This window comes from Chelonia mydas, chromosome 4, assembly GCF_015237465.2.
Source record: "Chelonia mydas isolate rCheMyd1 chromosome 4, rCheMyd1.pri.v2, whole genome shotgun sequence".
NCBI classification, from domain to species: Eukaryota; Metazoa; Chordata; order Testudines; family Cheloniidae; genus Chelonia; species Chelonia mydas.
The window spans coordinates 118,922,384-119,033,517 of NC_057852.1; the positions used below are offsets into that span (position 1 = coordinate 118,922,384).

General features: G+C 42.9%; 1 protein-coding gene and 1 long non-coding RNA gene across 7 annotated transcripts; one reads left to right on the forward strand and one right to left on the reverse strand.

The window, feature by feature from the left end:
- Positions 1 to 2,024: 2,024 nt before the first annotated feature.
- Positions 2,025 to 61,833, forward strand: SH3TC1 (SH3 domain and tetratricopeptide repeats 1). Of its 6 annotated transcripts, none has more exons than XM_043544712.1 (20): positions 2,025 to 2,669; positions 5,166 to 5,225; positions 17,242 to 17,340; positions 17,574 to 17,865; positions 21,858 to 21,929; positions 24,548 to 24,675; positions 31,228 to 31,333; positions 33,107 to 33,265; positions 34,051 to 34,228; positions 36,163 to 36,236; positions 40,030 to 40,225; positions 41,326 to 41,459; positions 45,084 to 45,125; positions 46,627 to 48,318; positions 50,025 to 50,205; positions 54,224 to 54,374; positions 57,385 to 57,507; positions 57,849 to 57,999; positions 59,712 to 59,908; positions 61,182 to 61,833. In XM_043544712.1, the coding sequence occupies exons 4-20, from the start codon at positions 17,679 to 17,681 to the stop codon at positions 61,437 to 61,439; spliced, it is 4,029 nt and encodes a 1,342-aa protein (XP_043400647.1). In that variant the 5' UTR covers positions 2,025 to 2,669; positions 5,166 to 5,225; positions 17,242 to 17,340; positions 17,574 to 17,678; the 3' UTR covers positions 61,440 to 61,833. The 6 variants fall into 6 exon arrangements, with proteins under 6 accessions (XP_043400647.1, XP_043400648.1, XP_043400646.1 ...); XM_043544713.1 differs by lacking the exon at positions 5,166 to 5,225 and adding an exon at positions 11,935 to 12,023; XM_043544711.1 differs by lacking the exon at positions 5,166 to 5,225.
- Positions 55,697 to 60,684, reverse strand: LOC122465398. Its single transcript, XR_006290210.1, has 3 exons — positions 60,543 to 60,684; positions 58,379 to 58,457; positions 55,697 to 57,473 (listed from the first exon to the last, which is right to left on the reverse strand). It is a non-coding gene; the product is annotated as an uncharacterized LOC122465398 (long non-coding RNA).
- Positions 61,834 to 111,134: the final 49,301 nt, after the last annotated feature.

Genomic DNA, 111,134 nt, shown 5'->3' on the forward strand with positions numbered 1-111,134 from the left:
GATGTACTCCAGAGACTTGATTTGAGCCTGCAGTTTATTCTATCACTGCTACAAGCCTGAACCAAGAACTTTGCCATTACTGTATGTAATTGATTCCATTTAACCAATTCCAGCTCTCATCTATATATTTTTCCTTTTATGAATAAACCTTTAGATTCTAAAGGATTGGCAATAGCGTGATTTGTGAGTAAGATCTGATTTGTATATTGACCTGGGTCTGGGGCTTGGTCCTTTGGGATAGAGAGAACCTCTTTTCTTTTACAGGGGTATTGGTTTTCATAACTATTCATCCCCATAACGAGTGGCACTGGTGGTGATACTGGGAAACTGGAGTGTCTAAGGGAATTGCTTGTGTGACTTATGGTTAGCCAGTGGGGTAAAAACAAAGTCTTCTCTGTTTGGTTTACCTTGGTGTGCAAGAAACCCCAGCCTTGGGCTGTAACTGGGCTGCTTTAAGCAATTTGTCCTGAATTGACACTCTCAATTAGGTCACGCCAGAACTAGCATCGTTACAGGGCTCCCTCACTCTACCCTGCTGAAGCTGTTCCACTGTGAATAAATAATGAGAGTGACTGAAGCAGGGGGACTGGATCCTGGGTCTCTCACCACCCAGTTGTGTGTCCTAACCATTGAACTACAGAGTGACTTTCACATGTTCTCTCTTTCTCTGGCCCAGTGACTATTTAAGTATTTATCCACAATGAAGCAGTCACCACCACTCACTGAAATTTGGCCCATTATTCCTCCCCACCCCCCAATCATGATGGAAGGGTTGCTGGCCGGCCTAACCCTGAATAGCACTGCAACCCTGCACGCCAGGCCACAGCAGCCAGAACGGGGACAGGAGTTGCTGCTATGGGGTGAGTGTGGTGCATGCTTAGTCTCCCACCCACCCTCAGACTCCACTCAGTGGTAATTTTTTTGGGAAGAGTATGAGGGAACCTTAGTTTCAGATTTTTCTCCAGGCCGCCAAAAGCCTCTACGTGGCCCTGCCACCACCACTTCCTCCTCCTTCTCCAGCTTTTTTGTGTGAAGCGAAGCAGGTGCCAGCCTTAAGTACCTAAGCTGCCTAGCTCCAGGCTGCTTGTTCCCATTTGTGCATTGCTAGAGGAAACAGGTACCCAGCTCCAAGAGAGGGGAGCAGCCTGTCACCCATTCCCATTCCCTACCTTAGATCGTTCCCCACCTAGCATGCTGGCTTTTGTGGATGGCATTCTAAGGCACCTATCTCTCCCCATTCATTGTATAGGGAGCCTAAGCACTTAACTCAGGTTTTGAGAATCACAGTGTTGTCCCTGGGATTGTCTAAGCACCTAGAAGTTGGTGCAGTGCCACTCGGAGTGACACAATGCTTAAGTCCCTTCATGGATCCCACCCACATTTTCTCATTTGAGGTCACAGCATGGGTCTCACTGTACTGTACATGTCAGAACCTCTTTGTGCCTACAAGGTTCAGACTGTTGATAGCTACTGCTTGTGGGAGAAAACACATTAACAAGGAAAATACAATCTAGAATACAGTACATTTTGCCTAATACTGTCAATATGAAGGAAGAGTTAGACACAGAGCTAAGTGGCTGCTGCTTTTTATCAAGCAGCCATGAAATTCCAGAAAAGGTCACCCTGTGCTCAGAACCCAGCTCTTCTCTATTTCTATTTTCAGCCCTATCAATTCATCACTCAGGCACAGGTGGACACCGAGTCCCTAGACTCTGGGGAGCTGAAGAAAATTGCCCAGATGAAAGGCCTTATTAAGGGAAGAGCCTTGGTTAACATCCCTTTTTAAAATGAGGATACAGGAATTAAATCACATTTCTGACAACAATAAATTTGATACTCGCATACCAAGCTTATTTGAGAAACACAACAAACCAAACAATCTTCAACCAAAATGGTATATACCCCCACTAGCTGGAAGTCTCCATTAGTACTCCCAAGCAGGTGCTTTCATTAAAATCCTTTCCTTATTGTCAAGCCTGCTGAGAAGCTGAGCTTTTAAATGGAGAGCTAAGTCACATGACTACCTCACCCCCATGGACTCTTACATTTCCTAAACCACATAAAACATAATGACAAACTACACAGTGATTCCTACTGGGGGAAAAGTATTTAAATTGTTCCACCAGTCATTATGGTAGCATTTAAACTTCTACCAAACTGTGTTTAGACATTTCATAGTATCTCCCCTCCCATACTGAATGGTTTGGCCCTCTCTTGAAAGGCCTTTGTTATTTCACCAAAGCCATTTATACCAGCTCTGTTATTCTAAACAGAGAAGTACTGGCCCAATGTTTTACTGTGCTTCATTTCTCTATGCTATAAATCCAAACTCCTGCTTCATCGGGTGGCTTTATAATCCCAGTTTCCAGAAGATACAAGCGGTTTAGCTTCCTCCCAGTGGTTTCCAGCTTTACAGGAGCTGGGGAAAACTGAATGTCTCAACTATTTTTTGTAGGTTAAAACCCCCAAGTACACTGAGCCTCCCTCCTTTTCCACTGAAATCCAAAGATAAAAGATTTTTCTCTATTTGTACCACCCAAGAATTCACGTTTATTTAAAGAAAGAGGTTATCTCCCTTGGAAAGGAAAGGAGTATACCAGAAAGCAAGCAGACGACACAATTTTGCTGAGCAGCAAAAGGGGGAAAAAAGACATTACATCTTCCAACAGGTAAGTCTCTACCATTCATTTTCATCCTGAGCTTTGTTGGTTGAGGCTACTTTAGCTGGCTTCACCCATTCTAATACAATAGAAACCCTGGGTGGGGTTGTAACCCTATTTTAATGTCAGCTGACTGTTAGGACCCCCAACAATGCAGGCTTCTATTAGTACTGTGTTGCTTTGTTAGAATTGGACTCTGATTCTGAATCCTAGCATTCAACTTGAACTCATTGCCTTCCTGGGGCTGGAAGTGCTAAAAGTGAGCCATAGGGGTCCATAATAGCTGGCAGGAAGCTTTGTGAGACATACAGCATGTTGCCTTTCCTGCTGAGAAATAACAAGCTGCCTAACAACATACATCAGTAACACTGGTAATCTCAAGTAAATGTAACTATTATTGATAAAGCTAGGTAAACATCTTCAGAGCAACAGCAATGTACTGTCACAGCTGGGTGCTTTGAGTCAGCGTTTCCCTGCAGACTACAGGGCGACTGCATTTCCTTAAAACTGGACCAGAGAATATTTTTCTCTTGGTGTTTTCTGTTTTTACATTCTGACCCAGATTGCAGAGCCAGCTTTTCATTTTGCAAGAGCTGGGGGAAGCTAGGCTATCTTGATTCCGACAAGGAAGAGGAAATGCTGACACAATTTGATGCCAAAAGATTTTAACCCCTGAGCTGATTTTACTGGGAGTTTCTGTTCAGGTGTAACGTGCTTGTTAGAGTGAAGCACAGTCTGGAATCTAATCTTCTTAAAAAGTGGAATTTAAATTTAGAGTAATCCCAGTGTAAAAATGATAATCTAGGACCATGATCCTGCAGACCTTTCTGCGTGCCAGGAATCCCACCAAAATCAATGCAATTATTTAGGTGAGTCACTGAATAAAAGGCTGCAGGATCAGGTGCATGCTTAGGGTATGTCTACACAGCAAAAGCTGTGCACAGGCCAGGCTACCTGAGCTAGCTTGACTCTAGCTAGTGCACATAATGACAATAGTAAAGACAGTGCAGTGAGGGCTTCAGTACAAGTAGTTTAAGCCTGGCACAGACCTTGGGTATGTACTCTGCTCACTAGCCTGTACTGAAGCCCCCGCTTCTGTTATTATCCGTGTTAGCTGGATTCAGGCTTGTTCAGAGAGGTTAGTCCATGCACAGCTGTTGTTATATAGACACGTCTTTAGCAGTTGTGCAATATGTCACATCTTCAAAGATGCGCATATTAGCTAATGAATGTTTACAATCCAGATTACATTATTTTGGGGGATTACGCATCTGCAACTGGGAGGAAATGAGGAACTAATCAGACCAAAACTGTGCAAGAAGACAAAACTGTCTTAAGCCCATTTCAAAACCTACCATGTCCAGCATATATATATATATATAAAGAACTAGCATGACTGCCATGTTAAAATGACATATCTCATTTAACTACACAGTGCATTGGGGGCAGACAAAGTTCAGTCTGGAGACTGCAGATACCGTGAGATTGGTGTTTAGAACCGCACAAATTTCCCTGCAAGTTAGAACATACACAAGGCAGGCAGGAGAAGCCCACTTAGCCACAGTTCTCAAGGTCCAGTATTGGCACTTGCGTTAAAGGTTCTCAGCTGTTATATATCACATGGTGTCCTTAACTCAAAATATCCTTTCTTCTCGCGGTTTAAATTGGGCTCTTAAGGCCAAAACCTGCCCTCCTATATATATCTCACCAACTTCAGTGGGACTGCCTGGGTGTAATTTGGGGTAGAACTTGCTCTTTAAATATTAACACGTTATATAATATTTGAGAGGCACTGCTGAAGAAAACCCTAAAGCCTTCAGCCAAACGTGCAGCTGCATTGAAGCATGCAAACAGGATGCTGAATAGCAATGCCAGAGAAAGACAATGGAAATTAAAGGAAATATCTTGTTTTCATATGAGACGTCTTTCAACTTCCTGGCAGCTTCTTTCAATCATCCTGAAAAGATCCAGGACAGCTAGACAAAAACAGGGGCATCTCATTTGCGTCTAATTATTTTCATAGTCATGAGAGAGATCAAAGCACCAACAGAACCTATGCCCCAATGTGAAGGAATCTGAATAGTTTCTGCAAGTCATGCAGCACCAAATTCCGAGGACTTTCAAGCTGGAACATAAGGGAATATGGAATTCCTAATGTGGTATCCACAATGTACCCGGGTTGTGTTTTTTCCTGTTTGTTACAGTGCATTGGTCTCTGGGGTTATTTAATGAGGGCAGGTGTCCACAGTGTAGAGGTATTGAATTGTCTCTGTGTAGGGGTGTTTTAGAAAGGCTACAGAAGGTCAAGGGCCAGGGCCAGTTTGAGATGTGTTCATTCCCTAGGCACAAACCTTTCCATTTCCCCACGTCCCTCCAGATGCGCATCTTGAGTGAAAAGGCACTGGTTAAATTCCATTGAGAATACCACAGTGTAGGGTGTCCACCCAAAGGAATCTGAGAACAATTACAGGCATGTACATGAACTATAATGGTACTATCTTCTAGGCTATAAACCACAAGAAAGGCTGAAGAAAATGGTGATTCTGATGCTGGACTGGGACTAAGGTGATTTGGGTTCAATTCCTGGTTCTGTCATAGACTTTCTGTGTGAAATCTGGCAAGTAATTTAATCCCTGCCTTAGTTTTCCTGTCTGTGAAATAGGGATAATAATAGTTGCCTACTTCACAATGGTGTTGTGAGGATAAATTAACATTTACGAGATGCTCAGATACTACGGTGATTGGAGCCATAACAGAAACCTAGAGAGAGAGTGAGAGACTTTGCTGTTACTCACAGAACAGTCACAAATTTGAATTTGGATTAGATTTGCACAGTTACAAAAGAAAACGATACATTTAATCCAAATAAAGGAACCAATTATCTCCTCAGTCCTTTCCTAGAATCCCCAATAATGTGACTTGAAATTAGGGGAGAAACTGCTCCCAAATCTTCAAAGAAAACAAAAATGTGCCAACAAGCTTAAATATTTACAAAATTGAAGAGAAAATGGTTAGTTTAAAATATATTATTTCCTGCTAAAGAGCACAACAGAGCTACAAGTTAAATTTAAAATGTAATGCCTTTAGCACAACGTGTGTTATGCAATCTCATATTATATTATTATGCAATATCATACAGTCAGTGACGTTATTGATGGAAAAGACTATTAGGTGAATGGTAGTCTTGACTGTGCAAGGATTTAAGTCGCTTCCAGTTCCACTGATTTCACTGGGAATGGAGGATATTCAGCATATTGCAAGGTCAGAATATAGATGCCTATTGTTATCATATTATAACAATGTTTATAATGCACACTATCACAGTATATAACAATAAAAATAACTCATTTATATGTTGCTGCTGTAGCTAGCTTACAAATTTCTGAAGAAAATGTTAGCTTCTTAATAACAGATATTAGTAAGTATCATAACAAAGATGGTTTAGTATTTTGGGATTTTTCCCCCCGTGTTTGTATATCACCTAGCACAATGGGGTATGCAATGGTCCATGTCTAGGGTGTGAACACTACAAATAAATAAATAAATTAATGGGTATTAAATGAACTTGAGTCTCTACTTTTACATTTTAAAACCACTGGAGCTAAAAGGAAAATGTGGAAATACACAAGGTCTGATTTTGAGCCATTTTGTAACTGGAAGAATTTCAAGTAGGCTAATACTTAGGGCAGTCAAGCGATTAAAATAATTAATCATGATTAATTGTGCAATTAATGTGCTGTTAATAATAGAATACTATTTATATAAATATTTTTGGATGTTTTCCACATTTTCAAATATATTGATTTCAATTACAACACAGAATACAAAGTGTACAGTGCTCACTTTATATTTTTTATTATAAATATTTGCACTGTAAAAATAAAAGAGATAGTATTTTTCAATTCACTTAATACAAGTACCGTAGTGCAATCTCTTTATCATGAAAGTTGAACTTCCAAATGTAGAATTATATACAAAAAATAACTGCATTCAAAAATGTAAAACTTTAGCGCCTACAAGTCCATTCAGTCCCACTTCTTGTTCAGCCAATTGCTCAGACATACAAGTTTGTTTACATTTGCAGGAGATAACGCTGCCTACTTCTTGTTTACAATGTCACCTGAAAGTGAGAACAGGTGTTCACATGGCACAGTTGTAGCCAGTGTTGCACGATATTTATGTGCCAGATGAGCTAAAGATTCATATGTCCCTTCATGCTTCAACCATCATTTCAGAGGACGTGATGATGACGGGTTCTGCTCGATAACAATCCAAAGCAGTGCAAACCAACGCATCTTCATTTTCATCATGCCACCAGCAGAAGGTTTATTTTCTTTTTGGTGGTTCCAGTTCTGTAGTTTCCGCATGGGAGTGTTGCTCTTTTAAGACTTCTGAAAGCATGCTCCACAACTCATCCCTCTCAGATTTTGGAAGGCACTTCAGATTCTTAAACCTTGGGTCGAGTGCTGTAGCTATCTTTAGAAATCTCACATTGGTACCTTATTTGCTTTTTGTCACATCTGCAGTGAAAGTGTTCTTAAAACGAACAACATGTGCTGGGTCATCGTCCGAGACTGCTATAATATGAAATATATGGCATCATGCAGGTAAAACACAGATCAGGAGACATACAATTTCCCTCAAGGAGTCGAGTCACAAATCTAATTAACACATTATTTTTTAACAAGCATCATCAGCTTGGAAGCATGTCCTCTGGAATGGTGGTCAAAGCATGAAGAGGCATACGAATGTTTAGCATATCTGGCATGTAAATATCTTGCAATGCCGGCTACAGAAGTGCCATGCCAATGCCTGTTCTCACTTTCAGGTGACATTGTAAATAAGAAGTGGGCCGCATTATCTCCCGTAAATGTAAACAAACTTGTTCCTCTTAGCGATTGGCTGAACAAGAAGTAGGACTGAGTGGACTTGGAGGCGCTGAAGTTTTACATTGTTTTGTTTTTGAGTGCAGTTACGCAAAAAAAAAAAAATCTACTTTTGTAAGTTGCACTTTCACCATAAAAAGATTGCGCTACGGTACTTGTATGAGGTGAATTGAAAAATACTATTTCTTTTGTTTGTCGTTTTTACAGCGCAAATATTTGTAATAAAAATAATATGAGCACTCTACACTTTGTATTCTGTGTTATAATTGAAATCAATATATTTTAAAATGTAGAAAAACATCCAAAATATTTAATACATTTAAATTGGTATTCTATTGTTTAACAGTGCAATGAAAACTGTGATGAATCGCGATTAACTTTTTTAATCACAATTAATTTTTTTGAGTTAATTGCATGAGTTAACTGTAATTAATCAACAGGCCTACTAATACTTTGACCAAAACCAAACAAATTAAACAAAGTCATGTATTCTCTGCCTTAAGGACTACTTATTACTCTGTTTGTGTAGTGCTTAGCACAATGGGTTGGGGCTTCCAGATATAGATAATAATAAATTTCAGCTCTTAAGAGCAAATGTATCTGACTGAGGCTTTCAGTGTATTTCTGACATATTTTCCTGCATGGCAAATTGTTAGTAGTCCAATGCACTGAGCTTGCAATTGTGAGCATTTTAGAAAAGGAGATTCTTGGATGGACGGTATCAGTTAATGGTCAACTTTCAGTTAGTTCATATATCCAAGCTGGGCTGTTCAACCAACAGGAAAGTAAAAAGGTCAAACAGGAAGGGATGGATCGGGAGTCAGTTCCAACCAGAGCTGTGGAAGGCTGAGATCTGTCTGCAGTTCACCAGAATGTTAGAATAGAACAAATCAGATTCGGAAAAGGTAGGAGAAATATTATGCTTCATACCTGAGTATCTAGCTGTATTTAGGCTGTTTGTGTTGTAATATTTGATTGTTGGACTCTACTATGTCTGAAAAAAATGTGAGCAACTGAGGGAATGATTTTAGTAGCAGAGTAGCTTAGTGCTTGGTTACAGGGATAGATTTAAAAATAAGTGTAATGGTAATGGGTTGTAGTAATAAATTTCAGCAGTGACATTTATGGACATTTTTATGTGATGTTTTTGTTGCTTTTGTCAAGAACCAAGATGTTTCTGTTCTTTGCTTTTTGTTTTCTCTTCTCTTCTACAGTATATTCAGAATAGGCCAAACTTTTTTAAACCTGAGCACCCAAAAGGAAGGACTTTGATCCATATTTAGACACTTTAAAAATCACCTGGTTTTCAGAAGACCTGCAGTGCACAAATGTTCACAATGTTCACAAATGTTCAGAAAGGGTGTAGGCAATTAGGTGCTTTTGAAAATGTTAACTATGCTGCAAACAGTAGTGTTGTCTCTGTTTAATCTGTCAATGAATAAAAGCCCTAATGAGCTTTTATGAAGGACCGCAAGTTTTCCATTTTACCTCCCCTTAAGTCGAGCACCGAGTTTCACAAGGTGCTGTTTCTGTGTAGTAGGGTAATACACTGAAATTATGTTACATTTTTACTATATCTAAGTACTGAGAGTATAATACATTGGATGGAATATTATTATTTTGATTTACAATTGCGGTAGCCCCTAGAGGACTCCAGCAGATCAGGACCCCATTGTGCTTGAGTCTGTACAAGCACCTAATTAATGTCAGTCTTTGCCATATGAGTCTCTGCTATGAGGAGTTTGCAGTCTAAAAGACAAGATGAAACAGGTAGTGAAACAAACAAATTCGGAGAGAAGTGGGTGAGAAGGAAGGGTGAAGTAGCAGCTTTCATAACATAAACCAATTTATGTTGCAGTGTTGCTGTAGCCGTGTAGGTCCCAGGATATTAGAGAGACAAGGTGGGTGAGGTAATATCTTTTATTGGACTTCAGGACTGGAACCTGGACCTGATATATTGGACATGAAGAAGAGCTGTGTGTAGCTCAAAAGCTTGCCTCTTTCACCAACAGAAGTTGGTCCAATGAAAGATATCACGTCACCCACCTTGTCTAACCAAAGTATAGGATGTCTTGAAAATGATGCAACTTGTAAGGGAATTTAGCAGGGTTCAAAGAGGGATTGGACACTAATATGGATAACAAAACTAACAGTTAATGCCAACAAAAAGTATTTGAGGGGAGAGACACTGTGTTTCATGTTTTAAACAAATCTCTCATTATTAATAATTAGGATGAGGGGCAGATTATACCTCATCATCTACTGTGGAGTTTCTTGCACTTTCTTCTGAAGCTCCTTTTGCTGGCCACTGTTGGAAACAGGATACAGGACTAGATGGACCGCGGGTCTGATCCAGGAGAGCAGTTCCCATGTAGGGCTATGTTACTATATTGTTCACTCAGCAGGACAGATAGCAGGAACCGAATGGCTCAGGGGCTTTAGAATGGGATAATGGGAAGGAAGCATAGCCCTGCTGTGTGTGGGTCAGAACCTGTAGTGTGGATTAGTTTTGCTGTCCCAATCCTGGCACCAGTTAGACCAGTCTAAAGACTTGTAATTTACAAGAGCCGTCCATGGGCCCCAAGAAGCTCCTCTGAGATAGCTGGGGCATAGAGAAACTCCAGCTACAATCCCTTTCCCTCAGACCATGCCCCCTGTGTGGGGATGTGGCTGGAAAGAGGTGTGCGTAGGAGCTACAAAGGTGATTCTGCACCATCCAAGCATTCCCCTAGGTGTGAGGAATCCTTCAGGGGCAAGTTATGCCAGCCTTAGGGCTGCTTTGAACCACTGAGTGGATGAGGAACTGGTTCTTGGTGTCAGGTGGCTTGGGTTATGTTCTTGGCTCTGGTACCGATTTCCTGTGTGAGTCGGAGAGACTCACTTCTCTCTCACTCCTCCTGTGTAAAACTGGGATAATAAATTATAATACTGATCACCACACAGGGAATATTGAAGCAAAATTAATTAATGTTTGTAAAGTGTGTTGGAATCCTCAGGTGGAAGGTGCTATATAAGTGCTAAGTACAATGGTCATCGATTGCATGTAGCTTTCTAGGCCACCAGTTCAAACCTGGCCCAGATTAGAAATGGCTTCCTGGTGTCCTATTCAAAATAAATGGGAGTCCCTCCCAATGCAGATCTTAGTTCTAGTTCCACATTGGAAGACACACCACTGCAGTAAGCAATATGTTAGCCTCAGCGAAGGGTCCAGTAATGGCCACCTTTCTGACCTAAAAACATAAGTCTTCTCAACTTTCTCACCTCCGAGGTGTACCTTACAAGTCACGTTTGATGCACAGGGCAATAGACAGCATCTTGCATTGCAATGTTCTATGCTGTACCTGATTTGTAGGTACAATCAGAAGGTTTTAATTTTCTTGCTCCTCCATCCATCACTTTACCTAAGGAGTAAATTCACTAAATCAAAATGGTGGTGATGGAAAACAGTAAGTCTACGCTGTAACTCTTTACTATTTTCTTAAGCATTTTTTAAAAAAAGTTGCAGACAGAGTTAGCCTGATATTTTCCATTCGCCTATCTGTTTTTTTCCACTATGTGGTGTTTTAAAGTTGCTTTCCAGATACTTTTAAAAGGAAGTGGCAAGGGGGACAAAAATTGCGGGAAAACAGTATTGTTCCGTTTATCTTCCTTCCAAAAGGAAAAATAATGCCTTCCTTTCCCTGCCTGTCCACACTGAACAACTCTCAAATCAACATGGTTGAGAGCCATGTTAACAAGCTGTACTTAATGCGCAGGAAAATATCTATGGCCTTCTGAGCCACACATGCCAAAATAGGCTGTTGCTAGTGGCTCTCAGGCAGGCCAACCTGTTCAGATGAGAGACTGATGTATCTTGCTGAGAAAGCTGATAACAAAACCCAACCTCTAGCTCTACATTAGGATGTGTCAAGCAGTCCAGCTGCTATCTCTGCTCTGTTAGTACTGATACTCATGATAGGTCTGCAGCTAGGAAATGAGCATTGTTATTCTTATTTATTTGTATTATTGTAGTGCTTAGGAGCCCCAGTCAGATCAGAACTCTGGTATGCTAGGCACTGTACAAACAGAACAGCAAGTCCCTGCCCCAAAGAGCATCCCCAGGCCAGAGTGCCACAGCTTTTAAGGAAGGATATCTCCTGTTCTCCCCACATGCACTCACTGAATGAGGAATAGGCTCCTATTCGGAGAGATACAGAAAGCCCATGCAGCTTCCGTGGGCCAGCATGCTGCGATACCTATTGGCTTCCAGATCAAGGTTCAAAGAATATGGAATCCTGCTAAAGTAACTGTTGGTTTATTTCAAAAAAATCTGTCTAATAACTTCATTTTAAAAAATTCAAATGCACTGACAATCGCTGATTATAAAGAAACAAATTTATTCCGCATAGGAATTGCCATGTAGCACCAAACCCATGGTCCATCCAGTACAGCATCTCATGTCTGACAGAGGCCAGAACCAGCTGTTTCAGATGAAGGTGTAAGTAGTACCCCACAGTAAGCAGTTGTATCCCACATGCAAGCTTCATCCTAACCCCTAGTAGTGAGAGATTGATTAAGCCCTGAATTATGAGGTTTAATGTCCCTTCTAAAGTTGTCTTGGCATTAATTACTATAGCTCTGGATATTCTTGTTCTCCCTCATAAATGTCCATTCCCTCTTTGAGTTGTGCTGACTTCAGTATTAAAAAAACAACTCGTAAGCAAAAGATAACTGGCATTAGCACAATAGACAAGGTGATGTACCAAAGTATGGATTGTTTAGTATGGTTTTGCTCCTTGTTGGATTATTTAACTGGGCACCTGAACTTTCAGTGAGAAGAAGAGAAACATGGTGACTAAAACAATGTTTAATAAGTCCTGTGGAAACCCATCAGTTGCTTGGGGCCAGCTTGTCAAACGTATTTAGGTGCATACAGATGCACTTAGCTACCTAGCAGGATTTTTAAAAGTACCTAAGAAGGTTAAGTGCCTAATGCCCTTTGAAATAATTGAAAATCTGGTCCCTGGTGCTTATATGTAACCCAATGGATTAAAAAAAGGTAAAAATATAAATATTAGAATTGACAGAGAGCTACTGTATCTCACCCATAAACATTAAAGATGGGAAGGGATCCTGCAGAGAGGAGAATCAGGTTGTCAGGTGCTTGAATGAGACATTTGCTCTTGCTCTGTTACCCTCAGAAGAGCAAAGGGAGAAAACTATCATTGGTACAGACATAGCTTCTCCTGTTCTTTCCCCCTTTGATTTGTCCCTTGGCTTGTGCTCTGAGAAATTCTGTGTCTCCTTCTCCTTAAAATGCTGATATCTATCTTAACATTCTGAGAATTCAGACTTTGTTCTGATACCTTTCAGCATTCTTCTCAATGCATTCCTTCAAGCTAGTGCACAACCGCATTATATGTGTAACTCTTAAAACACACGCACGCGCGCGCACACACACGTGCACGAAGGAGATAGCAAAAGTTAATTAGTATCTTTTCCATCACTCATTATCCAAATTCCTGGAATTCTAGTCCTTTGTACAGGCTGCTCCCTTCATGTTATATGCATTTGCTAAATTTTAATGAGAATTTGTTTCCATTTACAGATATAAAGTGATGTATATACAGATATTCTGAGCATTGCTGAATGTGTATGATATATTTTGCTATACATTCAGCTCTGCTTTTAGACCAAGATTACATTCTGCAAATGTAAAGGACTTTGGAGGTGCCTTGAGTAATAGAATTTGAAATACTACTTTTGGAGTTTAATTATGGAATAATGGTCCAACAATCACCAATCTGAATTGATGTGCATGGGTTCTATCATTCAGATTTTTATTTATACATCCTACTTCCAAAAGTTGGCTCTGAGCATGTAAACCTTTATTGCCTGCGTGATTCTTCACTCATGTGAGCAGTTGCATTGACTTAAATGGGTCAAAAAGGTAAAATATTATTCATTTATTTATTTATATTTTGGTAGTACCCAGATGCCCCAGTCATGGACCAGAATCCCATTGTGCAAACGGTTCCAGATGTGCAATTACTTACGGAACTTTTTGTTTTGCACTTTTGTGCATTTTAAATATTGCACTTAGGTTTTGATATAGTACCTGTCACTGTGGTCCCTAAGGGCTTGTCTACACTTACTGGGGAATCGATGAGTGGTGATAGATTTTAGCAGGTCTAGTGAAAACCCACTAAAATTGACCACAGATTGCTCTCCCATCCACTCCTGTACTCCACCGGATAGAGAAGAGTAGGGGGAGTCGATGGGAGAGTGTCTCCCATCAACATCGCGTAGTGTGGACCCCGCGGTAAGTAGATCTAAGCTACGTTGATTTGAGTTATGCTATTCAGGTAACCCAAATTGCATAGCTTAGATCAAATTTCCCCTGTAGTGTAGACAAGGCCTAAGATAGACAGATATAGAGATAATTAGAAAGAAAGAAACCGCTTTATCCTGATTTATTGGTGACATATAGGTTCTAAGTGGTGATAGATTTAGAGCTGGATGGGAAATGAAATTTCACAGGATGGGACGACAAAGATTTTGAAAATTTTTCCCTTGGGACAAAAAGTCAATCTTGCACATTTTCATGAAATGCCCTCTCCACACTTCCCCCCCCCGCCCCCCCCGCCCCAAATCAGTTTGGGTGAATCAAAACATTTCATTTCAATAATTTTTAAACATTTAATTTTCATTTTGACCATTTTTAAAAAAATTTCCTCTGTATTTAGCTTAAATTTCTAAACAAGCCATTGTTTTGAACTGGAAAACTGGAATTTATATTTCTAGTTTTGACAATTCCAAAACTTTTCCTTAGTTGAGAAATTCTTCAAAAATAATGCTTTCCCATGAAAAATTACATCAGGATGTTCTGATGAACAATATTTTTTCATTGGAAAATGCTCATTTGTCAAAACTTGAACTGTTTGTGGGATATATATCTGTACATATATATAAAATATGAAGGTTTCTACAAATTTGTTGTTTTGAAACAAATTTGGGAAAAGTTTTGAAATTGTCAAAACAGGATGTTTTGACCTTTTTAATTCAATTTTTTGGTTCAACACATTTCCTTTCAAAATGTAAGGTTATTATAAATTAAAAAATCAATTAAAAAGTTCAATTCAAAACAAAACATTTTGAAATTATGGAAACAAAAGGGTTGGATTGACCTGAACTGAATGCTTTGTCAGATTGTCAGTTTGTGAAAATTTTCAAGATTTTCACTTTTTGTCCCAGTTCAGAATGGGTTTTTTTTTCAAAATCTTGAAAATTTGCCTGAAACAGGAACACCATTTCCCATCCAGCTCTATTCAGAAGGCACGCACTTAGAGGAGCACAAGCAACATGGAGGACAATGCACTATGGAATATCCTTTCAGACAGGGAGCTGGGAGGACAGAGAAATGACTAGACTGATTATGCAGGCATGGTTAGGGGGGCTTGTCCATAGAGCAACCAGGGTGGTGAAGGTGATTGTTTACCACTCCAGTTCAGGGCAAGAGTAAACTATCAACTGCCATGGTTACTCACCAAGTTTTAACCATGTTTAGAGACATAAATGACACCAACAGGTTTGAAACCTGGTACAATTGTACTTAATCTTTTATTGTGAAAGGCTTGTCAAAGCAGGAAAGGATTCCACATGCCTAAGTGGAGTTTACACAAATGCAGCAGGGCTTCCTGCAACCAAAGTCAAGCAATGATCAAAAGCATTAGCTAAAGTATGGCTCACTTAAGCCTGGTTCTGTAGAGGGAGGGGTGAGGCCATGCCTCTGCTTTTGCTCCCGATAATTTCCTTTCAGCTCTATCCCTTTTCTCTGGGTATGTCTTATACAGCAAAGAAAAACATGCAGCTGGCCCGTGCCAGCCATCTCGGGCTTGCGGGGCGCAGACTGTGGTGTTGTTTCATTGCTGTTCAGACTTCCGGGCTTGGGTTAGAGTCCGAGCTCTGGGATCTTCCAACCCTGCAAGGCCCTAAAGCCCAGGCTCCAGCCCAAGCCCAGAAGTCTACACAGCAATAAAACAGCAGAGTCAGCACTAGGCGTAAGCGGACTAAACAATAGCTCAAAGGGGCCCTCAATTTGCTTTTTTTTATGTGTTGTGTAGGAGGGGCCCCCAATATTCCCATTTAGAGCCCGCAGAGGGGTAGCACTGTGAAACAGCCCTGCAGTCCAAGCCGCGTGAGCCCAAGTCAGCTGGCAGGGGCCAGCCGCGGGTACTCTTAGAGATCATTCCTCCTTGACTCTTGCTTCCAGACTCAGCCCATAATTTCCTGCACCACATACCTCTCCTAGGGTGCTGCAGGGAGCTAATAACTAATTATCCACCTCTGACTTAGCCCATCTACCCTGAAGATTCCAGCACTGAGGGTGGATCATTAACGGAATCCACAAAAATCAGCCCCCTTTCTTGCGTTCTTTAAGAATGCAGTACCTATACCACCAATCTTGTCCTCTTCAAAATGTTACTGACATTTTTCACTGCATTGCCACCGTGATGTGGATGAATGCTATTCCTGGGAGGCTGTGTGTTAAAGCTAGCAGGGCGTGAACAATCGGCAATGGGCATAAGTAAATTTCATTCTGTCTTTCATTGTTAGTCATACCTATCCCTCTCCCTGCTTATCCAGACATTAATGAATCCAGATTTGCCAAAGCCTTTTCCTGGGGTGTAATAAGCTCAAAGTGCCATGCAGGAAGGAAGCAATCAGAACTAACCGTTGTAACAGCAGTTACTGTTTTCAAAGCCCTTATAAACCATCAGTTATTAATCCTCACAACATACTAATAAGGTAGATACATTAATATTACTTTCCCCATTTTAAAGTTTGGAAAACTGAGCCAGAGAAGTTAAGTGCTGGGGCTTTAGTAAAGGTGTGACATACAAGTGCTGAAAAGAGGCTGCTCTTCAATTTCTGGTCCCTATTATATGTTCTTCATCTGGATTACAGAAAGTTATTTCCTACTGTGCAGCATCCCCCCTGCCATGCGGGATTTGGGAAAGAAACTGCGGGAAGGCGCGAGCCAGAGACTGAAGCCCACACAGCATCGGCAGAATCAGCCTAAGCAGGGGCTGCTGGAGACTTTTAACTGGACTTTTTCTGCCCTCTGTTGATTGGCTGTTTGCTTCAACCTTCTCCTGCCCCCTTCCTCACAGTATCTTCACCTGAGCCTCACTCCACCCTGCCCTCATATCTTCAACCCCTCCCTCTTCTCAACTGCTTGTGTCCCTTTTCATCCCTCTCTCTTCGCTTCTCTTTCACTTTAATCTCTTCTTAATTAACTCCCCCAAAAACCCCTTCCAAACTCCTCTCCCCAAACCCCCCCAAACATGGAACTAACGTGATATTTGCTGCCATCACGTCAGTGGCTCTGCTTGTGTGTTATAACTCTTTCCCCTACCCTCTGTCTCTTTTCTGTTTATGAAATTGTTAGCTCTTTGGAGCAGGGATTATCTGTTATTCTCTGTGAACAATGCCTATCACAAAGGGGCCCTGATCTGGGTTGGTCCCAAGGCGCTGTAGTAATAAACATGATGATTATTATTATTAATATCAAAGGGAAAGGGACTACTCTAATAGCTCCCATTACAAAAACAGTACAGTGAATCAGTGGCAGAGCTGGGACTAGAATTCACATGTTCTTGATCCCCGGCCTCTTGCTTAGTCCATGTGACAACACTGCTTCTTTACACCTCCAGATCAGAGTATTGGGGGAGCGTGAGATCTTGTTGGAGAAAAAAATCTGATGATGGAAGGTTTTAAGGAAGAAGCACAGAATTCAACTTACTGTTGAACTGGTGAGCACAGTATAGTTTTTCTTGCTACAAAGAATCCTTAGTTGGTTGACATGTTTTATTTTTTATTTTTTCAGTATTCAATCAAGGAGAATTCAATTTGTATACGATTTCTCTACTGAGCTGAATGTGATTGAAATGTTTTGCTTGCACACACAGTGCTGAAAGTTGTTGAATACATATTAAAAGCAGAGTCCTAATAGTGAGTTTTTATATAATATGTTGATTCTCTTTAGAATTCGGACGATGCAGATTCTATAGCACTGGTTGGAATTGCAAGTAATGGAGCTCCAGCAGCAGCAGTGGAATGCAATGTTTCTGTTTTTGGGCTCCACACCCTGATGGAGGAAGAAGGATTCTGCAGCTCTGCTCCCTATCTGGAAAGGAAACAACATAGCTCTTGGGAAGGAAATAAACAGCAGCTGGGGAGGAGTGTGTCTGATTGTACGCATGTGGCAGCTAATACTGCCATTTCCACATCGATTAACATGGAAGAGGAAGTCTCTTTGCAAGGACAAATGGCCATGGGTAAGTCCTTCATTGTTATATCGTCTGGTCATTTTTGCTCTTCACTCGTTTGTGCTGCACAAAGCTGAGAACTGTCGGGTGTGTTTTCAGTTGTACACTTTTTTCCCTCCTAAAGAACTTCTACAACTGTTAAACTGAGCAATACAAACAACTATATCTTTCCTTTCCAAAAGGGCTAAATGACCATATTAATGGTTCCTTTTCAGGTTTTTTTTCCAGAATATCTTAAATCAGAGGTAAAATAAGGTTTAGGATTACATTGTATCAATATTCCAGGGCCAAGGGAATAGTAGAATATAAGTACTTTGCGAAAGACTCGCTTTTTGCAAAAATCCATCAGACTTCACAAGCAGGGTTGATTGGTTTGGACTCCTATGAACACCTAGTTGCTTTAGGGTTGGTGTTGGAGATTCAGTAAGTGACATTTTTCCCTCTGACTCAGAATTGAACTAATATCCAACTATAGTCTTAGAAGGCACTGCGCATCTAGGGCCTCTGTCTTTAGAATTACTGATCATTTGTGTTCGTTAAATATTCCATGGACCCCACATTTCTTAGGAGGAGGGTTGTTAATCCAAATGTCCTGAAACAAATACCAACTCCGATAATTATATTCTCCTTACTGAAATTCCCCTAGCAGTTTTAGCTGATTGAGTAAACTTTTTCAAATCCTCCCCTAAATTTTATGAGTACTGTTTCTGTAGACTATTTCTCCCAATCATCAAGAACTGCTACTTTTTACAAATTGTATCTCAAATGGCTTAGGGAGAAATTGTATCCTGTGATGCGCAAATGCAACTCCCATTGCAGTCCAGGAGCCAGGTGCAATCTCCAAGGGCAGAACTGAATCTCCAGTTTAGCTAGATAACTAAGCATGTGACTATCTTTAAACATGCAAAGAGTGCCATTGACTTCAGTGGGACTACTCACATGCTTAAAGTTAGGTATGCCTTAGCCTTAACGTTAGGTCCCTGGGCTTGATTATGATATCACTTAGATTGGTTTGATATGGGTGTAACTCCAGTAAATCTGAGTGGATTTACTCCTCGGCTACTCTAGTGAAAATGAGATCAGAATCAGAACTTCTATCTATATTTAATTCACACAAATGATTGCTCATGGTCCCCGGTACTTGCATAAAGTTACAGAAAAACTTGTTGGTTTTTTCCCCCCTGAAACTGATATATGTGAAAATGGTTATTATCCATTGAAGCACTTAGTGTGTCATAAATAAACTTTTGAAAAAGATAGTCCCTGTTGCTGTATCAATAGCAATAGTGACAAGTCCACATATCAAAAACCGTTCCTAATTAAGTGGCACTCTAGACTTCTATTCATGCTCAAAGCAGTAGCATGTCATTGTAGTTCCAAAAAGTGGCTTGTTTTGGGCTTGTGACTAAGCACAGAATCAGAGCTGACAGTCTGGATGGGAAATTATTATAGTTATGATAATAATACTCATTAAATCCAGTTAGGCCTCTTCCGCAGCTGCCATATTGCCAGATTTAACTCAAACTGAAAGGTATGTTAAATGTTTTGCATCTATTTTCTCTTCCCTCTTCCATCCAGGTCAGCAATATAGAGAGAAGGATGAAGCCTTTTAGTCCTTTTACATGGAGTCTTTGTTATTCAAAGACTGATAGAGATTAGATTGGAGGGTTTTTTTAAACTGTACATTTGAATTAGTTGACTAGATAAGAAGTAGATATTGAAGGGACAAACTTACTGAGTATTTGCTCAATGTCAAACCATCCCATAAGGATGCAGCCATGGGACCCCACACAAACACCGGCTGGTATGCCTGGAAGGAGGAAGATAAATGTAAATATATTGTTATCCCATCCCTCTGAAACTCATGGAAACCATCTCAATGGACTGAGAGAGGCCAGAAAAGATCTACTCATGGGTATCACTTATATAATCTATAATACTTACAATGGTGACAAGTGTCTTATATCGTCCCCTTCTCATCCTAATGAGGTTTCCTTGTGCTAGATCAGTGGTTTTCAGCCAGAGGCCTAAGGCCCTCTGGGGGGCCACAAGCAGGTTTCAGGGGGTTCACCAAAATAAACCAGAGGGCAGGGCGAGCATTAGATTATCTGGTGCTCAGGGCAGAAAGCCGAAGCCTGAGCTGCACAGGGCTGAAGCCAAAGCCCGAGCAATGTAGCGTGGGGCCATAGGCAGTGCCCTGCTTGCTACCCCCTAATGCTGGCCCTGACTTTTAATCTATCGGATATGCAGAAAAACAGTTGTTTGGGGCACAGGTGGGCTGTGGAGGTTTTTACAGTGTGTTGGGAGGGCCTCAGAAAGAAAAAGGTTGAGAACCCCTGTGCTAGATAATACTCATGTGGTCAGCGTTACCTTGTGCAGAGTCACAATTCATAACATGAGCCCCTGGGGTGTCCTGGACTGCTGCAGCGGGTTCCCATGGCTACCTAGTTCCCGAGAATCCTGCTGCAGTGGGAGTTGTGGAGGCTTCTGAGGCAGACATTCTCCCTTTGTCACCTCCACCCAACCTGCCGGGTACGTGAGTTTGTCTAGCTCCAGAGCGTGAGTTAAAACCGGTGGTTGGCATTGAGCAAGTGCTAAACTGCTGCTGCCTCTGCAATGGGTCTGGGACCGCACCTCAGCCTACTCTGCAAGGAGGCAAACATTACTGGCTCCCCTCAACATGAAGTGTATTCATGCAATGCCGTGGGACTGTGTTGAAAACACTGAGTGGAAATAGAATCACAGAATATGCCGGTTTACACTGCTGAAGTCCTGCGGGGGGAAAGAAGGGCTGGAACTCGCAGAGGCATGCATACTGGGAGGCAGGGGCGCCGTCTCTTCACACTGCAGCCTCCACAGTGTTGCCAAGTTTGTCACTAGATCTGGTGATTATTTTTATTTTTATTTTTTTTAGGTCTGCTACAGATTTTTTCAAGCTTTGCTGTGACAAGTCACCGAACTAATCTTTTAATGGCATCTGGTGACATTCTGGTGACTTTTGCTAGATCTAATGATAGAATCACTTAATTGGTGACACTGGACAGAAGACAGACCTGAGGAGCTGAGATCCATGGGGGGCAGGAATGGGGGTGACTGAGGTAGCACTGAGTACGTCAAGGGGCCTGGGGTTAAGCAGAGGGAGAGCAGGGGAGATATTGGGGGCTAGAGGCAGGACAGGGATGATATTGGGGCTGAGAGCAGAAGGCAGGAAAGGGGAGATATTGGGGCTCAGGGCATGGCGATATTGCGACTGAAGGCAGAAGGATATTGTTGATCAGGGGAGAGTAGGTGGCTCTGTGACTGGTAAGGAGAGGATTAAAAGAATCATGGTCAGCCAGAGAAGGGGGAGTGGAAGGGGCTTGGACAGGGGCATGTGGGACAGCTGGAGAGTCCCCGCTCCATTGCTGGGAAGACCACGCTGGGCAATTCCTGTCCACCGGCCCTGGAGAGCTCAGTTGCAGGTTGCTCCTCTGGGTTGGGCTCTGTGGTACAACCCTTGCCATTTTTAGAGTTTCCTGTCCCTGGAGATGTAGATCCCAGCGTGGTGGGCTCAGCTCGGGTGGAAGGTGCCTGATGTGAGTGGAAGGAAAGATGGCAGTTGAGCTGGGTTTGGACTCTGGAGGGAGGGGTTCCCCATCCCTCATGGGGAACCACTAAAACTGGCTCCTTGCTCTGAAAAGAGAGATGGCAGAGGGTTACTGAGCCTCCATCTCTTCTTCCAGAGCAGGCCCAGAAGTGAAAGAGGCAGCGTGAGGAGATTTTGCCAGTGCCTTACAGCATGGCCACTCAGTTTACTGAGCTGCCATCTCTCCTTCTGGACCGGGGTGACTTAAAAAACCCTTAAATTCCCTTAAGAAGTCTTTGGGACTTTCTTTGTGCATAAACAACCTTTTTCCTTTACTGTTCAATGCAAAGGATCAGAACTTTAAAAATATGTTTATGCTTTGTTAACTCAGTCTGATTATGAAAATGCCTCTTACTAGCCATTTTATTTGTTATAGACTTTTCTCAGAATAACTGCTTGAAGGCCAGTTCAAGGATACCACCCAGTCCAGCAGAGAGTTTTCCAACAGGTAGGAAGGACCTTTTTCTCTGTTACACATCATTTGAGTATTCGCTTTTTTCCACTAACCTTTGCTCTTCAGCTGAGCTACTAGATAAGTGATATTTCCAGGGTTGCCAACTCTTGCAATTTTATCACAAGTCTCACAATGTTTAATGTTTTTTTTTTAAACCTTAGCTCCTGGAGGCATGTGATATGTTGAGAATCTCAGCTTTTATTTAAAAAACAAAATTCGAAGTCTTCATGGATAAAAGCCTGAAAATGTTTACAGATTGTACCTTCAATGGTCTCAAGCCAGAAGGCACCATAAGAAGAACTTAATATTTATTGTATATCATGATTTTCAAGTCAATCTCGTGATCTTTAGTGCCCTCTCTATGTTTTGTGAACCCTTAGGTTTGGCCGTGCTGTATCTGTTAGCAAAGATGTAGGAATACTTTCTGGGTACGGAGGTGCAGCAGGGTTGCAGTCCTATTATTTATGGGAGTTGAGCCCTAGTACTTATGGTAGTTGAGCAGCTCATGTTCTGCTCGATGACTTGAAAATGTCATGTTTCTGTTCTGTTTGTTTAGATTTCCCCCCCTCACCTGTGGGGAAAATAGTCCATTGGATAAAATTTTCAGAGGCAACCACTGTAGTTCATGCTGATTTTTCTTTGTTTTCAAGCAAATAGAGTAACTACATATATGCATAGGTAAATGACTTGCACGATACCTCAAGATGGTTTGGTGTCCTAAAGGCAGTGCTGTGCTCTGGTGAGTTAGACATTTGGTCCAGAACTTGAACACAGACCAACTTGAACATACTGTAAGCAAATGCAACTCCGTGAATTCCAACTGGTCCCGATTGATTAGAGCCTGATCCAAAGCCCATTGAAGTTAATGGAGAGATTCACATATGCTGAGCACTCTAGCTTGATCCAGCAAAATACATAAGTAATTAATTTTAAGGGAATAACCTTAATGAATAACAACTGCTTAAGTCTTTCACTGAATCAGGCTGGAGTGCTCAGCGCCTTGCAGAATTGAGCCCTTACTTCTTAAAGATCTGACTCAGAGCCTAGTAACATAAATAAACTCCAATTGATATTAATGAGTCCTGAAGTGTGTTCTAAATTGGCCAAGGGGGCAGCATGCTCAACCTCTACAGAGAGAAGTGTTTCACATCAGTCAATATTAACTCTTTAGCTGATTAAGGGGGTGATTTATCAGGATTATTGGTTAATTTCTTGGAATAATTTGAAGAAAAAACATAAAAAGAATCTAGTATTTAAGTACAGAAATTGCTTATTTATTAGGGGCGTGTGTGTGTATTTGGTTGAAAATTTGATAATGGTTTTTAGGATTTATTGTGGTTGAAGTACTGTTTAATAGCTGCAAAGGAAGTGAATGAGTCAGTGGTACAAATTAATACTTATCTCAGCAATAGTATTCAGAGCATTTACAGTTTATCATGTTCATGACTGACTAAGTTTACTGATGCGCAGCTAAATAACAATTTCCTTAATAATGCTTTGCCCTTCCATAACACCCTTCAACTCAACCTTAAAGAGATTTTACAAGTTGTTACATTAGCTTTAATATTAACTGAGCCTGTCAGAATGTTAATGGTCCTCGGAGAAGTGACTCCTAACAGTGCATGACAGTTTAGGACAATGTGTGAAGATACAGTTTTGGGGAAGGTATTACAATCACTTAGGTAAGGCTTAGCAAGAACACATTTTTCAATAGGTTGCTCTCTTCCCTCTGCATTAGGAATGAAACAGTTCCTCAGCCTGTTGTTAGAGGGCATTGTGTTTTATTGGTGCCCTACTTCTAAAGACATGTAAAATCAAGGTCTTGCTCATTTTGGCCTCAAAGATTCTATGAGTGGGAATAATAAGTAGGACTGGTTTTTTTTGGTTTTTTTTTGCTTTATATGGATAATTTTGAGATTTTGTTGAAAACTTTTCATCTGAAAACTGAAAATGTCTGTGTTTCAGCCAAAAATTTTTGGTTGTGGATTTTTCAACAAAAAGTCAAAGTCTTCCATGGGGGTGGAATCGGGGGTCGGAGGAAACATGACCAGTTCTAGTAATAATTTGTATCCTGGCTCAATTCTAACTCAGGCAGGGTAACTACCTACATTCTATCTACCCTAATTTCCTTCTCCCACCCACAGCTTCTGCTGGAAAAAGTTATTTTTCATTTCTTTCAAACTTTTTTGTGATGTTGCCAGCTGCTATTAAATAGCAGCCACATCTCACCACAGATGTCAGCATGTGAGTGGTAGGTGAAGTGATCCCCGTGTATTGTTTCTATAGCATATTGGTTTGTAAAGTGCTTTGGGGCCCATTCAAGTGAAAGTTCATTGTCATTCCTATTAAAATTGCTGCTCCGAGCAATGGGAATAGGTTAAACTGCACAATATTATTCATTGTATTCTGGTGAGTTTCACTATTTTTATTACAACCTTGTATTTTTGTAGATTCAGAATTAGCAAATGCCCATGGATGTCATGCTAGTGGTGGTATTCTATTCTATATTTCTCTTGATCAGCAGAGTAGCCTTTTCTTGATAAATGAAATGCGGCAGAACTGGCTCTCCCATTCAAAGAACTTGTGTGACTATAAACCAATATTCTTCTCAGATATCTCCCTGAAGCTAATCATGGTAAAACGAAAGAGTGGACTTCCTGACCCCCGACTGCAGGGAGAACTGAGAGGACGACTCCGTCTTTTGGAGAATGACAGCAGGGAGGTCATGGCAGTTTTTAGTGTAAGTCAGCTCTGGTATATTTACAGAACAGTTTGGGGTGTTATCAATAACAGAGTCTACCAAAACATTTCAGCATCACTGAACTAACCTCTAAAACATGCAAGGGTCTGTTCTCCCATTTGTATATGTGTGTGTATAAATTGAAGGTGGTCAAATGCAGTCCACAGACACTGTCATTTTTGACTTGGAGGTGACCAAAACTGCTCAGATCAAAATGGGATCTCTACATGTCTCTGGGCCATACTTGCTTACAGGAGATGACATTGGCTTCAATCTGCTCCATTTAATGTAAACTAAAGGACTGATTTTTCTTCACCTCATCTGGCACAGGGGAGCAAAAATGGGTGCTCCTGAGTTTGGAAATGTGAAGGTGGGAGCAACATGTGTCCCCTCCCCCGCCCTTCCAGGGCCCACAGGCTGTCACAAGAGGACCCTCTATATTGGCTTATGCAGGACCAATGAGGAAACTATTCCTATTACACATATGGTTTGCATAGGCAACCTGGCCTGATACCTCTGCAGGGTTTAAGTGATGTGTAGGGCTTTGCGCCGACACTAGGAACCCAGATGAATTTTACCCATTCGTTATATGGCATGAAGCTGTTACGTATTTAGGAACAGAAGGTATAATAATGGAGACAGTGGCACTCTGGGATAACCTTGGTCTTATTTATATCAGAAATTTACTTCCAGTGCTCAAAGGATCAGACAGATCACACTATTACAACATCTGTTTGAAGTAAAATGAGAGAGAAAACATGCAGGTTTACCAAATATTCAGATACATACAAATCCAAAATATAGTAAAATGAATGAATATTAATATAGACAATAATGGCCAAACTTTCAAAAGGGCTCAGCTCCTGTTTAGGCACTCAGAGTGGCCAGGTATTAAAAAGAAGTCAGGACTCAGTAACTCCATTTAAGAAAAATGGGCTGTGTTGCACGGTAAGCACTTCTAAAATTCTGGCTACTTCACTTCATTAATGGACCGGATTAGAGTAATGCACTGGAGACAGCGCCATAATAATAGAAAATACCAGTTAAACCAAGTACGGAGTTTAACATCCCAATGAAAAGCAAATGGAATTCAAGATATAGAAATGGAAAATTGGTACAGCTCTTGAGTTTCCTCATACACACTTTTAATGCACATAATGAAGGTATAAAAGGATGTGCCTAGAACACATCCTACCAGTGAAACTGGCCAACAGAAGTGGGAGAAAAACAGAAAGAGAGAGAGAGAGAGAAAAATTCTAACTATTGTGAGAGGTGCCAGACCAACTCATTTAATAAGATAACGTCTGTAAGTTCCAAATTGCAGGTACTGTACAATTTATACAAATGTAACAGGGACCTGAAATGCTATCCATATCACAAAACTGTGTGTACTGAAAATATTCAATTAAGAATGTTTGGAAGTAAGATCCTTTGTATCTTTGTCTCTGACCTGGATGCAGAAAACAACTCTATAGGCATGAAGTAGTAGTTTCTTGACTTAATGAAAGCAGAATCTGTCTACAGAAAAAGAAGAAACATGAAAAGGGACAAACTATAAATGATCACAGAATCGATACACGCAATCATGTGGACACCTTTGTATCTTCTGACTCTCAGTGAAAATCAAGACTAGACTTGTTATGCACTCCTTCCTGTCTTAGCTCAAATACCAACTGGTAGAACAAATGAACCCAACTGGAGGAAGTGAAATAAGCCACAGTATTTGGGACATTGAAATGGACAAGAATAGGATCAATTATTTATTAGTGTGATTGTTACTATACGTTACATTAAGTGTATAGCAGATGTCTGTAAAGAAAGGAATAAGACATTATGTTCTAGATTTAGAAAAAACCCAAAACAATAAAATTATTACCATAGCAATGGAACTAGAAATACTGGAGAACAAAGCAGAAGGCATTTTAAATAAAACTGCTGAATGCATTGCATGTAAAGCATAACTAGCTAGTTTTAGCTGTTTGTGTTTTTGTAGAAAAGTGGAAGGAAAAAAAAATCACACTTTTCCAAGCAGTTTTGTTAATTTTGCCTTAAACTGACACTCTGCTTGTAATACTTAACTCTCATGCCCATTTGAAACCATTCTCTGTTACCAAAGTTGCCTAGATTGCTTGCTCCTAAGCAAAAGAGGAGGGGTAAAGAAGAGAGGCATAAATATTGGATTTATCAGGGCTGACTATTTGTAGTTTTAAATTACATATCAGTGGCATGGGTTCATTTTTTTTTTTTTATTCTCCTGTAATACGGGTTTGCATTACGGATGAGCTCCTCACAGTGATAAGCTGCCAAAATCTTAACAACCGGTCCCTCCTCACCCCCCAAAGGGGTCATTGCCCACTCCCGCCCCCCGGGACTCCTGCCCCATCCAACCCCCCGCATTTCTTCACATCCCCCCCCACCCCCGGGACCCTTGCCCCATCCACCCCCCACCCCTGTCCCCTGACTGCCCTCAGAACCGGGCAGGACGGTCTCATGGGCCACCGTAGTGGGTGCTCACCCCTCCCCTAAGAGCCAGAGGGACCTGCTGGGGGGCAAGGTGGGGAGTCCCGGTGGTGCTTACCTGGGGCGGCTCCCAGGAAGCATCTGGCAGGTCCCTCTGCCTCCTAGGGGCGGGAGAGCGTAGCTGGGGGGGAGCAGGCGGAGCGGCTGCTTCCCCCACTGATCACATCAAAAGTGGCGCCTTAGGCACTGACTCTGTGGGTGCTCTGAGGCTGGAGCACCCACAGGGAAAATTTGGTGGGTGCAGAGCACCCACCAGCAGCTCCCCAGCCCCAGCTCACCACCGCTCCGCCTCGCCCCTGAATGCGCCGCCCTGCTCTGCTTCTCTGCCCCCCTGGCTTCCCGCGAATCAGCTGTTCGGTGGGAAGCCTGGGAAGGCTGAGAAGCAGGCGGCGGCTTTGCGCTCAGGCCCAGGGAGGCGGAGGTGAGCTGGGGCGGGGAGCGGTTCCCCGGCGCGCCCCCGCCCCCCGCCTTACTGGCTGGGGCGCAGGAGGCTCTCCTCGCCCCCCCCCACCCCCCCGGCCCAGCTCACCTCCGCTCTGCCTCCCTGGGCCTGAGCGCAAAGCCGCTGCCTGCTTCTCAGCCCTCCTCGGCTTCCTGTGCGAACAGCTGATTTGTGGGAAGCCTGGGGTGGGGGGTGGAGAAGCAGAGCGGGGAGGCGCATTCAGGGGGGAGTTGGAGGCGGAGCAGAGGTGAGCTGGGGCCGGAGGCGGGGCAAGGAGCTGCCAGTGGGTGCACCAAATTTTCCCCTTGGACGCCACATTTGGCCGGTTGTTAAATTTAGAAGCCCTTTTAGAACCGGTTGTCCCTCGTGGAACAACCGGTTCTAAAAGGGCTTCTAAATTTAACAACTGGTTCCAACGAACTGGTGCGAACCGGCTCCAGCTCACCACTGCTCCTCACCAAACCTGGATAGGATTGCCCCCAAGTATTGGGATGCTATTGATTTGGGTCCAAACATTTTTACTCAATAGCATCAGTTTCAAAAATGATTTGAATCATCATCATTTCATGTTGGTGGAATGATAACTATTTGATCTTCTGTGGTTGTCTTCTGCATGGTTAATGTTTGCATTATCCATTTTAATATGGATTCCCCGTCTATCTCACTAACAAGTCAAACACTGAAATCTTCCTTACTTAGCATCGAGTTAATAGTATCCATTTCTACATGTTGTCTCTTTCCTGTGCAAGATCTCTTATTACCAATCTGCTATTGTTATTTCTACAGACTTTATAACCTGTTTTCTTGCTGTCTGTTTTGATGCATGGTTCTTGGGGGCAGGAAACGACTGTGCACAAATGACTGGATTTTAAGGCTCTGCTAGTGTTTAAGAACAGATTTAGGAAAAGGACTGTCAGAAAAGCAAGATTTATAATGCCAAATTTACTTATAAAATGGTGAATTTGTTTTGATATTGAGTAATGCAGGATGCCTAGAGGTTGTGATATTTCAGCCTTTGGAGGCAATTTATTAATAGATTTTGGTCGCAGAAGACAGTAATTCTGTTCTTGTATTAATATTTAATCAGGTGTAGAGACTGGAATACATAGATCTATGTGCAGATGAGGGGGACCATCTGGGAATATGATGCTTCAGTTTTTTAAAGAGACAGCAGTATTTTTTTGTAATCCATTTATGTTATGTAAATGAAAAATAACAAATTGTGTGTAAATTGATGCAATATTTCCCAAGATATTGAAATGAGTAAAATACTACTAATAATACCTAGTTCTCATATTTCAGAGTAGCAGCCATGTTAGTCTGTATTCGCAAAAAGAAAAGGAGGACTTGTGGCACCTTAGAGACTAACAAATTTATTTGAGCATAAGCTTCCGTGAGCTACAGCTCACTTCATCGGATGCATGAAGTGGAAAATACAGTGGGGAGATTTACATACATAGAGAACATGAAACAATGGGTATTACCATACACACTGTAATGAGAGTGATCACTTAAGGTGAGCTATTACCAGCAGGAGAGCCGGGGGGGGGGGGGGGGGGGAATCTTTTGTAGTGATAATCAAGGTGGGCCATTTCCAGCAGTTGACAAGAACGTCTGAGGAACAGTGGGGTGTGGGAGGGGGGTGGGAATAGACATGGGGAAATAGTTTTACTTTGTGTAATGACCCATCCATTCCCAGTCTTTATTCAAACCTAAATTAATTGTATCCAGTTTGCAAATTAATTCCAATTCAGCAGTCTCTCGTTGGAGTCTGTTTTTGAAGTTTTTGTTGTTGTTTAAGAATTGCAACTTTTAGGTCTGTAATCTCTTTGGTCACTCGATTACAGACCTAAATTCCCCCCTGCCACTCTCCTGCTGGTAATAGCTCACCTTAAGTGATCACTGTCATTACAGTGTGTATGGTAACACCCATTGTTTCATGTTCTCTATGTATATAAATTTCCCCACTGTATTTTCCACTTAATGCATCCGTTGAAGTGAGCTGTAGCTCATGAAAGCTTCTGCTCAGATAAATTTGTTAGTCTCTAAGGTGCCACAAGTACTCCTTTTTTTTTTTAGTTCTCATATAGCACTTTTCATTGGAAGACTTCAAAGCGCTTTTCAAAGGAGGTCAGTACTCTTTTATTAAGGAACAGTGGGTGAAATGTTATCTGGCATAGGTTGTGTTAAACATACCTTTATGTGGCAGTTTCTTTACAGAATTAATAATCTTTGAATCACAGACATGTAGGACTGGAAGGGTCCTCAATAGGTCATCTAGTCCAGTCCCCTGCACTCAAAGCAGGACTAAGTAATAACTAGACCATTCCTGACAGGTGTTTGTCTAACCTGTTCATAAAAACCTCCAGTGATGGAGATTCCACAACCTCCCTAGGTAATTTGTTTAAGTGCTTAAGCACCCTGACAGTTAGGCAATTTTTCCTAATGTCCAACCTAAACCACTTTCATAATTAATTATATCATTTAAAAACTTTTTTTTTCCATAAAACTTACTGCAAATTTGTGACCAGACAAAGCCATAGGTTACTTTGAAGAGTAGGCGATTTACTGTGCCCTCCATATTCTGACACATGTTCCATTAAAATCCTGCCTTATTAGAACATTAAGGATGAGCGTGCCACAGTTGGGAAGCAACATAGTAAACTCAACCTTAATTCTCATTCTTGTGCATGCACTGTGATAAAAGGTCACTTCCTCTGCTGAGGCTCTAGCCCACAGTTTTAAAACATCTCGTAGTTGAAAGGTAATCATGCTCTATAATAAGACTGCTGGCTAGAAATTGCTGGAATACTGTATCTCCATTAGTTTATGAGGGGGTCTCCTGCCAGGCTGTGTAGCTCTTATCTTTATAACTGCAGACATGGTTTACATACTGCTCCAACACAGCTTATGAGAAAGAGACCCCAGCCTTGTTCATGCCTTGTCTTATTCATAGTGCACCTTTTATTGTGGGCTTTCACAGTAACATTAACTCCCCTAAAAGGCACAGGTGTAATATTATTAGTTAAGCTTTTAAATGTTCTGTCTCACGCACACACACTCTCTCTCACTCACTCACACGCACACAGGATCACATTCCAGTTTCAGTTGCACTGGTGTAAATTGTAGTAACTGTTCATTTCTGTCGGCAAAGGGAGCTTAGCTAAATTTTCTGCGAGAAAACAGCAAACGAAAACACTCTTTTTCTGAATTTTACTGTAATGGAATTTTATAGTGGCCAATGTAGCTTTAGAGTATAAATGAGATGAGAAATCTGTCCACAGTATACATTTAGGTGAATGTTTATGACCCAAACAGGTAGCTAAAGGTATTGGGTGAAATCCTGGCCCCAGTGAAGCCAATGGAAGTTTTGCCATTGTTGTTAGTGGAGTGTGTATTTTTTCATCTATTCTGTATGTGCAATGTGGGTGAATAACTGACACTATGAAGAACCTCAGCTTTTTAATTTTCAGATTTTGTGTGTGTGTTTATAGAAACATTTTTCTTGAATTTAATTACTAATATAACTTAATGAATCTATTATTACCTGTAAGAGTATAATGAAATAATGTGTTTGTTTGCTTTGTTAGGAGCTGTCTGCCAGATTGTTGTCTATTCACAGTGACCAAGACCTAATAGTGGTGACATTTAAAACATTTGAAGAAATATGGAAGTTTTTAACCTACTATTCCCTTGGTAAAGCAATTTCATCTGCAGGACTGTTCAATATTTTTGTTGTATTTTTATTGTAGACATAACTTTTTGATTAGCTGGAAACAATTGTTGAAAGGGATTAGCAAGATAAAAGCACTGGTTCTTAACGTATAATTTTGATTGTTTTAAAGCAATACTATCTATCTGCCCCCCATCTGAGCACCTCAGTCTTTTATATCTTCACAACACCCTTTGAGGTAGGGAAGTACGATTATCCTCACTTTGCAGATGAGGAACAGATAAATGAAATGACTTACCCAAGAGATCTGTGGCAGAACCAGGAATTAAACCCAGGTATCCCATGGCCCAAACTAGAACCCTAAACACTGGACCAAGCCTCCATCTTCCTAATACTGTCTTTCCCAAGGAGAATTAATTATCCTATTAACAGTGGCATCTTAAAGAAAAAATAAAACTCATTCTTGTCACATAGATAGTATGATTCTAGGGATGATATTCTAGTTCACATGCATGCATAATTATTCAGCTATCTTCCAAAGCAGACATTCTAATATAGGCCTTGCATGTTCTAAACTCTGTAAAATGGTATCATCTCTATGTCCTATTGCACTGAGTGAGAGTTTTAAGATGTAAGGCATACAAGATTCAGAATACAGAAATGATTAGCTATTTGTGTCTGCCAGATTAATCTCTGACAACACCATGGAGAGTTTTATATGGGAAATTAAGGGCAATTTTTCAAACATGTCCATGTTTTTTCATTGCCTACATTTTTGGGTGCTCAACTTCAGTAATTTAGAACCAGACTTTTAAGAGATGTTGACCACCACCAAATCCGGCTGAAAGGTGTTCGGCACCTCTGGAATCAGGCTCTAGCAATCTCAAATTTTGACCCTTGAAAATATGAGCCTTAGGCCTGATTCTGAGAGTTGCTGAACACAGGTTGCTTCCATTGACTTTAACTGGAGTTTTGGGAGCTCAGCACCTCTGAGGTATCTGAAGTTGAGCATCCACTATTGGAGGACAATTTTGACAGTTTGGGACTAAGTAAGTGGTGAGAGAATCCTGCAGGGAAATATGTCAGAGATGGAAAATCCCATGATGTTTTCCATCTAGAGAACTTAATTTGTAGACATATAATTTTGCTCAGTTTATTCATGATCCTGATGCCAATGTTTTTGCTCTTGAGTCTTGAATTCCACACAGTTAGGGATGAAAAATGGGAAGTAGGGAACTGATGACAGGACTTGTTGCAGTGGTAGTAAAAGTCTAGTAAGATGAAGAAAGACAAGAGGAGTAGGCACTGCTGGCTAATGGGCTGGCAAGACCTTTGTGAACAGCACGTATCATGAGGCACTGAGCAGCTGATTATGCAAAATACTCCTTGATTAGAACTCTGACATTTCCCCCATCAATATTTGGGCTTCATGGCCTTTTCTTAAATGCATCCCTTACATATTTGCTGCTATTTGCAAATTGCTATTTGTTGGCAGTAGAAATAAATGAAAATCTTAAAATTCATTGCTACTCCTACTGGGCCAGATACTCCGATGAATAAATCAGCATCGATCCCTTCATGTCTCTTATGTGTATATCCTTGAGTCTGTCATAGATTGCTCTCGATGTCAATGAGAGTTGTGCATGTGCATTTTGCCAATACTGCAATCCAACAGCAGTTGGACATTGTATTTTAAGCAATAATTTGGATTGTCTGACTGGTAACCACCATTTATTGCCTTTTGGAGAAGTCTCTGTGTTAATTTAATTAAAGAGGCCACCTTAATTTTTTACTAGGTTTTATAAATCACTGCATGGAGAATTTGTTGCTAGATCAGTCTTTCTGGCTCTGTTCCCAAGAAGAGAATGAGGATAAACAAGAAGAAGCTGGAATTGAAGTCTATATAAATGAAGAGTCTCTAAATTTGATGTACAGAGGTCTCTTAATACAGGAAGGTAAGGAAGATTGTATTTGTAAAAGGATAACTATATAGAAACAAGTATAGTCCCCACTGCCCCTTAAAGATTTTGTTTTTGAAAATGTAAGAGTGAAAAATTGGGGTTTAATCTATCTCCAGTGAAATCAATGGAAGCCTTTCCACTGATTTCACTGGGTTTGAATCAGACACTAACTGCGTCAGAATGTAGACAGAAAGAGAGTTGGAACAAAAACCATAGTATTGTACAAAGTTAGAAGAATCTTGAATCTTTTTAGAAGTATTGGCAGTAAATAGCATAAATAGCTGCAGATCATTTTTTAAAATGTTTTTCTTCTACAAGCCCAGTAAACAAATCTACCTAGGAACGTTAAAAACTTCCAGACTTTAAAAATATACAGTGACCCAGATTCTGCAACCCTTATTCACACGAGTACTTTCATTGACACCAATGAGTTAGCAAGGACTGCAAAATCAGGCCCTGGGGCACTATATCACCGAGTGTGTCTTAAGTCCTTTGATACCTTCTAATGTTACAATTTAAAAGACTTCTACAGTTGCTAGTAGTTGTTGACTCTGCTCCACATTTTGCACTATAAATGTCATTTTAGTTTGCATTAAATTCACTCTGGCTAATAAAAGTTTAGAATTTAAAAATATGTGTTAAAATTGTGATTAAAAATAGTCTTCTGAATTAATATCAATTAAAATGATCATTCTAGACGCTTGTGTTTAAAAGCCACATGTGACATTAAAACAATTCAATCTCTGTAAAATATGAAATATATTTTATTTCTTTTTAAGGAACTTTCTTTGTATTATGTCCTGACAACCTCATAAGAGAGACAACGGCTGCAGACATGGCAGTGAAAGTTTATCAAGAGAACAGAAGAGTTACTGAAGACATCTCTGGTGGATCACTGGGTGAAGATCTGACCTCAGTGTCTAAAGCTGCTGCAGAGACTTTGATCCCTTTTCATCAGTAGGCACCTGACTTCAATTTCCTATTTCATATGTATAAGAATGTGTATTTATATACAGACAACTTTAAACTGACAGCATTTTGTAGCTGGCTTTGGAGGGCTCCCTCCTTTATTCAGGAGGTCTACAGATCTCTCACTCATTTCCTTCTTAAGTTCCACACCAAGTCAGATAAATAAGTGCTGATGCCATAGTGCAGTATTAAGGGAGATGGTTTACTATCTTTTGTATTAGATATTAAACCAATGTCCCTTCTTCCTGACTCTGGTGGATGTTTAAGAATGCAACGGAAATGACCTAGGTTTTGAAAAGCTCTATAGTGGTGTCAAAGATTTTCACTTTCAAAATCCAAAACATGGAAAAAATAGTTTTTACTTATATCATCTTAGTGGGGAAGGATTGCTGGCCTCTTACATCACTCCAGCTTCTTTGGCAGGTGGCAGTCAGGCTCCTTTTTGCAGTCTCCTTTGGGATCAGCCCAGGGTCACTAATCCCTAAATCCAGGTGAGTGGGATCCGCCTTGGTGCTTAATTTGTGCCAATGCTGAGCTGCAGCACCTCTAGATTTGGCAATTTATGGCCCTGGCACCTCTGGGCTTGCTGCATCAGTTATGAATGTAAAAAAATTGCTTGAGCCCTGGCACCTCTTTCATTACAAATTAAGCCCTGATCAGCAGAGAACCACTCTAGTGGTGCTGCTGGCCCATAGAAATCTGAGTCTGAAGCAGGGCCCATAAGTTAGTGTGAGTGGTTACTAAGAGATCCCAGGAAATATACCTGACCCCTAGAAGAAAAGCAGAAATTCTGTGTTTTGTTTTTCTGACTGGCTGAAGGAGCACGCTTAAAATACAGCCGCTTTATCTAGAAAAACAAGTCCAATTAAATCAAAATGGCTTTTGCTGACCCTCCTGAGTGAATGGGTTAGCTGAACCAATCAGCAAAGCAAACCAAATACCATCTGACTTCATTCATATAACCCATCCCAGCTGATACTCACAATATGAAATGTATTAGTAAAAGATACTTGAAACTTTCACAGATAATTGAGCCTATCTTTCCCTTTGACAAAAAAGGGCTTATTATTATTACTATTACTAATTTGCCATGGACTAGGCCGCATTGTGCTAGGCTCTGTACAAACACAGAACAAAACAACAGTCCCTGCCCCTCAAGGCTAAAGAGTTTTACATGAACCACAGCATTTTTACTAGGAGTCCGGTGGCACCTTAAAGACTAACAGATTTATTTGGGCATAAGCTTTCATGGGTAAAACACCCATGCATCTGAAGAAGTGGTGTTTTACCCACGGAAGCTTATACTCCTTGTTGTTTTTGTGGATATAGACTAACACGGCTACCTCCTGATACTTGACAGCATTTTTACTAAAGCTCTGCAAACTTTAAAACAGGGAAATGCATAAAGTGTTAAATTTCATGTTGAATGTCTTATCACAGCTCTATTATATGACTAAATTAGTCAGTTATTGCTGCTTTGTTAACTTGCCATATTGAATAATTTAATTCTGTGGTCATCAATACCTTTTTGAGGTGGAGCTGGCAAGCAAATATGCATCAAAACAAAATTTCAACCAAGAATTAGGAAAAAATAGTGAAAAATGTTGTGATTCCCCCCTGCCCCCTGTTCCCTTTCTTCTTCCAGCTAGCTGTACCTGTAATGAGTGTTCAACAATTACATGGTTTGCATAATCAAGAAATGGACAGAATATCATTCCATTATATTTCCAGTCTCCTTCAGATTCTATGGTGCTCAGTTACCACACTGATAAATGTCATATATGTATTTAAAATGGACAGGCAGAAGCACTGAAATCAATAAAAGTTTGAAGAAATAGGAGTTTAGAATATCCCTGCCTCTATTAAAACCTTCTGGAGGTGTTTCAGATACTTATTCCAGTGTCCTTTTTTCCTTCCTCTAGATGGTTTCTTAAAGTATACTCTGATCCTGTTCATTTTGCTAGCAAAATGGAGTCTAAATGCAGCAAGCAAATAGGTAAGAAACTCCATCTAAACTTTTGCATCTAATTTTATAGATATTTAAACGGCATTATATAAATTCCCAGAGCTAGATTTTACAGGATTTGGTAATGTTCGCACCTTCTCATTTAGCTGTACTAGAATAGCAAAATTGCCATAGCAATTATGGTGCTGTAATATAGGATGGCTGGCATAAATTTCTGCCTACAACTATATTTAAGCATACCATATCTACTGAGTGTCTTTCATCCAGAAGTGCTTTACAGGCAATAGCCATGTGTCTAATTAATGTCTAGCAATATGATGTCTAGCATGTGTCTAAACTCTGAAGGTCTATTTTCTTGACTTTTCAATTTTATTTTATTGTTTTGCTCATAAATATTCATTCATACTTCAAGGCACATATATCAAGTAGATATGTAATATAATCCAGTCAAAAGAAATACATTAATAAACTATTCCATAGGTCTGACATTTAAAGTTTGTAAAGAAAAGAAGGAAAATTGGAAATTGAAAGCATTTACATATAATGAACACATGTTCTCACACACACACACACACACACACACACACACACACACACACACACACACACACACACTGGTTCACATATATTTTTGTCTGAAACAGCCACAGCAGCCCATGTACCAGATGATCAGTTATTTTCTGACTATGGTTTATTTTGTTTTCCATTCTTTGACTTATTCCAATCATTATACTTCTAGACTAACATAAAGTCATAGATCTATTTAACAGGTACACCGTGTATGTATTCACATTTATTTACTGTAGAACAAATCCTGCTATCCTTAGCTAAAGTATCAGTATCCCCAAAAGACCTGTTTCAGAGTGGTAGCCGTGTTAGTCTGTATCAGCAGAAAGAACGAGGAGTACTTGTGGCACCTTAGAGACTAACCTATTTATTTGAGCATAAGCTTTCGTGGGCTAAAGCCCACTTCATTAGATGCATGTAGTGGAAAATACAGTAGGAAGATACATATATATATATATATATATATATATATATATATATATATATATATATATATACACAGAGAAGATGAAAAAATGGGGGTTGCCATACCAGCTCTAACGAGACCAATTGATTAAGGTGGGCTATTATCAGCAGGAGAAAAAAACTTGTGTGTTGATAATTAGGATGGCCCATTTCAAACAGTTGACAAGAAGGTGTGAGTAACAGTAGGGGGGAAAATTAGCATGGGGAAATAGTTTTTAGTTAGTGTAATGACTCATTCACTCCCAGTCTTTATTCAAGCCTAATTTAATGGTGTCCAGTTTGCAGTTTAATTCCAGTTCTGCCTTTTTTCATTGGAGTCTGTTTTTGAAGTTTTTTTGTTGAATAATTGCGACTTTTAGGTCTGTAATTGAGCGTCCAGGGAGGTTGAAGTGTTCTCCAACTGGTTTTTGAATGTTATAATTCTTGACGTCTGATTTGTGTCCATTTATTCTTTTGTGTAGAGGCTGTCCGGTTTGGCCAATATACATGGCAGAGGGACATTGCTGGCACATGTTGGTAGATGTGCAGGTGAACAAGCCTCTGATAGTGTGGCTGATGTGATTAGGCCCTATGATGGTGTCCCCTGAATAGATATGTGGATAGAGTTGGCAATGGTCTTTGCTACAAGGATAGGTTCCTGGGTTAGTGTTTTTGTTATGTGGTGTGTGGTTGCTGGTGAGTATTTGCTTCAGGTTGGGGGGCTGTCTGTAAGCAATGACTGGCCTGTCTCCCAAGATCTGTGAGAGTGATGGGTCGTCCTTCAGGATAGGTTGTAGATCCTTGATGTGCTGGAGAGGTTTTAGTTGGGGGCTGAAGGTGATGGCTAGTGGCGTTCTGTTACGTCCTTTGTTAGGCCTGTCCTGTAGTATGTGACTTCTGGGTACTCTTCTGGCTTTGTTAATCTGTTTCTTCACTTCAGCAGGTGGGTACTGTCATTGTCAGAACACTTGATAGAGATCTTGTAGGGGTTTGTCTCTGTCTGAGGGGTTGGAACAAATGCGGTTGTATCATAGAGCTTGGCTGTAGACAGTGGATCATGTGGTGTGGTCTGGATGAAAGCTGGAGGCATGTAGGTAAGTATGACGGTCAGTAGGTTTCTGGTATAGGGTGGTTATGTGACCATCGCTTATTAGCACTGTAGTGTCCAGGAAGTGGATCTCCTGTGTGGACTGGTCCAGGCTGAGGTTGATGGTGGGATGGAAATTGTTGAAATCATGGTGGAATTCCTCAAGGGCTTCTTTTCCATGGGTCCAGATGATGAAGATGTCATCAGTGTAGCACAAGTAGAGTAGGGGCATTAGGGGACGAGAGCTGAGGAAGCGTTGTTCTAAGTCAGCCATAAAAATGTTGGCATGCTGTGGGGCCATGTGGGTACCCATAGCAGTGCCACTGATTTGAAGGTATACATTGTCCCCAAAAGTGAAATAGTTGTGCGTGAGGACAAAGTGACAAAGTTCAGTCACCAGGTTTGCCGTGACATCGGGGATACTGTTCTTGACGGCTTGCAGTCCATCTTTGTGTGGAATGTTGGTGTAGAGGGCTTCTACATCCATAGTGTCCAGGATGGTGTTTTCTGGAAGACCACCGATGGATTGTAGTTTCCTTAGGAAGTCAGTGGTGTCTCGAAGATAGCTATTTGTGCTGGTAGCGTAGGGCCTGATGAGAGAGTCTACATAGCCAGACAATCCTGCTGTCAGAGTGCCAATGCCTGAGATGATGGGGCGTCCAGGATTTCCAGGTTTATGGATCTTGGGTAGCAGATAGAATACCCCTGGTCGGGGTTCTAGGGGTGTGTCTGTGCAGATTTGTTCTTGTAGCTTTAGCAAGAAACTAGAAACCAATACTAGCGGGATTTTTGTTGTAGGTAATATCTGAGAATAATAAGAGCGCTCACTTGTAATTACTGGATTGATTGGAAGAAAGCAGAAAAGACTTAATTTTAATGTTTGTTTTTGAAATTTGAAATCTTAAAAAAATGTCAATCAGCTCACGAGCTTTTCAAAAAATGGAGGAAAGAGGGGATTGAATTTTTTAACATCTTTCTAGCTTTTTTAAAAAAAAATCAATTTTTTGATCTATTGGTTACCACCAGAGCCAATTAGCATCAGACATGTTTTGGTCAGGGCAGTGTCCAGAAGAACCAATCACTGTTCCAGCCCAAGCAGGAATAAAGGTGATGGGGCGCTTTAACCAAATTTTCCCTAAGAAAACAGCAATCCAAAACACCAAATGCAGCTGTGGTGCATTTAACTCTAAGTAACACACATTTATGATGTTAGATGCATCCCTTTAACAGTGGGCATTGCCGATGTGGGGATATTTAGATTGCAGATTGCAGTCCCATCTCCATTCTTGTTTGGACCATACCAGCTCCTGCTTCCACAGGGTTTACTTATGGGGATTTTCTTTCTATCAAACTCACAAGTGGGTATTGCAAAATCTATTCACCTCTTCTTCTTTTTTTTTCTAGTCTGTTACAAAAGTAGGTAAATGACCATTATGTTCATCTTTAAAGCAAGTGGAATTTTGAATACATTTTAAATACTGTTTTATATGGCTTGAAGGACTGTGAGATAGATTTGATGCCTTTATACAATACTGTAGTGCTCTAGAAAGCAATTGCTTGCTTCAAAGCATCAAAAAGTAATAAATCTCTCCTCACCATGAGTGCAATTCACAACAGTGTCTTTGGCCATAATATTCTCCCTCGTTATGCTGAGTCACCATGATGTTAAATGCTTATGTAGTCATATTTTCAAATTAATGTATCTCCAAAACCTTAATTATGCAGCTACGGGATCTTCTGAAGCAGTGATTAGTTATGCAAGTGCTGTGCCTGAAGAGATTAGCTTCCAGAGCGGAGACAAAATTGAAATCATTGGCTACTTCATAGAATGTCTGGAGTGGTTTGTTGGAAGACATATGTTGACGGGACAAATTGGTTTTGTAAAGACCAGCCACGTTAAACCTGACACCTCTGGAACTAAGTAAGTACTATGCATTATATTTTAACCAATGAATTTAAAGGGGCACAGTCAAAATTTTTTTTAAAGTCTTTTAATATACCTTTTGTTTGTAAAACTCTTACATCTCTTTATGGAGAGAGTTTCCATTATGTGACATGGAACAAAGAAAACTGTAGCATAAGCTGCTTCTCCTCCATTAGTAACCCAGATCCAAATGTGAGCAGTTCCTGTTGTCTCAGAAGGCACATCGTACCCACTTGGTTCAGTCTATTTTTTTCTTGCCTTGGGTCTTTCCATTTCAATAGTCTCCACACTCCGTGACCTCCAGTGATCCATGTTAGACAGAGGCACCCAAGCCTCAACCAAGGATCACACTGGTAACCTGCCAGTGGCCTGAGGGTAACTCCTAACTTTCCTAGGATAGATTGCAAACACTTCTATTCTGAGGTGCATGCAGTCTGTGGGCACTGCAGGCTGTATCATCCTGAACTGAGTGGAGCTCATTGATTCAAACATATGGAGGGTTTGCACATGGAAACAGTATGCTTATAAAACTTGCAGGTGCAATTTTTGAGGCCCATTTGAAATTTGGCCCTAAAGATTATTGGAAAAGGAATATTGTGATACATGCAATCTTAGCACAGTGAATGACTATTGTAATAAAATGCTACCATGATACACGAATATTGATAAAACTTCCTTTGATGTGCTTGAAAAAGGATTACCAGCATGCACAATTGGCATTATCAATACACATTTGCATGCACAGTTACCATTATCAATTTTGAACACACCACAATTGATTCTATGGTAATGCAAAGATTTTCACCATTTCCTGTAACAAGCACAAAGTATAATAAACCCGTGTGTGGTTTGTTAGCAGGGTTTAAACTTTGGATCTTCAGCTCTGCAGCTGAGACCTATGACACTTGAACTAAAAGGGTTAGTCATTTAGTTGGCAGCAGTAGTAGGCTGATATCCTCTAGTGGGCAAGCTAATAAAGGGGGACAAAGTGCATGTTATGTTCGTGTGCTGCATAAGCCAAATATACTAATAATGCAAAGGAATAAGATATAAGAAATATGATAGCTGTTATTCAAACTTACTATTCCCTTTTGTAGACAACAAAATCTGGATTTTCTTGATAAGGAAGAGAAATCTTTTTTCGCAAAAGAAAGAAATGTTGTGGAAGAGGATGTGGTGCATTTATTGAAGCAGAGATCAAATACAGAAGTTTGCACTGTGTATAGAGTAGGTAAGGATAGGTTCTATTCTTTGAGGGATGGATTCTCTCCTCCGGATGCATGCATAGCTCCCATTACTCCTCAGTTATTTTTGATTTCTTTCTGTATCTCAATGAGACGTTTTCCCCATTTATAGGCATTTTGAATGTTATTGGCAGGTGCATTTATATCACAGAAATTGCATGTGGAAAGTCCTTTTAGATCATCTACACGAATCTCCTGCTGACAAAAGACTGTCACTGCAGGGTATTCACCCAGACTTTTTTGTCCACTTTTGAATGACTCAAACAATGTGGCTCCAACATGCCTCCAAGAAACTGTTTCACAGTTGAATAGATCTTGCAGCTTTAAAATGTTACAGGTTGCTGCATTATAAACGTTGCAATGCATACAGCCAAATACTGTATTGTATTGTTTTCAGTTAAGGTTGAATACTAATGTAAACACACACCTTTATGCTTGAATGAGCTTTCAAAGTGTAGAAAAATAGCTATAATATGTCAGTTCAAAGAAATAACATTCTCTTTCTCATAGCAGTGGCATTTTTGATGTAAAGTCATTATCATTATAAAAGCCCTCTCACTTTTCCATGCACACATAGAAACAACAGGGAGCCATTCTCCTCCCACTTTGCTATGAACAAAAATTGTAGGCCATACTGACAAGACGGGGGGCTCTATCCTGGGAAGCAGTGACTTTGGAAAAGATTTGGAGGTGGTGGTGGATAATCGGCTGAACATGAGCTCCTGATGCGTTGCGGTGGCCAAAAAGGCTAATGCAGTCCTTAGATACATAAACAGGGGAATCTCAAGTAAGAGTAGAGAGGTTATTTTACCTCTGCATTTGTCACTGGTGCAACCACTGCTGGAATACTGTGTCCAGTCCTGAAAGGAAATTGGAGAAGCTTCAGAGAGGAGCCATGAGAACACATCTTATAGTGTGTTGGGGAAGGGGGAGGCTTGTTGCATCTGAGTCCAGTGGTATTATCAGGTGGTCGGAGTCTGGGAAGCTGGTGTAGGGGAACCTGGGCCTTCCCTACTCCACTGGACCCTGTGACTGGCAGGTTGGATATACAGCCTGGGGGCGGACGCCATCAAGTCTGTTCCCTGGGTCACTTCGTACCTCAACGTGTCCTTCCAAAGTCAAAACAGGGCCTGTTTATGGACTCATAGGGTGCAGGGGAAGGAGAGGTTCTCCCTGACAGTGATCCAGAGGCTTTTCTTCAATGGCAGCCTGCCATTCCTGGTCTTCATGAAGCCTTCAGCAGTGGGGCCTGGTTTGGGTAGTGTGGTACCTCCTGCAGGAGCTAATAGCATAGGACTGTTCCCCTACTCTCTGCACCTTGACTGAGCTCTGCCTCCATTGTGAGCATGCCCAGCAGGTGTGGCTGGATGGGGCCTTCTAGGCCCAAAACTGCTCATTAACACTTGGTTCCACAGGGTGGGGCTTATACATCCCATCACATAGTGATAGACTCGAGGAGCTCAATATATATAGCATAACAAAGAGACGTTTAAGGTGTGACTTGATTAGTCTATAAGTACCTAAATGCATAGGCACTGACTCCATGGGTGCTCCAACCACAGAGCATCCATGGGGAAAAAAAATAGCCGGTGCTCAGTGCCCACCAGTCACAGCTGTTTTTCGGTGCCGCCAAACAGCTGTTTGGTGGCTGGGGCAGGGGCTTGGGGAAGGGCAGAGAGCAGTGAGTGGAGGGGGGTGGAGGAAGGCAGGAAGAGGCAGAGCCAGGGTGGGGCCTTGAAGGAGGGGGCAGAGTGAGGGTCAGGCCTTGAGGGAGGGGGAAGAGCGGGGCTGGGAAGAGGCAGAGTGAGGGCGGAGCTTTGAAGGAGGAGGTGGGGCCTCTGGGTGGGTAGAGCACCCCCGGGAAGAAAAAATACCCAGCACCTAGGCCTAGATGGGGAACAAATATTTAATAAAGGGCTCTTCAATCTAGTAGAATAAGGTATAACACGAGGTTGAAGCTAGATAAATTCAGACTGGAAATACGGCATAAATCTTTAATGCTAAGAGTATTTAACCACTGGAACAACTTACCAAGGCTGGATTTTCTATCCCTGGCAAATTTAAAATCAAGATTGGATGTTTTTCTAAACGATATGCTTTCGGAATTTTTCTTGGAGAAGTCCTATGGCTTGTGTTAAACACGAGGTCAGACTAGATGATCACAATGGTCCATTCTGGCCTTGGAATCAGTCTCTTAAACTCAATGCCACAGCTCTCACTGACTTTCGTGGAAATAGGATTAGGCTCCCATTCCCTAAGAACAGCTTCTTATGGTGTTTTTGAAATTGTCCCTTGCTGTGTTTGTCAAACACAACATTTGTCTAAAGAAAAATATCTCTCCTTGACTTTTACTAGGAGTACCATTTACTGAACATGACAGGATTTGCATGACATAAGAATCTGAAAATAATATCCTATTTAATCTGTGGCTCAGGTCCTCAGCTAGTATAAATCAACGTAACTTCACTGAAGTCAGTGGAGCTACGTCAATATAGACCAGCTGAAGATCTGACACTGTTGTTATTACAGAGTCCATGACCATGGTATAGAATTACTTACACACCCACACGAAATATTATCGCATTTATGCACACATACACGCAAAATATTATTATGGCATTTATGCACAAAAGAATCAGAAGGGATGTACAACAAAGCAAATACTGCAAGTACCAGCATAAAACCATTAATTAACTCCACATGTCATTCTAAATGCCTTCTAAAACAAAACTGTTTCAAACCTGCTTTAACATGACTTAGCTCCATGAGTCTATATTTTAGACTTTCTGCCATATCCTTCACATTCTTCGCAGCTTTAGCTGGCATTTAGCATGTGAAGGACAGTGAACTCATTCATTATAATGTGAGTAACTGAATTTTGTCAGAAACATCAATAAAAGAATATGCAATCAAACAAATTATCCTACAGTAATTGACATAAGCCAGAACTTATTAAGGAACGAGATACCATTACCAGTTATGGAGGTTGTCTGCAATTGATTGGAAATCCTTTGTGGAAGATTTGATGGTCTGTTCTACATAATATGACCATTCTTAGCTCTTCTTTAGATGTGCTTTGTTAAACACACACAGCATTTAAATCTGGATCGTGAATATAGCGCTTAGAAAATCTGTGTTATAATGTGTCAATGGTATAACATGCTGTTTTTTGGGTTATGCTGCATTCAAGGGGAGAGCTTTATATTTTTACACTGTCCCGTCATAGAAACCAAAAATATATTCTAATATTACCATTAGATTATATAGATATTGTGTAATGCAACAGCCACCTACTATAATTCCAGGTCAGTTTTACATGTATAGCTGTACATTGCCATATGCTCAGGCAGAGGTACCATTACTCTTAAATATTACAGGTTGTTGTGCAGAGAATATGAATGACTGTAATAGTGTAGAAGAAGGGAATCATAAGCATAGGAGTAGCTCACCAGTGAACTAAGCTTTTTGTTAATTTTTACAAGTTTATATAAATGATCCATTCATTTTAACGTCCATAACGCACCTGAAATACTGTAGGTAGAAAGGCTTAAATAATCCTGCTGGAGAAAAGACAGGGTATAATTACTGGTGCTATTTTCGTTTTCTTTCAGACAGATTAGAAGAATTAGAATTTCAGAACCCTCAAGAACAAGGTAAAATGTATAATATATTTTATATTATTTTTGATCATCTTAGGTCTTTGTTTCTGATCCTATTGTGGGAAAAATTAACAGGATTTCACATTTTAAAATTGTTTCTGTTTGGTATGATTTCCCCCCCCCCCCCCACCTTCTGTGCCTGTTCACGGAAATGTTTTGTGGATCCCTATTGTTGTTGTTATATGCTCCTTTTCAGATCTCCCTTTTCCCTTGCCATGCAGTCCTGCTGTAAATTTCTCTGGCTAGGAAGGCAGAATGTGTTATGTGACACCCATGAAGGTTCAGAATCTGCTACAAACACTTTCATGCTCTTAGGGTGTGATCATCTAATGAGCATTTTTCCTGATGATGTTTTGTTGTGTCATTTAATATTATTATTTGTATTGCTGTCACATCTGGGTCCTACATCTTGGATCAGCGTTCAGTTGTGCAAAGCACTGAACACACACATAACAATGAGATGGTCTTGCAAGCTTATATTCTAAATATAAAATGAGAATCCTGCTGGATAGCTTTGGGGATGGAGTTCTCTGGGAGTTCACAGAACTTTCTATATGTGCAGCCCCAATAAACTCTTATTGATACTCAATTGTTCTTTTTCTAACTGACAAAGTCTATGGGCAATTCCTCTCCCCTGTGCTAACCCCAACTACTCTGACCAGGGGACTTCCATATCCTGAGTGGCCTACCAAATCCTCCACATAGGTCCCCCCTCTGCCCACCCCCCGAACCATGCTAGTTCCATTGCTGAAGGGTGGAAGGAAGCAGGATTTGCTTCTTATTTGCGATTGCACCAAACACAGCACAAATCTGACTCATTCTAGACTCATTTTCCATTAATTGAAAAAGGCTCATCACAGAAGCTATAGGCCTGCTACATCTTTAATCTTCCCAGCATACTCCTATGCTCAGAGAAACAAAGAGAGAACACAATATCATCACAGTTGTTAGGATGGCTTTTGATGACTGGAGTTGGTTGGAAAATTTCTATTAATTTTTTTAGTTGAAAAATTGGGTTTTCAACTAAATGAAAATTTTTGTAGAGTGTTTTCTTTTCTTGAACATTATATATTTTTGTCAGAAAACAAAAGGCCCAAACTGATTTCAGTTTATTTTATTTTGAGAGAGAGAGAGTTTTTGGCAGTTTCCACCTGAAATTTATTTCAATTTGTGGCAGTTTTCAGCAACCAAAACTTGCAGGGAGGGGGGGAGCTTTTTGGGCTTTTAAAAAAAAGTCAAAATTTTCAATGGGGGAAAAACACCCACTTTCCCACTAGCTGTATTTATAACCCTCACACAAGTATTCTGTTTCACTGAAGAGTATAAACATTAAACGTCTTCTCAAGGGAAAACGAAAGCTCTATTTGTGTTTCTTTACACCATTGTCTGTCAATTAATTTTGCTTGAATTTCCTGCCCCATAAATCTGTCTATATTCTCGTATTTAGTTGGATCTTGTATTTAGTTGGATCACATAACTTGCTTTTGAATTGCAGAAATGCCACATCCCTCATCTAATACAGACTCCAATAGAATGAGGGAGATGGTAAAAGAATCCCTTATGAAATGTAAAGATTTCCAGCTCCACTTGAAAGGGACATCTAGTCAAGGAAATGATTTTCCTAGCTCTTCAAATCAGCAGACCTGTGCCTTGGCTGAAGAGCCACGTTTCTGCATACAACAAGATGAAGAAGATCACGGGTCTGGGGTCTTTCAGGCATTATTGTTGTTCTTAAACAGTAAAGAGTATGAGGTGCACTTCAAAAACCTGTACGACTTCTCCTTCCCGTTTCTTAACACCACATTTTATGGCTACACTGGTGAAGAACAACTGGTTGACTATTTTGGACTGGCAAGGGAGGCAGCAAAGAAAGCAAATCTGCCTTGGGCCCTAACAAGGCTATGCTTTCTTTTGGGTAGACTGTGTGTTAGAAAGCTCAAATTTTCCCAAGCTCGCGTTTATTTTGAAGAAGCCTTAGGAGCTATAAGAGGAGGTTTTAGTGACCTGTATCTTGTAGTTGCTCTTTATACAAATCTAACAGTCATCTACTTGAAACAGAAGAACAAAGGAAAATGTGCTCAGATTTTTGACAAGGTTACTTCCCTGCTCATGGGAATTCCCAGCTACATCTGTAGCACTGACATGGAGTCAGACATTCTAAGGTACGCTTTAAAGAGGACAGTACTGAGTCAGAGCAAGCATGCAGAAGCCAGAGCATGCTTCCTCTTGGCAAAACATTACACAAAACTTAAACAGTATGAAGAGGCACTACCATTCCTAGAAAGGCTGCAGCTTTTGAATAATGACTTGGATTTACAGAAGAGCTCGCTGTCAGCCGACTGCTATTTTAAACTAGGTGAGTCCTACAATCAAAAATGCTTGCCACACATTGTGCTAAGTTGCATAAAGGTTGCTTCTTCCCAGGGATCATATACTCTAATGGACTCTTTGAGAAGCATTGATTTAGTCACCAAAAATGCTCCCAAACTCCATAGGCTGAGGAAAGCTGGGCAAATGCTCCCATCCCAAATTGCACCTTATCTCAGACAGGCACTTTCCTCAGCATTTACCAATGAGCAGCAAAAACTATGCAGCACAATTTATCTTAGCTTATCCGAACTCTACAGTCATCACAGACGGTATGGAGAAGCCATTGTTTATATGGAGAAAGTACTGGACTTCAATACTTCTGCCCATGTGGGAGAAACTATTAACCATTTAGTTTCACTTGCTTGGTTATATATTCTTCACAGGCAAAATACTGTCGCTTTGGCCATCCTAAATACCATTGTAGACTCTTCATTGAGTAGTCCTCAGCAGTTAGGTGTTGTTTATAATATGACTGCCATTGCTTTGAAACGAACCAACAACATAAAGCAAGCTGCTGCGAGTTACTACAAAGCTCTGCACGTTTCAGAAGAGGCTGATATGGTACACAACCATGCTGTGGTTCTGGCTAATTTTGGAACTCTCTGCCTGCATTTAGCAGCCAATTGTTTGGCAGAGCACTACTATGTCAAAGCAGTAAAGCTATTCTCTGGACTTCCAAGCTTGGATGGTGGTCACAATTTTACTCAAGTCCTCCTCCAACTGGGACGCTATTATGCTAATGGAACTCATAAGAAAAGAGGACAATTTTATTATGAATGGGCATTATTGGTGGCAATGGAAACAAATCATTTGGAAAGTAAGTACATTTGTTTTGTTTTTCAAATAAATTTTACTGTACCCTGGGAGTTTGGGAATGTTTGCTATCTATATACATTCCAGCTCCTCCTTAAGCAATATTTTTTATTTTCAGTTGATGTGACAGTTATATGAGTGACTCAAAACCCAGAAATCTTGTGTTTACACTGAAAGCATGCATGTGAGAGAGGAGAGGAAAGAGGGAGGATGGTCCGGTTGTTAGGCACTAGGCTGACTCAGAAGATATGATTTCAGTTCCCTGCCCTGTCACAGACTTCCTGTGTGACCTTGGAGAAGTCACTTAGCCTCTCTGTGTCTCAGTTTGCCATCTGTGAAATGGGGAGAAAATAGTGGGAAATAGTATTTCCCTATGTGGCATATTGAAAACTGTGTTAAAATGCTAAGATATTACTTTAAATCTTAGGAGTTTTCCTAGTCTTGCTTGCAGGGTAGGGGTCTCTGTAGGAAAGCATGCAATCTGTGTCTTTCAGCTATCAGTCTGCAGAGAGCCAGCCTCGAGCAAGGTTGGGTGAGTTGTGCCTGTCTACCTTATGGAACAGTCTGCTTTCTCTCTCTCTCTCTCTCTCTCTCTCTCTCTCTCTGTTTTTTTAGTTCTTGCATGTTTAAAGTTTTGGAAATTAAGAAATAAAGCAATGTTATGTTGCAACCCTCCAGACAGAGTACTATATGTTTTTATCTAACTTCTCTGTAGGCCATGATCATAATACCCTCCCTCGCAGGGGTGTTATGAGGATAAAGATGTTAAAGATTGCATGGAGCTCAGATACTATGGTAATGAGGATTGTATAAGTACCTTCAATTGATAGGTTGCAAAGTCAGGCATTCAGAAGTTAGGAAATGCGAGAATTAAGGCCTCACAGGTTACTTCAATTCTGGTCCCTTTGTGCATATGCATTATGAGAGGGATAGCTCAGTGGTTTGAGCATTGGCCTGCTAAACCCAGGGTTGTGAGTTCAATCCTTGAGGGGGCCATTTAGGGATCTGGGGCAAAAATTGGGGATTGGTCCTGCTTTGAGCAGGGGGTTGGACTAGATGACCTCCTGAGGTCTCTTCCAACCCTGATATTCTATGATTCTATGAGACCATCTTTAATGATACGATCACATGCTATTTGGCAACGAGAAGTAACTGAGGCAGAGTCCTTGCTCTTTGAACAGTTTTTAGGGCTCTCAGAAATGGTGTAGAAAATGAAAATCTTGACAGAAAGAAACTAGTTCAATAATAAAAGTAAATGAAAAATGCCTGTGTGCCCAGCAGTATCTGGAGTGGAAATGAATTGTGTCGTAAACATGGAGCACATCCATTTTAATTTTAAATTGTAAAAATTAAGGAAAGTTTTCACTTACTTGATCTACCCAGCTACACTGTTGGTCTTTCTGAATGACACTTCATTGATCGGCAGGCAGAAGATGCAGAGAGAACAATGCTTTTAGCACCTTTTATTCCAGACACTAAGCATGAGGTCATCTCTAGTCTTCACTAGTTAAGGCAGAGGGGGATGCGGCAGTGGAGGGTAAATCTGCCATGGTACAGGGCTATGTCTGAAAAAGATATTATGTATGACAATGTTCCAGCAATTCCGGGTTACAACAACCTGAGTGAGTTCACTTAAGGCTTGTTTCATTTTTGTTTAAACTAAAGATTCATGTTGAGTGTTCATTTCTATTTCCTAATCTGGTTTCCCAGGTCAGCTCCAAGCTGTTCAGTTGCTGTGTCAATTCTACACTACAGTTGTTCCAGATGAAGCTCAGTGTGTCATTTACAATGAATATCAACTATCCTTGGCTAGGAAAATGTCAGACAAAGTTTTGGAGGGGCAAATTTTGGAAACCATCAGTCAGCTGTATCTCTCTTTAGGCACAGAAAGGTGAGGTCCATTTAAACGACTGATTTTTTGTTTTGTTTTGTACTCATGAGAAGATTTAGCTCTGGAGGCTGAAGTCAGCAAGCAGGGTATTGGCAATGGCAGGACAATCTTCTCCCACACTGTTCTGCCAATATGCCTTAGCCTGGAATTGCCGACTCTGCCTTCACAGCCGAGAGTTTAATTGGTGCGGCTTTTCCAATGACCTCCAGGCCAGATTTTCCAATACTCAGCACTCACCGTTGGGGCCATCCTCAGCAGCCCCCCACAAGCTGAACTCTTCTGAAAATTTGCCGCATTGGTGTCACTGCTGTGACAATGACCGATGTTAACAAAAGTCACCATCACAATTAATATGTGGAAACCTTTTCCACTAGAAACTGAACTGAGACTCTCTTGAATGGCTGCATATCCCCACGGTTATCTATCCTTCTGTTATAATACTCTTCCTGTCTGTGGTTTTACATGTATACTGCGGACACCTGCAAAGTTCCGTATTGCCAGTCAGAAGTGATTCAAATACTTTTTGGATGCAGCTATGCTTGGTGCTTCTTCGTTCAGAGTACATCACCCTGAGTGTTGACCACAGGACATCAGGATCAAACTTCTCACTTTATTGTCTGCATTAGTGATTCTGGTGCTCCAGTTACCTGAAACTTGAAATCAGATGCCACTGATAGTGGGTTATTACACTTCCTGGGTTTGTATCAGGCTTGCATCCCCAGTGAAATGAGTGTAATGTTACAAGCCTAATTGTGAGAGGACATCTAGAAAAACTATCTTATTTAGGGGCAAATCCTGTCCCCTTCTCTGTGGCTGTTGATGGCCTTTGAGCAGCAGAACCAGCATAGTTCCACTGCGCAAGTGTGGGAGGCTGGATCCAAGTAAGTCATGCAGCCCTGGCAAAGGATAGTCCTCTTACACATATATCCCCTAGGTAGTAGCACAGAGGAGCCAGGAGAGAGGTGAGTGTGGGCAAGCCAGGGGCTGAGCTAAGGATCTGCCTATGTGAGGAGCCTCCCATTCCCTCACTGGGGGAGAAGCCATGTAAGTGCTCCACATCAGTCACTGCATAAAAATAACCACTGCAGAGTGTCTACATGGCTGCTTTGTGGCCTGTGGAGACTGATTCCTTTCCCCACCTCCCTCTTTATCTCCACAGCACCTGGCCAGCTGTATTTGGTCCTGAGTATATGTGAAGGGTCCACATAATAAAACCACAGCAAAACATAGTGCAATTAGCTGTCTGTACCAAGGAAAGCCTCAATTCCTAGAAGGCGTGGCTGGTCAGAACTGACATGAATAGATAAAATATGTGGACACTTGTATAGTGCCAGGTTTTGGCCACTGCCATCTAGCTTTCATTTCCAGGAGCTTCACATTCTTCTCCTGGGGGCAGTCTGTGCCAAAAAATTTAAAAATTCTGTGCACAATATTTTAAAATTCTGCAAATTTTATTTATTAAAATAACACTACATAATCACACCAGTTTCAATTATTGTGGTAATTTATTTCAAAATACCTATCAGCAAGTATGTCTGTAACAATATGGACACAAACAACAAATTTCCCCAGGAATAGAGAGTTAAAGAAACCCCTATGACAACCCAGTTCCTGTTTCTCTGCCTCCTTCCTCCCCTCCCCCAAGCCCAGGGATCCAGAGGGAGAAACAGCCTGATGCTCAGTCCCAGGCTTGCATGGAGTTTCCTAAGCACCGCCCTGTCCTTTCCTCAGGGCATGCTGGGAACTGCAGCTGCTAGGAATCCTCTAACTCAGTGGTTTTCAAACTTTTTTTCTGGTGACCCAGTTGAAGAAAATTGTTGATGCCTGTGACAAAACGGAGCTGGAGATGAGGGGTTTGGAGTGTGGGAGGGGCTCAGGGATGGGGCAGAGGGTTGGGATGCAGGGGTGAGGGCTGTGGGGTGGGGCCGGGAATGAGGGGTTCATGGTGTGGGAGGGGTTCTGGGCTGGGGCAGGGGGTTGGGGTGTGGGAGGGGGTCAGGGCTCTGGGCTGGGGATGAGGGGTTTGGGGTACAGGAGGGGCTCTGGGTTTGGTGGGGCTCAGGGCTGGGGCAGGGGATTGGGATACGAGTTTACCTCGGGCGGCTCCTGGTCAACGGCACAGCAGGGGTGCTAAGGCAGGCTTCCTGCCTGTCCTGGCACCGTGGACCAACTGTGCTCGGAAGTAGCCAGCAGCAGGTCTGGCTCCTAGGCGGAGGTGTGCAAGCAGCTCCGTGCGTCTCTCGCCCACAGGCACCGCCCCCCGCTCCCATTGGCCGTTTCCCAGCCAATGGGAGTGTGGAGCCAGTGCTCGGGGTGGGGGCAGAGTGCAGAGCCCTGTGGCCCCCCTGCCTAGGAGCTGGACCTGCTGCTGGCCGCTTCCAGGGTGCAGCGCGGTGTCAGAACAGGTGAGAACTAGCTTGCCTTAGCCAGGCAGCACCACTGACGGGACTTTTAACGGCCCAGTTGGTGGTCCTGACCAGAGCTGCTGCGACCCAGTGCCTTCCATTCCGCAACCCAGTACTGGGTCGCGACCCGCAGTTTCAAAACCACTGATCTAGCTCCCTCTCCTTCCCCCCAGCCGAGTCCAGTGGCCCCTCGTGGTGGCTAACAGCATTGCAGCCCATTTCTGTGGGAGGAAGGAAATTCTGTGCACACAATGTTAATTTCTGCAAAATTCTGCATTGTGTAGTGGCGCTGAATTCCCCCAGGAGTAATATTCATGTGGCTTAACTAAAGAAAAAACAAAGGAGCTGACTGCAAGAGTCTATCTACAGCTATAATAATTAAAAGTGTTTTACCCAGGGGCTCGGAGGAAGAGGTAGGCTGTGCACATGTCACTTGCTGAGCAACTGTTCAGTGATTTTGAGATCTGTGCTGGATGCATTGTCTGGATGTTTCTTCCCCTCCATTTTGATTCCTCTGGTTAGGATTATTTCATCTCAGATTAAGTGGAGGTCATTTATTTGAGACTCTAGAATGCTTTAAACCAAGCTTGGTCAAGAAGGTTTTTCATAGGATTGGAGCCCTATGCAGTTTATGGCATGTCTTTATACTCCTTGAAAAGACATTTGATTAGCAGGGTATGTATTGTTAAAGCATTGCTAATATTTGGGATCCTCTTTGCTGTTTGAATAGATTGTGTTAAGGATTCATTGTAATACCATGTAGTTCTTAATGTGTTATTTGATATGCTTATGCTGTATGTTCAGGGGAAAGGATATATTGGGAATGAATGTGGTCAGGATGACTGGATGACTGCTTCTGTGATTTGAGCATATTCTCATGTGGCTTCCTGAGAAAGATCACTTACACATCTAGTGAAAAGTGTTATGTTGATATTTATGAGCACAAATGATCAGAATCTAGGTTATACTTCTCATCAGAAAGACATCTCTTTCAAGAGCAGTGTCCTAGCACTGACTCCAAGGGAAGAGTGCCATCTACTGAGTTAGTAACATCAGCTTAAGAAGCACCTGGGTTTTCTTCAGAGGTCTCTCACACAGGTACTGATCAGGCCTAACCTTGCTTAGATTACAGCTCAAGGTGATATAGTGAGAACAGGTTTATTTTTTGTGACTTAATGCGCCGTCTGGAAAGAAAATAACTTGTTTATGCACCATTATGCTCTACGACAAGGATTGTAGAAACTAACCATCATGACAGCAGATTCAGGGCCTAGGAGAAGTTATTTCAATCTGTCTCTGATACTGCTCATGAGAAAGGACATATCTGGAAGAAACTATCCTAAAATATTACTTTATTACACTGGGAATTTAACAAGGCAAAGAGATGAAGGAATCAAACAAAACCAAACTGGAAGAGGTGAAAAATGTGAAAAGCTGGTTATTTACCAAAAACATCTGGGAAATATTATCCAGTTATACCATAAAAAGAAGACATTTTGAAATCTGACAGAAAATAGTTAACCTACTTTTTATTACACAAGGAAGATATGCATCACAAAGTTATACATATGCACTCAGTTATTAGGATTTACTTTCTTTCTACTTTTTCCTAGGGCTTACAGATCAGCTCTGGAATATACCAAAAGAAGCCTTGGAATATTTATAGATCTTCAGAAGAAAGAGAAAGAGGCATATGCTTGGCTTCAGGCAGGAAAGATCTATTACATTCTGAGGCAGAATGAGCTAGTGGATCTTTATATTCAGGTATGCTGAATTTTATCTAGGCTTTAAAATAACTGTACCTCTGTGAAAATATGATGAATGAGATACAGATGGGATTATTATGGGTGATGTAGCAAAAGAGAAACTGTCCCTAATATAATGACTCAAAAGAGCTCTTGTTTTGAATTGATTATGTGGGCTGCTTTGTTAAAGGTCTATCACAGAGGTGGACAAACTACGGCCCACGGGCCACATCGGCCCACGGGACCCTCCTGCCCTGCCCCTGAGCTTCTGGTCCGGGAGGCTCGCCCCCGGCCCCTCCCCTGCTCTTCCCCTTCCCCTGCCGCTGGCACAATGCTCTGGGCAGCAGGGCTGCGAGCTCCTCGGGCAATGCAGCTGCACAGCCCGGCCTGACCCGGTGCTCTGTGCCGCGCAGTGGTGCGGCCGGCTCCAGCCGGGGGCGCGGCTGTAGCACCACCAGCCACCGGCGCTCCAGGCAGCGCGGTAAGGGGGCAGGGAGCGGAGGGGTTGGATAGAGGGCAGGGGAGTTCAGGGTAGTGGGTGTGGATAGGGTGCGGGGCAGTCAGAGGGTGGGGAACGGGGGGTTGAATGGAGACAGGGGTCCCGGGGGATCAGTCAGGAAGGAGGCGGGGGTTGGATGGGGCGGCAGGGGTCAGTCGGGGTAGGGGTTCTGGGGGCAGTCAGGGGACAGGGAGAAGGGGTGGTTGGAGGGGGCAGGGGTCAGTCAGGAATGAGATGGGGGGGTTGGATGGGGCGGTGGGGGGCAGTCAGGGGCGGGGGTTGCAGGGAGGGTCAGGGGACAGGGAGCGGGGGGAGGGTGGATGGGGCAGGGGTCCCGGGGGGGCCATCAGGGAACAGGGGGGGTTGGATGGGGCAAGAATCCGGGGGGGGGGGGGGGGGGGGGCTGGGACACGCCCCCTCCCCTAACTGGCCCTCCATACAATTTCTGAAACCCGTTGCGGCCCTCAGGCCAAAAAGTTTGCCCGCCCCGGTCTATCAGCATGTCTATGCAAAATTCTGTTTTAGATTTGCTGTTTGGCTATGAAACATCATTTGGGGAATGACTTCTCTGCTCATAAGAACATAAGAATAATCATGCTGGGTCACACCATAGTCCATCTAGCCCAGTATCCTGTCTTCAGACACTGGACAATGCCTAGGGTGACCAGAAGTCCCAATTTTATAGGGACAGTCCCGATTTTGGGGTCTTTTTCTTATATAGGCGCCTATTACCCCCCACCCCCATCCCGATTTTTCACACTTGCTGTCTGGTCACCCTAACAATGCCAGATGCTTCAGAGGGAATGGACAGAACAGGGCAATTACTGAGTGATCCATCCCTGTCATCTAGTCCCAGCATCTGACAGTCAGAGGATTAGGAACACCCAAAGCATGGGATGCGTCCCTGACCATCTTGACTAATAACCTTTGATGAACCTATCCTCCATAAACTTATCTAATTCTGTTGTGAACCCAGTTATAGGTGTGTCCTTCACAATATCTCCTGGCAACGAGTTCCACAGGTTGATTGAGCATTATGTGAAGAAGTACTTCCTTTTGTTTGTTTTAAATCTGCTGCTTATTCATTTCATTGGGTTCTTACATAATGTGAAGGGATTAAAAAACGTTTCCTTATTCACTTTCTCCACATCATTCATGATTTTATAGACCTCTATCATATCCACCCTTCGTCATCTCATTTCTAATCTGAACAGTCCCAGTGTTTTTAATCTCTTCTCATATGGAAGCTCTTCCATGGTCATTTTTGTAGCCCTTCTCTTATCTATTCAGATTATAAAATGTTTGGAGGCTGGGATTGTCTTTTACTATGGGTATGTAATAGGCCCCTAACTACCATAATACAAATAGAAATTAAATAAAAGGGTTGTAAAACTCTATTAAGAAAGTTCGCAGAAAGTGGACAACAAGGCGCATGAGCTCATTGGGAATTAATTAATTTTAAAATATGACTGAGATTTCTTTGAAACCCTGATTTGACTATGGACATGCTATGTGCAGAAAGTGAGACTGTGTTTATTGAATACTATTCTCTGTGAGTCATTCAGTTACCTCTCTGGAATGCCCCAAAGAGCTTTACAATCTGTTACCAAGAATACTAACACTTTTACTTTTTAGAAAAGATACATTACAGTCTTATTAATTTTCGCTAAACGAATCCACACTTTATACTGTATTTCATCTGAGCAGAGTGTTGGAGTGAAAGTCTCATACTGCTTAGATTTACTGTACAGTTTTGTGATCATAATTAAAATGAAGCTACTCTTGTCAAATAAATTAACGAAGTGCAGTTGGAGTTGCATTCTCTTTTTAGTGTATGTTCTCTTGTTTGCCTGTCCACACAATTTAATCATTTGCAAGAATCATTGCATTGCAATGGCCACTGAATGAATTAGCAAGGTTCTGCTGTACTATTGCGATATACATGGCTGTAATATTGATAAAGTAGGAATACTTAATTTTCTTTATTCACATGCTTTTTCCCACTATGTCTTGTAAATTATATCCTTCGGGATCAATAACTGAGTATCCTGTACATGGCAGAATTCCTTCATTTTATTGAGTGTGTCGTGACATTTCACTGTGTCTGAAATGGCATAAATTCATTTCCTAGCAGCAAGACAGAGGGACAAATTCTTTGCTCACTTTAAGGGAACCTCACTCAACTACATAATTAGAGCATTTGGCCACAGACTTAAACCTGAGCTATAAACCCTCACTCTGTGAAATATCCAATTTTCAACTCCTGTTTCTATCTAGATTAGCTGTTAAAGTGTATATGGTGTAGCTATTGAAATGTATGCTATAGTACTAAAGAATACTGTATATTGGACTGAACAGCCTTACAGTGAAAAGAGATAGATAAGATGACGTAAGAAGACATTGCTGTCTCTAAGGTTTCTAATTTTGTACAGCAGGTACCAAAACCCATATACAATGCATTTCATTATGGGGTTTTAGTTCTGAATGAATAAAAATTACTTCGTAACAGAATGTGCATTTTTCTTTCTAGGTTGCTCAAGATGCTGCTCTTTGTAATGGGGATCCAAACTTAGGAATGGAATTGTTTGAAGCTGCAGGAGACATATTTTTCAATGGTACCTGGGAGAAGGAAAAAGCAGTGTCATTCTACAGGGTTAGTGATTGTTACTTATTATTTGTATTGTGGTGCTCATAGCAGCCCCAGTCATGGACGCCATTCTCCTCGGTGCAAACAGACTGTTCCCGCCCCAAAGAGCTTTACAATCTGTTCTATATTACTACTCTGAATTCTCTCAAATCCCTGGTTTCACTGAAGTAAATTGCAAAGCAACCTTTTGACTTTGATAGGGCCAAATCCCGGTTTTATGTGCATAAAGCAAAGTACAGAATTTGCTAAATGTGAGACGAATATGGGCCATAGCAGTTATGAGTACACATGTTTTCTGGGCTTCAGCAGTAACCAAACTGATCTTTTTATGCATGTGCTTATTTCAGGACAGGGCTCTTCCACTTGCCATTAAGACTGGAAACAAAAAGGCAGAACTCCGATTATGCAACAAACTAGTGCAATTGCTGGTAAATCTACAGGATTCTGAGGACAGTCTGGAATATGCACAAGTATCCGTCACACTTAGTGTGAAGTTAGGTAAAGCTAATATTCACAGACTACTGACTGTCAGGCTTCTATTATCATTGACAGAATTCTAGAGAAGAGTTGTCACTTCCTCCTTTGCATTTCGTGATGCTTTTTGCCAAGGTTCTGTGTGCTAGGAAGCCAATACCATTTTCCCTTCTATTTTTGGATCCCCTCTAGCTGGAACAGGTGACAGTTCTTGAGTTCTATTAGTTTTTTGTTACATTTCTTAACTTAGCTGAGTCCGGTAATGTTCTACCTAACATTTTCTTAATTAGTTCACAGAACTGTAAGTAGTTATCGAGATTACATGTTTCAGGGGGCAATTTCCAGATGAGTCCATCTGAAATCTAGCAATTGTTAGCATTAAACCTCTCCAGGTCTCACTTACTGTACATGAGAAATGTGAGGAATGGAGACTTGATCTGACATGCTGCACTTTCCATGCTGACCAGAGAATATGGAGCAATCTGTTCACATAATGAGACACAAGATATAGTTCTTAGTGTGTACCTGAATCTGCCAGATTCTTGTGTTTATGGGTTATTTCTCCTTGAGAATTTTCAAGTCCCTTGTTCCCCATTGTCTGAGTGCCTCACAATCTTTAATATATTTATACTCAAAAGACACCTATGAGGTAGGGAAGTGCTATTACCCTATTTTACAAGTGGGGAACTGAGGCACAAAGAGATTAAATGACTTGCCCAAGGAAGCACAGGGAGTTTGTGGTAGAGCAGAGGTAGACCCCAGGTCTGCCAAATCCCAGGCTAATTCTGCAACCACTGGATCATCCTTCCTCTCCTCCTTTCACATAAGACAGAGTGATTAATACTAATTAATTAGAAGTAGCCTTAAAGAGCTATCTGGGGCACTGTGACTTTGACTCCTTCCTCTCTTCAGTGGTGAATAGAGCTGATAAAAAAAATCAATAAAGAATTTGTGGGTATTTTTCAAAATTTGTTACTTTCCCCCCAAATGTTGGTAATGTCAGACTTACTGAAACTTGTTAATATTTTTCTACTGTTAAACGTCGCTGATCAACTCTAGAGCTGGTTGAAAGAACAGAAAATTTTGACAAAATCTTTGATCAGAATTTTTGGGGGAAAGGGGGGGAATTGGTAAAAATTTTTGATGGAAAATGTTGTTGAAATTAAGGCTATTTCAGTCACATCAAGTGATAAGAATGTAGTCAAGACCTGAGATCCTACTAACAGAGATTATCTCCTTTGATATGGGGTAAAGTACCACCAACCATAAAATATTAGATTATCCAACCAGTACTAAGAAAATCATTGTTTGATGCTAGAGTCCTCACAAAGGCATATGACACACCTACTCTCACACCCAAATATTTAACCATAAACCTAAAAACTAATCAATATATATCTTCCATAGGCTGGAAAAGAGGAAAGAGCAATTGCTATCATTTTTATTTTCAAATATTTTAAAGGCAATCATACTGCAGTGTTGGGGGGGAGAGACGTCTAACTACTTAAATTCAGCAACTCTTACTTAGAAATCAGAACTGCAGTATTTGGCCTTGGGTTTAGTCAGGCAAAGTGATTTTATATTGAATAAAGTTTAATTACCAGAACTAAATAAAAGGAAAGGTAGAACAGAAATAATACTTAAAGCAAAACATCTCACATATCCCAGTGTGAGAGAATGTATCTTCTCCTCATTGTCTCTTAAATCGTATCCTCATTCACATGTTATTTCATTAGGAAATCAGCTAAATGAACGAATAGCATATCACAGACTGGCTACTATCCATCATCGCCTGGGTCAGTGTGAACTTGCTGAACACTTTTACTTAAAAGCGTTGTCCCTTTGCTCCTCTCCTCTGGAATTTGATGAGGAATCAATGTATTATGTGAAAGTGTATCTAATCCTAGGAGACATTATATTCTATGACCTAAAGGTGAGAAATATTTTTATTGATTGATTTGATTGCTGTAGCACCTAGGAGCTGTAGTTGTGGACAAGGGTCCCATTATGTTAGGTCCTATACAAACAGAGAACAAAAACAAAGTCCCTGCCCCAAAGATCTTACAAACTACATTTGAGAGAAAAGGCAACAAATGGATAGAGACAGACAGAGATGGGAGAATACAGGGACACAATGAGATAATATTGGTCAGCACGATAGACTGTGGTATCAGCATGCCAGCAGCCTATCTATTCTCAAGTTTTTTGTAGGCATCCTGGAAAAAGAGAGTTTTGAGGAAGGACTGAAGGAAGACAGTGAATTAGTTTTGTGGATGTTTACAGGGAGCATCTCCCAAGTGTGAGGGGCAGCATGAAATAAGGAATGGAATGAGGTACTAAAATAACAACTGTGGAAAATATGTTTGCATCATCTTATGTGTCAGCCCAGACATTTCACCTGGATAATCCTGCTACCCATGTATTTTGGGTGGAATAGCTCAGAGCTGTGGGGATTAGAGAGCTCAGTGCACTTTTAATGGAATATAGAGCTTTCTAGTACTTGGTACAAGTTCATCCCAAGTTCCTCAAGGACAGATTTCTAGCATACTGTTTATGAACTCTCATACCTATTGGTGCTCTTGGTAGAGAGACCAGGGACCAAATAAGCATGGAAACCTGAACTGCCATCTCCTCCCCAGAGGTGGTCCCTCTTGTTCTGGTCTGAAGCAGAGTCATGGTGCAGTATGGAGAAGGTGGTTCCACTGTCTGCTCTGTGGATAAACAAAGTTTGCAGTCTTCACAGCCGTCAATCCAGCACTATTCACAAACCAGATTTTTTTTTAAAAAAAATTCTACATACATTAGACAGAGAAAAAAAGTAATACTGATATATTGAAATTGAATGATATTGTGTAGAATAACCTATAGATAGGGAAGGTAAAATATCTGCGAAAGCATTAGAAAAAAGGATGGACCGTACAGCAATATCTCAAAGATATGGAGAGAGGAGAATGGTTGATAGCTATCTAAGGGATAGAGTGGGAGTTCAGGGCCTAACCTGCTTAGATGTTTTAAAAACCTCACTAGGCACCTATCTGCACTTTAGGGGGTCTAAATACCTTACAAAATCTGGCCGTAAGTGTCTAATCATGAATTTTGCCTGAGTACAGCATTTAGAATTGGGACCCAAATTATCTCTTGCTTTGATATCTAATAAACCAGGTTTGTATACTTCTTAATATAATATATATTCCTTTTTATTTCAGGATCCTTTTGATGCAGCAGGATATTATCATTTGGCACTTGCAGCTGCCATGGACTTGGGCAACAAAAAGGCTCAGCTGAAGATTTACACAAGGCTCGCAGTAATCTACCACAATTTCCTTATGGATCGGGAGATGTCTCTTTTCTTCTATCAGAGAGCAAGAACCTTTGCAACAGAGCTTAACGTTCGGAGAATAAACCTGGCACCTGATCAGTATTATAAGAATGCAACATGGGTACCTGTGAAAAATGCCATGTGACAACCTACCAGGCAGCTAGAGAAATATCATTTTGGTTTTGTCAGACAATACCTAATGTTCCTTGATATTCCTTATTGTACATTATGTATATGGGACTTCAGTGCCACAGGCTAATGGCCCTGTCTTGACAACAGTGGGCCAGATTTCACTTTTGTTGACTCATGTGCAACCACATTTTCTTCAATGGAATTGGACATGGACATGTCAGGGCAGAATTCAGCCTAGGAATGAACTAACTAAAAAACCCACCCACAAACTTTTTTGTATTAGAAGACATTTTCTGTATTAAGTGCTTAAGTTCCTGGTTTTGAAAACTCATACAGGTCTTGGAATGTGATAAATATAAGTATGCAATGAAGTGTGGTAATAAAGCATTGTAGAGTGATAACATTCACTAGATAATCATGACCGCTTTTGTATTTAATGGGATCAACACCATTAAAATAGAGCCTAGGTGCTTTTGAAAATCTTATTGGGCACCTAGCTGCATCTTGATGCACTTAATACCTTTAAAAATCTGGCCCTTAAGCACTTGAGCTCCTAAATCCCATTGACTTTCAATGAGACTTGGGTTCCCAAGTGCCTAAGTCCCATTTGAAAATGGAATTTAGGTTCCTAAGCCACTGGGGTGCTTTTGAAAATTTCACCCCAGATAAGATAGGTTTGATTCACTATTCATTTATGTTTCTACGAACCTGAAAAATCTGCTGCTCAGAAGATATGATGCTGCTACATCCTTTAATATAGTCTGGGAACTGTGAATATCTGAACCGAGCAGTCAGCCTTGAAATCTTCCTAGATTATGAGAAGTTGAAGGTCTTGCCATAGATCATTAGAAAGGTAATTTCCCCCAGATTTATAATAAGTTTCCAGATTCAAAGTATTAACCTAGTGATGCAACAATCCGGGAGTTAATGCACCTCACTTCACAGCTGGGTATCGCAACCTGCAGACTTGAAGAACTTCAGCCCAAGTGTCTAATTATGATCTCTCCAGAATCAGGAAGATTGCAGGAGGCATTGCTTCTCCGCTCATTCCTTTGCCTCTTGTCAATTTCTCACAGCCACAGCACAAGTCAGTTTTCTGTTCCAAGTTGTCATTCAGAATAAATATAATTATAGCAATTGGAAGTAGAGAGAGTCTATCATCACACTCATATTCCAGGAAGAGAAAATATACTTCTTCATCTGAAATTCAATTTTGCTGTAAAGGCCCATCTTCTTCTTTGCATCACTGCTTCCTGCTGCTGCCCTGGTGCTGCAGACTCGTACTCACATAGCATTTCAGTCCCCTACATTAATTCATTCTTATGAAGCGAGAGTGTGCTTATGCGGTGCACAGCACACTCTGGATATCTTGTGCATTACCCTGAAGCCAATTGAAAAGCACACAAAATGTGATCAGTCATCGGCAGGTTTTTCGAAAGGCAGCACCTGAGTTCTGTAACAGCTCTGGTGGCACAGGCATGCTGTGTTTGTTTTTGTGCAGTGGCGGGTTAAAAATGAGTCAGAAGCATCTGATTTCAAAGAAAGATTCGTGCTTAGGGTAGACATGAGTGAATGGCATTTAGGCATCAAAGCTACTTCTCACCCTGCTTGATATCAAATCATCTTGGTCAAGAATGGCAACAGTGAATATTTCCTAGGATGCCCAAGTGTGAATGTCAGAATTTAGGGTGAGAGAGTGGTGTGGTCTGAAGGATAAGAGCAGCATGTTTTATTGCTTTTAACAAGATGACAGCAGTGTTGAGGGATCTTGCTTGTGGAACTTGACTGCAATTAAAATTATTTAATTTGAATCATCTGCCTTACTATGGAACAGAATATAACTTCCTAAGCTTGTTAAGTGCTCAGTCTTGCAACCCTTAATCATGAGGTGCCTCACTGGAGTCAATGGGATGCCTCAACATGAGTAAATGGGCCTCAAATCTGTAGATTTCCTCTTAAAAAAAGTTTTCTATTGTATATTGTAGAGCCAGCTGCTGTCACATAAATGGCCAATTGTAGGTAGCTAAGAGAGGAGTCTTTCTTCCATTTCAACGAAGCAAACGGGCAGAGCAGCATGGATTTCAGCACATCTAAGAATCTAGATGTCTTACATTATAATCCACATGATACCAGGAGAGGTCTCTGCAAGGAGTTTTTGAGGAGCCATAGGATCTAAGACTATGAAGATCCGGTGGTCCTAAAACCCAGCACAAGTTGTATAGAAAGGCAGGAGCCGCTATTCTATTTTACAAGGACGCAGATAGAAGGAATATAGGCATCTCTTCACCTATTGCTTCTGTATCTGCTGCTGAAGCTCAAAGCGGATCAGACAGCTTTCCGTGGATGTATTTCCCTGCCTAAATACAACCTGAGATCTCCTTGGGCTCCCTGGCAGAGATACAACTGAGCACATTTTTGAGAACCCTCTCACTCGCCAGAGCTTGTCATTTGGGATTTGTCATTTAAAATATAGTGTAACAGGGTGGCCTGCCCCTTTAAGGGCCGGTCAACCCAGTTCAATTAGCCCCACCCTGCCACACCTGTGCAGGAGGTAGGACTTAAAGGCGGAAAATTTAGTGGTTGCGGGCATGCTGGGGATGACAATGGATAGGCTGCTCTGATGTGAGACAAGAAGCTGGACTCAAGCTAGGAACTAGCTGAGGGTTATCACCTGCCAGAGGCCCTGTAGGAGGATAGCTCTGACCCAGATGGATGATTGGAACCCGGAGCTGGTGGTTAGACAGTGAAACAGACTGTTGCCATTGGGAGCCTGCCGGTAAGGAAGGGGTCTGAAGGGTGAGCCCAGCGGGGCTGAAGACTCTCTTTTGTTTTAATGTTGATTTCGGACATAGACCAAGGCACTCTGTTTCTCTGGAAGGGATTGAATATCAAATCACCTCTATGGGAGGAGTAGGCAGAACCAGTTTGGGGGAAACTGATGAGGTGGAAGTACCACAAGGCTGGATCTCGCTGCAAAGGGGCTGTTCTGGGATGGTGCGTCTTGCTCACATAGGTTATAGCCATGTCAGGTATGGCTTTAGTAAAGGGTCACATCAGTAGTATTTGCTTTTTTTTATTTTAACAAACAGAAACCTTTAGCATTTTCTGTTCATTATCAAATACTTAGGTAAAGAAGCTGTACGTTAAAAATGACATCTGACAGCAGTCCTTGTGCTTCAGAGAAGGAGCTAATTTCTAACTGGAGATGGGAAATTATTTTCCTTCCTGTATAATAGCAGAATGTTCAATTGATCAACTGCTTTGTTTTTTCCCCTTCCTTACTGTAAGTGCATCAGCTATCAAAGCCCGGGGTGGGCTAATGACTAGTTATGGAATGTCCGTTCCTTTTTTTACTGGTACATGTAGAATGTTGATGCAGACTTTACAGATATCTGGCCTCAGCTTTTCTTTATTTACATCAATTTTCATAGATTCTAAGGTCAGAAGAGATCATTATGATCGTCTAGTCTGACCTCCTGTATAGCACAGGCCATAGGACTTCCTTGAATGCATTTCTGTTTGAACTGGAGCATATGTTTTAGAAAAACATCCAAATGTGAGTTAAAAATTGCCAGCGATTGCCACCAGGACCCTTTTAAAAAAAACTGTGCCTTCTATTCAGTCTGAAATAGTCTAGTTTCAACTTCTAGCCATTGGATTCCATTATACATTTGTCTGCTACACTGAAGAGGCCACTATTAAGTTTTTGTTCCCCATGTAGGTACTTACAAACTGTGATCAAGTCACCCCTTAACTGTTTGTTTTGTACCGGTGTAAACTTTATTCTCTTCAATGAAGTTATTCCTGATTTACCAGTGAATACATTCTTCTAATAAGTTCAGTCTTAGTAACTTTTTTCTCTGACTTTAGGAATGTACTATAGAATATATGGCATCACTGCTCTTCATCCACAAGGTGGCAGTCTCTAGCTTTAAAAAAACCAGACCTCCCAAAGGAAAGTTTAGATTTAGGAAAGATAGAAACAAAAATTGTTATAATTAAAAAATCTGCTGACATCAGGTTGAAGTCAACAGATATGATTGTTGAAGAATTTATTCAATTAATAAATATACACCATTCATTTGAAATTAACTAAGTTTGAATAAAATATAAGGGCCCAATGAAGTACTAAAATGCATTCTGTGTGCTTGATTCTGTTCTCAGTTACACCATATAAATTGGGAGTAACTCCATTGAAGTCATTGCAGTTACACCAGTGGGATTGGGTTCAGAATCAAGCCAAATTTCTCCATTCAAAGGGAAAGCCAGCGGTATTGTATTTGCCTGGTTTGTTTTACAGTTACATAAATGGCCACATGCACTGGGTTATTTTTGTCTTGCAGCACACAGATAAAACTACAGATTAGTATGGTTGTAGAATTTTAGGGCTAAATTCAGCAACCATCACTGGAGCAAGACTCCCATCAAAGTTAATGGGAGGCTTGCTCAAATAAGGACCACAGAATATGCACCTTAGAAATTATGGGCCAAATACTATACCTCAGTAATGCCCCTCTGGCAGGGCAAAGGGGCCATAGATCTGCCCCAAATGGGCATGGTACAAAAAATGGGCAAAGAGGGTTGTGTGACAAATGGGGCATCAATGTCAGCATAGTTGGCAGAGCAGAGGGGATACAACAAGAAGTGGATGAGTAGAAAGTGGCAGAGGTATGCAGGACTTGGAACTTAATGCTGAGGAGAAGGGGGAATCGGGAGAGATTTGAAGAGTGAAGTGAGGTATTAGAATGACAGGCAAGAAAGAGGATCTTACCAGCTGCATATGTGTGGAGTGAAGGGGGAGGGAGGGACAGAAAAGGGAGTGATCAAGATGGAAGATGGTGAAGGCCGGGATGAGAGTTTTAGCAGTGTGGACAGAGGGAAAGGAGATATGTATATTTCATTTACTGTAAAGCAATGTGTGTATATCTACAGTGCTATAGAAATTAGAATAAAAATCTGAGCTGTGATATACACTTTAACATTAATGAGGTGGCCTTAACCTTGTCTGGCATTTGTGATTTTATGTCCAACACTTAGTGTTAGTTTGATAGATTTTTTTTTTAATTATATACGTGTGTGCACTACACAGTGTGTATTTATAGAGGGACCTATATATGCAGGGCTCCCATATATTAAAGGATGCTATATGACCTACTGTGAAATCATACCCCAAATTAACTGTCAGCCTTTTAATCCAAGCTGTGTCTTCCAAAGTTTGTGATGCTAAATAGAGGACTTTTTGGGTTACCTGTCAAAACAAGGGTTTGTAATGGACGCAAGAGAGGCATGAATCTACTGCTATAGCCTAACTCAGGTTTTTAATCAATTCACAAGCTTACAGGACCACTGACTGCTTTCGAAAGCTTGGATAACTGAGAGAGGCAATTGAATTACAGGAATCTGCTAGCGGAGAGTTTGGAACAAACACACCAGCCAAATTAAAAATGGCCCTACATCAAATGTCACCCTGAAAGCATTGACTGCGCACTCTATAAACACAGACCAGCCATCAACTAGGTAACATCATTTAATTGTCAGTCAGACACACTTAAGCAGTATCAGAGGACCCCACAAGACAGAGGAAATCCAAAAATGAGACAGGCAAATACTGAAACTGTATAGATAACTTCAATGTGAATTTAAAAAAATGGCCAACTTTTGACACAGATGTCAATTGACAGCTCAACATTTTGTAAAGGAATCTGCCATAATGCTTGGGTTATGTGAGTCAACAACTATTACAGACCTGGCAACGAGTAGATACGTTTAAAATACCTAATATATGGATAAAACTTGGGCTTTACTCCTTTTCTGCAAATGTCTCAAAGATGTTGGTGAGACTGAAAGTGTCTGCTTACTTATGTCAATTTATATTGATTGTCTGGTTATGTTATCTGTGCTGACATGGCATTTCATTCTTGATCCAGTACCTCTCAAAGGTCTTCACTGTTTTCACTATGCTCTTAGTGATAATCAAGGGATGAGAGAATATTTAATTCCCTAGCATGTCCATCTGATATCTGTCAACTCTGATCAGTAAATGGTCAGTCTAGGTTTTCTTTTTCAGCGTTTTGACATGTTAAATAGTTTGTCCACTTGCTTGAAAAAGCAGATTGAACAGCATTAGCTTGATTTATATTCTCATGAAGTTTATATCCATTTTACGCGGAGACTTGTGTCCCAGGAAACCCGGGATGTTTTTCAGCAACTGGTTTCTGATGCAACAGATATACAGACTCACTGAAATGGATGCTTCACAAACAGTTGAGCATTTTCCATAAAACAGAAAAATCCCCTTACTCTGATTTAGCAAAGGATTTTACTGTTTTATGGAAAATGCTCAACTGTTAATGAAAGATCCACTTCAGTGAGTCTGATAACTGAAGTATTTCTGTTTATATTAAAAAGTCAAGGAATCTTTTTACATGTCAGACAAAATGTAAGTGGTACTTAGTAGCCACGCCACCTTGGCTCTCAATTTGTTACATGTCAAAGTTTTTAATCGTATGGGTAAAACTTGTCTGTGTGGGAGACAGAAATTTCTCTGGGGCTGGTCCAATGAATTCCCCCAAGACCTATGGACCATCACAAACCTCGCCACCTTCCACACCAAGTGCAAGGTGCATTTTCTTTGACCTTGCCTTCTCTAACACAAATATGTAGCAGCTTGTGCATTTATAAATATAAACCCTACCAAAATAAGACACACTGTACTCGCTTCTCACCAATGGAGAGGATGATGGAATAAACAACATGTGATGGCTGTTACTCATGTCACTTAATGAACTACTGGAAGATGCTCAGATATTTTGGTGATCACCATGGCATAAGAACCTAAAGAAGAAAGCTAAGTAGGCTCAAGGCTGCTCGGAATTTGGATAGGACACTTCCAAGGGAAACTTCAATGGTGTTGGTGATTCAGTAGTTATCATTCTTCCTTCTTTTTCCATACTGAGCCAATACCTGATTTTTGTGGACACTGTTTCTGGAGGCATGCAAGGTCCTGATCGCTACTAATAATGAAAAATACTTTTTGCAAGAATAAGACAGGACACGAGGATAATCTTCTAACTTCCAATGGAGTATCTACATTCTGCTTACCTACAATTTCCCTGTAGAATTCTACATCAATGTAACAATGCACTGGTACAGCAATGTATAGTTTGTTGTGGTGCTCCTCATGTAGGGAGGCAGGCTATATTAGATTAGTGCAACAAAATTCTGAGCAAATAGAGTTTACACAGTCTGATTATTTCTTGAAGTCATTCTAAAGAGACACTGCTGCTCCTTAAGAATCTATCCAATTAGTGTAATATTATCTTAAAACTGCAGTAGAACCAGGACCAGCCAGTGTCCACTGCAATCTTGCCAATAGATTCTCCTCCGAGGTTAGGATCTATCATCCCACTCCTTTCTGAAGTTGATGTCAGTGCTACTCCAGGAACTAATGATTAGAGCGAGCTATAGCAGAGAAAATCAATACAGTCTCTTCTACTTCATTTAGACAATGAAAGCCTCAAAGAACCCATCTCAAACCAGATTTTCTGAAGGAAATAATGTGAACTAAAGATGGGTACACCAGTGCCATTGCAGTTAAGTTTGTGTCAAGTCATCTGTTTAAAATCCTTTCTAAGTCCTCTAAAGTTGACGCACACTGTTGGATTTCTGTTGACATTTGGTGTGACTCAGGACAATGCAGGGTAGGGCTCATGACACAAATTTGGAGTTTGTTGAGAGCTAGGTGTTCTGGAGATATAAGTCCTGAAAAAAATAGCCATTTTTTAAACAGTTTCTAGGTGGTCCCCTTGCCCTCCCCCCATCCGAGAGCTAAAGATCAAACTATGGATGTGTTGTGGGTCAGAATAGTCTCAGTCTGTTGTTTTATCCAAGGTAGGGCATGGCACCTGCTCGATCTTTGGGGGACCCAAATTGAGAACAGTATTTAAGAAAATGTACGTTTTTACACTGCATATGCGACACTACAGAAAAACAGCTAAAGCGTTTACATTCCTGCCATTTTAGATGCTTTAAGCTTAACTCTTGTAAGTTCTCTAAAATATGAATGGTTAATTGGATTGCTTTGAAATGTGGTATGCCTCATAAGAGTGTGGGGTAGCATTAGTGATCCAAAAATCAGGGTCATTTGACCAGGGGTTCTCAAGTTACAGGACTCTCTCAAAAATTCAGTTTCCTTCTGCTGCCTTGTACTATTAAACTGAGACGTACTAATGACTGGATGAATCACAGATCTTTTGATGGCTGTGAACTCAGCCTTTATTTAACACATCTATGGATAAGTTAATCACAACCCCCAGTAGGGTCGCCAACTTTCTGATTGCAGAAAATCGAACACCCTTGCCCTGCCCCGCCCCTTCCCTGAGGCCACACCCCCACTCCCTCCATCCCCCCCTCCTCCGTCGCTCACTCTCCCCCACCCTCACTCACTTGCTCATTTTTACTGGGCTGGGGCAGGAGGTTGGGGTCGGGAGGGGGTGAGGGCTCCAGCTGGGGGTGTGGGCTCCAGGGTGGGGCCAGAAATGAGGGGTTCTGGGTGCAGGAGGGGGCTCTGGGTTGGGGTGTGTGTGTGGGGGTGAGGACTCCGGCTGGAGGTGCAGGATCTGGTGTGGGGCCGGGGATGAGGTGTTTGGAGTGCAGGAGGAAGCTCCGGGCTGGGGCCAAGGCGTTCAAAGTGTGGGGAGGGTGTGAGGTGTGGGCTCTGGGAGGGCATTAAGGTATGGGAGGACACTTGGCTGGGACAGGTGGTTGGAGTGCAGGAGGGGGTTCAGGCTGCGGGCGGTGCTTACCTCAAGTGGCTCCTGGAAGCTGGCCGGGAGCTCCATGCGCTGTCCTCGCCAGCAGGCACTGCCCCTGCAGCTCCCATTGGCCATGGTTCCTGGCCAATGGGAGCTGCAGAGCCAGTGCTGGGGGCAGGGGCAGCACATGGAGCCTCCCTGGCCGCCCCTCTGCCTAGGGGCCTCAGGAACATCCTGGTTGCTTCCAGGAGCTGCATGGAGCCAGGGCAGGGAGCTTGCCAGCCCTGCAGCTCTGCCAACCTGACTTTTAATGGCCAGGTCAGCAGTGCTGATTGGAGCCTCCAGGATCCCTTTTCGACCAGGTGTTCAGATTGAAAACTGGATGCCTGGCAACTCTAACCCCCAACCTAAGAAAAAAGGATTTTTGACTGTCTGAGTGACTGGAAATTGTTGCCATTTGTGAGTCATGGATGACAATTTCATTTTGGGAGGAATGTAATCAAATTCTTTGGGGGAAAAAAGTTACACATGTGAATGCTTCTTGAGAGGGAAGGAGTGTTAGGGGGTGGAGAGTGGGAGAATAGGGGGAGATTGGTTTAGGGTTATAGTGATGGGAGGAGGTTATAGGGAGGCAGATAATTGTGATGGATGGTAGGGGAGGTGAGAGAGGTTAGGGGCTCGAGAGGGAGACATGGCACCCCCAGATCTGACAGCGTGCTCTAAGCCCCCTGTAACTCTAACTCCCAGCTGCCAGTGCACCCCAATGCTCCTACACCTCAGTGACCCCACAGCTTTGGCTTTGCCGCTGCAGTCAACCCCTGTGCATGCCATAGCTTGGCCAGTGCATCACAAACCCCTGCACCTCAAGCCCCAGCTCTGCCTGTGCACCTGAACCTTCCTGCAAGCTAGCCACCCTGCAATTCCAGCTCTGCCAGTGCATCCCAACCCCCCGCCCCCCATGCCCAGAGCTCTTCTAGTGAACCGTAATTTCCCTGCACCCCCAGCTCTGGCAGTGCATCCCAATCCCCTTGTTTCATGGACCAGGGCGAGGGCAGTCATGCCTTATGCTTGGAACCAAGAGTGAAGAACTAGAGGTCAGGAGTCGAGGATCAAAGCCACAGTCAGGAACCAGGAATCAGAAACTGAGCAGGGGAGCAGGGTGGACAACAAGCAGGCATAGGAGTGATTGTAGCTGCGGGCATAAGCTTTGAGCAGCCACTGGCCAGGTGCTACTGCTGGGCTTGTAACTTGTGATCTGACCAAGAGCTGCTGAATATACGATATCATCTCATGTATAGTCTTGTAATTGCTTAACTCTTGGTTGGCAAGCCTCTGAAAAGTGGCTTCTTCATTAGTTAAACCATGATTAAGAAAAATGGGATGAACTTAAAGGATATTTTGGATGAATATCAGATCTATTAGACTGTCAAATAATTTTCAAAGTGGCAGAAACACAACTGCTTGAGTCACTTAAAACTTTAATGGCCAATGCACTGAATAATATTGAGAACTCTTGACGTCTCATGTCAATAATAAAAGCAGATTTCTTCTGTGCATCATTGCCCAAAGAAATCTGTCAGTAACCTTTCACCAGGGTGATTGTGTTAGATATGTTGGGCAATGCAAAATATCTTAACATGTCATCAATTCTGGGCATGGGATAAGCATCAGGAGCTGTGATAGCATTAAGTTTTCTATAATCAACATAACATTTTACAGTTTTAACCTTCTTAGGAACCTGCATTGCAGGAGGGGCCCAAGAACTGTCAGACTCTTTAATTATTCCTATATCCAGCATACTCTATATTTCTTCCTCCTGCACTTTGCCAGTGGTCGGGGTGCCCTATTAAGTGCAGGTTGGGGTTGCACAGTGTTAATTCTGTGGACCATTTTATGAGTCATCCCTGGCATGCTAGAAAATACCCCCTTGTAGCTTTGCAGCACAGCCACCATCTCTGCCCTCTCAGTCTGCGGTAGCTCTCTGCATATCTCAGTGCTCTCAGGTGGTGAGTAATTCTGGCTTTCAGCCTCAGATCAATGAGGTGTGCAGTCTCAGACGCCCCTTCATCACAACAAATCATATTCACAATAGCTTCTCTGTTGTGATAGGCTTTAAGCCTATTCACAGGCACCTGTCTGTGGGGCAATTTTGCTGTTGGATGTTTTTACACTGTACATGGATTTCATTTGCTCTCTCCACAACCTCTTACGGTCCCTCCTATTCATTTTGCACTTTTGTTTACCATTAGCACCAAATCCCCCACCTCAAAAGAGCACTCAAAGCCTTTTTATCATGTCATGCCTTTTGAGCGGCCTGGCTATCAATGAGGTTAGTCTGAATCACTTCTGTCATGTCTTTCAACTCCTGTCTGAACCTTTGCGCATATTCAGTCACTGGTTCCCCTTCTGATTCAGTGCCTTCCTCTGAAGAATCCCACACCTGTCTCCTATCAAATGGATCAAACCTTGTGGTATGGAGGATGGGAGCCGGGGGCTGGTTGGGCAGGGAAACTTTCACTGTGAGCTAGAGGGGGGAAGGGAAGCTGCAACTGGTTGGGCAAGAAGACTCGGACTGGGGCCGAAGGGATACTGGTATTGCGCTCTGGTGAGAGAAATGTGGGTTAGGAGAATAGTAACCAGTTTACTAGGGATGTGGGAGAGACATTGAAATTGGATGAGATACTGGAACTAGAAACCAGTGTGGGAATAAACAACATTGTGGGAGAGGGGAAACAGATCTGAGAAAGGCTGTGGGGGAGAATTGGAATTGGCCAGGCAGGGAGATTGGAACTGGGTGTGTGTGGATGGGGAGACTGATAATGTTGTGGTGGGGTAAATTGGGACTTGGACAGAAAGCGGGGAAGGGGAGACTAGGACTGGCTTGGCAAGCAGACCAACACTATGAAGAGAAGCCTCAGGAATGAAGATTGGGACTGGGTAGAGAAGGAGAATAGGACTGAGATAAGGAACCAGGAGTGGGAAGAGACAACACGGTGACAAGGACAGGTTGGAGGGGATGGAGCAAAAGGCAATGAGACTGTTCCCACTAAAGTACTCTCCACCGGTGCCTGGAATGGAACCCAGTGATTCTGAGTCTTACCATTCCTCTTCTGTCAAACGTATATGTGTGAAACCCACTCTCAAATTGTCTATCCCATCCCCAGCTAGTGCAGGTTCACACAGAGGATGACAACCTACTACAGCAGAGGGCTGTGTAGTGGATCTAAAGGTTCTGACTAGAGCTGGTTGGAAATTTTCTGACAAAGTTTTTCTGTCAGAAAATGCTGATTTGTGAAAAGCGAAACATTTCATGGAAATGTTGCCTTTGATGAAAATTTGTTTTGAAATAAAAATTAAGAAAAAAGCATTTCAATAAAGGTCAAAACATTTCATTTTTGATCTTGTCAGAATTTAACATTTCAATTTGCCATTTCAAAATGATTTAATTTAATGTTTTTCATTTTATATTATAAAATAAAGTGAAAAATAGTTGAAATAGAAATAACATATTTAAATTTTGTTGAAGCAAAATATTTTGATTGACCCGAAACACAATTTTTTTCATATGTTAGCTTTGCAGGACATTTCAAATTTTGGGGTTTTTTTATTCTGTTCTGGAATGAAAGAAACTTAAAAATCTTGAAACTCCTCCAAAGCCAAAAAATCTAGTTTCTTTGGAACTCTGGTTCTAACCCTGCTGTTGAAATATGTGAATGTCAATATGATGCCACCTGGTGGAATTTCTGTTTTTTCAGTTAGTTTTTTGTATGTAATTTCCAAGGTTCTTTCAAAAGCAATGTTGAAAGAACATTAATAAGGATGCAAAATCAAGTGCTCAAAAGTTAGGAAAGGCCAGAGTTAAGGTTGCCTGTGCAATCTTAATTGCCACCTGGTGCATATGCATTATGATACATGCTTTAATTACTATTTTATTCACACAACCCTGCCTCATTCAGTGCATAGGATAGATGGTGTTCACTTCATGAGCAGCTGTTCAATATTTTATTTTACTCCCTGTTGTTCAATGTGAGGCCCCAAAACTTATTTACTGCAAACTATTCAAACCCTGCTCTGAAGACACAATTATTAATTTCCTCATGATGTTTTTTATGACACTCATCACTGTAGCATCTGACCGCTTCACAGATTTTAATTAATGTGTCTTCACAACACCCCTGTGAGACAAGGGTGGTGTTATTATTTCCATTTTACTGATGGGGGAACTGTGGCACAGAAAGATTAAGAGCAAAAGTATCCAGTAAGTTTGCGTGCTATATATGAGACACCTAGGACCGGATTTTTCAGAACACTTAGCATTATATAGCACTTTATATGTTCAAAGCACAGCTCCCATTGACTTTAGTTGCGGCTGTGAATACTCAGCAGTTGACCCCAAGTTCTCAAGTCAGGCATCCAGAAAAAAGAGGAACAGACAATAAGTGAACTCCTGCGTAAAGTTTGGTTTAAGTGACTTACATAGCATCCCATAGGAAGCTTGTAACAGAGATAGGGATAGACTCCAATTCCCCGGGGCAGCTTTCAACTGCCTTAACCATGAGACCATCCTATCTCTTCCTGCAATCTTCTGATTCATTCACAACTCACCTTCCAACTTCTACAACAGGATCAGCAGGAGTCCAACAGACTCCTTCCCATACAACCCTGATCCATCCCCAGCAGAGGCCCATCCTGTGCACTGAACAAGCCAGGGGTGCAGTGGGAAAAACGGTAGGTGATCATATAATTTAAAGACACAGGGAGCTGCAGTAAGGGTGCACAGGCAGCCTTAATTCTGGCATTACCTAACTTTTGAGTGCTTGAATTTGCAACCTTTATAATAATCTTTTAATGTAGTTTTTTGTTTATATCGCCTCATCAGTGTAGTAATTAGGAAATAAGGATTGTGCCCGACAGGAGATTTCCTTATGTTTTATCCATGCTAATTTTAAAATCTCTCACAGTGTAGTTTCCATTGTTTCTTTTGGGAGATTGCATTATTTGATGTTTTTTTCTAATATTCAAACTAAGGTTCCTTTTTAAATTTCACCCCATTGCTTTTAATTTTACTTTCTTGCACTACACTAAATAATTCCTTTATGACCTTGGTGTTTATACTTCAATAATATTTTTGTACATTATTATTATGCTGTCCAATGCTTAATTATCTCTTATTTATGGTATATGTGCTTAATTCTTTTAATCTGTCCTCATAAATCCATCCCTGAAGCCTCCAACTCCTATTTGTTGCTCCTGTCTGAACTCTCTCCATGTTTGTCAGTATCTCTGTGGGTAATCTAGTGCGTGGTCTTGAACATGATACGCTGGGCGTGGTCTATAATGTGGTGAATGTAAATATTAATTCTGAACACCTCAAAATTTGGTAACATTTACACTTGGATCCAGCTTTGGGATCTCCAAGTTCACATCTGGGGGTTTGTTTCTTCCTGTTCTGAGACATGAAATTTGGATTCAGATAAAGTGCCTGAATCTCAGCTGATGTAAACCAATTGATGTCCACTGAAATAGGGTGTTGACTTCAATAGAGCCACACTGATTTACACTGGCTGAGGATCTGGCTCAAGGTGTTTGGAGTTGAGATTTGGTGGGAGGTCCATCTATAATTGTGATGTTCCCTTGACGCCTGTACTTTACTTATGTGATTTAGGACTATATGGTGGGCCACTGCATAAAGGCCCAAACTGAAGCAGCAAAAAGCTCTTTTAATGGAGATCTGTGGATTGGTGAGGGATAGAATCCTCCTCCCACCCCAGGAGCAGAGCACTGGTGCAGTTACCCTCCTTCCCCCAGGTGAGAGTTTTGACTAATGTATCTGGATAGATATGGACAAACTGGCCATGCACTACTTTGGACAGATCCACTGTCGAGCACTGCTATGTAGAACACAGAGATTTTGGAGTCCTCCTTCATATCCTCTCCTTTTCTTGTCCTCTCCGTGACCTCTCCCCCCACGTCCCATTCAGTGGAATTGCAGTGGCCCTTCTGCATTTGGGGCATTCCACGGGGCGTGTACTGTGATAGACCCAGGCCATTTGGGTACAGCAGAATAGCCTTACTGGGGATCCAGGAAGCGCTGAAGGATCCCCCCCCAGCCTAAGGGGGGGCTCCACAGGGCAGAATAGCAGAAGGCAGATATACTGGCCACTGGATTAACAGTTTTCTGTTCCCTGACTGACCAGAGCAGGGGCTGCTCCAGGCTAATGAGAACACCTGACTCCAATTAACCTGCAAAGACTCAGGTGAGGCCATTAAGCTAATGTGACCACCTAACTCTAATTAAAGGCCCTCTAATAATATAAAAGGGCTCACTCCAGTCAGGCAGAGAGGAGCCAGAGGAGAGGAAGTGTGGCTGAAGGGCTGGTTAATGAAGACACCCTCAAGTCCTTGGTAAGGAAGCCCTAAGGTAAGGGTGAAGAAGGGAGAAGCAGGAGAGCTGTGGGGAAGTGGCCCAGGGAAATGTAGCAACTCTGGCAGTAAAAGGTTGGCTGCCAACAGCTGCTACCATTAGGGTCCCTGGGCTGGAACCCAGAGTAGAGGGCGGGCCTGGGTTCCCCCCAACCCACTGCTACAGAAACACCTCCTGGGAGGGGAAAACAGGCACCTGTCAGGTCAGGAGGCTAAACTGTTTTGGCATGAGGCCGTAGGAGGAACAGAGACTGTGGGAATTCTCTCACCTACCTCCATTGCTGGCTTATGATGAAAAGGGCTCAGTAGACTATCCCTGGCCTAGAGAGAGAAGGGCTACATGGAGGGTTGCAGTGAGCCTCTGAAGCTAGCATAAACCTCCTGGAAGCGTGGGACCCATGGGGACAAGTACACAGTACATTGCAGAATTTGGTGTAGAAGAGATGTTAGATCTATTTGGGGTGGTAGAGGAGGAGTATTGATTCCAGAAACCAGTTGATCTCTTGTCCATTATATATTGAGCAACTGAGGGCAGAGTTCATGAAACTCCTTAGCTCATGAAAACCTGTAACCTTCCCTTGGCTTATTCTTATTTCTGTAAATTATTAGTCTCGTCCTCTTCCACAGTTGGTGAGCCAAGATACTGTCTGCTTTGTTTCCCTTTTCATAAAACTTTTGCTTGGCTGTTTTTTCTACAGTGTTTTGTTTCCCAGAATTTCTACTTGAACTCCTCCTTACTTCATTTGTCATCTTATGTGGGAACTCTTAACAGTTCTTAGCTGATGAGTCAATAGAATGTCAACTAGGGTAATTTTATTCCTGTGTTTAATTCTGAATATTAAAAAAAACAAAAACAAAAACCCAGAAATGGCAATTGTGCACCTGCCAGTGTTTCTGAATGAGGCTACAAGGGGACATAAAAGCATTTTATTTTTCAAAAGTAGATAGCTACAGATATTTTCAAAAAAATCCCTTGTAGCCTTATACAGTTGATGCTCTGACATATGTCTTTAGCTGAAGACAAAATGTAATGTGCGAGGTTCAGATGAAGATATACGCTGTCAGTACCAGCCAGCTAGCCTAAGATATGAACATTTTTTTATTTTTGCTATAGCTATTTCTCTCTCCTTTCTTTTGTGAACACAGAACTCGCCTCTGCTGTCTGGCTGTTTATCACCCATTATTCTAATAAACCTATCCCACATGGGAGAGACTGAGTAGTATTTTTCAATAGTGTTGTTCAAAGTCTAGTGAAATCTGCTGACCCTGACTTTCTTCTCATTTTAAGCACACCAGCATAACTCCATTGATTTCAGTGGATTTACTCTTGAGAGGAAACTTGTTGTACCAATAAAATAAAAACCAGCAGGATCTTATTAAAGGGAAAAAGGCAAAATACCACATTTATTGTGAATACAGAAAGAATCATAGTAAGCAGTTAGTTACAGCTGTAACATTCCATTCAATCTCATCTTTATTCACACATTCATTCATACACACACACACACACACACAGGTTCTGCAAGGTTGTTATAGTAAGCAGTTAGTTACAGCTGTAACATTCCATTCAATCTCATATTTATTCACACATTCACTCATACACACACACACACACAGGTTCTGCAAAGTTGTTATCATAGTTACCAGCCTTAGAGTTGCTCATGCCAAGCCACTGGCCAGGTGGCCTGGACATGAGGAGGGAGCAGGGCCTTGTCAGATGCTCATCTGATGCTCCTGGAAGTTGGTTTGCAGAATCAGACCCCAAAGTTCTCACTTTTTAGAGTCTATTTTTATAGGAATTTCTTCCTATGCCAGTCTATGGGAATTGCTGCATCATGCTGTTGCTGAATCAATCAGCAGATGGCACATTCCTGATGGCTCCAAGATGTTATCTTGTTCTTTGGTTCTCCCATTCTTGAGGCTGTTGGGTGGATTCCAGTCTGCCCTCCGGGGGTCCTCTGGTTATTTCCACTTGACGCCTTCTTCAGCCAATGGACACTGGATTCTTAGGCTGGCACCTCCCTGATCATTCAGTTATTATCCACACCAAGCATCCATCCACATACATCCTCTATCTCTATTTTAATCACAATTGTTAATACAACAAAAGGGCGGGGAGTCTCTGGGTGCTGTTTCTGTTGTTAGAGTATTGCTTTGAGTCTCTGTGAATTGCTTTGAGAACAGACTCTGTCTTAGAATGTACTAACACAATTAGCAGCTTGCAAGTTTCACACACAGAGGGAGAGAAACAGTACCAAAAACCAAGAGATCTCTTAATTAGTAATACCCTGGAATTTAAACTATGGGGAATCAAACTCATTTGTGATTTTAATACAGAACTTCTTTAATATGATCCAACAAACTCATGTCCACTACATTTTCATTTGGAATTTTTTAGGGGAAGATTATTTTTTAGAAGTGGTGCTCTAGATCAGTGACAAGTTGTTGAGCTAGACGCAGGAATCATGAGGTGAAATTCTATGGCCTTTGTCATACGGTAGGTCAGACCAGATGAATGGTCCTGTCTGACCTCAGAATTTATGAATCTGTGAATCTGAAAAGGACAGGGTGGCTGTATGCTATGCATGGTGTTCTTGAGTCTCTTCTCCTTTTCAGAGGGTTTATAAGTTTTTTAGAATTTTTGAAATAGTTTTGAATGTACTTCAGAGTTTGGTGACTGAGTCTCCTCTTAATTTCAGTGGTGTAAAACAGGAGTAAGTCCATTGAACTTAATGCAGCTTTACTTATGTAAGTAGAGAAAGAGAAGGATAAAACTGTTAATTGCACAATTTGTATAGCAAATGATTGAAAGCAAATCTAAGTGAATAGGAGAACAAATAATTAAATTAGCGAAATTCCCAGGTAGAGTCTTTGATCATCAAATTACACACACAAAGTAGGTATAAAGAAAAGGTGGAGATTGGCATCCCAATGTTGGTAGAGTTAAGATTTGAGGGAGTTTATCTATTTCCATTATGTCAGTATTTCTTTGAACTTTTGCCTTAACTCAGAGTTTTCTGCCTTTCTGTTCTGACAACTACAGTGTTCTTGTAAGGATTTTAACTGTAGTCTCCACCATAGACTTTCAGTTTTAATTCCGGTTTAATGAAGCGGTTTTGCCCGGGAATTTCTTAGGTTTTTAAAAAGTTGAAGTATGGGTCACTGAGAGGATTCTATAGGGAGCCTGAATCATTGCATCCCTGTTCTCCTCTCCACACCATCTCTGAATTACAGTTCTTTGTGAGGTTCCATGGGTCATGCTTATTGCTCCTTTTTCTTCCTTCTCTCCTTTTATTTCCCTATGAAATGCATCAGCTCTACAGGGTGATAGCTCCGAGGAAATGCTGTTTGATTCCATAATGACTCATCTTGCACATCTGGTTACCCACTCCACCCACGCTTCCTACACAGGTAAAAGTAAGCTGGTACGGTACGGCGTACTAGCAAGAAAGTGCCGACTGTACCGGCAGGGCCGCTGATAAGTGGGGGGAGGGGGGGGGGCAAAAGGGGCAGCTGCCCCTGGGCTCTGGCAGTGATTTAAAGGGCCTGAGGCTCCTGGCTGCCGCTACTGCACCAGCAGGTGGAGCCCTGGGCCCTTTAAATTGCCACCGGGGTCCCGGGCAGCGTGGACCAGGGAGCGCTGAAAGGCTGGCTAGGGGATTTTGGCCCCAGCCCCGCCCCTTCCACCTGAGGCCCCACCCCTTTTGGGGGCCCTGAGTCGCTCCCCCAGGACCCTGGGTGCCCGGCATTCCAGTAAATCATTTAAGTTACTTTAACCCCTGGCTTCCTATAAACTCATTCACTCACCTCATGTCTACTCACTCACTCACCAGCTGACTTAGCTCAGGAGCTCTGCAAGTATTCTATCAGGCAGCTCCTTGCTGTAGCTGTTCTTGAGGCCCTGTTGAGCTCCTAAAATCTGGGAGACCTCCCTCCTTTTGGGGAGCAAACTAACCTCACTCCTGCACTCAACCTAGACTGCAGGATCAGCTGGAGGAGGCTGAAGGGAAACAGCAGGGATCCAGCCATGACCTTCTGATGTAGCACTGCCTTTTAAGCCTGACACGCTCCCAGGTACAGAGTGATCATCTTACTGGCCTTAAAATGACAAACTCTGCAGGAGCACATGGACTTTCAAATAACTGAGAGTTCCCTTGGTCCAATGAAGATGTAAGGAACCAACACATCAGGAGAACTTCTCCTGAGTTTCTAATGTCCACAGAAAGAGTGCTGTGGTACTGAGAGCATTGCAGGGCTGGAAAGGTTCACTCGCTACAAACGAGTTTATTTATAGGACAGGAATGTAAGAGCAAGCAGAACTTGAGCTTAATTGTGGAGCAGCTACTACTTGTTCATATTTATAATAATACAAAATATATAAGTAGGTTCCAGTATATATCTACTCAAAGCTACAGTTTGAGCCCACAAACCCTTAGTGATGCAACTAGTTCTTACTTGCATGAGTAATCCCATTGAGTTCAAGCAGGGACTACTCAGGAGAGCACAGGTTTGCAGAATCAGATACCAAATGAAGACTCCCCCCCCCCCCCCCAGGGGTTTCAATTTAATGTAATTTAAAAGTAAAAGGTCAAACTTGCTCCCATTGGAGTCAATTACAAAACACACACTGATTTTGAAGGGAGCAGGATTGGACTCAAATTTAATAAGGCATGCAGCCATTTTTACAAGAGTACTTAAGTTAAAACAAAAGAATTGAAAAAACAGAGGGGTTCATTTCAAATCATTTGACTGCGGAGAACTTCTGAAATTAACCTGATTTCCCCCCCCCCTTCATTTCAAATGCTTAATCCAGTGTTTTGACTTGGGAAGTTGGCTCTGTCTGTGTTGAATGGAGTCAAGTGCTACTTTTCATATGGTTGAGGCATTACAAATATATTCAAACCCAAAATCCATACATCCAACTCGGATGAATGAAAGTCTAAATAAACTAACTTCTATTTGTGAAATAAGTGTCAATGATTGTGAAACAATTTATTTAGTTTGCATAAGTGAACTCGTTAAAAGAAAACAACCCATCAGATTTGTTTTACATCTGCTTAGAAATTATGCCTTTTACAAAGAACTCGGGGAGTTATAATGGAAGAATATAGGTCTATTATCAATGATCCTGATCCGAAGTCCATTGACAAAAGCAGAAAGGCTCTTAACTGAATAAAAATCTTATTGTATCTGTAGATCTTTCACTATAGTGTTCTTTGAAATTTGCAGCATTAAAAAGCAAGCGCTTGTGAACTATGTCAGACATGATGGCATTGAAGACGGAAATCTTCTCCTTATCTACTTAAGGCACAGCACAAGCCACAGTATCTACGCTGATCCTGAAAGACTCTAGTTAAAGGAGGATAGTTTAGTTTTTAGGCTGACACAGGTTTGGTTGTCTGTCTCCGAGACTGACAATTCTGATATGGCCACCTGTCCATGAGGAAGTGGATTTGAGAGAGCAGTGGCCAGTAAACAGCTGTCACATGATATGTAGTAACTTTGGTCACTAACATCCTGGTCTGGAATGGAACCAGTAATTTAGAAGGGAAAGGCAACAACAATATCATATTACTGATCTGCTGAGCAATCCAGGGCTAAAATAATTTTTTATGAGTGAAACTATTTTAGGCACACCATCTCATTTTTGATTTCATAATGAATAGTAAATTGATTCTTTGTACTGGAAAAAAATTTAACCACTGCTGAACTTTCAAACCTGTTACAATATGCACAATGTACATACAATTGACCCAGCAGTGTGTCAAAGATAACACAATTTTTTCCATCTATATTTTGGCATATATTCTTGCTGGCCTAGATTTCTTTGCTGCGTGTTAACATTAATGAGAGTTATGGGTGCAAACTCTTATTGCATGTATTTGCATGGAACAATGAGAACAGGCACTGTGACAGGTGTCGGTCGGTCGGTCCTCCGAGCCCCTAGGGGCAATGGAGAGCTATGGTCTCCGTGGCAAGCCTCAGCCACACCTTCCGGGCGTTGGGGAATTAGCGGGGAAGGTGTGCCAGCCGGAGTCAGTAGCGCGCCCCTCAGGCAGGGGAGCACCGGGGTAGGGGAACGCAGGCCCACCCAACTCCACTGCGTTCCAGCCCAGGGCCCTGACAGTGGCGGGAGGTGAAAGTCCCGCCGCTGGGTCAGCGGGGGGCCGTCTGCGCCCGCTGACCAAACACACCCACCCCACGGTGTAATTCGGCCCCTGGGCTACTTTCTACCCGGTCTCTCAGGCAGGTAGCTCCGGTCCCTCCATCTTGTCCGGGTATTCCGCTGCGGGCAGCTCCGGTCCCTCCATCTCGGCCGGGTATTCCGCTGCGGGCAGCTCCCGCTCCCCCTTGGTATCGGACTCACGCTGGCCCGGGCTGCAGTCAGGCCCCTCCAGGTCCTCTGGGTATTCAGCGGCTGGCAGCCCTGGTTGCCACAGGCCTTCCTCCCAGTCAGGCTCCTCCCTGCCCAGGGCTTCGCCTGGGTCAGCAGCAGGATCGCGAGGGAGCAGCCTGCATCTCCCTCCCTCCCTGGTGCTCTCTTCACTGGGCAGAGGGCCCCGCCCTTTGTACTTCCTGTCCCACCCTTCCCCTTCCAGGGATTGGCGGAAGCTTGGCCTGACCCCGCCCACTCAGGCTGAAAGGGTGGCTCTTTACCCTCTGGTTCGGAGGGGAGCCACCCTGGCTCCCTACATACCCCACCCCTCAAATCCAGCTCCCGATCTTCAGAGCTGGCGTCCTCACCTTCTCCGAGGCGGGATAGGAAATCCGCATTGGCGTTGTCTCTTCCCGCCCGATGGTGAATCGTGAAGGCATAGGGCTGCAGAGCGAGATACCATCGCATCAGCCTGGCATTATTGTCCTTCATCTTATTAAGCCACTTCAGGGGTGCATGGTCCGTAACCAGTATAAAGGGGGCCCCGAGGAGGTAGTAGCGGAGAGCATCGACTGCCCACTTAACGGCTAGGGCCTCTTTCTCCACGACGGAGTAGTTCCGTTTTCTGGGGAACAGCTTCCGACTGAGGTAAACAATCGGGTGTTCCTCCCCATCCACCTCCTGCGAGAGGACCACCCCAAGCCCAATGCCTGAGGCATCTGTCTGGACAATAAAGTCACGATGAAAGTCGGGGCTGAAGAGTATTGGATCGCTACACAGCCGTTTTTTGGTGGTTCGAAAGGCCGTCTCGCACTCGTTGGACCAATGCACCCGGCGGGGACTGTCCTTGGTCAAGAGCTCCGTTAGCAGGGCCGTAATGCTTGTGAAGTGGGGTACAAACCGCCGGTAATAACCAGCTAAGCCCAAAAATTGACGTACTTGCCTCTTCGTGGTTGGCACCAGACATTCCTGGAGTGTTTGGACCTTCCCGATGAGGGGGCGGACCTGTCCCCGGTCCAAGGTGTACCCCAGGTAAGTGGTTTCCTCCCGCCCGATTCGGCATTTTTGGGTTGGCCGTCAGCCCGGCTGCGCGGAGGTCCTGGAGGACTGCCGCTACTTGGTTAAGATGTTCCTCCCAGTTATTGCCATAGATGACCACATCGTCCAGGTAGGCCGCCGCGTATTTCGTGTGTGGTTGCAACACCCGGTCCATCAAACGCTGGAAGGTTGCTGGGGCCCCATGTAGGCCGAAAGGCATCCGGGTGAAATGGTATAACCCTGAAGAGATGGCAAACGTGGTCTTCTCCCTGGACCTGGGATCCAAGGTCTGCCAGTACCCTTTGGTGAGATCTAAAGTGGTGATATAACAGGCCTCCCCGAGCCGGTCGAGGAGCTCATCGACATGGGGCATCGGATAGGCGTCAAATTTTGAGATGGCGTTGACCCTCCGGAAGTCAATGCAAAACCGCCGACTCCCATCGGGCTTCGGTACGAGGACGACAGGGCTCCGCCACTCGCTCTGGGAGGGCTCAATAACACCCAGCTCCAACATCGCCTGGACTTCCTCCTCTACGGCCTCCCGCATTCGCCTAGGCAATGGCCGGGTTGTCTCTCGGACCACCACCCCGGGTTCCATCTGGATCACATGGTAGGTGAGCGTAGTCCGCCCGGGTTTCGTGGTGAACGTTTTGGGGAATGCCCTCACTAAGCAGAGTGCCTGTTCTCGCTGCTCCACGGTGAGTGTCTCTGCTAGCTGGGGTTCACCATTATCCAACTCCTCGGGTGGTTGGGGCCCCAGTTCTGGTTCGGGGGGATATGGGGCCACTAGGAGCCCTTCCCGGTCCTGCCAAGGTTTTAAGAGGTTTACATGATAAATCTGCTTTTCCTTACGGCGACCAGGTTGCCGAATCTCATAAGTTACCACCCGACTGGCGGAGGACCTCATACGGACCCTGTCAGTGGGCAAAAAGCTTTGATTCCTCCGCGGGGACCAGGAGGAGTACTCAGTCCCCTGGGCCGAATGATCGAGCCTGGGCGCCCCGATTGTAGTGTTGCTCCTGGGCTCTTTGGGCGGTGTTTAAGTTCTTGCGAGCTCACCCGCCCGCGCCAGCCGCCCCTGCAGTTGTAAGACATATTGCAAGAGACCCTGTGTTGCGGACGGGTTGTGTTCCCAAGTCTCCCTCAAGAGGTCCAACACCCCGCGGGGTCGCCGCCCATAGAGGAGCTCGAACGGGGAGAACTTCGTGGACGCCTGTGGGACTTCTCGAATCGCCAGTAGTAAAGGAGGGAGAAGCTCGTCCCACTGGCGGAGGTCCTGGGTGGGGAAACGCCGCAACATCCCCTTCAGGGTCCGGTTGAACTGCTTGACCAATCCGTCAGTCTGGGGATGGTAGACCGAGGTCTGCAATTTCTTAATCCCCAACAGGGCACATACCTGGTGGAACAGCTTAGATGTGAAGTTGGTCCCTTGATCAGTGAGTATCTCCCGTGGGAGGCCCACCCTTGCGAAGATCTTCACGAGCTCCGCAGCGATAGTGAGGGCGGTGATACTTCTTAAGGAGATGGCCTCCGGGAAGCGGGTGGCGTAGTCCATCAGGACGAGGATGTATTGATGGCCCGCCTTGCTTTTTGGGAACGGCCAGACCAGATCCCCTCAAATGGCACACCTACGACTGGTAACGGGACCAGGGGGGCCTTCCATAACCCGGACGGGGCTGCATGTTGGCAGTCCGGGCACGACGCACAATACTCCTTCACCTCACGGTGGACGCCGGGCCAGAAGAACCTGGCCAGGACCCTGGCCACAGTTTTTTCCTGCCCTAAATGGCCGGCAGCCGGTATGTCATGTGCAAGCTTCAGGACAGCCCGACGATGGATGCGGGGGACCACGAGTTGGGTCCGGACCTCTTGGGTCTGGGTGTCTCGGTCAAGGCGGTAGAGTCGCTCGTGGTTGAGTTCAAACCTGGGCCACTGGGTGGTGTGCTGCGCTTCCAAGACCTCACCATCCACGCGGGCCAGCTGCTCAAGGCAAACCGGAGCGTAGGATCCTCCCTTTGATCTCTGCTAAAGTCCACCAGGTCAGGAGGGGGACCCGCCATTTCCCGGCCATCCTGCCCGGGTGTGGGGCCTGGTTCAGCTCCAGGGTCGGAGCTCGAGTCAGGTCCTGTCTTCTTCTCAGGCGGGGCTCCCTCGAACGCCTCTTTGGTGGGTAGGGATTGGAGCACCTCGACGAAGTCTGGCCAGTCATGGCCCAGGATCACTGGATAGGCGAGGGATGACGCCATCGCCACATTCATCAACTGAGTTACTCCGTGCACCGTAATGGGGACCCGCACCATGGGGTACGATTTTACATCTCTGTGGATGCACTGAATCTGTACTTCCCCGACGGTCCGCTTGGTGTCCGAGAAGAGTGCCTGGCGGACAAGGGTCTGCCCACAGCCCGAATCGACTAGACCCACCACGGGGACCCTGGCGACTTCCATGGGAGCTGTCAGTTTGGCCACGGAGGGCAGACGGGCCCGTCGCTCCCCGGCGCACACCAGGCCAAAGTTGCAGTCCATTGCAGGACAGCCCCATTGCAGATGCCCATACTCGCCACATCGGAAACAAGGTCCTACCTCTGGGCACGCCAGCCGCGTGGGGGCCCCAGTGGGGCCGCAGAGTGGGCCGGGGCCTGGTGGTCGGGTTAAGGGTCCAGGGCCGGAGAGTGGTGTTGACTCGGGCCGTCGGGAAAACTCGGTCCGGCCGCCTTCTGGTCGTCGGGTACGGTGGGGTGTGTTGGTTTGGGAGGTGGGCCCCCTCCGTTCAAGTTTCTGTGCATTGGGTCCAGGGTTTGGGGGGCGGGCGGCCGGGCCTATTGGGGCCTCAGCCTCGAGAAAGTCCTCCATAAGTGCGACGGCCGAGCTCAGACTTTGTGGCCGGTGCCGTAACACTCAAGCCCTCCCCTGGAGTGGGAGGATGTGCACGAATTGTTCTAGGATGACCTGTTCCGTCACCTCAGCTGCGGTTTGACGCTCGGGTTGGAGCCATCGGGTACCCGCGTCCTTCAGTTCCTGGGCCACCGCCCGGGGTCTGGCACCCGGTGGGTAGACCTTTTCCCGAAACCGTCGCCGAAAAGTTTCCGGGGTAATGTCGAAGGCATCCAAGATAGCCGCTTTCACTCGAGCATAAATGCGGGCCTCATCATCTGGGAGCCCACGGTAAGCCTTCTGGACTAGCCCCGTCAGATATGGGGCGAGGATGTCGCCCATTGGTCAGGCGCCCAACCAGCCACTGAGGCAACCCGCTCGAAGGTCACTGGGTAGGCTTCCGGGTCATCTTCAGGCCCCATCTTGGCCAGACAGATCGGTGGGGCGGGAGGGGTCGGGGTGGCTGCCTGCTCCGGTTGAGCACCACCATTGCCCGACCACAGGGTTGCAAGCTGCTGGAAGCACTGGGTTTGTTGTTCCTGGTGCTGGGCCTCCAGGGTTTGAAGCAACTGCTGCTGGTGGGCGCCCAGCTGCTGCACGAGTTGGTGCTGCTGCTGTTGCTGGCTCTCAGCCAGGAACTTGATAAGCCTTTCCATCTCCATCTTTCCAGTAGGGGAGCTTCAGAGGTGCCCTCGCACTAACCCCTTTCGGCAGGGGTTGGGATCACCTGCCCGCATTCTCCACCACTTGTGACAGGTGTCGGTCGGTCCTCCGAGCCCCTAGGGGCGATGGAGAGCTATGGTCTCCGTGGCAGGCCTCAGCCACACCTTCTGGGCGTTGGGGAATTAGCGGGGAAGGTGCGCCGGCACGAGTCAGTAGCGCGCCCCTCAGGCAGGGGAGCGCCGGCACGAGTCAGTAGCGCGCCCCTCAGGCAGGGGAGCGCCGGCACGAGTCAGTAGCGCGCCCCTCAGGCAGGGGAGCGCTGGGGTAGGGGAACACAGGCCCACCCAACTCCACAGCTTTCCAGCCCAGGGCCCGGACAGTGGCGGGAGGCGAAAGTCCCGCCGCTGGGTCAGCGGGGGGCCATCCGCGCCCGCTGACCAAACACACCCACCCCACAGTGTAGTTCAGCCCCTGGGTTACTTCCTACCCGGTCTCTCAGGCGAGTCGCTCAGGTCCCTCCATCTCCTCCGGGTATTCCGCTGCAGGCAGCTCCGTTCCCTCCATCTCGTCCAGGTATTCTGCTGTGGGCCACTCCCGCTCCCCCTCGGTATCGGACTCACTCTGGCCCGGGCTGCAGTCAGGCCCCTCCAGGTCCTCTGGGTATTCAGCGGCTGTCAGCCCTGGTTGCCACAGGCCTTCCCCCCGGTCAGGCTCCTCCCTGCCCAGGGCTTCACCTGGGTCAGCAACAGGATCGCGAGGGAGCAGCCTGCGTCTGTCTCCCTCCCTGGTGCTCTCTTCATTGGGCAGAGGGCCCCGCCCTTTGTACTTCCAGTCCCACCCTTCCCCTTCTGGGGATTGGCGGAAGCTTGGCCTGGCCCCGCCCACTCAGGCTGAAAGGGTGGCTCTTTACCCTCTGGTTCGGAGGGGAGCCACCCTGGCTCCCTACAGGCACACAACAAAATCCTTTGCTACACCATTAATCTGGGATGATGAAAGTGAGCAAAATTAAAATGGATAGATCTGCTTTTGTATTGTTATGGCATTTGTCTCACCAGGTGATGCTGTTGCAAATAGTCTTTCAAGTTTTTTTTTGTTTTAAATCAACGCAAGCAAAAGCTCAGTCTTGGGAAGACATGATAAATTGTTTGTTAGTATGGGTTTTTTTTGTTTGTTTGTTATGCAAGATTCTGTGTAGATGCAGCTTCTGGAGCAAGGAAGCAGCAGGAGAGTTTGCTCTTTACCTTTGTGTCTGGTTATAATCTTGGGGCAGTTGCCTGAGATCCAGGCATTGGTGTTGAGCTGAGATCCCATAAAGAAGGGGATTGACCCACATGCTGTGTGGTCACCTTTGTTCAAGGACTGGTGTATAAATAAAACAAGTTGCTCTTAGACTCCATGCCACTGATTCCTTCTGCATTGAGAAGCCAAGCCACAAGGCTCCGTGTATTTGCTACCACTTAGCAGAGTGACAACACTGATGTCAGAAGGTGATACTGGGTTGGAAGAAGGGGCAACAGTATTCTGCCAGTCTATTTTCTTATGGTGGAAAAAATACTGTGGTGGTGGGGGTTTAGTGAAACCTTGTTGAAGCTGTTGGGATAACAACCAGCCTTCATTCAGGATAAATGTGAAAACCAATTAACTCCTTTATGGAATGGATAGCTGAAACAACAGGAGCCAAAAGTACAGGCCTTATGAAAGGCTGGAGTAGGAGTTTAATCTTGCAGTGTGAGGGGTTTTCCCTGGGATCTGAATGCAAGTGCATGGAGCTTGGTATTGTTTGATGGAGTTGTGTATGTGTGTGAGGCGGGGGGGGGGGGGGGAGATGGAGCAGACACACCTCAGAAGCATGTAAAGAAGGCAGCCAGGAAGTCCCAGACACAGCTAGAGAAGCACTTGTGGTTTGATGCTGAGAAGAAGCTGAGAGTGAGAGAGAGAGCTTTGGGCTGAGTGCTGCCTGGAAAGAGGTTTGGAACTGCATGCAAAGAAACGATCTCCTGCTGTTTAATTCCAAAGATGTTTCAGGAACCAGGACTTTTATTTACATTCTTGGTAAATAAATAAGACTTTTCTGGTGGTCTTGGGGTGTGAAGTGGTGTGGGAAGGGCCTGCTCCTTGGAGCTGGGGGAGTGAAGAATTGCTGTCCAGTATGCTCAATGGGCTGTAAGACATGGCTAATTTGTGGAATCACAAAGTGATGACCTGGCTGCACCATTTTGTAATTGACCCAGGAGCAGTGGAGGGCGTCCAGGTAAGCAGGCCTGTGCAGTATACAATAGCATTAGGAGGACTGCCAGAAGCAAAATAATTTGAAATGGGTGGTATCTATGTGTACCTGATAGCCGGATAACTCATTCCAAACTTGAGTAAATCCAATTCCAAAGTGGATTAATTAACATGGAATGAGATGCCAAATAAGTAAAGAAAAAACAAAACAAAAGAGATTTTTGTGTAGACACACAAGGCAGTTTATCTCAAAAATACTTGAGTTAATCCAAAAGAATGTTAGTATTTTTATTTTTCTAATAGGCAAAGTTAATGCTGTTGTACTTATTTAGCTAGTTTCGAGTTCCACCACCAAATGTGGAATCTAAATTAAGGTATCCAATGTGAAACCCTCCCTAGAAAGTAAGCCATTTTAACCTCTTATTTTATCAGTTTCATTGCCAAGGAAAATATTTCCAAAACTAAAAATGTACAGGATTTATTTTTGTATGTGTCAAAAAAAAAAAAATCCCACTGCTGTTCAGGAAAACATAAACACACCAGAGAGAACTAATCCGGAGTGAGGTAATGGCAAAGTTAAGCATCAAGACTTTGCAAGGACTGAGCCCTGCTAACTTCTTTACAAGGTGAAAATGTTACCCTTATAGGCTGGCAGTCTGACTGGTCTCTTCAACTATTACTAGATGTAAGTTGATGAGAGAAGGATTTACTGAACCTTTCAAAAAGTTGCCACATACTTATTTGTTTTGACATAAAATGTGCCTGTCATAAGACTTGATCTTTTCTTCAGATCCACGCAGATGCACTGTGTCCTTGTATAACCGCACTGATTTTAATGGGACTCCACGCAGGTGTAAGGGTCTACCTCTGGCCATCAGATTACAGGGTCCAGGCCATAGTTTGTGGACAAACATAGCTGCAGTTCTATAGGAATGAATTGTGCGCCCTGATCTTGTAAACATTTACATACGTGCTTATTTTTACAACCGTAAGTAATCCCATATGAAATCAATGGGATTACTCACAGTAGTAAAGATGAGCACATGCATAAGTGTTTGCAGCATCAGGGACAAATTCAGCAAGTTGACCAAAGTAGAGCTGAGGAAACAATGAGGACAAATAGTTTACAACCATTTCTGGAATTTATTTTTGAATTTCAGAATTTCCTATCCAGCTAAAACTGGCTGAGGCAGGGGTGGAATGGGGAAGAGGAATTGAGAAATGTAATTCCTTTTATATTTTTTTATTTTTTCACTGAAAAATTGAATGTTTCCATCCAGTCCTAACTGGAAGATTCAACAATTTCCATGCACAAATACCTCAGGCAAAAGCCTGTGTAAATGGAGATAGTCACGTGAATATTTTGTTTCTGGGTTTCAAAAAACTGAGTTTCCAAGGAAAATTTGATCTCTATCCAGTGGAGAAGTCCTGTAGTTTCTGGGGCACTGAAATCACGGAAGGATACTGATGCTGTTTGCTTTTATCGAAGGGAAATCTTGGCCTTCTGTACAAACTGTAAAACAAACCAAAAGATCTGCACCACAGAGCTGTGGAACAGCTTGTGCGGAGAAGAGTTTATGTAAATCAATTCCTTGCCTCTCTCTTACAACCAGCCTGTGGAAATCATTATCATTATTACTATTATTTATCTAGAGTGCTGATAATTAGGCACTGTATAGATCCCAATCCTGCAAAGAGAATTGCACAGAGCTTCTGTGTGAGCTCCCCCATGAAACCCCATTGATTTCAGTGGGGCTCTGTGTGGTTAAGGGGGTCTAACCATGTTGTTACCTTTGCAGGATCAGGTCCCTAAATACATTAGTTCCCTTTCCTGAAAAGGTTACAGTCTAATGCCAAATGTGCCACAACTAGTGAGAGCTGGAAGTTATGGAGGATGATTGGATGAGGATTACAAAAATAAGGTCAGTCCTTACACATAACTCTCAGACTCTTCAGTGGGAGTTCTGGGTCTGTAGTAAGTATACAATATGCAAAACAGTGTTGCATGGCAGATAAGAGAGCCACAGTGTGAACGGGAGAAGGGAATACTATACATGGAATTAATGGCTGGGAAGAACCAGTGTTCCGTTTTGCTCTTCCTCCACTCAGAAATTAGTGCACTTTCCCAAGAGCTCTGCATTAGGACCTATTTTCAGAAGAGTGCCTCAGATGTGGTACAAGAAAGATGCACATTCCACACACACCGCATCCTCCACGGAGAAGACATTAAAAAACATTGCTAAAAATGATTATCATTGTCCTAGTTTGTGGGATAGTCATAACAAAGGGAAAGGCCATCCAGTTCTGGAGCTATTTAAGGGTAACTTTTGGATCACTCATCTTCTTTTTATGCTGCTTGGCTGTCTCAAACTCCCTTGTCTCCTTTGAAAATCACAGCCATTACATTCTCAAAGATGAGCATGAGACAGGAAGCACTAGAATTTATGTATATGCACTTATTGTTTGTGTCTAAAGGAAAAGAAAATAAATTAAATCTGTATCTAAATATGACTTAATAAAGGGTGAGCTATACCCCTGAGCATGTATGTCAGTTTACCTACTTCCAAAAAAAAAAAGCCAATGCTATTATAAATTCATAATACATTGCTAACGAACGTGAGGGTCATTTCGTACATTTTTAGTTAATCTCGGCTTTCTTGTGAAAGTCTTAATGTTGTTGTTGGGCTGAGGGATGTGAATCTAATATTAAAGCAAAGGGCATACTGAAATTTAGCAGCAAAAGAATATCATTTGAATGAACATGGAGGTTCATTTAAAAAAAAATGCGACACACAAAATATTGTAGTGATTTAAATGTCTACAGCATGACAGATAATTCCCATGGCAAAACCAAAATGAAAGCCCACAGTTACTATCACAGCAGAAGTCCTCATCATGCTCCACTGTAACTTGGTAATTATTGTAATTATTATCATGGAATACGTTTAGTTGCTCTCTTTATCTGCCAGACTTTGGGGATCTTTCACTGCAAGGGCCTGATCCAATCCCTGTGGTAAAGTCAATGGAAAGATTCTCATTGACTTTTGTGAGGGCTGGATTTGGCTACAGATACAAAAATCCTTCACATGCATACACAGAATCAAGCATCTTTGACACACTGTATCTCATCCTGAAGATATAACTAATAACTCAGGCACTTCTGTAAATGACAAGGTCTTCAAAAACAAGTTATAACAGGTATTGGGAAACATGAATGGACAGCAATAGCCAAACTTCAGCATTGCCTTCTCTCCTCAGTGGCAGAAGTCTGGCTGCAGCATCTTAATTCAGCTACCCAAGGTTTTTATGTCCCAGACATAGAGAGTGAGAAGAGGGATGACAAGTGATGGGATGGAATATGCACTATTTTTTTTCTTGAACTAGAAGGGAAATAAGGGGAGAAAACTGGGATGGGGGGGAGGGGAAACAAACACCCCAAATCAACTTTTACTACTTGGCGTTCTCTGCGACAAAAATTCTGGTATCCCTGTTGCAATCATTTCCTTCGCTCTTAAAATAATTAAATTGAAACAGTTACGTGTTTATTTCTATTATTATACATCTTTCTTCTACTTCATAACCCTGTCTGTGTCCTTACTCCAGCACAATGTAGTGGAAGGGAAATAGATGACACAGCAGAAGTTCCTTCCAACCCAAATGATTCTATGTAATCAACTTTTCAGCAAACCCACTATCTAACCATTGCTATGCAGGGTGTGTCTCCTTCTTAAATGAAGATATATATTTTTTACTTTATCAGAAAAGACTGTTTTAATGCAAATGAAATGACTAAAGTTTCCTAAAATGTCTAGTTGTTTCTTCTGGTGACTGAAAATCAAAACTGGATGGAGTAGCTTGTTATGGCTCCCACAGAATATGGTTATGTGTTATGGTCATAGTGTGAAATACATTTCTGTTTCAGTTTCTGACTTTCAAGTCTTGCATTCAGCTGTTTTAGGTGTACCCAATCTTTTAGAAAATTATTCTTACTAATCTCTCTTGTTGAACATTTTGTAGAAAATGACTATGTATACATTTGAAAGTCATCCCTGTCTTTCTTTATAAAGATGGAGGCACTTGTTTACCAGGAACCATTCACAAGCCTATCTTATTACATCTGATCTAGCACATTTCATGCATGAAAGAAAAGCCAAGTTAAAGATATAGAAAGAAGATATAGTATCTTATTTTAAAAACTTTTCCTTACTTGCCTTTTTGGTATGAATTTTAGTGCTTGTGAATGGTGCTGCATTGACAGCTCTGGAGAGTCATCTTTTTGGGGCCTGTTCCTGTTTTTTTTTGGAGGTAATGGGCATTTCACAATTGGTTACAATGATAGCAGGATCAAGCCCTGTAAGGCTCAATCTGCCAAGATGCTGAGCACCTCTGTAGATGTTCTGAGATCCTCAAATCCCTTTGATATCAATGGAAGATGTGGGTGCTGAGCCTCTTGCAGAATGGGACCCTTAATCCACAGAAAAGATACAGTATCAGCAATGGCAGTGTAAGCTTCTTCCCACTGCCCAACTTGTCTCAAGCATCACCTTAACAGGCCAGCTGTAAGGGTAGTCTCCATGCCCGTTTGATCTTTGGCATTTCTTCTGAGATTGCTGAATGGTGCTTCATAAAGATGACTCTAAATCAAAATCCTGACTCTAAATATTCCTGAATTTGAAGTTGTTTGAAATTTGGATGCAAATATTGTAAATAGCTCTTAACTTTTATTTGGCAGAACCAAAACTTCAGATACAAACAGCTCCAAACATTGGGATGTTCAAAATTGCAAGGTGGATTCTGAGTCTTGGACTCATTTCTAGTATTAACTTCATTGGTGGTTTCTGGGCTGTGAACATCTGTCCACCAGAATCTGGACTGAGCTCACCAAACAGCCATCAGATGACAATAAGCTTTGATATGTGCCAGTGTGGGTTGGATTCTGAGTGGTAAATGGCAAGCTCTGTTGCCTATTGTCAATTGCCTGGGTCATCCAGTCTCCCAAGATGTTCTTTCTGTAAAACAGATATATTAGAAAAGGGTTAAGCACTTGATCAGACTCCCAATGAAATCCATGGAAAGACTCCCAATGCCTTCAACAAGACTTAGATTAAGCACTGGTTGAACTGTCAACTGAAAGCTTGTTTTTGTCACCAACAGAAGTTGGCCCAATACATATTACTTGTCTCTCAACTGAAATGAGACACAATCAATGCTAATTTGATCCTTGCCTCCTTGTCAAAGCATTCAGTTATGGATTTATGAACCAATTAAGGTTAAATAATGTCTAGCATGTATGTTTGTTATTTTTTAAAAGAACTTTGCGAGACATTTACTTTAGGGTATTTATTTTAAAAGCTTATAGATGAGCTACCGTTGTTAACATCCTCAATCACAGAAAGGCTTTAATTATCCTAGAAGGCAAGTACCAAAGGGAAGCCACAAAATATAAACAAGCCATGGGTCTGAGGAAATGGCATTAGAATGAAGTCATAGAGGGAATGAGAAAACATCAAGTACGTTGTGGTTGTGAACAGCTAAGCAGAAAATATATAGCATAGTACAGTGGCTCTCAACCTTTCCAGACTACTGTACCCCTTTCAGGAGTCTGATTTGTCTTGCGTATCCTCAAGTTTCACCTCACTTAAAATTTACTTGCTTATAAAAATGAGACATAAAAATACAAAAGTATCCCAGCACACTATTACTGAAACATTTCTCATTTTACCATATAATTATAAAATAAATCAATTGGAATATAAATATTGTACTAACATTTCAGTGTACAATATATAAAGCAGTATAAACAAGTCATTGCATGAAATTTTAGTTTGTACAGACTTGGTTAGTGCTTTTAATGTAGCCTGTTGTAAAACTGGGCAAATATCTAGATGAGTTGATGAACCCCCTGGAAGACCTCTGTGTACTCCCAGGAGTATTCATACCCGTGGCTGAGAACCACTTGCATAGTATATAAGAATTTTCAGTGCTAAGGGTCACTAACCTCCTGAATTCTGTTCTGCAGCAAATCAAGACTGGGGGGAGGGGATAGCTCAGTGGTTTAAGCATTGGCCTGCTAAACCCAGCGTTGTGAGCTCAATCCTTGAGGGGGCTGTTTAGGGATGTGCGGCAAAAATTGGAAATTGGTCCTGCTTTGAGCAGGGGGTTGACCGCCTGAGGTCCCTTCCAACCCTGATATTCTGTGATTCTATGAAGGTCCATAGCAGCAAAGCTAGTTAAAGAGGCTTTGTTTTGACTGTGGCCATTGTAAACAGCTGAAGCTTTGTTTTCTGTGTGCATAAATTTTAGAGAGAATTTCTACAGATTTTAATGCAATGCAGCATTGATATGGCCTCTGGTATTTAAATAAAATAGGCCATATCCTCAGCTTCTGTAATTTGGTATAGCTCCATTGAATTCAGTGGAGCTTTCCAATATACCCCAGCTGAGGATCTGGATCAGTTAGGTAAAATGGAAGGAGTTTGCCTGGGGACCGTCCGAGAAGAGCTAAGGTGAGTGCTGCGTTAGAGGGGGCTGTGTTGTGAGCTGTTGGGATGAATATCCGAGTGTCTGTCTGCTGTGACCATTTGTTTGACTGGAGCTAGTTGCAAGGACAGTTTGACCGTGTGGTTGGCTGTTTGAAAAGTGTGAGTTGGGAGTGCTTTGTTCCAGGTGGATCCTGAGTGTTTGATTGGAGGGAAGGCTTTGAGCCAGGCCAACTGCTTCAAGCCAGCAGCCTTATAAAAAAGCAGCCAGTTGTGAATTGAGTGAGCAGGCAAGCAGAGGGAGTTTGCTTGGGAGTTGCCTGGGGGGAGTTCCCACAGAGATTTTTTTTTGCCTTTCAGGCTTCTGTGAGCAGTAAATACAACATCTGAAGAGGCTCTCAGAAGGAAGACATTATGGCTAGTGAGCGATCAGCTGTTGTGACCTGCGCAGGATGTGCCATGTTTGTCTTTCTCTCAGAGGATAGAAGCGACTTTGTCTGTATGAAGTGCAAGCTGGTCTTCATATTGGAAGAGAAGGTTAAAGGACTAGCTACCCAAGTATCAACCCTGTGTTACATCAGAGAAAATGAAGACTTTCTGGACGGAAGTCAGGTTTGGTACTGCAGGCAAAGCATGCTGAAGAATCAGGGCAGTGCAGAACGGGAAAGAACACTGGATGTATGTGACCTCCAGAAGAAGAAATAGGAGAACCCATGTGCCCCCAATGCAGATAGAGGTAAGAAACTGTTTTCAAGCTCTCTGCACAGGTACTATGACGGAGAATGGTTTGGAAGAGTTATCTGATAGAAGGGATCAGAAGGAGACCCCATTGACCGGAAGGCATGGGATGCATTGTCCTAGGGATGGGGAGCTAGAATTCAGGATGTGACGGAGTATCTTCTGAGACTGATCAAGCCCTTGGACTGCTAGCCCTTCTTCCCAGGGCCACGTAGGAAGGATAAAGGAGTTTGAGGCACATGTCGTGTTCTCATCCATCCTCCCTGTTGAAGAAAAAGCCCCAGGTAGGGACCATCAGATTGTGGAGGTAAATGCATGGTTATGCACGAGGTGTTGGAGAGAGGGCTTTGGATTCTTTGACCATGGGATGTTGTTCCAGGAAGAAGGATTGCTAGGAAGAGATGGGATCCACCTAATGAAGAGAGGGAAGAGCATCTTCACAGACAAGCTTGCTAAACTAGTGTGGAGGGCTTGAAACTAGGTTCACCGGGGGATGGTGACCTAAGCCCAGAGGTAAGTGGGATACCAGGAGGAAACACAAGGAGGAGGGTGCAACAGGGGAGGCCTCCTGATTCATATTAAGAAAGTAGGGCAATTGGCTAGTTATCTTAAGTACCTGTACACGAACGCAAGGGGCGTGGGAAATAAGCAGGAAGAATTGGAAGTCCTGGCATAGTCAAGGAACTATGATGTGATTGTAATAACAGAGACTTGGTGGGGTAACTCACATGACTGGAGCACTGTCATGGATGGGTATAAACTGTTCAGGAAGGACTGTCATGGGAGAAAAGGTGGAGGAGTTGCACTGTAGGTAAGAGAGCAGTATGATTGCTCAGAGCTCCAGTATGAAACTGGAGAAAAGCCTGTTGAATCTTTCGGTTAAGTTTAGAGGTGAGAGCAACAAGGGTGATGATGTGGTGGGCTTCTGCTATAGACCACCAGACCAGGAGGATGAGGTAGATGAGGCTTTCTTCAGACATCTAACAGAAGTTTCCAGATCACAGGCCCTGGTTCTCATGGGAGACTTCAATCACCCTGACATCTGCTGGGAGACCAATACAGCAGTGCACAGACAATCCAGGAAGTTTTTGGAAAGTGTTGGGGACAACTTCCTGGTGCAAGTGCTGGAGGAACCAATTAGGGGCCATGCTCCTCTTGACCTGCTGCTCACAAACAGGGAAGAATTGGTAGGGGAAGTAGAAGTGGATGGCAACCTGGGCATCTGTGACCATGAGATAGTCAAGTTCAGGATCCTGACAAAAGGAAGAAAGGAGAGCAGCAGAATATGGACCCTGGACTTCAGAAAAGCAGACTTTGACTCCCTTAGGTTACTGATGGGCAGGATCCCCTGGGAGGCTAATATGAGGGGGGAAAGGAGTCCAGGAGAGCTGGTTGTATTTTAAAGAAGCCTTACTGAGGGTGCAGGAACAAACCATCCTGATGTGAAGAAAGAATAGCAAATATGGCAGGTGACCAGCTTGGCTTAACAGTGAAATCTTCAGTGAGCTTAAATGCAAAAAGGAAGCTTACAAGAAGTGGAAACTTGGAGAGATGACTAGGGAAGAATATAAAAATATTGCTCAAGCATGCAGGGATGTAATCAGGAAGGCCAAAGCACAATTGGAGTTGCAGCTAGCAAGGGATGTGAAGGGTAATAAGAAGGGTTTCTACAGGTATGTTAGTAACAAGAAGAAGGTCAAGGAAAGTGTGGGACCCTTACTGAATGGGGGAGGCAACAGTGACAGATGATGTGGATAAAGCTGAAGTACTCAATGCTTTTTTTGCCTCCGTCTTTACAGACAGACAGCTCCCAGATTGCTGCACTGGTCAGCACAGTATGGGGAGGAGGTGAGCAGCCTTCAGTGGTGAAAGAACAGGTTAAGGACTATTTAGAAAAGCTGGACATGCACAAATCCATGGGTCTGGATCTAATGCATCCAAGGGTGCTGAGGGAGTTGGATGATGTGATTGCAGAGCCATTGGCCATTATCTTTGAAAATTTGTGGTGATCGGGGGAGGTTCCAGATGATTGTGAAAAGGCACAGATAGTGCCCATCTTTGGAAAAGGGAAGAAGAATCTGGGGAACTACAGACCAGTCAGCCTCACTTCAGTCCCCAGCAAAATCATGGAGCAGGTCCTCAAGGAAACCATTTTGAAGCACTTGGAGGAGGGGAAGGTGATCAGGAACAGTCAACATGGATTCACCAAGAGCAAGTCATGCCTGCACAACCTGATTGCCCTTCTATGATGAGATAACTGGCTCTGTGGATATGGGGAAAGCAGTGGACGTGATATACCTTGACTTTAGCAAAGCTTTTGATATGGTCTTCCACAGTATTTCCAGCAAGTTAAAGACTCAGGGACTCATTCACCTGCACACCTACTAATGTTATATATGCCAGCAATGCCCCTCTGCCATGTACTTTGACCAAACCAGACAGTTTCTACGTAAAAGAATAAATAGACACAAATCGGACATCAGGAATGGTAATATGTGAAAGCAAGTAGGAGAACACTTCAATCTTCCTGGACATTCTATAACAGATTTAAAAGTAGCCATACTTGAACAAAAACACTTCAGAAACAGAGTTCAAAAAGAAACTGCAGAACTAAAATTCATTTTGCAAATTTAACACCATTAATTTGAACTTGAATAGGGACTGGGAGTGGCTGGCTCACTACAAAAGCAACTTTCCCTCTCCTGGAATTGACACCTCCTCATCAATTATTGGGAGTGGACTACATCCATCCTGATCAAATTGGCCCTGTCAACACTGGCTCTCCACTTGTGAGGTAACTCCCTTCCCTTCATGAGTCAGTATAATAATGTCTGCATCTGTAATTTTCACTCCATACATCTGAAGAAGTCGGTTTTATACCCATGAAAGCTTATGCCCAAATAAATCTGTTAGTCTTTAAGGTGCCACCAGACTCCTTGTATCTGTTTAGAGTGAGGATGGCAAACAGAAAGGCCATTGATAGCAAATGTGGTTTTACGAATAATTTCAGTACACCAACTGTTCAACTGACACAAGAAAATGTGATTAAACAACTGGAAAATTATGACCTTCACAAGTACTATTGTTTGCGTTTCATCATGCTACACACATCTGCCATAAAAAGGCTTATGAAATCATTTACAGTCTTTTATCTTCAGAAACAGTTTTCATGAACTGAGATCCTACAAAACATGCCAGGATAAACAAATAAAACACAATGGCAAACAACTGGGTACAATGAGCTACACCTGTTGTTTTAACCTCAAGGTTGAGAGTTCTACAAATATGCCTCTGCTAATTATTTCCAGGGAGAGGTCTATAAAAATTCAGATGGCTGGGGTGAAAAGGTCTCATGGTAACTCTTGTTTGTGGTTCTGCTTTCCTAGTCAGACTTACTTTGAGTTACAAATAAATATTTGTATATAAATAAATATAGTTCCATATATTTATTCCCCACATCCAGTTTCCTTGCAACTCTCAAGTTGTTCTACTTTTCTCTGTCCATACTCTGCTCAGGTGATTCTATGTTTTTTACCTTGAACTCCACCCTCTCATAGACTCTAAGGTCAGAAGGGACCATCACGATCATCTAGTCTGACCTCCTGCACATTGCAGGCCACAGAACCTCATCCATCCACACCCGTAATAGACCCATAACCTCTTTGCCACACTTGGCTCCTTCATTGCCCGCTTGAACTGCTCTGCCCATCCCACCAATCCCCTACCTTGGTTCTCCCCTTCCATCTGTGTCCTCTGTTCCACCATCATTTTAGCATCCCTGAAGTTTTAGGGACCATGAAGACTTTCTATTCCATGAATTTCTCTCTTTATCTCAGTGTTACTATAAATAGCATTAACTTGTCTTTTCTGACCCCTGTGCCTGCAGCCCTCATGCAGTGTTGCCAACTCTTGTGATTTTATCAAAAGTCTTGCAATATTTGGTGTTTTTTATTAAAATTCCACCTCCTGTAATCACATAATCTCAGCTTTTATTTTATAATGTAAGTTTCTAGCCTTCATGGCTGATAGTGGAAAACTTGAAAACACAAAACCAAAAGGTTCAAAGAAAAAGAACCAAATACTAATTATTTTAAAAAATCTCATGTTTTTAAAATAGATCTCATGGCTTTTGAACAGTTTAGGTTGGCAAGACTACCAATGGCGCCTCCCTCCACCAATTCTCCAACTGTTTAGTTAATTAGTTGTATTTTACGAGATAAACAGTCATATAGTGGCTTTAAGTGTACCCTAAATAAAGCATAAAATTGATGTTAAATTCTCATTTTTCCCCTTGATAAGCGAGATTGAAGACATAAGCATATACCATTGTACAATTTAAGCAGAATAAATGCTCCTTCATTCAAACTATTTATCATCATTGCACCAATTAATTCTTGGACCAACATAGACAGATAAGCATGAGCAAAAGACCAGGAAACAAAGGCTATCTCTGGTTATCATTTCTGGTTCCTTTTGTTCTTCATCTCTTCAGAAATCCAGTTAGGCAGCATCTCTCACAGACGCTGGGACTGACAAGTTCAGTTGGCTCTTCTGGCCCACTAATATTCATTTGTCCTTTAATAACAATGCCAGGCAGTTATAAATGATTGCAAAGATATTTAATTCATCAAAAGTGCCAGGAATATTAGCTTAACTCCAGTCTTCCAGTTTAAGCCTCGTATAGATACCCAGCCAGGTGTTTAAATCCATGGCCATGAGAGAATGCTGTAAAATCACTAGGCAAAGGAGTCTGGGTTCTTTGTCAGTAGGAAAAACAGTCCCAGAAAATGGGAAGAAAATCAAGAGAAAGAATGAAAAAGATAGAAGACAGATGTTAGTTCTGTGGAGCTTTGGGATAATGTCCAGTTGTTTACATAGTTAAAGGTACACTACAAACTGTTTTGTTATAGTGAGTTGATAAACAGTACCCTTCACGGTCACATTAGAGACAGACTTGGTCCACAAATGGACCTTGTAAAATTAAAAAAAAACCCTCAACGTACAAGAGATTTCCCAGAAGTCTTTTTCCTTCCTTGCTTAACGTAAATTTAACATAGCTGGTATGCCTCTCAGCGCAGCACTGCCTGCCTCTTGGCCAGGGACCTTGCCAAATCTGTCAAGGAGATAATTGTTACCATATGGAGGGAACTCTCTTTTTCTTCCCTTCGGTAGAGATTTTCCTTCTTTTTATCCCATATGCCAACATTTTCTCACTGATTGTTGTCCCTCTTCATCTCCTCATCCCTGGACTTTATACCCTCTGGACTTCTCTCATTTCCGCCACCATTCTCTCTCTCTCTCTCTCATCTAGCTCCTTTCCCTCTGTCTCCAGCATGCTACTGTATCCCCTATCCTACAATAGCCTTCCTTGACTCCTCCTTCCTCTCCAACTTCAATCCATCTTCTTCATCTTGGAGGTCTCTAAGTGCCTCTCCTAACACCCTCTGGGGTCTTCTGCAATCTGGCTTCCACCCCCTTTACTCCACTGTGACAGTATGTGTGCACCAATTTCATTAATGACCTGCTCCTGGCCTCTTCTCTAGACTTAATTTCATTAATCTGTTCATTGCCTTTGACATAGTCTATCACTCCTTTATTATCAACAGTCTGTCTTTGGACTTCTGCATTTTTGGGCTAGGTTGATTCTTCTCCTTCCTCCCTAAACATCCTTTTTTTGCCTTGCTCTATTGCTTCTTTTTCTCATTCCTTCTAACGTTTTCTATCACTCTGGAATCTGTCTTTTGTCCTATTCTCTACTCCCTCTGTATTCTATACCTCATCCAATTTCGCTGCTTTGTCAATCCCCAAACAACTTCTCTCTGCCGACCTCCCACCTCCAGTGCCATATCTGTGATTGTTACAGAGAGACCTCTTGTGCAATGTCTGGTGATCTTCTAACTGAACATCCTCTTGGTGTCAGGATACACGTATCTGCAGCAGGAAGTCAGTCAAGATGAGGGAACGGGGGAGTAGGTTTTAGGTGGGAGCTCAGCAATGAAGCAAAAAGAGGCAGTGCAGCATTAGGGATTATACTGTTTTCCTTGCTCCAGTAATGTTTTTTTGATGGGAGAAAGTAACTTTCTGTGATTTCTTTTCCATTGTTACATGACACTAAGCTCCAAGGAGATATATCACATGCTCCTATCTGGAAGTTGGGACAGGTAGTGGTGTGGCTCTCCCAACAGCCTTCACCCACACCCACTGAGTGCCTTGTTGCCAATTATATTTTCCTTTGGGGTGGAGACATGAGCTCACAGAGAGACAGCACAGCCACACGCAGAAATACTTTATACTGCAAATTGCCACATGCATTAGGGCAATCTGCTGTGGGAATATACTGTGTAGAGTGGCTTAGCTCTAGACCAGGGTTTCTCAAACTTCATTGAACCGCGACCCCCGTCTGACAACCAAAATTACTACATGACCCCGGGAAGGGGGACTGAAGCCCAAGCCCCACCACCCTGGGCAGGGGGGCCAAAGTCCAAGCCCTGCCACCCTGGGGGGCACCAAAGCTTGAGGGCTTTAGCCCTGGGAAGTGGGGCTCAGACTTTGGCTTCAGCCTCAAGCCCCAGCAAGTCTAACACCAGCCCTCGCGACCCCATTAAAATGGGGTTGTGACCCACTTTGGGGGCCCGACCCATAGTTTGAGAATTGCTGCTCTAGACACTTAAGGTTCATATGCCCCTCTCTTTATTAGCAAGTGCTAGCTTTCACATTGTGGGTACAGATGTGCGGCCACTGACTATCAGAAAGTGGTAGGGAAGTACTATTCAACCAAGCTTTTCCCATGTGCCACCCCGCTGCTTCCCATTTGTGAGTGTGATTAATGCAATGGAAAGGAAGCATATAATTAATTACTGTGATAGGGTTGTGACATACTGTACCTTGGAGTGTCTTGTAATCCCCACATTCCTCATCTGTATATAATTGTGATATTACATATAAAACATGCCTTGTAAGGTATCAGGGGAAAGGTTATGATCTGCTGAAAGTCATTTTTCTATCTATATATATAATTAATGCATATGAAGTTATGTCAATTGTATGTTTTAGTGACAATCATACAACACTATAAGTTGGGGAATCAGCCAGATATTAGCTCCCCAGAGGCAATAGCAAGGAAAGTAACCAACACCTGGACGGGGTGTCAAAGAATCCATCAACAACCATTGTCCAGCAAGGGAGCTACAATTCAGTGACTCACCTGCATGAGGCCACACTAGGGGAATTGCTCAACCTTGCCTGGAGACTCAGCAATGCCCACAGACATGCCTGGACTTATGGTCCACAAGAACATAGGACAGAGGACTGGAAGCATTCGCAGAACGTCTCCTCTGAGATGTCTAGGACATCAAGAATCGTGGCCTGAACCCAGGGAAACAGCAAGGTATAAAGCATGATTCATGGTCTGTGCTACCCCAGTTAGCTATAGGGCCAACACCGCAGCCTACCGGTCTCAGCGCCACCTGGCTACAGTGGTAACCTGCTCAAAAATGTCCAGGAAAGTCTTGGGGTCATCATCAGCCCCATCTTGGCAAGCCTGATGGGGGCGCGGTTAGGTGATCCTGCTGGAGTACCGGGTCATAATATTGTGGCCACCCGCTGGACCAGCTGCTGCTGCTGGGCCACCAATATGCAGATTAACTGCTGCTGCTGTGGGGTCATCTGCTGCAGTAGTTGCTGCTGTTGATGGTAGGTGTTCTGCTTGACCATCCATTTTAGCAGCTGTTGCAGCTCCATTCAAGGTGGGTTGTTTTTTTTTTTTTTTGGTTTGTTTGTTGTTTTACTTCCCTTCGGTAGGGACTAGGGCGTGGGCCTTCATTCTCCACCACTTGTGATAGGGTCTTCTGTGGCTGGGTGGCCTAGGGGCTAGATCACTGGTCTTTCAGTCTGCAAAGCCAGAGCGGGTGGTGGGGGATTCAGACCCTCCTTCTTTATTGGGTCCCAAGCCAGGGCCCTGTGTAGATCAACCCTTAAACAGGGGAGATGAGGTCTCTCTCCTGGCAGGGAGTCAAGATCCACTCCCCTGGGCTACATCCTACAAGTCTCTTCAATTTGGGGTGTGGCCCCATTAATCCAGTTGCCCCTACTGCCTCCCTTTGGCAGGGGAGCCCTTACTTGCCTCAAGCGTCTGGCTGGTCGCTGACCCATCCCTTCAGTTAGACAGAGAGCGCTTGTCTCCTCGCCAGTCAGCCTCCTACTGAGACAGACTCCCGTCTTTTCTTCCCCCTCCAAGCTTGGCATTAGCTGCAAGTATAGCAGGGTGGGGCTAGCTCAACCCAAAGGTTTTCTTTAACTCCCACTGTGCCGGATGGCAGTTTCTCTGCTCCCTCACACTTATATAGCACTTTTCATCCATATATTTCAAGGAATTTACCAACGTGGTTGTAATGATATGCATTTGACAGATTCATAGATTCCAAGGCCTGAAAGGGCCATTGTGATCATCTAGTTTCATCTCCTGCATAACACAGGCTATGGGACTTCCCCAAAACAATTCTTAGAGCATATCTTTTAGGGAGACGCAGCAAGACAATGGCAGAACTTGAACCTGCTTGATTTCTAGACCTGTGCCTTTTCCAATGGGCCAAACTGTCTTCCCCCTTATTGTGCCTAGAGGCATATGCTTTTGTGGTGAGGAGTTGTGAATGGAGTAGAAAACAATGAAAGATGTGACTTTTCTCTACATATGTCTGACTCTGTGCTCATGCTGTGAGCAGAGCCTATGTTTTTCTAGCTCTAGGCCAGATTCTTCTGTCACACCAGTTTCAATGAGTTCAGAAAAGTCACTTCTGATTTGTATGAGTGTATATTACAGGAGAATTAGCTCCTTGATTTTAGAACATGCTTTCACGAGCTTTTAAAGGACACATGAGTTTAATGCATTCTAGAGATTCTGTATTTCTTCCCAAACTGTCTTTTTGGTGTCATAGGTTTGGACAGAATACAAGAAGGAAAAACTGATCCCTACCTGCCTTCCATCACTGTCACAGAAGAGATTTGCAATAAGAATATGCCTTTGTTGTGCAGCGATAAAGGCCTCAGGCACAGCTTCCCCCTTTGATGAAGGCAGCTGAGAAAATTCTCACTGTTTGGGCTGACCTGTTTGTGAAAGTTCTCTTTCTCCCCCTTTTCTCCCTTGCAATGTCTAGTCTGAAAACAAACTGACAGCTGTATTCTTGGACCAGTTTGTGGGAGTTACAGTGTCAGAAGTGCAAACAGACTGTAGCTACTTAGTTCAGGAAATGAAATGCAGATAATCTGATAAATAAACAGTGTTTATTACTCTGTTTTATGTGTGCTTTGGATTTCTTTTCAAAATACTCCTACAAGGAACTGAGAATGCATATTAAACATGTGCTATTAATTTAAAGTCCTGAATGGCAAGGTCAAATTGGTCATTAACTTAAATAATTTGATCCCCAGAAAAGTGAGAATCCTTGAACTTCAACCATATTAAGTAAACAGTATCAGTGCATTACTTTTATATAGAAATTCATCCCAAAGAAGAGCAAAGCACTTTGCAATATGAATGCAGACAGAGCTAGATGAGAATAAAAGGGATAAAATACTACAGAGTTTAGGACAGAGGGTGGAGAAGAAGATTGTATCTAACTTAAATGGAGAGGGAATTATTTAAGTAGGGTGAAAAGTAATTACCCAAACTGGAATTTGGAGAGGACAGTGGGATTTAGTTACCCAGTTTGGACAGGACAGTGGGGTTATGTCCTTACCATTGAAATAATTCGTTAAGATATTTTTAATTATCACAGGGGTCAAGAGTCTGGTTTGACATTTCATCCAAATGACAGCTCTAGCAGCATAGAATTCCCTAGATCAGCACCAAGATACGGCGTCGGTTCCTTCCTAAGTCAGGGCCAGTTTGTGACCCATTTAGTTAAGGTTCCCCCTTACTAGTCTTTAGTGGCTACCAGGACTGCTGGTAGCAGCACAGAATGGAAAACAGCATTAATGGATCCAGCATTAACATTTGTGCAGCTGGGCAAGGAATGGCCCAGCAGGGATAGGGATAGGGTGGAGCCTTGACTCCATCCCCACAGGGGGATGAGCACGCACAGCAGGGTAATTAATCTAGGCCAGATATAGGGCCTGCATGGATTCCTTCTCCTCTGGAGCAAGAGCAGAACCATGACCAGAATGTGATTCTGTGAGTCACAATCTGGCTCCTGGTGTGCTCCTAGGGCAGGGCCACTACAGGCTACCCCATTCTCAGAGCTTGCAGAAAAGCTGCCATCTACCCCTCAGGAGAGAAGGCAACCACCCACTGAATCATCAGCACTCTTTCCTGTACTGCCCTGGGTTTGTCTTGAGGAGCCTCCCATCCAACTACTGACCCAGCATGACTCTTGCTGAGTGATTCAGAATCCATGTAATTGTTTTTCCCATTGTGCAGAATTCTTTTCACTGAAGAATCTGATTCATTGTCTGAAGGAATTTTAGCTGCATATATTTGGTATTTGTATGTAGTGTAGTTGTAGCCATGTGGGTCCCAGGATGTTAGAGTGACAAGGTGGGTTAGGTAATACCTTTTATTGGGCCAACTTCTGTTGGTGAGAGAGACAAGCTTTTAAGCCACACAGAGCTCTTCTTCAGCTTTGGCCACTCTACCTTGAATGGTCCCTTACTATATGTGCTAACTACTTATGCTAAACAATCTGTTCCAAATTGCATTTTGCTATGATACTAGGAGTACCTTTCCCAGACCTGAAGAAGAGCTTTGTGTGGCTCGAAAGCTTGTCTCTCTCACCAACAGAAGTTGGTCCAATAAAAGATATTACCTCACCCACTCTCTCTTATATTCAATAATTGTATTTGAAGTGAATTTAAGGGCTAGGGAAAGGTATTGGATTGACAGCACTGGACAGTGAAGTTCTTTATTTATCCAAGATGAAGTACAGCATGCACAGAGTCAGTTCCATTTCTCTTCACCCCACCATGTGTGTCAACCTTGTTTTGGAGAGAGAACCTCTGGGAGTGAGAGAGTAGCTCAGTATCTCTAACCACTTAGGCTATGTCTACTTTAGAAAGCTTACAGTGGCACAGCTGTACCAATGCTGCGCTTTCCCCACCGCCGATCTAGTATAGTCCACACCGGTGCTTTTGTTGGTGTAACTTATGTCGCTCATGGGGTGGGTTTTTTTTTCACACCCCTGAGTGACATAAATTATACCAGCATAAGTGGTAGTGTAGACATAGCCTTAGTCTTTGGTCTCTCTGGTGAGACTGCTAAGGAAGGGTAATAAGAGATTGATCTTGCATGGTGATGAATTCCTACTAGGAGTTGAGAGCGCTCAGTACCACTCTGGACACAATCAAGATGGAGTCCTAGTGGGGGCAACGTTTTTGTTATGTGTACACCTGTCCCAAAGAAATTGTAAAACTAATTCCTCTTACTTTGGCCACTGAACAGCCATCAGATAAAAATACTTTTAGACCCTCCCAGCCTTAATTAACAACATGCAAGCCATTAACCTAGATGTGAAGGGCTATGTAAAACTCCACACACTTGCTAGATTTCAAGTTCCCCAAGGACAGACCTAAGTCATCCCATATATTTGTAGGCCCCTAGTATAATGGAGGCCTTAGCCTAATTGGGACTTCTATGTGCTACTACAATAGAAATAATGAATAACAATAATAATGATGATGTTGTGAAAGGTTCTGTCACCCATCAGAAATACCATGGTCTACTCAGTCGCTCACAGCCCATTATTTACAACTAGAAATCTTTTTTCTTGACCTCTCACTTGCAGCTAAGGTTGTGCCAAAATAACGAAAATACTTCCATGAAATATCACACACAGACAGACAGACACAATTACACACACACAAGCAGTTTCTTTCAGGAGTTTGTTTAAATCCCAACACTTTTCTTTTTTGTGATTTCTCTTCCCCCCTCCAAAAAAAAAAAAAAAATGGCTTTGCATGAAAACACAGATGTTTTCAACATTTTGTTTCAGTTAAAAAAAATCTTTGTCAGATCATTTCAGTTTTTGAAAATGTCCAGGATTTGCTCAAAAGCAAAATTTCACAGTTTTTTCCCCCAGGAAACTGGATTAGTTCAGGAAAATCCAAAAGGAGTATGACAACAGAACATTTCAAAGTCTTTGAATTTTAAGTTGAGCTACACCGAACATTCTCAGTCAAAGCTTGTTTAGTTTTTCAGTATCAAACACTATAAAAATATTTTCTATAAAGTAACAAGAAAATGAATATTTTGATTTACAGTAACAACTAAGGCCACAATCCTGCAAAGACTTACTCATATACTTACCTTCACCCAATGGGACTACTCACAGAATGTAAAGTTGGATGGCCCAGATCCTCAAAAGTATTTAGGTGCCCAACTTCCACAGAAATCAGTGAGAGATAGGCGCCTAAATATCTTTGAGGATCTGGGCTGATGTGTGCATGATTCAGCAGGATAAGGGCCTAAAACAGTGATTGCAACTGGTAACCTAGGGGCTGTATCTGGCCTGTCAGATCATTTTATTTGGCCTGTCACTGCCCAGCTTGATGCAAATGATCCAGCAGTGCCAGGGCCATGAAGGGGGTGGGGGGCCATGGTGGGGGCAAGGTCCCCGCATGCAAGGCCCCGCATGCCTGTGTCATGTGATGCTGTGGCGAGAGTCAATGGGCCAGGGAGGAGAGCTGGGCCCAGCCCCATGGGATAGGAACTGCCACTGAGGGGTGGATGGGAGGGGCGTGCTAGCTTTCAGACCCCCCCTCCCCAGGCCCTTCCATCCCTCTAGGGGCAGGACCTGACCCCCCCACATCACACAACCCAGCCCGCCAAAGGGTTTTAGTGGATTTTGTGGACCTCTAGTACCTTAAAGTTGCCCATCCCTGGCCTAAAATAACATCGATCTGCTCAAGTTAAAAGATTCCAGTTTCCAGGAGAGTAATGCACTTTTTGAAATGTTTGACCTTTAAAATGTTTAAAAGTTATAGTTTAGTTACTGCTTCCTTTAGTTACTGTGGGTTAGCAAAAATATTCATGTTCATACATTTCTGAGAATCAAGTTATTTATTTGAATAAAGAAGCACTTTATCTTTCATTCGAATAACCCTCCAGACAAAAGCATATATAAAGTAAGCTGACCATCTGTTCCAATCTTCTGAACTAGATCTACATATCAAAGGTTGGAGAATAGTATGGAGTTCCATGTAATAATTTCTCGTGGAAAGTTTTGCCAACAGGGGAGGCTATTGACCCTGAAGATGTGGGGGGAAGCTAAGAGAGCAAGATATGGCATAATCTAGGGTGAAATAAGTTGGGAATGGGTGATAGGATCTTCTCCTTCCAAAGATACAAGTTTGCGGCTTCAAAAAAATTGCACTTTTACTTGGACTATGGGAGACTCATAGTTGAAAAGTAGAATGTTTGGGATGATCTGCAAAAGTATCAGTGTGTCTTCCATTCCCAGGGCAGAAGCTGTGAGCCAGGGCTGTTTGCACTAAACACGGAGAATTCAAACCCAGCAGGAGAGACAGATGGGAGCCATAGTAGCAGCACTTGGTTTATTTGTTTAAAAAGGTATCCTGGAAGTGAGCATGAGCTCACAAGCACTGAATCTGGGCATTCCTCTCCTCTCCCTTTTCTAACAGTCCTGCTCAGATAGAGTGGGGCAGCACTGTGTGTCTCCACCTGGTCCTCCGCTGACTAACTCCCCCAATCCTCTCCACCCTATGGCTCCTCCAATCTCTCTGAGTTTCTTTCTTTGCTGAACCCTCTCTTTTTCTCCTCTTGCCAGTGTGTTGCATAATGAAGATAGGAGTCCACAGGGGCCACTCTAGCTACAGGTAAACAGACATCTGCCCAGGGCAGCAGATTTTGTCTAAGGCACCAGGGGTGGTTGGGCCAAACCTGAGTGGTGGTGTGACCCGTGTGCCAGGTTACAATGCCATCCCTCAAATTGGGTCCAAGTGCGCCACTCCTCGTCATGACTGAGGGATGGCTGGCCCAGACCTGAGTGAGTGGCATTGTGACCTGGCGCTTGCCCCCGCATGTCTACCATAACCATCGAACCATCAGGAGGCTCGATGCACCCCCACCCACAGTTGAGAACCTCTGTTCTATGAGGTAGGAGGGGGGCAGACTGTCTTGAGCAGCCTCTG

Coding starts and splice junctions, on each gene's coding strand:
- SH3TC1 (XM_043544712.1), top strand. CDS start 17,679: ATGGAGGAAGAAGGATTCTGCAGCTCTGCTCCCTATCTGGAAAGGAAA. Junction 40,226..41,325: donor CCTGACACCTCTGGAACTAA/GTAAGTACTATG, acceptor TCCCTTTTGTAG/ACAACAAAATCTGGATTTTC. Junction 59,909..61,181: donor TTATATTCTATGACCTAAAG/GTGAGAAATATT, acceptor TTTTTATTTCAG/GATCCTTTTGATGCAGCAGG.